At 58.9% G+C, this 134844-nt stretch overlaps 8 protein-coding genes, 3 long non-coding RNA genes and 1 pseudogene across 40 annotated transcripts; 5 read left to right on the top strand and 7 right to left on the bottom strand.

The window, feature by feature from the left end:
* Positions 1 to 5925: 5925 nt before the first annotated feature.
* Positions 5926 to 7321, top strand: UTF1 (undifferentiated embryonic cell transcription factor 1). Its single transcript, XM_005566781.5, has 2 exons — positions 5926 to 6603; positions 6732 to 7321. Exons 1-2 carry the CDS (start codon positions 5976 to 5978, stop codon positions 7205 to 7207), a joined length of 1104 nt encoding a protein of 367 aa, XP_005566838.3. The 5' UTR covers positions 5926 to 5975; the 3' UTR covers positions 7208 to 7321.
* A 5707-nt stretch (positions 7322 to 13028) lies between these two features.
* On the top strand, positions 13029 to 18128 carry VENTX (VENT homeobox). Of its 2 annotated transcripts, XM_074003121.1 has the most exons (5): positions 13029 to 13366; positions 14392 to 14525; positions 15772 to 15968; positions 16084 to 16244; positions 16326 to 18128. In XM_074003121.1, the coding sequence occupies exons 3-5, from the start codon at positions 15929 to 15931 to the stop codon at positions 16704 to 16706; spliced, it is 582 nt and encodes a 193-aa protein (XP_073859222.1). In that variant the 5' UTR covers positions 13029 to 13366; positions 14392 to 14525; positions 15772 to 15928; the 3' UTR covers positions 16707 to 18128. The 2 variants fall into 2 exon arrangements, with proteins under 2 accessions (XP_073859222.1, XP_005566839.3); XM_005566782.4 differs by lacking the exons at positions 13029 to 13366; positions 15772 to 15968 and having other exon boundaries at positions 13856 to 14525.
* Positions 18129 to 21679: 3551 nt separating this feature from the next.
* Positions 21680 to 23262, bottom strand: LOC102128520 (uncharacterized). 2 transcript variants are annotated; one of them, XR_010578143.2, is made up of 2 exons: positions 23088 to 23262; positions 21680 to 22240 (listed from the first exon to the last, which is right to left on the bottom strand). It is a non-coding gene; the product is annotated as an uncharacterized lncRNA (long non-coding RNA). The 2 variants fall into 2 exon arrangements; XR_012418307.1 differs by having other exon boundaries at positions 22840 to 23262.
* Positions 23263 to 31695: 8433 nt separating this feature from the next.
* Positions 31696 to 37466, bottom strand: LOC141407753 (uncharacterized). The gene is made up of 2 exons (XR_012418321.1): positions 35008 to 37466; positions 31696 to 32162 (listed from the first exon to the last, which is right to left on the bottom strand). It is a non-coding gene; the product is annotated as an uncharacterized lncRNA (long non-coding RNA).
* A 324-nt stretch (positions 37467 to 37790) lies between these two features.
* ADAM8 (ADAM metallopeptidase domain 8) lies at positions 37791 to 50888 on the bottom strand. Of its 6 annotated transcripts, none has more exons than XR_012418313.1 (23): positions 50792 to 50888; positions 49539 to 49642; positions 48331 to 48407; positions 48126 to 48204; positions 47937 to 48013; positions 47427 to 47616; positions 47130 to 47192; positions 46971 to 47039; positions 46471 to 46640; positions 46247 to 46328; positions 45861 to 46009; positions 45585 to 45762; positions 45260 to 45349; positions 44941 to 45130; positions 44796 to 44865; positions 44394 to 44547; positions 43941 to 44018; positions 43381 to 43465; positions 42687 to 43256; positions 41658 to 41847; positions 41106 to 41171; positions 38833 to 39142; positions 37791 to 38604 (listed from the first exon to the last, which is right to left on the bottom strand). XR_012418313.1 is itself a non-coding variant. In XM_005566783.5 (23 exons), the coding sequence occupies exons 1-23, from the start codon at positions 50835 to 50837 to the stop codon at positions 38527 to 38529; spliced, it is 2475 nt and encodes an 824-aa protein (XP_005566840.4). In that variant the 5' UTR covers positions 50838 to 50888; the 3' UTR covers positions 37791 to 38526. The 6 variants fall into 6 exon arrangements, 4 of the variants coding, with proteins under 4 accessions (XP_005566840.4, XP_073859234.1, XP_065377746.1 ...); XR_012418312.1 differs by having other exon boundaries at positions 39065 to 39142; positions 42687 to 42798; positions 43903 to 44018; XM_005566783.5 differs by having other exon boundaries at positions 39065 to 39142; positions 42687 to 42798.
* Positions 50889 to 53693: 2805 nt separating this feature from the next.
* Positions 53694 to 82512, bottom strand: TUBGCP2 (tubulin gamma complex component 2). Of its 16 annotated transcripts, none has more exons than XM_045361777.2 (19): positions 82461 to 82512; positions 77045 to 77455; positions 76404 to 76625; positions 74331 to 74459; positions 73721 to 73897; positions 71872 to 72031; positions 67672 to 67879; positions 67192 to 67391; positions 66656 to 66845; positions 65168 to 65313; positions 63808 to 63988; positions 63103 to 63283; positions 59844 to 60016; positions 59473 to 59601; positions 58360 to 58480; positions 57445 to 57588; positions 56318 to 56437; positions 55015 to 55178; positions 53694 to 53967 (listed from the first exon to the last, which is right to left on the bottom strand). In XM_045361777.2, the coding sequence occupies exons 3-19, from the start codon at positions 76551 to 76553 to the stop codon at positions 53832 to 53834; spliced, it is 2709 nt and encodes a 902-aa protein (XP_045217712.2). In that variant the 5' UTR covers positions 76554 to 76625; positions 77045 to 77455; positions 82461 to 82512; the 3' UTR covers positions 53694 to 53831. The 16 variants fall into 16 exon arrangements, 13 of the variants coding, with proteins under 13 accessions (XP_045217712.2, XP_065377745.1, XP_073859226.1 ...); XM_065521673.1 differs by having other exon boundaries at positions 77045 to 77960; XM_074003125.1 differs by having other exon boundaries at positions 77045 to 78657.
* Positions 82513 to 82540: 28 nt separating this feature from the next.
* Positions 82541 to 87051, top strand: ZNF511 (zinc finger protein 511). The gene is made up of 6 exons (XM_045361785.3): positions 82541 to 82734; positions 83136 to 83209; positions 83522 to 83723; positions 83911 to 84035; positions 85710 to 85835; positions 86679 to 87051. The coding sequence occupies exons 1-6, from the start codon at positions 82582 to 82584 to the stop codon at positions 86755 to 86757; spliced, it is 759 nt and encodes a 252-aa protein (XP_045217720.2). The 5' UTR covers positions 82541 to 82581; the 3' UTR covers positions 86758 to 87051.
* A 10365-nt stretch (positions 87052 to 97416) lies between these two features.
* On the bottom strand, positions 97417 to 108727 carry CALY (calcyon neuron specific vesicular protein). Of its 2 annotated transcripts, XM_045361783.2 has the most exons (6): positions 108665 to 108727; positions 100835 to 100989; positions 99888 to 100001; positions 98870 to 98983; positions 97792 to 98111; positions 97417 to 97560 (listed from the first exon to the last, which is right to left on the bottom strand). In XM_045361783.2, the coding sequence occupies exons 2-5, from the start codon at positions 100967 to 100969 to the stop codon at positions 97821 to 97823; spliced, it is 654 nt and encodes a 217-aa protein (XP_045217718.2). In that variant the 5' UTR covers positions 100970 to 100989; positions 108665 to 108727; the 3' UTR covers positions 97417 to 97560; positions 97792 to 97820. The 2 variants fall into 2 exon arrangements, with proteins under 2 accessions (XP_045217718.2, XP_065377749.1); XM_065521677.1 differs by lacking the exons at positions 97417 to 97560; positions 97792 to 98111; positions 98870 to 98983; positions 99888 to 100001; positions 100835 to 100989 and adding exons at positions 104696 to 106073; positions 106427 to 107296.
* On the top strand, positions 102180 to 104934 carry LOC141407754 (uncharacterized). The gene is made up of 2 exons (XR_012418322.1): positions 102180 to 102851; positions 104726 to 104934. It is a non-coding gene; the product is annotated as an uncharacterized lncRNA (long non-coding RNA).
* Positions 108728 to 116881: 8154 nt separating the features above from the next.
* Positions 116882 to 117384, bottom strand: LOC123566882 (barrier-to-autointegration factor pseudogene; annotated as a pseudogene).
* Positions 117385 to 119859: 2475 nt separating this feature from the next.
* Positions 119860 to 125959, top strand: PRAP1 (proline rich acidic protein 1). 4 transcript variants are annotated; one of them, XM_015456902.4, is made up of 5 exons: positions 119860 to 119952; positions 123082 to 123148; positions 124608 to 124648; positions 125231 to 125364; positions 125471 to 125959. In XM_015456902.4, the coding sequence occupies exons 1-5, from the start codon at positions 119945 to 119947 to the stop codon at positions 125674 to 125676; spliced, it is 456 nt and encodes a 151-aa protein (XP_015312388.3). In that variant the 5' UTR covers positions 119860 to 119944; the 3' UTR covers positions 125677 to 125959. The 4 variants fall into 4 exon arrangements, with proteins under 4 accessions (XP_015312388.3, XP_015312390.3, XP_015312389.3 ...); XM_015456904.4 differs by having other exon boundaries at positions 125231 to 125337; XM_015456903.4 differs by having other exon boundaries at positions 125234 to 125364.
* Positions 125960 to 128454: 2495 nt separating this feature from the next.
* On the bottom strand, positions 128455 to 131451 carry FUOM (fucose mutarotase). Of its 4 annotated transcripts, none has more exons than XM_005566791.4 (6): positions 131355 to 131451; positions 130636 to 130704; positions 130400 to 130470; positions 130096 to 130194; positions 129198 to 129271; positions 128455 to 128749 (listed from the first exon to the last, which is right to left on the bottom strand). In XM_005566791.4, exons 1-6 carry the CDS (start codon positions 131437 to 131439, stop codon positions 128683 to 128685), a joined length of 465 nt encoding a protein of 154 aa, XP_005566848.1. In that variant the 5' UTR covers positions 131440 to 131451; the 3' UTR covers positions 128455 to 128682. The 4 variants fall into 4 exon arrangements, with proteins under 4 accessions (XP_005566848.1, XP_005566849.3, XP_073859242.1 ...); XM_005566792.4 differs by having other exon boundaries at positions 128455 to 128777; XM_074003141.1 differs by lacking the exon at positions 130096 to 130194.
* Between the last annotated feature and the right edge of the window lie 3393 nt (positions 131452 to 134844).

Genomic DNA, 134844 nt, shown 5'->3' on the forward strand with positions numbered 1-134844 from the left:
TCGCACATCCAGGCTCGCCCCTCCATTCACAAAAAGGACGCCCTCATACTGGGCGTGCAGTGTCTTCATCCAGAATCAGGACGGGCGTCTGTCAGTTCTTTCAGGCTATTTGCACAGACCCACGGCCGTTCCTGGTCAACCTGCCCCAAACTCTGCCCAACCCAGCCGGTTCCCACCTGGCAGCCCTGTGGGCAAGACAGAGCCGGGTCGCCCGTCACCGTGGCGCAAGCTCGCGGTAGCTCTGACCGCAGCAGAGGGAGGCCAGGAGGGGAAGCTCCCGCAGGTGGGGCCTGTGGCCCTGGAAAGGACGCTGTCACGGCCGTCACAGTGTAAGGCTGGTGGACACCACTCGAGGAGGGGCTCACGGCTTCCAATGGTTTTGGGTTGTAAATTGCGGATGCTTTTGCGAAAGAGCTGATGGGTCTCTCGGGAAGTTCCCGCGGTGAACGGGTGCGGTGATCCGCCTGGAGGGAGGCCCAGGAAGAGCCGAGGAGACGACGAGATGGTGGGGTCCAGCTGTGCTAACGGGAGCTGCGCCGGCCGGGGGCCCTGGGTCCCGGTCACGTGTGCTGGACGGGAGCTGCCCCGGCCGGGGGCCCTGGGTCCCGGTCACGTGTGCTGGACAGGAGCTGCCCTGGGAAGGGGGCCCTGGGTCCCGGTCACGTGTGCTGACGGGAGCTGCCCTGGAAAGGGGGCCCTGGGTCCCGGTCACGTGTGCTGACGGGAGCTGCCCTGGAAAGGGGGCCCTGGGTCCCGGTCACGTGTGCTGACGGGAGCTGCCCTGGAAAGGGGGCCCTGGGTCCTGGTCACGAGTGCGTCGTCGCCTCCCATGCCCTGCAGGCCAGACCCCTCACCACAGTGGCTCTGATAAACTCAGCCCCGCCGAGCACAGGACTTTTCTCTCGGAGAGCTGAGAGCCAGCAACCCCGTGAGCCTCGCTCCTTGGCCTCCCGCCCTGTGTGAGCCTCTCCTGCACTGGCCAGGGCCTGTGGCCACTGTTCCAGGAGCCACCACCACATACGGGGCTTGAGCTCCCCAAGGCCAACGTGCCGGGAGCAAGCCCAAGGCAGCCAAACAGCAGGCTGGGTGGAGAGAGAGTTGCCCAGCCAGCCTGGCCCAGGGCCTCCCCAGCACCAGCTTGTGCCACTTGGAGAACGACTGAGGGTCCCCAAAACAGCCAGGCCTTCGCTCCAGATATAGTGCCCTGGCACCTCCAGCCAGAGCCACCCTCTCCTGCCCCAGTCCTGAGGGACACAAATGAGTGGATCCTGGTCCTCACCCAAGCTCCTAGCCACGGGATCACCCACGTGAGAGGTGGCACCGGCGTCCAAGCTCTTGGGGAATGACTGGTTACCCCACGGAAGACCCCCAAAGTGCTACTCATACAGTGAAAGCGGGCGAGTCCCTTCTCTGAGACCTGGCTTCCTGTTGGTAAAGCAGGACGCGCCAGCTCACCCACGGACCGCATAGGTCCTGTTGTTCCTGCGTTGGTGACATCCACAGCGTGCCGCGAGGCCAGCGGGAATTCCCACTGTGCGTCTGCACTTGGACCTCCCCTCCTGGCCTGGCTTCTCCACAGCACACCTATGGGGAGCGTGTGGCAGTGGCACGGCAGGCCCGTGGGGAGCGTGTAGCTGTTACGTTGCTGGCAGGTCACGTTGTGGGGAGTGTGTGGTGGTTCTGTTGTTGACAGGTCACACCCACACACAGCTGTTTCCAAGGGATGTGCAGGCACGTGAGTGTCCCCACCTGACCCCAAAGCTGTGGCCTGCGGTGGGTCTGAACTTGCAAATTGTTGCAGCGGCTCCATCCACACACATACCTCTGCGGCCACCCCGCTCCCAGCCCCTGGTGACCACGGATCAGTACCCACCCAGCCTGGTGACCGCGGATCGGTACCCACCCACCCCCCGTGGCTTTGCTTTTTCCAGCATGTCCCATAAATGAGTCCCATAAATGGACTCACAGCGTGTGGCCTCTGGGACTGGCTCTTCTGCTCAGCAAAACGCACTTAGGATTCATCCCTGTCGCTGCATGAATTAAGGGCCGAGGCGCGTTGCAGCCCAAGTGCACCATCGTCCGGGGCTTCTCAGCCCTCTCCAGGTTCCGGCAATGATGAACAAAGCTGCCATAAAGGTTGTGTGCAGGTTTTTTTGTGGACACAAGTCTTCGACTCCTTTGGGTAAACACCAAGGACAGTGAATACCGGATCCCACGGGAATAATATGTTTAGTTTTCTTAAAAACCACCAGAGCGTTTCCCACAGGGCCTGCACCACGTGCACTCCCGCCAGCACCGACAAGGGTTCCTGTCGCTGCGTCCTCGCCGGTTCGGGACTTTCTCAGCACTCCGGCGTCCACCATGCCGGCCGGTCTCCAGTGACCGATTCGCCCCATCCTCGCTGGTTCGGGACGTTCTCAGCGCTCCGGTGTCCACCATGCTGGCCGGCCTCTCACGACCTATTCGCCCAGTCTCCCCACCCGGGGAATCCTCAGTGTTCTGGTGTCGGCCATGCTGGATGCTCTCTAGTGGCCGATGATATGAGCATCTTTCCACATCTCCATCTGCCCTTTGCACATCGCATTTGACAAAGGCCAGGTCTTCTCTCCGTTTCTACGGAGTCGTTCTATGTGGTACAGGGTGATGGACGCATAACTATAACTCTCTGTCTTTATCAAAAACTCATGGAGCCTGGACGTCCCTCCTTGGGTTCAGTTTGGAAAATCTTAGAGGAGGACTCAGCTGAGTCCAGTTTGGGCCAGATGTCTGCCCTGGACCAGCCGGTCACCGATGACCAGCAGCAGTGTGACCAAGGTCAGCCTTCAACTGGGCCTCACCCCCAAATTCTGGACTTATTTTCAGAAAAGGGGGTCTTTATGAGCTGTGCTGGAACTCCGAGATCCAGCACACGTTCAACAATTTATAACAACTTTTTAAGAAAAAAAAACTAGATCTGTCTTATAAGCAGGATGTTGGGAACCCCAGGGCGGAATCACAGAAACTGTGACAGGCGACCCTGATGCAGCTGGGTGACGCCACCTCGCTGATGGGAGTGGAGACGGGCCGACCTCAGTAACAGGGGAAACCAAGGCAAGGGCCAAGGACCACACACAGACACCGTGCTCTGGCAGCAAACCTGCTTCTCAGAGGGACGCGGTCAGCAATTCTGAAGGCACCTTCCACGCACCTCAGGGCTGAAACAGTGCAGGAGCCGGGCCTCCCCACCGTCCAAGAAAGCAGTTCCAGAAAAGCAAGTCGGGAGGCGAGAAGGAGCCAACCGCGCAGGACGAGGGTCAGAGGTCATGTGAACTCACGTGTATCCTAATGATGGTCACACATGCGCATCCACGGCCAGCCCACGCCATACACGTCCTGGTTCTGTCCCAGATGGAATCATGGCGGGATGTGCTGTGCACTGCAGCTGCCACTGCGGGCTGGACCGTCTACCCTGGGGTCCTGCGCACCATCATCTCTGATCTCCACCCATCAGATGCTCCTAGCACCCCCAACCCTCAGTTATTAAAAATCTTTCTAGTTTGTTTTTTGAGATAGAGTCTTGCTCTGTCACCTAGGCTGGAGTGCAGTGGTGCAATCTCAGCTCACTACAACCTCCACCTCCTGGGTTCAAGCGATTCTCCTGCCTCAGCTTCCCGAGTAGCTGGGCCTACAGGCACGTGCCACCACGCCCGGCTAATTTTTTGTATTTTTAGTAGAGACGGGGTTTCACTATGTTAGCCAGGATGGTCTCAATCTCCTGACCTTATAATCTGCCCGCCTCAGCCTCCCAAAGTGCTGGGATTATAGGCTTGAGTCACCGCACTCGGCTTTTTTTTTTTTTTTGAGATCCCCTCCCAGGTTCAAGTAATTCTCCTGCCTCAGCCTCCCTAGAAGCTGGGATTACAGGTGCACAACCAACACCTCGCTAATTTTTGTATTTTTAGTAGAGACGGGGTTTCACCATGTTGGCCAGGCTGGTCTCAAACTCCTGACCTCAGGTGATCCTCCCGGCCTCCCAAAGTGCTGGGATTACAGCCACCATGCCTGCCGCCCCCCCTTTTCTTTTTTTTTAAGATAGAGTCTTGCCCTGTCACCCAGGCTGGAGTGCAGTGGGGTGATCACGGTACACTGCAGGCTTAACCTCCTGAGCAAAAGGACATCCTCCCACCTCAGCCTCCCAAGTACCTGGAACTACAGGCACCTGCTACTACACTTGGTTATTTTTAATTTTTTGCAGAGATAGGGGTCTCACTATATTGCCCAGGTCAGTCTCAAACTCCTGGCCTCAGGAGATCTGCCCACCTCAGCCTCCCAAAGTGCTAGGAATACAGGTGTGAGACATGTGTATGAGTGCCTGGCCAGGAACCACAGATTTCTCGAGAAGAGTCTGAAAAGCTGATTCTAGGGCCAGGGTCAGCAAAGGACCAGACGAGGCAGGAGCATCCTGTAGTGCCAGGGAGCTGGGAGGGGGGTTTCAAAAGGACACAGGAAGACAGGAAGAGGTGAGAAGAGTTTCAATGGCCAAAGTGGGAACAATCTGAGCAAACATAAATAAAAGCCGGGTACAGGCGCTCACGCCTGTAATCTCAACACGCTGGGAGGCCCAGGCAGGAGGATCATTTGAGCCCAAGAGTTCAAGCCCAGCCTGTGCAACATAGCAAGACCCTGTCCTTACAAAAAGTAAAAAAAAACAAAAGTAAAACAAACAAACAAAAAAAAAACTAGCTGGGTGTGGTGGTGCACACATGTAGCCCCAGCTACCAAGGAAGCTGAGGCTGGAGGATCGGCTGGGCCCAAGATTTCAAGGCTACAGTGAGCTGTGATTGGGCCACCGCACTCCAGCCTGAGTGACAGAACGAGACCCCATCTGTAAAAAAGAACAAAAACAAACAGAACTTTTAAAATAAATAAATAACAACAGCATCGCGTTATGACCTAAGAGATAAAATAAATACACACCAGCCCACACTGCAGAAATAAATGAGTAGATAAATCAACAGGTGAGAGACAAACCTCCTTACAGAAGAATCCCACAAAATACAGACACCCCTCCAGGAGGTGGGGCCTAATTCCTCTCCCCAGGGGTTGGGGATGGACGGAGGGACCGGATACCAGTGACCACAGCAGGGATGGGGCGGCGGTAGCTGAGCAGTGCAAGACGGGCAGACAGTCCCCACCTAACCACAGAGCGGACCTCACCGGTGCTGAGCCACCGGATAGGAGGGCGAGACCCCACCCCTGCGCCTTCCTTCCAAACACCGACCCCCCCAGTCCGATCACAGGAAGACACCAGGCAAACCCAAGTCGAGGAACATTCAACAAAACACCTGGCCCGTCCTCAACCGTGTCGAGGACGCGAGAAGCTGCCACGGCCCAGAGGAGACCCAGGAGACAGAAGGACTCGGCGCCGTGCGGCGAAGAGGAAGAGGATTTCCTCCTGCCGGGATCCTGGCTGCAGACGCGCTCCAGACAGAAGAAGTTCAGATTTAAGAAGTTTCTTCTGCAGAGCGCGTGAATTCCGACGCCCACTCCCGCGGCTGGCGCGGCTTCTCCCTCCACCCAGCCCCTGGCCTGGCAACTCCCACTGAGACCCGGGCGGTCCTCGGGACCCCTCACGTGCAGGTGCTGAGCCCGGGCAGGGGGGCGGGCAGCACTGGGGTCCGGACAAGGGGGCGGCAGCGCCTTCCGGAGCGGGAGGGGCTCCGCACACACCTCGACGGGGGCGGGGGGAGGCTCGGCGCCGGCTAAAAGCGAACGGGGCTCAGGCATCGCGGCACCTCCGTTAAACGCCTTTAAGGACAGAACCACTGCGGACTCTGTTTCCGACCGAAGCCAGGCTTTGCTCTGTCTTCCCGGCCGCGGCGTCAGGACGGACCCCTTAGGACCCGGCGGACGGGGTGGGCGGGGCGCGGGGGGCGGGGCGGGGGCGGTGGGAGGGTCGTGTAGACCCGGCTCGGACGGCTGGACGGCGGCGCGGGATGCTCAGAACGCGTGTGGGCGGCCCGGGCGGCGTCCGACCCCCTCTCCATCTTCGCGCGTCGCGCCCCGGCCCAGGGATGCTGCTGCGGCCCCGCAGGCCGCCCCCGCTCGCGCCCCCCGCGCCGCCGTCGCCCGCCAGCCCCGACCCCGAGCCGCGGCCGCCCGGAGACGTCCCAGGGACCCCGCCCCGGAGGCCCGCCTCGCCCAGCGCGCTGGGGGAACTCGGGTTGCCAGTGTCCCCGGGCTCGGCGCAGCGCACGCCCTGGAGCGCCCAGGAGACGGAGCTGCTGCTGGGGACGCTGCTGCAACCGGCCGTGTGGCGCGCGCTGCTCCTGGACCGCCGCCAGGCCCTGCCCACCTACCGCCGCGTGTCGGCCGCGCTGGCCCGGCAGCAGGTGCGCCGCACCCCCGCGCAGTGTCGCCGCCGCTACAAGTTCCTCAAGGACAAGTTTCGCGAGGCGCAGGGCCAGCCGCCCGGGCCCTTCGACGAGCAGATCCGGAAGCTCATGGGGCTGCTGGGCGACAACGGGCGCAAAAGGCCTCGCCGCCGCTCCCCCGGGTCCGGGCGCCCCCAGCGCGGCCGCCGCCCGGCCCCCAACGCGCACGCGCCAGTTCCGGCCGAACCAGGTAAGCGGGGGGCTGGGGGGCCGGATGGGGCCGAGGGCTGCGGAGGGTCCGGGGGCGGCCGAGGGTTGCGGGGGAGGGGCGGGCGCGTCCCCCGAATCCCCGCCCGACCGCCCTCTCCGCGATCCCAGACGCCACTCCGCTGCCCACCGCCCGCGACCCCGACGCGGACCCCGCCTGGACGCTCCGCTTCAGCCCGTCCCCGCCGAAGTCTGCCGACACCTCCCGCGCCCCCGGATCCCCGCCAGCCCCCGCCCCCACCGCCCTCGCCACCTGCATCCCCGAGGACCGCACACCCCTCCGCCGTCCGGGTTCCCCGCCGCCGCCCCCGGCCCGTGAAGACCCCGACTCGCCGCCCGGCCGTCCCGAGGACTGCGCGCCCCCTCCGGCCGCGCCCCCGTCGCTGAACACCGCCCTGCTGCAGACCCTGGGGCACCTGGGCGACATCGCGAACATCCTGGGCCCGCTGCGCGACCAGCTGCTGACCTTGAACCAGCACGTGGAGCAGCTGCGCGGCGCCTTCGACCAGACAGTGTCCCTGGCCGTGGGCTTCATTCTGGGCAGCGCGGCCGCCGAGCGAGGGGTCCTCAGGGACCCGTGCCAGTGAGTCCCGGCTGCGGCAGCCTCCCCTCCAGGCCGAGGCCCCTCCGCCCTACCCCCTCCTGCTGCCTTCCCACCCCCGCTCCTGTGTCCCGTCAATAAAAAGATTGTTTTCCTGGTCTCCGGGCTGTGCAGGAGTGCGGGTCTCGAGGCGGGGAGGGAGTGGCGCCCGGAAGCGCTGGGGCTGCAAAGATCAGGGCAGGGTTGTAATGCTCTCATCACAGAGAGGAGCTCCCACTCGCTTCTGAGGTGTGGACAGAGCTCCGTGGGGCGCGTCCAGATGTAGGCCCAGGAGTCCAGGCTCGAGGCTGGTGGGCGTGGTGCTTTCTGCCGGGTCCTGGTTACACACCCGGTTCTCAGGGCCACACCAGACTCTCCCTGTCCCTCCTGGGGAGCCCCACTGAGTAAAACGGAGGGGGAGGGGGAGTTCCGCTGCGGGTCCGTAGAAAAACTGAGGCTGACCGCCCCCAGGGATGGGGGTTAGAGTGGCGGCCTCCACACTGCCCAGCAGAGAACCCCTTTGACCCAGGAGTAGCTTGGGGCGTTCCCAAGGTCCTCCCATAGCCTTGGGCAGTCTTGAACGACCTGGCTGAACGCTCCCAGGTACAGGGCGACAAAAGAGGAAGAGGAGCCACACAGCTCCAGGGAGAATGTGGTTTTGTCTCCAGGGAGGCGGCTCTGGTCCGGGTGGGCCCAGGGAGGCGCTGAGCGGCTGTGGTGTGACCCTTGGGCAGAGGCTGAGGGCAGGCCCCTTGGAATTTTGAGAAAACCGAAGCAAACCTGCCCAGGAAGCAATTTCCAAGTAGCAATACAGGGCCCCACCCTGGACCCCTGAGTCAGAAGGGGGATTGGGTGGAGCCGGAGATACAAATGTAGCCTGTAGGAGTTCCGCTGGCATAACAATACCTGCAAATTAGCGGGCCCATCCAGAAAGACAAGTGGCTTGCCCAGGGCCATGCAGCTAAATGGGGCTGGGGGTCCCCACTGGCCCAGCACCCAGCAGTCCTGAGGGGTTCCCTGTGGGTGGTAGGGTTGCAGCCCCTCCCACACATGCCTTTCTGGGGATCCGGAAGAATAGGTCCGGCAAGTGCTAATGGCAGCTCCTGGGGAAATGAAGGGCTTGCCCAGGTCTGAGGGGAAGGACTACAAGAACTGACTGCAAGCTTCACCTCATTTAAGACACTGAGGTACCGGATGTTGTGGTTCACGCCTGTAATCCTAACACTTTGGGAGGCTGAGGCGGGTGGATTGCCTGAGCTCAGGAGTTCGAGACCAGCCTGGGCAACACGGTGCATCCCCATCTCTACTAAAAATACAAAAATTAGCTGGGCATAGTAGCACATGCCTGTAGTCCCAGCTACTCAGGAGGCTGAGGCAGGAGAATTGAACTGCTTGAACCCGGGAAGCAGAGGTTGCAGTGAACTGAGATTGCACCACTGCACTCCAGCCTGGGCGACACAGACTCGGTCTCCAAAAAAAAAAAAACAAAAAAAACACACTCTGAGGCCAGACGCGGTGGCTCATGTCTGTAATCCCAGGTCTTTGGAAAGCCAGAGGCGGGCAGATCACTAACGAGGTCAGGAGTTTGAGACCAGCCTGACCAACCTGGTGAAACCCCATCTCTACTAAAAATACAAAAATTAGTCAGGCGTGGTGGCATGAGCCTGTAATCCCAACTACTCAGGAGGCTGAGGCAGGAGAATCGCTTGAACCCGGGAGGCGGAGGTTGCACTGCACTGCAGCCTGGACGTCAGAGCAAGACTCCGTCTCAAAAAAAAAAAAGACACTCTAGGCCAGGCTTGATGGCTCACGCCTATAATCCCAACACTGGGAGGCCTGAGCGGAAGGATCACTTTGAGCTCAGGCGTTCCAAACCAGCATGGGCAACATGGTGAGACCACATCTCTATTAAAAATAAAAAAAAAAATAGCTGGGCATGGTGCCATGCACCTGTAGTTTCAACTATTCAGGGAAACAGGTGGGAGGATTGCTTCAGCACAAGAGGTCAAGGCTGCAGTGAGCCCAGATTGTGTTACTGCAGTCCAGCCTGGGTGACAGTGAGAACCTGTCTCAAAAAAAAAAAGTCTGGGCCGGGCGCGGTGGCTCAAGCCTGTAATCCCAGCACTTTGGGAGGCCGAGGCGGGCGGATCACGAGGTCAGGAGATCGAGACCATCCTGGCTGACATGGTGAAACCCCGTCTCTACTAAGAAATACAAAAAACTAGCCGGGCGAGGTGGCGGGCGCCTGTAGTCCCAGCTACTGGGGAGGCTGAGGCAGGAGAATGGCGTGAACCCGGGAGGCGGAGCTTGCAGTGAGCTGAGATCCGGCCACTGCACTCCAGCCTGGGCGGCAGAGCGAGACTCCGTCTCAAAAAAAAAAAAAAAGTCTGGCATCAGCTCCACCCTGCTGTGTTCCCTGAGAATCTCCAAGCTGCTAAAAACGTGTTGGATGAGCCAAGCTTGCAAACATTCCCCTTCACATACACAGCCCCCAAAGGTCAGAGTCACGGGCTGGGGCCACAGTGGGGTCTGAAACAGAGCTTAGGTGCACCCTACATGACCCTGTCGCTCCAGAAGCTTATGCCTGACGGCAAGCCCAGGTCCCGACAGCCACATCCCAGCAAACACACCAACACCCTAAGGGTGGGGGCTGTGCCTCTCTATCACTTGGGGTTACTGGACACTCGGCCCTGGAGGAAGGACGCACCTCTGGGTTGGAGCCATTTAGGGGCACCAAGCAGAATTCATTTGCCTTCCTGCTCAGGTAGTGGGCCGGGGACCAAGTGCTATGATCCTCCTGAGCCCGGTATCAGAATAATTAATCTGAACATGCAGGCCCCGGACCTCTAATGCTTTCTAATCTGGTGCAGGGAGTATATTTTGGCTGTTTAAATCAATCTAGGGGCCGGATGTGGTGGCTTATGCCTGTAATCCCAGCACTTTGCGGGGCTGAGGCAGGAGAATTACTTGAGCTCAGGAGTTTGAGACCAGCCTGGGTAACATGACAAAACTCCATCTCTGCAAAAAATACAAAAATTAACTGGGCATGGTGGCACACACCTGTAGTCCCAGCTTCACTGGAGGCTCAGGCAGGAGGATCACTTGGGCCCCGGAGGTCAAGGCTGCAGTGAGCTGTGATCACATGAGGCACTCTGGCCTGGGCAACAGTGAAAGCTTGTCTCCAAAATAAGTAACTTGCTCTGCGGGCATGGCAGGATTAGCCTCCTGTGTGCTGTTGGCTTAGCGTTTTTTTTTTTTTTTTTTTTTTAGACAGAGTCTTGTTCTTGTTGCCCAGGCTAGAGTGCAATGGTGCAATCTTGGCTCACCGCAACCTCCGCCTCCCAGGTTCAGGCGATTCTCCTGCCTCAGCCTCCTGAGTAGCTGGGATTACAGGCATGTGTCACCACCTCTGGCTAATTTTGTATTTTTAGTAGAGATGGAGTTTCCCCATGTTGGTCAGGCTGGTCTGGAACTCCCGACCTCAGGTGACCCACAGGCCGCGGCCTCCCAAAGTGCTGGGATTACAGGCATGAGCTACCCCCGCGGCCTCCCAAAATGCTGGGATTACAGGCGTGAGCTACCGCCGTGGTCTCCCAAAGTGCTGAGATTACAGGCCTGAGCTACCGCGCCCGGCCCGCCGGTTTAGCGTTTCTTCAGCCCCCAGGCACCAGACCAGCACCACTTCCTAGTGGACAAGCGAAGGGGAGTGGGGAGCGTGGGTGTGTTGGGGAATGGGGACATGGGGGTGTTGGGGAGTGGGGAGCGTGGGGGTGTCGGGGAGGGGGGCATGGAGGTGTAGTGGAGGGGAGTTTGGGGGTGTGGGGAGTGTGGATGTGTAGGGGTGGGGGAGCTTGGGGTGTCGGGGAGTGGGGCGCCTGGAAGTGTAGGGGAGGGGGAGCGGGAGCGTGGGGGTGTTGGGGAGTGGGGCGGTGGATGTGTAGGGCAGGGGGCGTGGGGGTGTCGGGGAGAGGGGCCCGAGGATGTGTAGGGGGATGGAGCATGGGGGTGTGGGGGAGAGGGGCACATGGAGGTGGGGGCGTGGGGGTATCGGGGAGGGGGCACGTGGGGGTGACGGGGAGCGGGGTGTGGGGGTGTCTAGAGGAGAGCGTGGATGTCTAGGGGAGGGTGAAGAGGGTGGGTGTCGCGGAAGGGGAAGCGTAGGATGTCTCAGGGAGTGGGGAGCACGGCTGTCCCAGGAGAGCAGGAAGCGGGAGGGTGTTGGGGACGGGGAAGAGGGCACGTGAGGGTGTCAGTGAGGCCGAGGCCGCGGGGGTGGGTGTTGGGGAGGGATTGGGGCCTCCCCTTCAGGTGGTCTCAGAGTGCTCGGAGGAGGCTTGGGCGAGTCGTGACGGGGCCGGAGGGAGCAGGGCGGTCTGGACCCGGCGGCAGCACACGCTAGGTCCGGTGCTTGTCCTCAGGCCGTGGACTCGGGGGGAGCCCGTTTCGGGGACTAGTTGGGCTCCGGGCTGTGCGTGGGGGCGGGGCTGCCAGCCTGGGAGTGACGCGGGACTTCCTTGCCCAGCGCAACCCGGCCTGGACCCCGAGGGTGGGGAATGGGGCGACGCCCGCGGGGACCACCCTGTGCGGCGTGCGGGGCGCAATTCTCGGGGCTGGGCTGCCCCAGGGGCTGGGAGGAAGGAGGCGGAGGAGCGCCCAAGTCTCCTACCCATGGCGGCGCATCAGGACGCGTCCCAGAGCTGGGGGCGGACGGAGGCTCCGAGGCGGAGGCTCTGGTGACCCCAGACCTGGGCCAGAGCAGCCTCCGCGGGCCCTGGAGGGAGGGTGGAGGCAGAGGCCCGGGCTGCAGGAGTCGGGGGAGCCTGAGCCACGGCGGTGGGGCCGCTTGCCAGGGGAGAGGGGCCACCCAAGCCGCAGCAAGGGGCTGGGGTGGGGGCCCAGGACGAGGGGCTGTCTGGCCCTGCTGTGTGAAGGTGAGGAGGGGCGGTTCAGGTGGAGGTGGTGCGGGGGAGCTGGGAAACTGGCAGGAGGAGCTCTATGCAGAGCTGGGGCCGGCGAGGGGAGCTGAACCACGTGCAGAAGGTGGCTGAGACCTCGGGGCCGGGCCCCTGGAAATTAGAGATGGAGACGTGGAAGGCTGGGTGCTGGCGTTTCACAAACCCATGCTAGTGGTTTCCTCTTTATGTAAGGGATGCTTCTGGGCCTTTTCCCTGCCTGTCGAAAGTTCTGTGTGTGTGTTTGGGGGGCGGGGTGGGAGGTGAGGGTGTGCTGCGTTTTGCTCCACTTTGAGGCACCGCCCCGCCGCAGCCCCCACCCTCAGGGCCTCTGCTCCCAGGTGGCAGGGCCGCCCCCACTGCGGGAGGGCTGGGTACCTGCCTCATGGGGCATCCTCGGGGCCAGCCCTGTGGCCGTAGGCATCTGGGCCCTCGCTGCCCCTGGCCGGAACACTCTGCTGGTCCTGGGCAGTGGCTTCAAATCCCCTCTCCCGGGGGTGACCCGGTCTTTCCGGAGATGAAGTGGGGACGGGGTCTAGGCCGCCTTCCTGGCCCCCCAGCCCTCCTGGTTTTACCCCCGAGGCCACGTCCAAAGCCCCCAGCGCCCCACCCCTGCCAGCCTCCCCCTTGAGGGCCCGGTGGCCTAACTGGGTCGGCAGGGTCCGAGGAAGACCAGGGTCAGCAGCGGCGCAGTCCGTTCCCCGACCCCGTCACCTGTGACCCACCTGTTCCCCGTGAGGTCCCGCCCCAGCGCCCCCCTCCCGGGCTCCTCCCTCTTTTCTCAGCCCGGGAGGCGCGGATAGCCGGGTTGGGCGTAACCGTGGGGCGAGGCCCGCGGGTCTTTCTGATTTCGGAGAGCGGGGTGGGCGCTGAGGCAACCGCGGTCAGGACCCGGCCGGGAGTCGGGGCTGCTCCCTGGACCCCGTCTGCGCCGAAACCCCGCATGGCTTCGGACCTGCGCCCGCGCCTAACCCCGGCCGCCGGAGACGCAGTGTGGACCCCAAGCCAGTGCGCGGAAGACACCGTCCTACCCTCGGCGTGGGCGCAACGCGAGTCCGTGTGTCCCGGCGCGCGGGAAGCTGGTCCGAGGCCGGAGGGAACGCTCGCGGCGTGGCTGCCTCCCACCCGGCCACTTCGGCCCCGCGCCCCACCCCGACGGCGCAGGCGACCCGGGGACGCCCAGGACGCGGAGACGCAAACAACTCGGGACCAAGGTTCGTGGGAGCAGCGGCCGCGCGTCGCGATGACCGTCCCGGGAGCCCGTGCTCAAGGCGTCCCCGTGAGGTTTGGGCTCCACAGTCCCCGGCGGCTCTGCCCCCGCCCTGGCCACAGTGGGGACAGCCCGGCTTGGCGGGGACGCGCCAGTCCCGCAGCCGAAGCGGAGTGTCTACCCCGCCGCGCGAGGCAGTGGCTCCGGCCCTTCCAGCTCCGGATGGGGTCAGGGAGCCGCCCGCGCCCGCATGCGGAGGCTGCTGCGATGGCCCCGGGAGTGAGTCCCCCAGAGGAGCCGGAGTAGGGCTGGAAGCGGACGAGTGCCCCGAGAGGCCCCTCCCGACATTGCCGTCCCCGCGCGCCGCTCCCCGAGCCCTCCGCGTCTTTCCCGGAAAGCGTCCCTCGGTTCCTGCGCGACCGCACAGCCTGGACGCAGCGCACGCGGGCACCGGCTGAGTCCGCCCTGACTCTCCCAGCCTGAAGCCTGCTCGCCCTCGGGTGTCCGGGCTGGGCACAGGCGCCAGCGTCCCCCTGGAGAGGAGAGGTCGCCCGGCACCGCCCAGGGCAGGCCCGAGTGGGAGCGGGACCCTCCTACCTTCCAGCAGCCTCGGCCCGCGGGGTGGGGGTTGGGAGAGATGAAAGGAGGTGACCGATGCCGAACCGTCCCCTCTCCATTAACCAGGGCCCGCAGCCCCGCCCCTGCCCCAGACACCGAGGAGCCGGGGAGGTGTGAACGGTCTCCTTTGTGTCTCTGAATCGAAGGCAATTAGGCGCTGCTTATCCGGGCGTTAGCCGTGTATGCAAACCGGGCTCCCGCCCCCTCCTCCCGGGCTTATAAACGCCGCCGCCCGGCGAGGCCGGAGGTGGATCCTGCGCCTGGCCAGCCCCGCCCGGCCTTCCCTCCGGCCCACCTGGCCGCCATGCGCCTCTCCTCCTCCCCACCTCGTGGCCAGCAGCAGCCCTCCAGCTTTGGCTCTGTGGACTGGCTCTCCCAGAGCAGCTGCTCAGGGTTGACCCCCTCGCCCAGGCCTGCCGACGTCTCCCCGGGGAGCCTCCCTGGCCCGGGCCAGATATCCGGCGCCCGGGAGCCCCCTCAGGCCATCAGCATCAAGGAGGCCGCCACGTCCTCAGATCTGCCTGCGCCGGAGAGGACCGTGGCTGGTAGGTCCGGGCCGGGGGTCCTTCCCAGGTGGAGATGGGAGTGGGGGAGAGGCCAGGAGCCCGGCGGCTGAACTCCCCGCGGTACGGGGCGGACGAGGACAGGGCCGGGGACGTGTCCATGAGGGCCGGCGGAGGCCTTGCCTGCGCCTCACTGGAGCGCAGCTTCCCTCGAAACCAAAGCCTTGACGGGGATTTTCTCTCCTTGAGCCCTCGGTGGGCTCCTCTGCCTCCCTTGGCACCCCGTTCCTCAGCTGTGTCCCACCGCGGCCTGGTGCCGAGGGACCGTCCAAGGGGTCCCTGTCCGCACCTCTCTGCCCTGATTCCGGGCGCTCACTGAAACACAGCGCGGGCGTGGGCACCTGTGCCCCTAGTGTTCCAGCCCCGCAACCATCGAGACCCAGTTCCAGGGGTCCGACGATTTGCCAAGCCCCCTCTGCCCCCAGCAAAGCCAGTGCCTGCTCAGCATCTAGGCTCAAGCCCCTTCCAGGCCACCTGGAGCACAGCTGTCTTTTAAAGAGCCTGCAGGTTTGCTGTAGGGCGGCGGTGACCCGGTGCCTGCAGAAACTCTGAAGTTCGGTCTGTGGCCCGGAGATGCTCTGTTGTCTGCTGAGAACAAAGGTTCTCCGCGTTTGTGTTTTAGTCTTTGTGACATCGTTGCCGCTTTTAGGTTTAAGGTAGTACTTGGTCAAAAGTGGGGTTAACATAAGTTTTCATTTTTAAAAATTTGACTGATCCTCATGGAGTAACTTTGTACTTCAGGGAAATGAAAATTTAAATATGTTCTTCCCAGCTAGCTATCCTGCCCCACCCCAAAAAAGTCAACCATTCCTGTCCCCCAACCCCCTTCCTGATCCCAGTCCTACAGCCCTCCCCGCCACAAGGCATTTGCTTTTCGGGTCTCCCATGTGCTTTCAGGCTAACGTGAAGACAGATTTTGTAAAATACGCTTCCTTCCGCAGAAACTCCAGTGAGCATTTGGGTCAGACTTGAGTTAAATGTTGAGCTCGTTTCGCCACGTTGGCCTCCTTCCTGGGACCCAGACACACACCACCTTGTGGGGTTGTTTAGTGCCAGCCCCCATTCCTTAACTTAGAAATTAGAAAACAGACTTGACCAAGGTGGGCCTGGGGATTAACTGAGCCGGGCTCTGCTGGCTGAGGAGCCGGAGCCCAGGACAGGGACCGAGTTCCCTGGGTGGGTCCCCAGGCCTTTGCATGTAATGGACTCTACCTTACCTGCCTGGAAGTCTGCAGAAAGGGTATCCTGGGAACCGGCTTCGGAAGGGAAGTGTGGGATGGGGCCGAACTGAGTGAGCTGAGCCAGCCGAGCGGAGGGCAGGCCCAAGCTGCTGGTAGCATTCTCCCTCCCCTGAGTCACCTCTCTCAGCCCCTTTCCGCACGCACATGACCTGGAGGCTGCGGCAGGGCTGCTGGTCACTGTCAGGTGAGAAGATCTGCCCTGCCCAGCCCCCAACATGCTGTCTTCACCTGTTACCTGTGGGCGGGGCTTGCCCCATGGGGTGGCAGGCTCAGCCAAATGCTCTCACCCTCTATGCCAGGGTTGAGTAAGGAGCCAAATACCTTGCGGGGCCCCCGTGTCCGCACAGCCTTCACCACGGACCAGGTCCGCACCTTGGAGGGCGTCTTCCAGCACCACCAGTACCTGAGCCCTCTTGAGCGGAAGAGGCTGGCCAGGGAGATGCAGCTCTCAGAGGTCCAGGTGAGGCGGGCCGGGCTGAGGTGGGCAAGGGTGGGCCGGTGGCCTAGTCTCACCCCTGCTCTGATTTTGGTTTTCCTGCAGATAAAAACCTGGTTTCAGAATCGCCGGATGAAACACAAACGGCAAATGCAAGAAGTCCCGCCGAACAGCCCCTTCCTGGGGTCTCTCCACGTGCCCCCAGCTTTCCACTCACCGTCTTCTGGCCTTGCCAATGGCCTGCAGCTGCTGTGCCCTTGGGCACCCCTGCCTGGGCCCCAGGCTCTGATGCTGCCCCCGGGCTCCTTCTGGGGTCTCTGCCAAGTGGAACAGGAGGCCCTGGCCTGTACGGGGGCTTCCTGCTGCAGGCAACCTCTGGCGCACCACCCCCCAACCACAGGAAGTGGCCTGCCTGCACCGGGACCAGCCCTGTCCACGGGGCCCTGGGGCCTGTGCGCTCTGCCGGAGACAGGGGATGCCTTTTGAGGAGGCACCTCTGACTCTCTCCCACGCTCACAGTCTTGCGGATTGCACCTGGCTCCTACCTGGAGGACTCAGCTGTTGTGTTTACATCGTGGTGGCGCCTCTCACCCTGACCACACAAAGATTCTGGAGATTTCTGGAGAATAGATATATATGTATGTATCTATCTATCTCTATATATATGTATATGTGTATATATATGTATTTTTTTTTAAAGACAGAGTCTCGCTCTGTCGCCCAGGCTGGAGTGCAGTGGCGTGATCTTGGCTCACTGCAACCTCCACCTTCCGGGTTCAAGCGATTCTCCAGCCTCAGCCTCCTGAGTAGCTGGGATTACAGACGCACGCCACCACGCCCAGCTAATTTTTTCTATTTTTAGTAGAAACGGGATTTCACCATGTTATCCAGGCTTGTCTTGAACTCCTGACCTCGTGATCCGCCCGCCTTGGCCTCCCAAAGTGCTGGGATTACAGGCGTGAGCCACCACTCCCGGCCCTGAGAATATATTTATTAAAGCCACCTCTTCACTGAAAGTTACCGAAAGGGTCGGTTTAGGAAGTAAATGAAGGGTCAGTGAACAGAGTCAGATGCAGAAGTGGGCTTGTCATGGGTAGGGCTTTCAGCGTACGATAAAAGGATCGTTTGTTTTTTAAAAAGTGTTGGAAAAACTGGTTTTCCAGTTGGAAACAGTAAAGGTGGTAAGCTTTGTGTGTAAAAAAGAAAACCAGGAAGGATTGGAAGGGAATGCAGGTGTCGTGTTTACAGCCTTGTGGTTCAAGTCCCTCTTAACAAGAACTCCAAAGCTGGAAAGCAGGAGGGAACAGGTGAAAATGAAGGCGGGGATGCTGGGGTCCTGCAGTGTGCTCTGGGCGGTGCGTGAGCCGGGACTGCCCACGGCCTGCTGGGGGCTCTTCTCCAGCCGGGGAAGGTGGGGCAGCTGGGACCTGCGGCTGTGCCTGGACTGAAGCTGTCCCGCAGGTCCCCGCCCTCCAGCACCAGCTCACCTGCCGCCTCCTCACAGCAGCCTCGGGACAAAACAGAATGACTCAAGGACAGCACTTCCTGCAGAAGGTCTGGGAGTGCCCAGAATGGGAGGCTGGGAAGCCCCTCCCGGGGAGAACTCCCCCATCGATGGACCATTCTTGGTGCAGACTTCTGACTGCATGTGTGGAAACTTAGACAAGTGAGCATCCGTCCACGTCGCCTCAGAGTGCCCGGGGGCAGGCAGTGCGGGGCGCCCAGGCGACAGGTTCAGCCTGCAGGACTGCGACCTGTGAAACCCACCCGGGCACCCCAACGGGAGCAGAAGCGTGGTCCTGCGGCCGCGTCCACAGCGAGTTCCACTTTCCCCTTGCTCGCTTCTGCCTTGTTGGAAGTGTTTACAGCTGGATGTGATTTTATAATACACCAGGTAAGAGGAGAACAGCTGCTGTGCGTCCGTCCTGGTGAGTGACCACGTGAGGGAAGCCTGGGCGAGGCCCTCGGAGGGCAGTGGCTGGACAGGGGCTCCTGGTGGGGCCTGGGCAGCACTGATTTGTGGATGTGGATGGGGGCACATCCGTGATAAAAGTACAAGTGCCCCTCGCCGCCCTTGGGGATTGCTCTCCGGTCCCCTGTGTGGCCCCGGGCCGCAAACCACACAGTCTTGGCCCTGAACTCCCCCGGTGAGTAAGGGCCCTGGCCCGGTGTTGTCTTGACGTCCTGTCAGCACACTGGGCCCTACAAGGGGGACAGCCCATTGGGGCAGAGCTGGGCCTGTTCAGAGCCACACCTGGACCTTCTTAGGGCCCTGGCTCCATCCTGCAGGTGAGGAGCTCTGGAAAAGGACAAAGTCCCGGAGGCTGAGGAGTGGAGCGGGTTCCAAGTGCCCAGCAGGGGCCTAGACCCTGAGTTCCGGGGGGTCCACAAGGCCCTCAGGCCCAGGGAAGGCTCTGCCACCAGTGATTTCCAAACTTCCCTCCCTGTTCCCCATCCGGGGCTGCAGGGACTTGGCCCAGGCCCCATGGGCTGCTGGTATCTGAGTGGACCTTGAAGACCAAGATGCCCCCAAGCCCTCCTCCACCCACCTGCTGCGTCACTAGATGACAGGGCCTTCCTCGCATCCCTGAAGCCCGTTTCCCCCTCTCCCCTGGGGTCCTCTGACTGACCGCTGGACGTCAGGCCCCGAGTTTGGCAAGTCCTCTGCTCCTGGATGCCCCCAGCTGCCCCCACAAGCCCAGTGCCCCAGGTGCTCTCGGCCCCACCCCACTCAACATCCCCAGGTGGACATCTGACAGGCATGGGGGGTCCTGACGTGACGGGGGCCGCAGGGCGGCGGGGCAGAGACACAACACGCCCCGGGCAGAGGAAGGCGGTTAGACGCGGCCTCTGTGAGGAGGTCTCAGCAGAGCTGGGCACAAGGGCTGTGGCCGGACGAGCCGGAGGGCAGGGCTTGGGGGGTAGGACGGGGGCCCTCAGGGTCCAGCTCTGAGTAAGAGGCAGAAAGTCCTGGGGTGTGGCCGAGATGCATCAGAAAACAGCTGTGTCTAGACATCCCTCCCAAGCTCCCCAGTGATTCCTGCTGAAGCTGAGTCACCTGTGGGTGTGTCATGTGTGCTGTGCGTGGGGTGTGAGTGGGTGTGTCACGTGCTGCACATGGCGTGTGAGTGGGTGTGTCACGTGTGATGTGCAGGGTATGAGTGCGTGCGTGTCATGTATGAGGATTGTGTGGTGCTCTGGATGTGGGGTGTATATGTGTTGTGTATGCGTGTGTAGCTATGCACGTGTGGTGTTACTGTGTATCGTGTGTGTTCTGCATGTGTAATGAGTGCTGTGTCGTATGTAGCATGTGTGCATGTGTAGTGAACGTGTCTACTGTGTGTTGTGTATGTGCACTACATGTGTGTCGTGTGTGCTGTGCATGTTGTATGGTGAACTTGTGCAGTGTACGTGGGTGTGTAGTGAACATGTGTACTGTGTGTGTCGTGTGTAGTGAACGTCTGTGCTGTGCGTGTTTTGTGTAGAATGTGTGTGGGTGTGTAGTGAACGTGTGCTATGCGTGTGTCATGTAGTGAACGTGTGTGCTGTGTGTGTGTGTCATGTGTCTCTCCCAAGCCCCAGACACCCTTTGTCACTGCCTTGTCCTCTCTGTATGTAACCCGAGCGGCTGTCAGGACAGAGAGGCTGTGGGCCCGGGTGTGGACGCCGGCGAGCTCTGGCTGCCGATGGGCCGGGGGCTGCTGGATGCCGCCAGGCTCCTGCTCACCCTCCTTTCCCTCTGAGCTGTTCAGCCACGTGGGGCCAAGGGCTGTGCCGGCTCCTTCCCCGCAGGTTGGGTAGGAGGGGCAGTTGCTATGAAATAATCTTGCCAAGAATCTCTGGGAACCTCCACATCTAACTTCCAGTGGACAGGAACCCTCGGGGACTCCCAGGGGACTCAGCTGGGCTCCTGCAGAAGCCTCTGGGAGAGGGTGGGGTGCCCTTGGTGCAGAGGCCGAGGCGACACAGCCGCAGACGCACGCATGAACTGTGATGAAGAAGTGTGGGAAAGCACGGACCCGTACAGCTGGTGGGGACGATTCCGAGGGCTCAGGACAGTGCTGGGGAGTGGTCCGTGTCCTCAGGTGTGGAGAAACCCTGTCTCCAGAGGCAGCACTCAGGGCCTCAGATCTGAAACTGACATTCAAAGGGTTCAAAACACAGCATGACATAAATATGGCAGAATATCCACTGCCCTCTCCGCGGGGAGTCTGCAGGGCTCGTGCACTTCTCTTTTAGATTCTGCACCTGAGACTATCCAGGAAACTGCAGGGAGGGGCTGCTTGGACTCGGAACCACAGCTCTTCTGGGGAAATGGCCACCGTGCTGGAGAGCAGGGGCGTCTCCTCTCACCGCCCAGCAGGTGCTGTTGATGACACAGCCCTGCGGGGACAGAGCCAGGCAGGGTACAAGCGAGCGCAAAGTGAAGCAGAGGAACAGAGCCGAGTAGGGTACGAGCACAGAGTGAGGCAGAGCCTTTGGCTCCCTGGATCCAGCCGTGCCTGCATCCGCCTGTAGCTGCTGCGTGTCCACACAGCACAGTGAGGTGACACCTGCTTTAGTCTGTGCAGATTTAAAACCCTATGTTAAGGTGTCCTGTGGAGAGTGACTCAAAGGCCTGGAAGAGACTCCTGAGCGGGGTCAACCTCCACCGTTCCCCAGGGGGCTGGGGGGAGCAGCCGAGCTCATCGGGGTGGGGGGCGTGGCTGCCCTTCCACATGTGACCTGCAGCCGTCCCAGCTGGAGGCACCCACCCCTCTGCCTGCTGCCCGAGCTTTCCCCTGGGACACCCAGGCTGCCGGCTGTGAGGGAGGTGGGAGGTGACTATCAGATGAGATTAGTGCTAGGCTTGGAGAGGAGACGCAGCCGGGGGGAGGCAACCCCGATAAGGGCGCCTGGAGGCCTCCCGCTCAGCCGGCTCATTGCTCTGTTTGCTGGGCTCATTGGTAGCAAAGGCTGCGGCCTTCAAAGACCTGGGCGTGGCCCTGCCGGCTGGCAAGGACTCTGGCTGAAGGGTGGGGTCTCCCGGCCTCCCATTCAGGCCTCCTTTTAAGACAGCAGCTGACAGTCATTCTTTAAACCAGCGTGATGAGGGACCCCCTGTCCATTTTTCATCAGCGGGAAGTCAAGACCACAGTCCCACCCTGGCCATTGTGGAGGCTGGGAAGCCACAGGACCCCCACCCAGGGCAGACCAGTGTCCCGCACCCTCACAAGCCGTCCCTCTGGGCTCTCCCAACACTGCCAGCCGGTCCCAGGCTCTGGACTTGTTCCAGCGACCCTGGTCATCAGGAGGGTGGCCCCAGACCGGTGCCCAGCCCAGGCCCCCAACCAAGGCCCCAGGACCCATTTCATCTCCCTTAGGTTCACACATTTTTAACTAAGTTCCCCCAAGTCCACGCTTGACTAATGTGACATCCGACCACCGCGAATGAGAGGAGACCAGCACGACAGAGCCTCTTTATCAAAATTTGCATTTATTATCAAAACTTTACCACACCTCACACATTTAAATGAAATTAGCTCTACTGACATTTCTGACCAGAAAATCAACTCATACCCGTGATTACAAAAGTAATAAAGGTGTTAAGAAGCAAACGCTGGCCGGGCGCGGTGGCTCATGCCTGTAATCCCAGTACTTTGGGAGGCCAAGGCAGGTGGATCACGAGGTCAGGAGTTCAAGACCAGCCTAAAAAGGTGAAACCCCATCTCTACTAAAAATACAAAACTTAGCCAGGCATGGTGGCAGGTGCCTGTAGTCTCAGCTATTTGGAAGGCTGAGGCAGGAAAGTCGCTTAAACCTGGAAGATGGAGCTTGCAGTGAGCCGAGATCCTGCCACTGCACTCCAGCCTGGGCAACAGAGCGAGACTGTCTCAAAAAAAAAAAAAAAAAAAAAAAAGGCAGCAGCAAAAGCGTGCAGACCCAGAGTGCACGCGTCCTCCGCCACGCCTCGCTGCCGTCTGCGCCTGGGCCCTCCGCCTCCCGCTGGTGTAACAAGTGGGCCCCACACGCTGCAGCTTCTGCAAAGAAAACTTCCATAGAATGAGTTGTGGATCCAGCCAGAGCCCAGATCCCGGGCACCCGCCCCACTTCCCCTGGCCACCAGGGGGCGCCAGAGCCAGGCCAGTCCCGCCGCCTCCTGTCCCATCTCCGGTCAGACGGGCCACGGGGCACCGCCCAGCTCCAGCCCTGCTCTCTGCAGCCTGGGTCCCAGCCCGCCCAGCTCCAGCCCTGCTCTCTGCAGCCTGGGTCCCAGCCCGCCCAGCTCCAGCCCTGCTCTCTGCAGCCTGGGTCCCAGCCCGCCCAGCTCCAGCCCTGCTCTCTGCAGCCTGGGTCCCAGCCCGCCCAGCTCCAGCCCTGCTCTCTGCAGCCTGGGTCCCAGCCCAGGGGGCTGCAGAGGCCTGGACCACTTCCTCCCCAGACACTTTCCGGACCCACACAAAAGCTCACATCCACGCTTTCCTTGTTCTGGAATATTTGGCCCCTTTCTGCCCCAAGGACGTGGGGACCAAAGCCCCGGGGCCCCCCGCCCAGGAGAGAGGAAGCAGGCGGAGTCCCGAGTCAAGACGCAAGTGCCACTGGGGAGGACCCGACCGCCCCGTTTTCCCATGCCCTATACCTCTTTAGGCCAGACCCTCAAAGAAGTATATGCATAGGAAAAAGGAACGGCGGGCGGTTCTGCGGGCAGCTCTGCGAAGGGCCAGCTCTTCAGCACCAGGAGATGGCTGTCCTGGGGGAAGGTCTCGTGCCGGGCAGCGAGAGAAGTCGGGACCGAGGCCTGGTGGGCACCAAGATCCTGTGGGAGCAAGGAGGGCAGAGCCAAGGCAGGGCCCAGTTTCCAGAGGCAGGACTTGGGCCTCATCTTACCTCTGGTCCAGCCTCCTGGGCCGCTGGCGTTGGGTAGCCTGTGAGCCTCGTGAGCCTGGGAGGAACAGTGGAGAACTCTCTGAGCCGGAGGAGCGGTGGAGAACTCTGAGCCGGAGGAGCGTGGAGAAATCTGAGCCGGGAGGAGCGGTGGAGAACTCTCTGAGCCTGGAGTTCTGCTGCTGCCCAGCGAGGTCCACATTTATGCACAGGGGAGACCTTGGCCGCCACTGTCACATGCAGCCAGAGGGCTGCTCCACGCCAAGGACCCCGTCCCACCCCCGCACCTGCCAGATTGGGGCACAAAGACCTGCTGTGGGAAGAGTGCTGAGGCAGGGCCCGGTGGGCGGGCGGCGAGGGCCGGGGGCCGGGGGCTGCTAGCCCGGGAGCTGGGACGGGGCCAGCCTGTCCACACGCCCTCCTCCAGCCCTTATCTCCCCATGCGTCTCTGCTTGCGTCAAGGGCCTGGAAAGCACACGTGAGCAAGAATTGCTTGTCCAGGGAAGGGGCCACCTCTCCCTCCTGAGCCTGCCCGGCTCAGCAATAAGCAGTCTACACCGCAGCCTCCTGGCTCACAGGGCTCTCAGAACCCCTGGCCAGCACGCCCAACACTGTCCCAGCCACTAAGAACCAGACCCCACCCCAGGGCAGGTGGCCCTGCTTGGCCTGGGGCGGCCTCCACAGCTGGGGCTCCCTGAGGATTCCCAGCACCAGGCGGACGCTGGTCCACACAGTGAGGCCCGGAGCCTTCCCCAGGCCACAGAGCCCCCAAGCACGTGGAGAGGCGCCAGGCTCTGCAGCCTTGGGGGCAAGAGTGCAGGGTCGGAGAGAGAGGGCCCCTCAGGGACAGCTGGCCAGACCCACAGCTGCCCACACAGAGACCACACAGGCCAGCAGATAAACTCTCCAAGGGCCAGGGAGCCTCCCCCCGAGGGGCCCAGGCGGGCAGCAGAACTCCCGCAGGTCTGGGCCTGCCCCCGTGTCTAGGACACAAGGCCTCGGGAAGAGGCCCAGAGCTGCCCACAGGAGGCCAGGGGACGGGGCTTCTGAACCGCAGCCAGTGGCCTCTCCCCAGGACGTAGGCAAGTGGAGGCTGGCGAAGGAGCAAGGCTGAGGCCTCGAAGGCCTCTGCAGTGACCATGTCCTCGAGGAGACTCAATGTCGCTGGGCAGGCCCATGTAGGCGCCTGGCTCCAGCCCCTGTGATCTGTAGGGCCAGAGTCTCAGAACTGACCCCACGCAGCACCCACATGTGGCAGAGACACACAGAGACCCCCACAGACACACGTAGACACACAGACACACACAGACATGTAGACACACAGACACACACGTAGACACACAGACACACACAGCGAGACACGCACACAATGAGCCCACACACCCCCAGGTGCGGCAGGGCTTGGCTGTTGTGCGCGAGAATCTCCTGTCACCTGAGTGGACAAAGCCAGAGCCCGCGGTGGGGTAGGGGCACAGGGGGGCACAGGGGCCAGGTGGGGCTGCAAGACTGTCCAGCGCCCTCCTGATGGCCCCTGAGGTGGCCAAGACCCCCGTCTGGGGAAGGACACGTGGGCCCTGCTGGGCAGGAGGAGCCATAGGGACCAGGGGGACGATGGACGATGGATGGTGACCCAGCTGCCTGCCGGACCGCTCTGCAGACCCCCCGCGGGAGTAGCCTCTGCCCCCACCTTGTGCAAACTGTTGACCTGCAGGCACATGGTGATTCTCACGACCAGCGATGGCCACCGAGGGGTGCGAGTGAGCACAGCAGTCGGTCACAAGCCCTCCTGGTGGGGGCACGGGGCTGGGGACAGGCCCTGCTCAGGGCTGGGCTCCCACAACGAGGCCCAGAGTGGGCACTGGGGGGGCTGCTGGGCTCCATCCACCTGCTGGCAGGCTGAGGGCTGCCTTCTGGGGAAGGAGGGAACGTGGAGCTCAGACACACACATGCTCACACTCAGGCTCACCACACACACTCCTGCAGGCACATTCACATCCGCACTCACACACACATACACAATTCACACAAACACACTCAGACTCATCACACTCACTCCTGCAGGCACATTCACATCCGCACTCACACACACACACATACACAATTCACACAAACACACTCAGACTCATCACACTCACTCCTGCAGGCACACTCACATCCGCACTCACACTCACACACAATTCACACACTCGGGCTCATCACACTCACTCCTGCAGGCACATTCACATCCGCACTCACACTCACACACAATTCACACACTCGGGCTCATCACACTCACTCCTGCAGGCACACTCACATCCGCACTCACACTCACAATTCACACACTCGGGCTCATCACACTCACTCCTGCAGGCACATTCACATCTGCACTCACACACATACACAATTCACACACTCAGGCTCACCCACACTCACACACACCCATGGACCCCACCTCCATGAGGTCCGCAGATCCGAGGAAGGGTCCTTGAGGGCGCCAGCAGGGGAGGGGCCCCACTCCTCAGGACACCTAGAACCTTACCCAGAAAGCCCCAGCATCACACTTCGGGGGCCTGGGCCCAAAAGGCCCCTGCAGAGCCCCCCATCCTGAGCCTCCACCTGGCTTCAGCCCTTCCCGTTTACAGCTGCCCAGCAGGCTTCTGGGAAGCACACGAGGCCAGCCCTGACTCTGGGCTCCCGGCCTCGGTTCTGCAAGAGGGAAGGAGGAGAGAGGCAGAGACAGAGAGACCAGCAGACCCAGAGACACAGAGAGGCAGAGACAGAGAGACCAGCAGACCCAGAGACACAGAGAGACAGAGACAGAGAGACCAGCAGACCCAGAGAGAGACACAGAGAGACAGAGACAGAGACACACACAGAGAGACAGAGAGACCAGCAGACCCAGAGACACAGAGAGACACAGACATAGAGACACAGAGGCAGAGAGACCAGCAGACCCAGAGACACAGAGAGACACAGACAGAGAGACCAGCAGACCCAGAGAGAGACACAGAGAGACACAGACACAGAGGGCCAGAGAGACAGAGACAGAGACACACAGAGACACAGAGACAGAGAGAGACAGAGACAGAGAGACAGAGACAGAGACACAGAGACAGAGAGACCAGCAGACCCAGAGAGAGACACAGAGAGACACAGACACAGAGGGCCAGAGAGACAGAGACAGAGACACACAGAGACACAGAGACACACAGAGAGAGAGACACACACAGAGACACAGAGACAGAGACAGAGAGACAGAGACACAGAGGGCCAGAGAGACAGAGACAGAGACACACACAGAGACACAGAGACAGAGAGAGACAGAGACAGAGAGACAGAGGCAGAGACAGAGACAAAGAGACACACAGAGAGACACAGACAGAGACAGACAGAGAGAGACACAGAGACAGAGAGAGACAGAGACAGAGAGACAGAGGCAGAGACAGAGAGACCAACACACACATAGAGAGACACAGACAGAGACAGAGAGACACAGAGACAGAGACAGAGAGACACACAGAGACAGAGGCAGAGATAGACACAGAGAGAGACAGAGACAGACAGAGACAGAGACAAAGAGAGACACAGACAGAGACAGAGACACACAGAGAGACATAGACATAGAGGGACAGAGACAGAGAGTGGGGAGACAGAGAGACACACACAGACACAGAGAGACAGAGAGAGACATGGACAGAGATGGACAGAGACAGTGGGGAGACAGAGACCGAGAGACAAAGACACAGAGACAAGGAGACAGAGAGACACACACAGAGAGACAGAGACAGCAGGAAGGCCCTGGGCTATTCTAGGGCATCGTCCAGTTCTTCACTTTGTTTTCCTAACTTTTTTCCGGATTATAAACCCACAGCTGCTGACGAGAAAGCACTTTAAACATCCGCACAGGTTTAAAGGGGCATCCAGGGACCGGAGGGTCGGACTTGCGCACAGGTGTGAGGACGGCCGCCCCGCGGCTGCCTCTGCAGGTGGAGGAGCCCAGGGCCCGTCTTCCTGCCGCCCCATTGGCTGCAGCCTGGGAGCTGAGGTGACAACTGTGTGGGGGCCCAGACCCCCCCGTTTCCTCCTAGGCCTCAGGGACCCACGGAAGGCTGTGGCCAGGCAGTGAGGTGCTGGATGCTGTCTTGGGCTCGGGCTACCAGGTGGAGCTGATCAGAGGGGCAGGCTGCCAAGGCACCAGGTTTCAGTGCCGCCTGGCCATCCTGGCCACGAGCCCTAGAGGTCCTGAGACCCCTCGGGGGGTTCTGTGAGGTGAAGGGAGGGACTCAGGGTAAACCCCAACCCCTGAGGGCCAAGGGAGAACCCACAGGTGGACCCCAGGCTTCCCCACAGGGGCGCCCCACACCTGCCCCCGTTCTGAGCTCCCTGTGGCTCCCCAGTGCTTTGAGTGAAACCCAGTCTGAGCAGGAGCACGGGGTCCGTGGGGGCGGCCCCACCTCACCGCACAGCCTGGCTCCCACCTATCCTGGGGACCTCCTGCTGGGGTTTTGCAGGAGCAAAGGGTGGAAAGGCCTGAAAGCAGAGGACCCCCCAACCCGGGCATCCTTCCCACCATCCCGGGGCCTCCTGCTGTACCACCCACCCCAAGAAGGCCCCAGCAGTCCGGCCAGGACCAGCCGGGGACGGTGTCCTGGTCCTTCTCACATCTGCAGGGTCAGGATGGCCTCCCGGGCAGGGGCGCTGCTGCTGGGTCCAGACACTCCCTGGCACCTCAGACCCCAACAGCAGCCCCTCCACACCAAACACACTGGCCTCCCGCCCTCCCTCCCTCCACCAGAGACAGAAAGGGTCTTGTGGGTCTGGCGGACGTGCTTGGCACAGAGCTGGCGGTGATAACGGGTGGCCTTCAGGCGGCTCCACTCCCTCCATTCCATTCCTTGTGGGGCCTGGTGGAGGGCGGGTGGCGGGGGTATCCCTGCAGCTGTCTCTGGCCAAAGGCAGCCCACTGTTAACCCTTGGTGTACTCTCCCTGCTGAAGTTCCCAAAGAGGGTGGCCTGCTCCCCCTGCATGGCACGTGGAGACCTCAGTCTACACTGGCCACAGCCTGAGGCTGGGCCCCACCCTGCCCAGCAGCCCAGCACCTCATCCCGCCCTGTCCCGCCCTGCACCCCACCCTGCCCCGCTCTGCAACCCAGCCTGCCCTGCACCCCGGCCCGCCCTGCACCCCTGCCCGGCCCACCCTGCACCCTGACCCTCCCTGCACCCTGTCCTGGCCTAGCACCCCATCCCTCCCTGCACCCCAGCCCGCCCTGCTCCTGACCCTGCCCTGCAGCCCCCAGCCCCCAAGGCCACTGTCCCGGGAGTCAGGGGTTATGTGCTGACCCTCAGGTTATGTGCTGACCCCACTGACCCCTGAGTTGCAGGCCGGGCAATGTCAGTGGCTACCCTAGAGAAGCAGCCGAGGCCTAGAGCAAAGCTGACCGCTCCTAGACTCAGTTTCCCCACCTGTCAAAGGAGGTGCTGGAAATAGTAGAGTTCCCTGGGAGGTGGGCAGAGTCTTACAAATGAAACCTGTGTCCACCGTGTGACCTGTCAGTTCCACTCCTAAGCATTTGCAAAGAGGAATGAAATCATCCATCCCCAGAAAGACTTCAGTAAGAATGTTCTGGGCCGGGTTCGGTGGGTGGCTTATGCCTGTAATCCCAACACTTTGCGAGTCCGAGGCAGGAGGATCAACTGAGCCCAAGAGTTTGAGACCAGCCTGGGAAACATGGTGAGACCTTGTCTCTACAAAAAATTTAAAAATAAACTAGGTGTGTGTGGTGGATGCACCCGTGGTCCTAGCTACTCGAGATGCTAAAGCAGGAGGATCACCTGACCCAGGAGTTTGAAGGTGCATGAGCTGTGATGGTGCCACTGCACTCCAGCCTGTGTGACGGCGAGACCCTGTCTTAAAAAAAAAAAAAAAAGGGCCGGGAAAGGCTCATGCCTATAATTCCAGCACTCTGGGAGGCTGAGGAGGGTGGATCACCTGAGGTCAAGAGTTCGAGACCAGCCTGGCCAACATAATGAAACCCCGACTCTACTGAAAGCACAAAAATTATGGCCGGGCACAGTGGCTCATGCCTGTAATCCCAGCACTTTGGGAGGCTGAGGCGGGCAGATCACCTGAGGGTGGGAGTTCGAGACCAGCCTGACAGCCTAACCAATATGGAGAAATCCCGTCTCTACCAAAAACACAAAATTAGCCAGGCGTGGTGGTGGGCCCCTGTAATCCCAGCTACTCAGGAGGCTGGGGCAGGAGAATCGCTCGAAACTGGGAGGCAGAGGTTGCAGTGAGCTGGGATCACGCCATTGCACTCCAGTCTGGCCAACAAGAGCAAAACTCCGTATTAAAAAAAAGAGAGAAGAAGGTCTTCAAATAGGAACCACTCCAAGTCCCCAAGTCCCCTTCATCCACAGAGAAATGGATAAAAAATCATGACGACTGTGCATGAAAGAAGCAGACACACAGGGTCTCGGGCCTCCCCAGAGCAGGCCAAACCACAGGGGCTGACAGGGCCCCCAGCAGAATGTTCTGTGGCCTGAGGAGGAGGTGGTTACATGCCGGGCGCATTTGCCAGAACCCTGGGCTTGTACACTTGAGACTGTTCATTCCACACAAAATAAATAAAATAGAAATAAAACTTGGGGCTGTGCGGCGGAGCCGTGGGGTTGCCCGCTCTGCGGTGGTCGGCTGACCCCGGGATGCCCTGGCTGGAATAACATGGGGCACAGAGTCAGACCTGCATCTCGGATGAACATGGATCATTTCTTAGGATAAATATGTCCCATGAAATATTTAGGACGCATTTACACTGTAAGTTTTCATTGTTTAGCTAACATTTGAATTAACTGTGTGTCTTGAACTTTTACTTGCTGCATCTGGTGGCCCCACCCCCAGTTTATGGAGAGGACATGAGCTTGGAGCAGCGACAAGACCCCAGGTCCGTTCGTCTGTCTTCAGGGGGCTCCCGGGATCCAGGTCAGCGTGAGACCTGAAGCCTGGTGGGGTTGCCCCACGTCATGTGTGGAGGGCAGTGCAGCCAAGTGGCCGGGCCCTGAGGCTCCTGAGGCCCTGGGCCCCCATGGGATGTCCCCTCGGGGGCCAGGCCCTGGGATCTGTGCTCCAGGCCGGCTGTATGGGAGATGGAGGGCCGGGCCTGTGCCCAGAGGCTGATCACCGCATGGTCCCTGGCAGGGTCTGGGATGGTCTCAAGGGGCTGGTGGGCTGGGGGCTCAGCTGAGCCACCGTAGGCAGCCCCCAGCCCCTGGTGGGAGAGGGAGGCAAAGAGTTAACCCCTGGCCCTGGGAGAGCCCTGCCCCAAGCTCAGGGCCGGCGTTTCAAGGCTGCGTGTCTGTGACTCCCTCAGAGGAGATAATCACGGCTTCTTGATATTTTCTTTCTCCTCTCCTGTGCACACCCACATATCAGGAGGACTCGCTGGGCATGAGAACTTTCCTCTGCCCTCCAAGGCCACAGCAGGCGGAAGGGGCCAAAGCTGCCTTGTCCGGAGCCTCTGTCCCCTCCCTGGAAGCACCTGGCCAGGAGCTGGGGCCACCGGGCTGGACCCCCTCTGTCTCACGTGCACACGTACCACCCAACACACACACCACATGTACATGCCACACATATATACACACCCCACACACCACACATGTACACACCACATATATATACACACCCCACACCACACACACCACATATACACACCCCACACATGTACACACCACATATGTACCTATCCCACACACCACACACATATACACATCACATGATGTGTACAGCACTACACACACACACACCCACACACACAGCATACTACATGCACACACTCACTTGCAGAGCCTACCCCTTTCTCTACCACCTGGGTCTGGACCCCACACTCAGCCCAGGTCCTAGCCCCGGGTCTCAGGCCCCTGTGCGGTCACTGCCGTCCAATCCTGGGGGACGGGGGTCTTTCTCACTGAGGACAGGGCTGAGCTCCCCCAGGCTGAGGAGGGCCCTTCCACCTCCAACCCCCGATAAGCGGCTGCGGCCCCTGCTCAGCCTCCTTGGGTCCTTGGTGCCCTGAGCCGATGCCGGGGCCGACCCTCAGCAGCCCCAGTTAGGCTGGCCTTGGGTGGGTCTCTGTGCGTTCTTGTCCTCAGTTGAGTCTCTGTGCGTTCTTGGCCTCGGTTGGGTGTCTGTGCGTTCTTGGCCTCGGTTGGGTGTCTGTCTGTTCCTCTGGGAGCCACAAGAAGGCAGGTGAACTTGGCTCCACACTCTGCACCCAGGTCCAGCTGCCGGCACTGCTTGGTGGCCACCTAGGGCGAGGGTGGGACTGCCCAGGATCCCAGGATGCACAGCCCCTCTGCCCCGTGGTCCCACCGCCCACCCTCCTTGACACCCCGCCACCCCTGCTCGGGCAGCCACGGGGAGCTGTTGGAGGATGGAGTTCAGCACAGAAGGAGACAAAGACCCCCAGGGACAGATGGGGAGGGGGCCACCCTGCCGGGGCACTCTGGCCTCTGGACACCCCCGTCAACCCTCCCTGGTCAGGTGGTTCTGTTTTTCCTGGTGAGGGCGTCACGTGGATGGTGGGGTGAGGCCCCCACGCTGGGGGGGTCAGCAGTGCACATGATTCAGCCACGTCCACAGCTTTTCTTTATTTCAGGGTCTGTGGCCCAGGCTGGAGTACCTTGGTGCAGTCTCGACTCACTGCAGCCTCGACCTCCCAGGCTCCAGCGATCCTCCCACCTCAGCCTCCCAAGTAGGTGGGACTACAGGCACCACGCCAGGCCAATTTTTGTAATTTTTGTAGAGACGGGGTTTTGCTATGATGCCCAGGCTGGTCTTGAACTCCTGAGCTCAGGTGATCCGCCCGCCTCGGCCTCTCAAATTGCTGGGCTTACAGGCGTCAGCCGCCGCGCTCAGGCTTCAGTGGTTCTTCGAGGAAGTTATATCTATACTTTAAACATATCTGTCCTTCTCAGAGTCTGTGAGAGGCGAGGATACAACTGTAAACAGGCTCCAGAAATATGGGCAGAAGGAGCAGCAGAGCTTTGCCGCTGCCTCTCTCCAGCAAGCTTTAAACAGTCATCGTTTCCACTTATTCCTGCTGGTAAAACGATACATTGTTATGACGGAGAATTGCCAGCACTGCAGAAAAGAAAGTTTTGCCACCAAAGGCAATCACTGTGGATCATGCCAGTTCCTGTCCAGCCCAGTTCCTGCACACTTGTGGGGTGCTCTGAGCCTGGACTCCACCCCAGCTCCCCTCTCCCCTGCTTACTCCTTTGTGCTTTCATTGCTAATAATTTCAGTCAGTTGTCTCTGCTCTGCTGATTTACTATTTGAAGTTATTTACAGCTTGATCTAAAGCAGCTTTGTGGCCGGACGCACTGGCTCACTCCTGTAATCCCAGCACTGTGGGAGGCTGAGGCAGGATGCTTGAGTCCAGGAGTTCAAGACCAGCCTGGGCAACATGGTGAGACCCCATTGCTACAAAAAATGAAAAGAATTATGCCAGGCACAGTGGCTTACGCCTATAATCCCAGCACTTTGGGAGGCTGAGGTGGGTGGATCACCTGAGGTCAGGAGTTTGAGAGCAGCCTAGCCAACACGGTGAATCCCCGTCTCTACTAAAATACAAAAATTAGCCGGGCGTAGTGGCAGGTGCCTGTAGTCCCAGCTACTCGGGAGGCTGAGGCAGGAGAATGGCATGAACCCGGGAGGCGGAGCTTGCAGTGAGCCGAGATCCCGCCACCGCACTCCAGCCTGGGCGACAGAGCAAGACTCTGTCTCAAAAAAAAAAAAAAAAAAAAGAAGAAGCTTTAATAGATTTTTAAAATTCATTTTTACTTTTTTTCTCCTTCATCTACCCAAGATCGTACTTTGTGTGAGGGAAAGTTTTTGAAGTAAATTTCATGACAGCACATCATTCAGCAGCGAGTTTCGGACCATCCGTTCCCATTTTTACAACGTGTGTGCACCCTAGGGTGTTTTCCCTTTAAAATTGTTGTTATATTTCACACATGCAAAAATAAACGCCAGGTGACATGAGGGGCACCCACATCCACCGTCCCGCTGAGAAACACGCTGACCGCCCCGAAGTGAGCCCCCGTCCTGCGGTTTCCTCCCGAGTCCTGGAATTCTAAAAACCGGCTCCTTCTGGGAGGCCTCGGGCTTTTCCTGCCAGTTCCACCTGGGAAAGCTCCTCTCCACCTGCCCTGCTCCCTCCAGGCCCCTCATGGCTCCCCACCCCTACCCTGGGGCCTGTGCTCCTACATCTCTGCGGCCGCCCGACATTCCTCCTAATTTCCTGACCTTCCCCACTCCCTGGCAGGACGTTTTACTCCTTGCTCTCCTTCCCACTGGAGGGCGCACGCTTTCTAGCTGGCCGCGTGGGCAGGGAGAGGACCAGGTGCAGGCGCTGGAGGACAGGACTTGGAAGTCAAGCGGCGTCTTGGCCGCCCAAGGTTCCAGCACAAGCGCTCAGAACCCCTGATTCCAGGGAGCTCCCAAAGGTCTCATTCCCCTCTGGGGTCTTTGCTGGCCGAGGGCAAGGCCGGGTGAGGATGGAGAGAAGCAGCGCCTGCCCACCACTCACCCAGAGCTGGGAGGGGCCAGGATTCAGCACCCTACAGGGGTGGGCACAGCAGATGCTGCGGGGACCTGGTGCTGAGGGCCTGGCTCCCACTCCAGCGTGGCCTGGTGGCTTCTCCCCAGTTGGGGTACCCTGCACAGGGGTTGTGGCGCCTCCCAAGGGCCAGCCCTGCCCTGACAACCTCTCCTCCAGCCAGGATGGAATCCACACTCCCTTGAGAGGGTTCCTGGCTTCAACATGCTCCACCAGCCTCAGGCCGCCAGGGCCCTGGTCACCCCGGGAACCCTGCCGAGGGCCTCCTGTCTTCCCGAGGGTGAGCCGGCCCTGCCTGTGGGTGTCTGGGCTGTGGCCTCCAGGCACCAAGCGCCTGCTGGCTCCTGATACCTGCCTTTCTGACCGTGGTGTGTCTCTGGCCTGGCGCCTGCTTTTGGGTGCCCGGAGAGAGCAGGCTCCTCGCAGGTGGCAGGCAGCCCTGTTTGTGTGTGCATGAGCGTGTGGGGGCACCTGGAGCTGAGCGGTGGCCTGTGCTGTCACTACCCGGGGTGGCAGAGCGGGGTCTGGCGCTGCCACCACTCCCGACGGAAGTTGCCTGGGCCTGGGCTGGCTCGGGCTTCTCAGCCAGGCCCTTCCCCAGCACTTCCTGCCCGGCCCCAGCTGCAGGACCTGCTGAAATCTGTGCTGTGGGAGCCCTGTCTCTGAGGGGTCACTGCAGTGACTGGGAAACCTGAGTCTCCCTGCTCCTGATTCCAGGAGCACTGCTTGAGCCGCCACCTTCATGACTCAGCATGACCCGGACTCCAGATCCAGGACCAAGAGTCCCCCTGACAGTGGGGAAGTGGCGGACCCTGGGGGCTGGCACCCACCGTGGCCCCTCCCCATCCCACTGTGGCACGGAGGGGCTGCTCTCTGGGAATGGGCCCTTCCTAGAGGCAGCCCTGGCCTGGCTTCCAGAAGGGGTCTGGGAACAGGCGGCTCCGAGTAGCTGACCACACCTGACCGGGCCAGTCTTTGGGAAGCCGCCCTCTCAGCCTGTGCACTGCAGGGACACTGGGTGGAGGGGGCCGTGCAGTGGCCGTCCATGCAGGGGGAGGGGCCTTGCCTTCTGACTCAGGGGGAAGCGGCTGCTTTCAGCTGCCTTCGCCTCAGGAGGCGGCTTTGAAACCCTCCTGAGGTTTGTGGCCCTGAAGTTCCTTCCTGAGACCCTGCAGGGGACTGAGCCCTTGGCCCAAGGGCACCGGGGAGGGCAGAACCTCAAGACAGGGGCTCAGGACGCAGGACAGAGTGTGTGGGGCAGGTGTGCAGGCTGTGCCCAAGGGTCTAGGGGTCAAAGGGGCTCTCAGAAATGATATCATCTCACAGTTCGTAGCGGGTGCTCAGATCTGGATGAGCTGTTTTCTGGAGGAGGCAGGAAAGCGACGTCATTTTGTGGCTTCAGACTGACCGCAGCCTGACAGAGAGGAAGTGGTGCCCGAAGTGAAGCTGCTGACTTCCCAGCCACGGCCTCCATGGCCCACGTGTGGCAGCGGGAATCACAGCTGCATTATGACACCAGAGGGAAAGCAGCTCAGGCTGCAGTTTAAGGAGACTCCACGGAGTGTCCTGGCTTAGCTGTTGCACAGCACGGGGTCAGATGGATGCCCTGGAGGAGTCAGCAGGGACCCCCGGCAGGGCCAGTGAGTGGCCTGGGCCGTGAAGAGCAGGCACCTCCAGTGTCCTCTGGCAGAGGCCCAGCACCCGGGGCCGTGCTCCTCACATGAAGGCCGAGGCCACCCTTCCCTTTGGAGTTTGTCTCTGAGCAAGGGACGCTGTGGGGATGACCAGCGAGTGGCGTTCAGTCCACAAGGGGGCCCTGGTCCGGCTGGGTCTACTGAGTGCTGGCTTGCCCCTTGCCACCCAGCTCTGTCCATAGGTGGCTGTCACTCCTGGGCTTCCCGGAAACGTCATTTGAGGCAGCTCAGGTTTTCCAAATCCAGTGGAAGTCACGTTGTTTGCTGCTGGAGACTGGCTGGGACTGTGCTTCCAGTGTGGGAAGGTTTAGGAGGCAGTCAGCAGCCCTCTCCTGTGGCCACCATGCCCGAGGCAGGTGCCTGGGGTGAGAGGGATTCTTCCCGATGCGGCCGTGCACTGCCCAGCAGGCCTAGAGTGAACGTCTGTGTGGAGCCAGGGCTCCCATCCAGCATCCCTTAAGGGTCCTGATGGCTGGAGCTGGGGGAGGCAGGTATGGCAAGGGGCTTCCTGCATGCAGGAAAACTGGAGACTCCTGGTCAAAGAGCCAGGTGTGCACCTGCAGAGGCAGGCATGGGCCCACAGAGCCTGTCAAGCCTGGTTTACACCACAGAGCTGGGTATGCGCTGAGAACCAGGTGTGCATTGAGGAGTCAGGTGTGCACTGAGAGGTGTGCACTGAGAACTAGGTATCCAGAGAACCAGGTGTGCACTGCAGAACCGCGTGTGCACTGACAGCCAGGTGTGCAAGGAGAGCCAGGTATCTGTTGAGAACCAGGTGTGTGCAGAGAGCCAGGTGTGCACTGCATATCTAAGTGCTCGTGTGGAGTTTCGGGCTGGGAAGGTGCTGCCCAGGACCCTGCCTCTCTGGCTGTCTTCTGTGCATTTGGGGATGCCAGAAGGGGCTCGGCTCTGGCTGGAGGGCAGCCAGCAGACTTGCCAGCCAGCACCCCCAGGTGATAAGAGCTGGTGCCCATAGGTACTCAGCAAATGTCTACATTTTGGGGAGGGCTGGAGAAAACGAAGGCCATGCCCTCTCTGCAAGGCTCGGCACAGGCCCTCTGTTTCCCAGTCCTTCGGCCACAGGGTGTCCAGGCAACAAGGGCGCCAGGTCGCCTGTACCCTGTCTCCTGCGGAAAGGACAGCGCCTGCTCCTTGTCCTCCAGTAGCTGCTGGACCCCGGGGTCTGGCTGCTCTGGCGCCTGGTGGCCGGGTCCCCACTACAAGGCAGACACCAGCCTTGAATCCAACTGTCGAGGAAATGGGGTGGCCGATGGAGGCTGGGGAGACCGGGAGGGAGGGAGGTATGGGCGGTTGGAGGGCTTGAGAGACAGGGACCCACCCCTGCAAGTACAGTGGCCTGTCCCCTCCGGAACGCTCTCATTCTTCGTGCTGAAGGAAGCTGGAGGCTTGGCAGGCCTGCGAGACGAATGGGCGCTATCAGCTCAGGACTCTCGTCGGAGGAACCACCCGGAGGCAGCACCCATGGGGGTAGGGGCTTGGCCACAGGCTGGGGGGACGTCGATGGCCAATGTCAGGCCTCCTCGGTGCAGCACCAGATGCGTCTAACAGCCTCCGCCCCGTGGGCGCCCACTCAGACGTGCTGCCCAGGTGCCTAGAGCAGAAGCCACCTCCTCAGAGGCCAGCGCGCCAGCCTGGCACCAGGGGACGCTCCCAGGGGTGCCCACAGGAAACGTGCGCATCGGGCTGGGTACTGCGGCGCGTGTGGGCTGCGAGCCCTGCCTGTGGTCGGTCACTGGAGTCCCGGATCCTACAGATCCGAAAGGCTGAGTCCGATGCAGCAAAGGCGAAGCGGGGTTCGCAGCCCCAGACTCTGGGGAGGTCAGCGAGCGGTGGGGAGGGCGCCGCGGGCCATTCGCCGCTTCTCCTGGGCCGAGGGCGCAGGCCCAGGTCGCGGGGGCCCCTCGGACTCCACGACTTCGCGGACGCGCGCCCACCGTCGCCGCTGAGGTCCCGGGCCAGGCGGCGCGTGGGTGGCTGAGCGGGAGCGCGTTCAGCCAGGCGTGGAGGCCGCGCGCGGCTGGGTGCGAGCCCAGCATGGCGGGTGACGTGCGGGGACGCGGCCCGGACTAGGGGATGGGGCCGGAAGAGGCGGGGCCGTTGCCGGGAGACGAGACGGAATGGGCGGGGCGCGGCCGTTGCCGGGAGACGGGACGGGGCGGAGCGGGGCTGGGGCGGAGCGGGGCTGGGGCGGGGCGGGCTCCTCCGTGCATCGTAGCGAAGTCGCCTCGGGCACGGGTTCCGGGATCCGATCGTCTGCCCGCGGGAGGGGCGGGACTGCTTAGTTCCGCTGGGGAGGGCCTGAGAAATCCAGGGAGAACATTTTACCAAGCGCCGACCCTTGTATCTCGTGAACTGAAACCCACCACCCTTACCCGCTGATCCAACAAGCATCTGCAGAACTCGGTCAATAATTTATTAGTAAAATATACATTTCTCATTATTAAAGAATAAAAGCTTTCAGCCCTGCTGAACACACATCTGCGGTCTCAAGAAAACCAGACAAGACAGCTGACTCCCAAGCAGCCCTTTCCCTAAAAGCGCTTCCTAAGCTTAAACACACACGAAGCTGGGGCTGTCCCTCTTGAATCCCATGGGAAACAGGCCCCACGATCAGGGGACTTGCAGTCAGGAGCTTGGGGTGCAGTCCGCTCCCTGACACCCTCTCGAAGGGCACCCAGGGGAACGTGGTCCTGGGATGGAGTCTTTCTGGGGATACCCCACATCTGCGCCGCCTGGAACTGGGTACCCAGGGCAGCCACTCAGCAGGCCCCAGAGCTGGGGCAGGTGTGGCCGGAAGGGGCTGTGTAGGTGGCCTCCTGAACACAGGGGGAGACCAGTGGCCACCTGGAGACACACACACACACATGCACCCACAAGCACACAGCTCATCCCAGCCTGGTGCCTGCAGACAGCTGGGGCTACGCGGGGCCAAGGCGGGGAGAAGGGAGTGGCTGAGGGCCTGAGAGCAGGAGCCTCTCAGGTGGATGCATTCCTGAGGTCAGAACAGCAGCTGAGCCTGCAAAGTCAGGGTCTGGAGCCGAGCAGCGCTAGCTGGACCCTGGAATGCTGGAAGGCATGGTTTTTCCGCTGCAACTTCTCCAAATTTCCACACAGGCACAGGTGCCTCCCTAGGGTGCAGTGGGAGCTCCGGCCCCTTTCTTCCTCTGGATGGGGGGCTTCAGGGCAACCTTTGGGCCAACAGCACTCTGGAAGGAGGAAAAGATAAATGGTGTTGAAAAACTACCTGCTATAAAAGGCATATAAAGGGTACAACTCAATTTTACTTCCTTTAACATTTCTTAAAATGTGGATTCTTGGTTCATCCAACAACAACATAGCCCATCCACACGATGGCAAGTGTGGCAGCCGCAGTAGATACGGCGCACGGAGGGCCAGACGTCCTTCCCTGCGGTCACTGGGGGAAAGTCAGGCACCTTGACAGCCGGGGTCAGCGTCTGCTGAGAAACCCCCTGATCACAGCACAGACGTCACAGTACACCCACCGCCGATGCCCTTCCCTTTTCTTTCAGACAGTCACCAAGTTCATCCACAGATAATTAGGAGAAAACTCCACCGCTCCAGAGCAGTGCCACCATCAGCCCTGTGGGGAGGCCATATGCCGTCCATCGCACAGGGGACTCCGCCTGCTGTGTGCTGGGGCCTCACCTCAGCTGGACCAGGCTTGGTCGCACCAGCCCCAGGTTTGACTGGGGGTGCTGGGGGCGCGAATGTCGGCTTGATGACCTGGGAGGGAAACAGACATAGCTGACATGGGTGCCCCAGGCAGTCCCGGCCCTAACCTGGACATCACCTTCCCTGGATCCGGAATGAAGCTCCCCACAGGCCTCGCTCTGCCTCCCAGGGGCCTGCAGGCTCCACCACCACTGAGCCCGCTACAGAAAAACCCTCCTGGCCACCACCGCCCACAGAATAAAGCCCGTCAGTGGCCGAACGCCATCCGGGGCCCATCTGCCCAGTCCAGCTCCGGCCACACCTTCCACATCCCCTACCCAACCCCCATATTATCCTTGAAGAACTTTTTTCCTTTTTTTTTTTTTTGAGTCAGGATCTCCCTCTGTCACCCAGGCTGGAGTGCAGAGGCATGATTTTGGCTTACTGCAGCCTCTCTTCCTGGGTTCAAGCAATCCTCCTGCTTCAGCCTCCTGAGTAGCTGGGACTACAGGCACAAGCCACCACATCCAGCTAATTTTTTATTTTTTGTAGAGATGGGGTCTCCCTATGTTGCCCAGGCTGGTCTTGAACTCCTGGGCTCAAGTGATCCTCCCGCTCCAGCCTCCCAAGTGCTGGGATTACAGGCGTGAGCCAATGCGCCTGGCCTGAAGAGCTCTTAAACTGCCAGAATGTGGGGTTTTGGAAGCTCAAAGGCCAATAATTAACTACTAAAACACGTGTTTCTTTGCATGTCAGCTTTCCCAGGGTAGGGAGGCTGGAAGTCCACCACACAGAGCTGTGGAGCTCACTCCTGGCTGCATCGCACGGAGCCTGGGTGGGCTGAGCATTTGCAATTTTCAGCAGTTTCCAAAGGACCCCACTGAGCAGCCAGGGGAGGCCGATGCAAGTGAAGAGTGAGTGACTTCCCTCCTGCATAGTTCTGCTGCAGCCTCTGCCCCATCTCCCGCCACGCCTGGCTCCTGCTGCAGCCTCTGCCCCATCTCCTGCCACGCGTGGTTCCTGCTGTAGCCTCTGCCCCATCTCCCGCCACGCGTGGTTCCTGCTGTAGCCTCTGCCCCATCGCCCTCCATGCCTGGTGACCATCACTTCCTTGGCCAGAAATTTCTCCGCCCCCTCCAGGCCCCCGTTTTGCCTGTCCAGACCCCTTCTAGGACTATTTCTGCAACTCACATGTAAGTCCGAAGTTAGCTCAAATAAAAAGTTAAAAAGGAAAGAGAGAAATAGAAAAATCACTATTAGGGCTGGGTGCGGTGGCTCACGTCTGTAACCCCAGCACTCTGGGAGGCCAAGGCAGGCAGATTACGAGGTCAGGAGATCAAGACCATCTTGGCTAACACAGTGAAACTCTGTCTCTACTAAAAAAAAAATATATATATATATATATATATACATATAAAAATTTAGCTGGGCATGGCGGCAGGCACCTGTAGTCTCAGCTACATTGGGAGGCTGAGACAGGAGAAGGGCGTGAACCTGAGAGACGGAGCTTGCAGTGAGCTGAGATTGTACCACTGCACTCCAGCCTGGGCGACAGAGCGACACTCCGTCTCAAAAAAAAGAAAAAAAGAAAATCACTATTATGCAAACAGCCCAGAACAACTGTTGCAGCCAATGTTCACCAATGGATGCCAAAACTAGTGGATCCAAGTTTAAGGTTCAAAGAGTCTCAAGGTATCTCCCCGAGACATCTGCTAGCTATAAAAAGAAGACAGGGGATTTCTAAGGAAAAATCTGTGGACGCTGCTCCAACCAGGCGCCCTGTCAACATCACCCGTGACCGAAGCTGCACGTGGGGCCAGGCCTGGGCTGTGTCCTGGGAAGGGTGTGTCCAGTGCTGCCCCTGCCAGCAGTGCACGGCCCTCATCCACACGAGGAAACAACGGGACACACCGAAGCTGAGGGACCCTGAAAACACTGCTGGCCGCACTTCCAAAGTGCAAGTGCACAGACCCCATCCCATCAGGAAGGCCTGGACGCCCTCAGACGGCTTGGCTGCCCAATCACCACGGCTTACCTGCTTTGGTGCCTGCTGGGCATAGACAGGAACTGGGAAGGGTGGCCTGGACACAGTGGCCGGAGGCTGGAGGAGATAGGGCCGAGAGCCGGGGTCAGAGCTGGGACCCCACCCCGTGCCCCTCCAGCACCCCCAGCTCCAGGATCCGAGGTTCCTGCCTCTTGTGTGTGCCGGAGGGGTCTGTGCAGCCCCACCCCAGTCCTCCCCTCAGCGGCATGACCCCGAGCTGCGGGCCGGTGAGCATCTGCCTCTCGACACGGTCCTCAGACGGGCTCTGCTGAGTCCAGGAAGCTTCCCTGGCCTCCGAGCCCCAAGTTTAAGTTCAAGCTCAGATTCTGTCATGGCTCAAAGGGGTCCATGAAGCACCCACTCCCAAAGCCTCAGTGTTCCCAGCAGGATGACCACAGCAGCTGCTCTGGGCCTCGGGGCCACTGCCAGCCCACGTGTGAAGTTAATGAAAGGGCTCTGCTGGCCTCGGGCTGCACTTGGGGTCACAGGACGGGGCCTGGACACTGCTTTCAGCCTCACGAATCCGCCAGGGGTGGTGCTTACAGCAGGGGGCGGCCTCTTCAGAGCCACCGAGGAGGCCAGGTGTCTGGCGGGCTGGCCCGCGTGGGTGGTGGGGACCTGCTTTTGGGGGCCCCCGGTTGGGGCCGGAGCCCCCTGCTTGGCCGGCATGCGGCTGGCAGCCTGGTGAAACAGGGGGTTGGAGAGCCCCGTGGTGGTCTTGGGAGTCGTGTTCCTGGGGAGGAAGCACAGGGCACGTGGTCAGTGTCCGGCCACGGGGCCCCAGCACCACACCCTGTCGGTCCCTCCCAGCTCCAGCCGACCCGAGAGGCTGCAGGGTGAGAGGTCGCAGCCATGAGAGACAGACAGGCCCAGGAGACGCGGCGGACCCTGAAGAGGCAGGGACACCCCTCCATGTCCTGGGGGCCCCAGTCAGGTGGGCGGGAGATGCTTGCAGGCTGTGGGGCCAGTGTGTCCTGCACCGTGGGGGTCTCCGCTGCGTGGGGCTCAGCAGGGAACTGGTGGGGTGCTCATGGGGCTGGGCCAGGGTGTGGGGGCCCCACCGGGCCTCTCTGGATTTGCTCCAAGCCCAGCCTGCCACCAAAACCATCCCCTGCCCTAGCCTCGGGGGATGGCAGAGTCCAGAGCAGCACCGGCCCAGTGGAGCCAGGAAGGCCCTTCAAACTCAGCTCAGGCTGGGGGGCGTCACGACGTTGGGGCATGGAGGAGCCTGGGTGTCCGTGCCGCCCACCGTGGGCCCGTGCTGGGTGCCCTTCCTCCAGCAGCAGGGACATTTCCCTGCAGCCGAGCACGGGAAGCACTTACTACCCTCCGTCACAGCCCCCGCCGCCCTCCGCCACGGCCCCCGCCGCCCTCCGCCACGGCCCCCCGCCGCCCTCCGCCACGGCCCCCGGCGCCCTGTTACGGCCCCCGCCGCCCTCCGCCACGGCCCCCGCCGCCCTCCGCCACGGCCCCCCGCCGCCCTCCGCCACGGCCCCCGCCGCCCTCCGTCACGGCCCCCGCCGCCCTCCGCCACGGCCCCCGCTGCCCCGTCACGGCCCCCGCCGCCCTCACCTGCTCAGGATGCGGCTCCAGGCTTTGCGGTAGACGATGATGCCTGCCAGGGTGACCACAACTGCCAGGAGCACCAGAACCACCGCCACGATGACAGGGAGGCTCCCGGATGCTGTGGGACACACGGCCCCACTTCAGGCAGGCAGGCCACAACCTCAGGCAGGGGCCAGGGAGGTTCCCAGAGCCACAGCCTTTCTCAGCACCCATAGGCCGTGCCCTGTGGACCCCTCAGGGAGGACCCAGTACGTTACACCGGGACTCCCAGCTCTCCAGTGATGGGTTGGAGAGCTTGGCAGGGTGGCCCTGGGCCACAGTGCTGTGGGCACAGCTGTGCCTTTGAGGCCTGATGCTCTGGACAGCCATGTGCTCAGTGGCCACCAAGGAGGAAATGCTGGGTGCCTCAGGGCCGTGGGCTGAGGAGGGGCTGGAAGACACAGGCTGAGGACACTGGAGTCTCAGCTCACCACCGTGCCCTGCCCTCGGCCACTGCCCCCACTCTGGGACAGGGCTCTCCCCTCCTCACATCAGCCTGGGGGCAGACAGACTCTGCCTATACCTGTGCATCGATGCCTGTGGGGGAAAACCAGCACTGTGAATGCCACCAGCTTCCCGGGCCCGCAGCTTCTGCCTGGGCTCCATTCGGGCCCTCTGAGCTTGGACCCCAGCCCTACCCACGCTGGCCAGGGAAGCCTACCTGCGTGCACCTCAGTCAGCAGCTTCGCGCAGTAGGGCGGGGCCCAGCCCGCGTGGCAGTGGCACTCCTGCTTGTGGTTGCACACCTGTGGGGACGGCTGGGCTCAGGGCTAATCCCAGCGTGGACCCCAAGGGGCCGTGGGGGCTACGCCTCCAGCATGAGGGCCCCGGGCCAGCCTCACCCCTGAGGGCCCCTGGGTACCCGCCCGTGTGCGCCAACGGTGAGGCCTCTCCAAGTAGCCCCTGCCCACTGCCCGGTGACCACGCAGGTTCCATCCGCGGAGGCCACCCAGGCCGGGCCTCAGCCCTGAGATGGGCTCCACTGAGACCCCCATGGATAGGACATGCCGGGCTCCCCCAGCCTCAGGCTCCCTCAGAGTGGCAGCCTCTGTGCAGGGGCCACACATACCCCGTGGTTGTGGCACTGTCCCGAGAGGCCACACATACCCCGTGGCTGTGGCACTGTCCCGAGAGGCCACACATACCCCGTGGCTGTGGCACTGTCCCAAGGGGCCACACATACCCCGTGGCTGTGGCACTGTCCCAAGGGGCCACACATACCCCGTGGCTGTGGCACTGGGCGGAGCAGTTTCTGGATCTGTAAACGTGTAAGTCCTGGCAACGTCCCTTCCAGCAAACCTGGGGGTAGGAGGCGTCTCTCAGGCGTCCGCTCTGGACCCCCGCCCGTGTCCCTTGAAACCGCAGGGTAAGCTGGGGGTGGGCTGTGGTCACCACGTCCGGGGTGGCTGTGCTTCAGCCCATCTGCCGGCTGCCTACCCCTGGAGCCCCTAGGAAATGGTGCTCCTGGGGCACATGGCAGCCGGCGATGGCCATCAGATGAACTGAGAACCATGTCCCTCCCCATCCCCCAGCAACCTTTCAGTCTCTACCAGAAGTGTGGAGAGAACTCTGTTCCCACAGCCTCAAGCAGCTGCCAAGCCAGAAACCCATCTGCAGGTGGGGCACACGCCTGGGATGCCTGGGGGTGGCATGGCCTCTGAGCCAGGGACTTACCTTCTCTGGTCCACACCGGGTGCCCTCGGGCACTAGCTCATAGGCAGTGCCATCCTCTGTGGTGAGCGCGTGGCACACACGGTTCAGGATGCAGCTGGTGCGCCCCGGGGGACGCTGCCCGCCCTTGCACTGCAGAACGCCACACATGTCAGCCCTGTGGACGGAGGCAGGTCGTGGGCCGGCTTGCCCAGGCCCATGCTGGGGGGCCCAGGAACCACAGCAGGCTGGGGCCACAGTGACCCACCTCCCTCCCACAACACAGTGTGCTTGAGCCTGGGTCCACGGGCCCAGGGCAGACCCTCATGGGAACAGGACTCCTTTGTAGAGGACCTTCTGGGGCTGAGCCTGCTGTGGGAACATCACATGTCCTGAGCCCAGGGGAATCTGGTCTCAGAAGCTCACCTGTACCAGCTGGTCTTGCAGCCTGGTAGGATGTCATAGGAGAAGCAGGACTCCTCGGCAGCCCGCCCACCTGTGGGACCAGGAGCGGGTTAGCCCTGGCAAAGCCTGCAGCCACCCTGCCAGGTCAGCTCTGTGCCTATTTCACCTGGCCCCCAGAAGGCCTGGCACTGCTGGGTCAGTGTGGGGCAGGTCCCGTTGTAGCAGTAGCCCCCAAAGCAGGGCGTGCCGTTCTCCTGGAAGGCGTCTTCTGGGCACTCAGGGTGCCGGCCGTCACAGAACTCCTCGAGGTCACATGTGTCCTTCTTGGGACGGCACAGCTCACCAGCTGGCTTCACCTGGCCCAGCAGAGAAGAGCTCACCGTGGGGACAGGCCCATGCAAGCTGCCTGGTCCCTGGCGCCCCAGGGTCCCCTCCCACCTGCCAGCCATGGGCTCTGGGGGTCCCCGGTGGGAGGCTGCACTCACCCTGCACTCCTGGCAGCAGGTACCGTGCGCACACTGGGCCCCCTCAGCCAGCTGGCAGGTGGTGGAGTTGCAGCAGTGGTTCCGGCAGTCCTGGGGCGACGGCAAAGGCCTTGGCAGGCTGCACCGGGGCCGGGACAGGCTCCAGGGCGGACTGGCCGCCTCCCCTGACCACCGGGGTGCCCTGCAGCCACTCCCTCCCTGTGACCACTTTGGACACCAATGGAGCCCCAAGTTCCACATGTTCGTGCAGTGGTCGCCCTGACCTGAAGGGACAGAGGTCGTGGCACCCCATGCTGACGGGAGCAGGTGCGGGGTGTGGACGCACCTCGGGGGGGCCGCAGTCGCACTGCTCCCCACGCTCTACAAACAGGTTCCCGCACACGGGGCCGCCCACCAGCTGGCTGAGGTCAGGGGCGTTGGCGAGGCAGGCCGACTGTGGCTGCTCCAAAAAGCCCTCCAGGTAGGCCCGGCTGCAGTCACTGAACATCCTGGGGAACGTGGAGCTGGTGGGGAGCGACCCGTCAGGGAGGCGGCCGGGCCCCTTCCCCACCCACCTCGCACCTCCAGCATACCCTGGCTCCGCCAGGCCCGGCCGCCTCACCCAATGCTGCCCGCCATAATGCAGCGGCCGGCCTCAGAGGGTTCCCGGCAGTGGCAGCCCTGGACGTTCTCGTCGTGGTCCATGCCCAGGTTGTGGCCCATCTCGTGGGCCATGGTGCAGGCCACGCCCACGGGGTTCTTGCTGTGGTCCTGTGGGAGGGTCTGTGCTCTCAGGAACCATGTGGCCAACTCCCCACACCTGCCACCCTCACCCCACCAGGGCCCAGGACTTGGCACAGCTTCCCGCCACCACCACCTTAAAACATAAAATCAGGCATTAAACCTGGCCTGAGGGAAGGTGGCCTGCTCCAGAGACCTGAACCGAGGCTTCCCCTCCCCTAGCCAGCTCTGGCCTTGGCCTGGCAAACCTGGGCAAGAGCCCCTCACCTGGTTCACAGCCCCTGAGCCGTGGGAGCACATGGCAGACACCCTGGCAAGCCCCACGGTGGTCCCAGTGAAGTCGACGCCCCTGAAGGTGGGAGTGACACAGATGCCCTGGACATGGCTCCCTCCCCACTTCCCTCCCACCCCAGCCATGCTCTCCCTCCCACCCCAACCCTGTCCACCCTCCCTCCCCAGCCCTCCCCACCCTGCCCACTCCGCCAACTCACGTGATGAGCTGCACGTTGTCCTGCAGGTGCCGCTGTGTCAGCCGCTGTGCCTGCCAGGCCAGGAGGTTCTCCAGTGTGACATCGGGATGGGGGCTGATGTGGAACCTGTCCTGACGATTCCAAATCTCCAGGCCCACCAGGACCACACGGAAGTTGAGTTTCTGATATAGCTGGAGAGATGGTGGAGTCCTGGGGGTCAGGCGGGGTGGCGGAAGGTGCAGCAGGGAGGGTGGGGGCGGAGGCTGCACCTGTCCCGCTGCGAGGTAGGGCCAGGCACAGGTGCGGGGCAGAGGCAGAGCAGGTGGAACGAATCCCGTGGCAACGCTCCCCCACCTCCCACCAGGGGCTCCGGCACCTCTGCAGCCGGCACCTCTGCAGCCAGGACCTCTGCAGCCGGCACCTCTGCAGCCAGGACCTCTGCAGCCGGCACCTCTGCAGCCAGGACCTCTGCAGCCGGCACCTCTGCAGCCGGCACCTCTGCAGCCAGGACTGCTGCCCACCTTGTCCACGTGGTTCACCACCTCCAGCACCCGATGGCGCACGGCTGCTTCGCTCCCCAGCATCTGGAACTGGGGACACGAGACCCTCAGGTTGGAGCCCACACACCCCCCATCCACCCTCCGCCGGCCGCTCTCCCATCTTCCCCGCCCCCAGCGCACCTCTGCATTGTCCGCGACCACATAGAGCTCCACATAGCGCGTCTCTCGGGACGGCAGAGAGCCCTTGGGAACAGCCACAAGAAGCCGGTCAGCCTTCCCAGCCCCAGGGCCTGGACCCTCCCTCAGGGACCTGGGGCCACTGTCCAGCCCCTGCCCAGTGCTGGGGGAGTGTGGCCAGGCCAGCTGCAGGCTGCAGACCGTGGGCAGCACCCAGTGCATGGGGAGCCAGGGAGACTCACAGGTCAGGCAAGCGGACACCGGCAGGACCAGCCAAACACGGGAGACAACGGTGCTCACCCCGGGCTGAGGCCTGAAGACGGCTGCCGTCCGGGGCCCCAGGAGGCTGCCCAGGCTGTCGTCACTGACCCCGCAGGTCCCAGCTGTCTGCAGGAGGTGCTCAGCCTCGTACACGGCGTGCCGCCCACCCTCTCCACCTTCATCCAGGGGCTCGATCAGGTGCAGGTCTGAGCCCACCTGGAAGAAACCCCTGAGGGGAGCGGGAGCCGGGTGTGCCGTGGGCTTCAGAGTGGCCTGGTCCTGCCCTGAAGGACCAGAGGCTCTAGTTTGCTGCCCACGGCTCCCCCTACCCTGCCACCTGTAGCCCCCGACAGGTGACTTCAGGCCCCAGGGTACAGGAGGGTGAGCCTCTTGGGCTTGGCGGGGTGCCCCGAGCAGACCCCTCTGTGCGACAGCAAAGGCCTGAGTGCGAGAAGGAGGCACCTCCCCGCCTCCCTTCCCCACCCCCGTCCCAGGCTTAGGCCTTCTTCTCCACCCACGGGAGCCCTGGTGTTCGTCCGCTGCACCCACCTGAGGCCGGCACAGGTGCTGAGGCTGGCGGCTGAGTCCGGGTGCCCCTCCACATGGCCCTGGTAGAAGCAGTGGTCCTGCAGGGGAAGCAGGAGAGGGGTCCACAGGCTGTGCCCCCACAGCCCCACAGGCTCGGGGAGGGCCGCCCAACCCATCTCTGTCCGCCCAGCTGCTTCGACCGACCCACACCTGCCCGCGCGGCTGCTCCGTCACCTCGGACCCATTGGCAGCCGTGTAGGTCTCCGTGTAGCCGGAGCCCAGCAGGTCCCTGAAAAAGAAGTGCTGTGGCTGCCTCGTGCCCCTCGGTACAGAGGCCGGCCCAGAGGCTGGACGCCGAGGACACCAGTGTGCTGGAGCCAGGCCCAGGCAGGGGGGTGACCTGAGACCCACTCACCTGTTCTTCCGAAGGTGCAGAGTGAAGTTGTGCCCTGTGGCCCCAAGGACATAGCTCACCCTCTCTGGGTACAGGCCCTGAGCGAGGAGGGAAGGGTCCCGGGTGAGCAGCCTGCCTGGGCTGGGCCCACCTCAATCCTGGGGGCCAGAGAAGCTCAGCTGGTGGGGAAGGGGTGCCGGCCTCCAGCCCCAGGCCAAAGCTCCGTCCTTGAGGGTCCACAGCCTCAGGCAGGGTAGAGGGTGGAAGGTGGGGGGTGGGGGTGGGGCTGTGCTGGAGGGGACCGGCAGAGCCCAGCACTTGGGTGGACAGGAAGGACACAGTGCTCCTCGGGCCTCCCAGGCCTCAGTTTCCCCATCTGACCACACATGGGTAACAACAATGCCCCTTCCCCAAGAAAGCACAAGGTGGGGGAGACACAGCCTCAGCCAGGCAGCAAAGGAGGTGGGCGGTGGGGATGGCACACACAGGCCCCTCCAGCGGCAGCTGTCTGCCTCCAGGCCCCGTCCCTCCCAGCAGCTGCCGGACCTGGTGGTGCCTGCAGAGCCTCCTCCTCAACTACTGCGTCTTCAGCCCCCATATGGAGGCTGGGACGCGGCCTGCTGAGCCCCGGGACAGCCTTAGCTGTGACCCCGGCTGGATGAGAGCCCAGAGCAGTGGGCAGGTCGGTGGCAGGTTCCCAGGATGCTGAAGGAAGGACAGAGCTGGGGCCGGGGCCACCCTCCCTGGAAACACGCACACGCGTGCATGCAGTGCACACGTGTGCACACCCACCCACTCAGGTTTCAGGAATCACCCTTGGGCAGCCCCGGTGGGGGAGGGGGGCCACTCTCGGTTCCTAGCCCCGGGAAACCCCTGCCAGGTCCCACACACACAGGAAGGTGTGTCAACTCTGCGGTGGGCCAGCGTCACTTCTCAAAGAGGAATTTGGCTTATCAGCCTCGCCAAGTGAAACTGGGGAGGGGCCCGGGGCCAGCACAACCTACCCCTGCTCCCTTCTGGGGGCGCATAGAGTTCCTGAAGGAACCGTGAGGCCCTGAGCCCCCAGGCAGCGCTGGAGGGAGGAATGGAGATGGGCCCCAGGCGACTGGAGCTGAACAGGGTAGCCCCAGATGTCCACCTGGTCTCACCACTTCCCGTAGGCTAAAGCTCCTTTCATAGAAACGGGCTCAGGGGCCAGTCAGGAACCCCCCAGACCAGCTTAGACTCACCACGTGGGAGGGCAGAGCTCGGCGGACTCGGGGTCCTGGCAGACGCCGCGGCAGCACCACCTCATACCGCTCCACGCGGGCCCAGGGCCGGCTGAGGACGATCGCTGCGGGAGGGAGTGTCAGCAGCAAGCGGGCGGGGGGGGGGGAAGGGGTTTCCTTCCCAGAGTCCTGGGCCCTCAGATTCTGCCCCTTCCTGGTCTTGACCCTCCCCTGGGGAAATTGCCAGATAGCTCAGAAACAAAGACTCAAGTGAGGGTTCTGTGCCTAAAAGACCCCAGGAGTCCCCCAGGCAGGGCCGGTGGGTCTGTGTCCTGCAGCACCCACACACGGTGCTCGGAGACCCTGCAGGTGCCAGCGACTCCACAGGCCTCCAGGCTGTCTCAGATGGGAGGAGGCCCCCGGCCGCCGACCGTTTCCATCTCCTCCTCCATTCATCTGATCATCTGGTTGTACCTAACTGGGGAGCAGGAAGGGCCTCTCGGAGGCTGTTCACCTCCCAAGTACTGGAAACTCCCTGGTTTCCAAGAGCAGAGGGCAGGGACCCAGCATGCAATGGGCAGAGTTTTGGAGACCACCAACCCCAGGACCCTTTTCTCCCGTTAAAAACAATAATGGACGTGTCTCCATGACGGCATTCTAACCTGGAGAGGCAGCAGGGGAGGGAGCGGCCGGCCCCATCTGCCCAGGAAACTGGCGGAAAAGCATCCCGGCCTCCAGCCTGAAGCTCCCTCACACACCCCAGCCCAAGTCACTCCAGAAGCAGGGGCGGGATCCAGGGTCAGCAGCCCCGGGTCCTCCCCCAGGCAGGAGACGGGTCCCCTCAGGCCCACACCCTTGCCCTCCAGGCCCCAGCTTCTCTGCCCTCCCTTCCCTCCCTGGCCAAATAGTGGGGGTGGGCAGCCCCACAGGCGAATCCCAGGAACCCAGGGCGCCTCCCGCAGCAGGTGAAGCCGTCCTGCCTGGCCTGGCCCCGACCCCACTAACAAGCTCAGAGGCGGGACTTCCCTCTCACAGTTCACCTTTGAAGGTTCTCTCCGACCTTCCCTGCCTCCCCGGCCTCCCCGACCTCCCCGGCCCAGGTGTATCCACCCAGAGACCACTGTGCACCCGACGCCTGGCTCCCAGGAACCAGCCCGAAGCGGGGCAGGGTGCCTGGTGCGAGCAGGCCAGGGGTTCGGGGCCCGCGTCGCCTCCTGCGGGAAGAACCACCCTGCCCCGCGCCGCGCCCGGGACGGCTTCCTGGAGCCACTCACCAGGCAGCGCCATCGCGCACAGCAGCCAGAGCCCGAGGTCGCGCATGGCCGGGTCGGGGCGCGGAGGCGGAGGTGACAGCTCCGCGGGACACGGTCTGGTTCCTGTGCTCCCGGCCTGAGGCTCCTTTCCGCGCGCCGCGCCCCGCCCCGCCCCGGTGCCCCGCAGCCAATGGGCCCCTCGGCCGGCGGGAGGGGCGGGACGGGCGGCACCTGGGGGCGGGGTCCGCTTCCCCCTCCCCCAACAATCCAACATCCTCCCTTGCACAGGCGAGGAAACTGAGGCACAGCCTGTCCCAAGTCCGGCCAGCACCCTGAGAGGCAGCCTGAGAGGCGGACCCGGCGGCGGGAAGGAGGTGGTGCCAGACAGATCCTGGAAGGGAAGGGGCTTGTGAGGGCCTGGCGGTTTCAGGAGAGGGGGGCTCTGACTTCCTGGGGAACAGAAAGCCCCAGGCAGGGGCAGTCATGGCTTTGTGTGCATAGGGTCAGCCCTGTGGGAAGCTCTGCTCCCCGCAAGCCTGCACCCCCTCCACCAGGCTGAGGCCTCACTGGAATGGGACAGGCACGGGCTGGAGTGGGATAGGCGTGGACCCGATGGCCCCCCAGGTGTCCAAGTGCAGAAGGGGAGCCCCAGGTGGGGGTCCCAGCCCAGGTGATGTCAGGTGCAGGGTCCGTCCCCAGCCTAAGATCCCCAGACAGCAGCTGACGCTGGTGGACATGGACCAAAGCCTGCAGCAGCCCACCGTGGTCTGGCTCCAGCTTCTCCAGGCCTGCGGCCAAGCGTGCTTGCCCTTGGTAGCCACATTCCCCGTGGTGGGCTCAGCTTCAGGCCGAGTGCAGGTTCAGGCCGACACCATGGCTCCCCAGACAGTCTACCCCGGACCCCTCCCTGGGACTTTCACAGCCAGGCCTCCCTCCTTGGGTGGGAACAGTGGTAGTGGCAGGAACGGCAGCTCGGCCCGACCACACGGGACACTGCTTGACTGAACATATTGGGGGAGGGCCTCAGGGCCTCCCTGGGGAGAGGCAGGGCAGGGCCAGCAAGGGGCTGGGAGTCCTGCCTGGAGAGAGAGCCCCAGGGCAGGGCGAGTCAGGGAACTGCACGGGCCTAGGGCAGAGGTCAAGGGGCAGTGGCAAGAGGCCGGGGCCTTGGACGTTATCCTGGGAAGACAGGGAACCCTGAGGATCTAAGCTGGCCTGAGTGATGCTGTCACATTTTGTCTCGAAGCCATTCTTACCCCAGTGTGAATGGCATGAAAAGCAAGAAAGCAGCGGCTGGCGCTGGGCTGCAGGTGACTTCTGCTACCTGGGGGTGTCCCCGCTTGCCTGTGTGGCACAGAACAAGGCCCCGCAGGCTGCTGAGAATGTCATGAGGCTCCCAGGTAGGGCTGGGGATGCTGGCCTGTGCCTGAGCTCATGCAGGCGACCCTGTATTACAGAACGATGCCTAGCCAGCAATCACACTGCCCTTCCCTGACCCCGTGGTGCAAGTCACTCAACAGCAAAAGTGCAAAGGCGGCACGCTGGCCACATCGGAGGCACAGCAAGGCCCCTGCCGATGCTGAGCTCCCAGGGATTTATTCTTAAAAACACAGCTCGGGCCAGAATGGGCTCCTCCCACGATGAGGAAGTCCCACCCAATCCCACAGAACATAGCTCACTCATCTCCAGCAGGCGCCGGGGGGGTCTGGGAGCCTGGACTCCACAGCCCTGGAGGTTTCCCTCCTCTCCTCCTGTCACCACCTGCAAACCCCACTTCTCAAGGCCCAGGGTTTCCCAGAGCCCAGGAGACAAGACCAGGGGTTTCTGGGCCTTGCGGCCAGGCAGGAAAGCTAGCAGGACCCTCTGCTCACGGGCCCAGCATTTGCCCAACACTAAGACTGTGACAACTTGGGTTGCTGACAAATGTGTTTACTCACAGGCCAGACCTGCACAGGCTGCAGACGAGAGGAAGCAGTTTGTGGCTCGAGAGTTGGACACCCCCACACCCCCGCTCTGTGGTGTTCTCAGTGAGGCAGCCCCGGGCGAGAGCTGCCCACACCCTTGTTCCCCACAGGAAACTGTTCCAGCTATCCTTCCTCCCAACCTCGCCTCCAGGGCCCTTCCTCGCTGCCCAAGGGGGCCGAGGTGCTGAGAGCTGAACAGTGACAACACACATGCAGGTCGGCAGGAAGGGGCAGCCTGGCCAGAACGTAGCCAGAGCAGACCAACCTGGCCAGGGCAGCCCTGAGGCTCCCAGGGCCCTGTCACACCGGGGATGGCTGTGCTGCCCACTGTAGCCCTGGAGAAGGTGGGAAGACAGAGGGCAGACGATTGCCCGAGGGGGACTGGGTAGGGTGTCAATCTGCTGAGTAACTTCTACGTGACAAGGCGGCACCGGATAGGGTGGGGCAGGAGTGCCAGCCAGGAGCAGAGCCTGCCCCGTGGCCACTCTTCAGTGGGTACGTCCCACGGAGGGGGAGGTGTGGGCTCCCAGGTGCCTGAGGGCCCTGCCGTGGCCTCCTGCTCCAGACCAGTTGGAGCAGCAGCAGGAGGAGGGGCATGGAGGTGGGTGAGTCCTCAGGAGAAGGAACGGGGCTGCCTCTGGGGCTGAAGCAAACCCAACGCCTGGCGGGTTTCGGGGATTCCCTGGCCATTTTCAGAGGCTCTTCCCGGTTCCAACCGACCTCAGGGAGCCTGGCCCCAGCTCACCTGGAAGGATGTGGACACCAGGCCTGGATCTCACCCCGCATGCATCTTTGCTTGCTTCTTGCTTAAACACCATGTATTTCCACTTTGAGGCCAAAAACACCCAAAAAGGTGATAGTGTAATTTTAAAAAGCAAACAGACTAGCAAATCCAGGGAGACACCCACCCTGTCTGGGCAGCTTCTATAAAATGAAACCCAGCGCCTTGAGAAACAAAATGAGGTAAGTCAATCATGCCTGCTTTATATTTAAACTGCAAAGACAGAGAACACAGAGCATTTTGATTTGAAAATTCTGGACCCATTTGCACCAGTCGCTGCTGACCCCACACCCTTCCTTCCTGTCACAGCCAAGGCTCACTGTGCCGTGACTGCGACCCTGGGTGCAGGAGCCGGGGGCCCTCGTGGGACAGGCACTTGGGGGGCAGCCTTCTGGCTCCTCTCTGCAGACAGGCGCTCCAGGCGCTCCGTGTAGAAGCCGTTGAAGTCAAGCCTGTGAGGGAGGACGGTGGGGCTGGGGCGCGCACCCCTTCTGTGGGTGCACGCTGGGCAGCCCTGCTCCTACCATGGGGAAGTGCTCAGCTATAGAGACCATAGGAGGCCCTGCAGGGGTGAGGGTGAGACACCTAACTAATGTTTCCACAGAAAGGTCCTCAGTCCTGTGCAGTCCTGGTCAAAGGCACAAACACAGGTTTCTTCTCTCCTGGCCCCAGAAAGTTGGGGCTCCCGTCACCTCAGCAGGGCCTGGCAATGGGGCCTGAGGTGTCAGGGGCTTGGAGAACCAAGCAGTAGTTCTCAATGCAGGGTGGCCTCAGAAACCCCTGCTCAGGAAATCAGGACGTTTGTTGGGGGCACAGGGCACAGTGTGGTCCAAAAGCACAAATAGGCAATTTCCCAAGGACAGCACCCCCAAAGACAGCAGCCCCAAGGACAGCACCCCCAAAGACAGCACCAAAGATAGCAGCCCCAAGGACAGCAGCCCCAAGGACAGCAGCCCCAAAGACAGCACCCCCAAGGACAGCAGCCCCAAGGACAGCACCCCCAACTCCCGGTCAGCACCTCCTCCAGGCTGGCAGCTTAGCCACCTTTCCCCTCCCTGCCCCCGAGGGCTGGGCCCCTTTCCCCAGGCTAGGTGTTCAGTGCAGCATGAGGGAAGCTGACCCAGGCCTGACCAGCCCCACAGGACACACACAGCCGCAGGGTGCCAACGGGGCAGCCCAGCTGCACAGAATGTCACACCCCAGGGAGAGCCGGGCTAGCCTGACTTCAGGGAGTGGCACATGACCAGCACTAGCACCAGGACACAGACCTGCCCCACCTTCTGAAGGAGGCCACACCAGGTGGACCAGGGGAGGGTGCAGGGGAGATGGGGCCTGGATGCAGGGGCACGTGCTGAGCTGGGGCAGGCGCTGGGCTGGGGCAAGTGTTGGGGTGGGGGAGGCGCTGGGCCGGCAGGCGCTAGACTGGAGCAGGCTCTGGGCGGGGGCAGGCACTGGGCTGGGCTGGGGGAGGCACTGGGCCGGGGCAGGCGCCCACCCACCTGGAGATGACGCTGGCCATGCCGTGCTCACAGTCACTGGTGCTGTAGATGCTCAGCCGAGCCAGGAGGTCCAGCAGGTGGGCTGAGAAGTTCTTGTCAAACTTGTTGATGGTGGCCTCAAAGCCAGACACCAGCTGTGCAGCGTCCGCGTGCTCGGCCAGGTGCTGGAAAGAAAGCCGGGGCAAGTGAGCCAGGCCCACCCCCACCACGGGCCTTCCTGGCTCCACGCTGTTCCCAGCAGGCCAATGTCCTTTCCCTTCCTCTTTTCTTTTTTTTTTTTTGAGATGGAGTCTTGCTCTGTCGCCCAGGCTGGAGTGCAGTGGCCGGATCTCAGCTCACTGCAAGCTCCGCCTCCCGGGTTCACGCCATTCTCCTGCCTCAGCCTCCTGAGTAGCTGGGACTACAGGCGCCCGCCACCTCGCCCGGCTAGTTTTTTGTATTTTTTTTTTTAGTAGAGATGGGGTTTCACCGGGTTAGCCAGGATGGTCTCGATCTCCTGACCTTGTGATCCGCCCGTCTCGGCCTCCCAAAGTGCTGGGATTACAGGCTTGAGCCACCGCGCCCGGCCCCTCTTTTCTTAAATAGAAAACATGGGTTCCACAATGTTTTCATGGGATTCAATGTAAAAAGGACGTCAAAAAACGTTCCTGAAAACCCAGCACTCAGAGAAACACTCCCGGCCTCACGGGATGAGGTGGTAAAGGATCAGACCCCACAAGACTGTACCTCGAGCTCTCCTTTGGGGTCAGATCTACAAGCAAAGCACAAGCTTTCCCAGCAGCTTCTCAGCAAGGAGGTCGGGGCGCCTCTCAGTGTCCCTCACTTCCGGCCCCCACAGGCCCCCAAACCCAACTCCTCTCTGCAGCTCCACTCCAGCGTGTGAACACGGGACTACCCACCCCCTCATGCCACTCCAGAGCTGGTGCTGCAGGGCCATGCCTCCGAGGACATGCGGCCTGTCTGTGCCTGCTGAGAGCCTGATGGTTCTGACTCAGGACCGGCACTCAGCAGGGACAGCGGCTGTGGCCCCTGTCCTCACCAGGGTGCCCTGCACAGTGCTTGCTCTGAAGATCTGTGGGGGCGCCCTCGAGTCTGACTGGCTGAGGTGGGAACCAGCGAGCTGAGAAGGTTGTGAGAGGCTCTTGTGCTTGTGCTTAGAAGCAACTTTTAAGTCTTTTCTTCAATCCGAGGGGAGACGGAAAAAAAAGGGGGGGAGGTTTGTTCTCCCTGTGTCAGGATGCTCAGGCCGCTGCCCCAGGCGGGAGGAAGCGTCTCTCTCTGGCCAACCCTGGAGGCCACGCACCTTCCTGGTGAGCTCCTTCCGGGCCCGCTCCTCGGCCCCTGTGGGCAGCCCCGGGACGGTGCCTTGCTCCAGCATCTGCCCGCCCAGCTCGCTGTCCAATTTCATGTTCTGTGTAAATTTCTAGTGGGTGGAGAGTTGCAAGGAAATGCCTCTGTTAGTTACAACCACAACGCTTTGCAGAAAAAATAACTCCTGCAGGTACATCACCCGCTGCATCTCTGTTGTAGCCTGCGGCCGCAGGAACACACAAGCATCCCCGCGGCCGCGGGAACACACGGGCATGCCCGCGGCCGCGGGAACACACGGGCATCCCCGCGGCCGCGGGAACACACGGGCATGCCCGCGGCCGCGGGAACACACGGGCATGCCCGCGGCCGCGGGAACACACGGGCATGCCCGCGGCCGCGGGAACACACGGGCATGCCCGCGGCCGCGGGAACACACGGGCATCCCCGCGGCCGCGGGAACACACGGGCATCCCCGCGGCCGCGGGAACACACGGGCATCCCCGCGGCTGCAGGGGAAATGCTTCAGCTGTGCCGACAGAATTCCCAGGTCTGCCTTCACAGAGACCAACTAATTTTCCTAAGAGCAGTGTTTTTTGTGTTTCCCGATTTGGGACCCCGAGATGGCTCTCACATGTCAGCAATAGCTGAAAGCGCCCGTGCCCTCCTCCGGACCCTCCCCATGGCACTGCCTGGAGAGCCTGATCCCCAGACCCCTGGAGCCCTAGTGTGGCCCCAGGTGCCCCTTCTGCCGCTAGACGCTCAGGTTCTGTGCCATCACCACTGGGCAGCTGCTTGTGACTAGTGCCCACAGGTCCTTAATGGAACCAAATAACTCAAGTGCTGAGGAAAAGAGCGCACAAGGGCCGTGAACAAAGGCCCCAGACAGAGACCAGCACCACGGAGGCTGAGGGATGGTTCAGAGGAACACAGCCCTGCTCACGCTGCCAGGGCAGGGGCTCCAGGAGGGAACCACCCGGCCAGGAAGACCGGGAGTTCTGGAAACACTCAGATCCCAGCGGCTCCTCCACCCACACAAGGGCAGGAAAAGGTGAGCAGGCTGCATGCGGCCGCGGTTGGGATACGGTCTGCCCACCCGATGGTGCCGCCCACGCCACGCACCTGCATGCAGTTGGTGAACATGACGCACACAGACATGAGCTTGGAAAAGACCTTCAGCAGCTCAGGGTTGGTGAGCATGCAGTCCTTCAGGCAGGTGTCCAGGAAGCCCGTGTGGTGGCCAAGGACGTCATCGATGTTGGAGGCCTTTGGGGAACAGACCAAGCCCCTTCTCAGAAAGACGTGGCCGACAGACGGGCTTCGCGTGCGCACGTGCTCAGTTCGGGCTTTGCGCATTCCTGTTCACGCATTTCCACCTCTTAAATGGGCCTTGGGCTTTTAGGGGGAAAATTCCAAATACCACTAAAAAAATGATGGGCACGTCCCGAAGGGGTTTCAGTTCTTAAGGCAGAAGACAGGAAGGGAGGCTGCGGCTGCTTCTAGAATTTGGTAACAACAGAGTCTGCCTTCAGGCCCCTCAGCCTCAGATGCGCAGTGTGAAAGGGATGACCCTGGGGGCAATGACGGCTCAGAGTCCCCAGGTGATGGCAGGCAGCAAGGGGTCCCCTGTGTGGCCAGCAATGCTGGGACAGCTCCGCCCCGGGGGGAACCCCTGCCTCTCCCCTCCCCCTGCCTCTCCCCTCCCCCTGCCTCTCCCCTCCCCCTGCCTCTCCCCTCCCCCTGCCTCTCCCCTCCCCCTGCCTCTCCCCTCCCCCTGCCTCTCCCCTCCCCCTGCCTCTCCCCTCCCCCTGCCTCTCCCCTCCCCCTGCCTCTCCCCTCCCCCTGCCTCTCCTGCCCTCCCCCTGCCTCTCCCCTCCCCGCCTCTCCCCTCCCCCTGCCTCTCCCCTCCCCTGCCTCTCCTGCCCTCCCCCTGCCTCTCCCCTCCCCTGCCTCTCCTGCCCTCCCTGTCTCCCTCACATTAATTATGTGAAAGGAAACTGGCTTTCAATTGTTACGATCTATGGAGCTAAAACTCACAGATTTCAGGTTTTTCTCCAGGATATGCCAGGTCGGTTCCATCACTTCGAACATCATGTAGTACTGAATGTTCTGGACGAAGTTAAGCATTCGCTGCCGCAATGTGAAAGCCCCAGCAAACCTGAGTGACACGGAGGACGGAGGACAGCCATGGAGGACGTGGCCCCGACGGCACCCAGTGGATGTGGCTGTTTCCTCTGCAAAACAGGTGCCCCTCCCAGTCCATCAGACATGGCCGCTGCTCCTGTGTCTGCCCAGCACAAGCTGTCACTGTCTACCAACCTGTGCCCCGCAGGGACACCCCCAGCCAGCCGGACAGTGGAGACTGGGATGCGGGCTCCTTGGTGGACGGACTCCTTGGAGCCCCAGGAGCCCACACCAGGAAGGTGCCACACGGCAGATGCACATTTGTGCTTCATGACTGAGATGACGTCTTTTTCATCTAATTTTTTTTTTTCAAAGACAGGGTCTTGCTGTCGCCCAGGCTGCAGTGCAGTGGCTGGATCTTGGCTCACTGCAGCCTTGACTTCCTGGGCTCAAGCAATCCTCCCACCTTAGCCTCCTGAGTCGCCGGAACTACAGGCATTCCCAGCTCATTAAAACAATTTTCCATTTTTTTTTTTTTTTTTTAAGAGATGAGCTCTCATTACATTGTCCAGGCTGGTCTCAAACTCGTGGGCTCAAGCAATCCTCCCACCTCAGCTTCCCAAAGTGCTGAGATTACAGGCAGGAGCCACTGCACCCGACTGGACAAATTCTTAAGCAGCTCTGCCATCGACCCCTTTTTTCAACACCCTAGAGCCACAGACCAGCAGCAAAGCACCTCTGGTTCCAGCAAGATGTGGCTGCCCGCTCTCGGGAGGAGCTTCTGTCCTGCACACTGACCTGGGTGGTCTCCATGCCCGTGCAGTCACCACAAGGCTCCAGAGAGGGCTGAGGGACAGAGCCAGCATGCCCTGAGGGGTGGACGGCAGCGCCGCGCAGCCCCAAGACAGGAAAATGAAGCATTATGGATCTAAAGCTACAAACGTGCGCTTCCAGATGACGTTTCCAGAAGCCTAGAAAGCAGAGCTGTCTACCAGGAGGGCACACGGGGACAGAGGAGGAACGCACCACTGGGCGGAGGGCAGCGAGTGCTGCTTGGCGGTTTTGTTGCTGATCCAGACGCTGCAGAGCTGCCGCTCCACGTGCTTGCAGTAGAACATGTGCCTGAAGAGCATCTGGTAGCGAGTGAGGGCCTTCCTGCAAGAGAGGCAGTGGCACCTCAGGCGGGCCTCCATGACAGGTGGCATCGTGCACACGGTGTCTGTGCTCCACAGTCTGCACGGTGGCCCCCGGACAGCCCATGAATCCCCCGGGCACTGAAGGCTGGGGACAGCCGCCTTGGGTCCTCTGTGGGACGAGGTGGCCACTGGGTGGCACAGTTCTCGCTTCTGCCAAACCTGAGTGAAGACCTAGCGAGTGCCTGAGTGGCCGACCCGCACCTGTTGATGATGAGTGAAAGGGGCCACTTGACGATGTAGTCGAAAGAGAAGGCCTCCAGGCCACTCAGCGTCAGCTCTGTGGGGTCGGCGTGGGCCATCGCCTTCTCCTGCTTGGTCTCGATGGCCAGAACACGCAAGAGCTGAGTGATGAGGTCATGGGGCATCAGGTCGATCTTGGAGGGAAGGAAATGAAACAAAGCATCCTGTTTTAAGGAAAAGACGCGAAGTCCCATCCCGACACCATTCACGCTCACAGGCCCAGCACTGACATAAGGTTCCCTACATTCCGATTCTAAACCTCAGAGGCTTTTCGAAAACCCAAACGTCTACTGATAAATCAAATTCAAAACTGAACCACTTCCTATCAAAACAAAACAAGAGAAATTCAGATGAAGTACTTTGTAAATACCCAATGCTGCTGTGGATGGTGTAAGGGAAAAACGCTTGGGATGGTGAAAGAAAGGTGATTCCTTAGGACGGAAACCTTAGTACACGATAAGCACCAGGCCCAGGTTGAAAAATAAAGCATATTTAGGCCGGGCACGGTGGCTCAAGCCTGTAATCCCAGCACTTTGGGAGGCCGAGACGGGCGGCCACGAGGTCAGGAGATCGAGACCATCCTGGCTAACACGGTGAAACCCCGTCTCTACTAAAAAATACAAAAAACTAGCCGGGCGAGGTGGTGGGCGCCTGTAGTCCCAGCTACTCGGGAGGCTGAGGCAGGAGAATGGCGTGAACCCGGGAGGCGGAGCTTGCAGTGAGCTGAGATCCGGCCACTGCACTCCAGCCTGGGCGACAAAGCGAGACTCCGTCTCAAAAAAAAAAAAAAAAAAAAGAAAAATAAAGCATATTTGATGAGGGATATACTAGTTATTATGGACAAGTAATACTGTCCTCACGTTAATCATTCAAGTACTTACTAAGTTCCAACTACCTGACAGAGTTCCTACAAAACCATCACACAACGACAGGACAGAAAATGAAGGGTAGAGGATAAAGCAAGAAGAAACAAGCAGCAGACGGACGAAATCGCCGACCATCAGGAACGTAGAAATGAACCCCTGATGTCACTTCTCCATGGAGCAGACAAGACGGGGGCTTTCGCAGGTGTGCAGACAGCAGCCCCCAGCTGTGTGGCCCAGCGTCCTGAGACCGAAGTCCACCAAGGTCAGCCTAGTTGTACAAGGGCCATATATTTTGACCCAACAATTAACATTCCTGCTCTAACAAGAGACCCCAAAATATCTGAAGCAAGAATAGACAGAACGACAGGAGAAAAACAGCTCTTCAGTGACAGGGAGACTCGGTGCCCTACTTCTAATCATGGAGAGAACCGCCCGACGGAAGATCAGTGAGGTAAGACAGGGCCTCAGGACCCCAACTGCAGAACACGCAACAGCGGCCGAAGGCACGTCCTCCTCCCGCGCGCACGGAACCAAGGGCGCCTCCTCCTCCCTCCCGCGCACGCGGAACCGAGGGCGCGTCCTCCTCCCTCCCGCGCACACGGAACCGAGGGCGCGTCCTCCTCCCGCGCACACGGAACCGAGGGCGCGTTCTCCCGTGCACACGGAACACTCTCCAGGATGGATGTGGGGCCACTACACAAATCAATACATTTCACAAAACTGAAGCCACACAGTCTGTTCTCTAACCACAAAGAGATAAAGCTAGAAACAAGTAACAGAAGGAAAACCAGAAAATTCACAAACGTGGAAGTTAAACATAAACCACCCACGGCTCCAACAAGAAATCAGAGGGAATCAGGAACACCTCCAGACAAACAGAAATGAGGACGCTGGGGGATCAGCGAAGGCCGCGCGCAGAGGGATGCTTACAGCTGTAAACTAACTTTGCAAATTAAGAAACTAAAAAAAGACCACACTAAGCCCCTAAGCAGCAGACAGAAAGAGTAACAAAGATGACAGAAGAGAGAAAACAGAAAAACAGTCCAAAAACCCAAGAGTTGGTTCTTTGAAAAGCTCAATGAAATCGACAAATTCCCAGCTACATCAGCTAAGATGAAAGAACATTCAAATTACTAAAATCAGAAAAAGAAGGGCTATAACTACCAGCCTCACAGAAATAAAAAGCCGAACTAGAATTCCATGAACTGTGCACCAGACGAGATGCGAGACGAACAGCCGACCAAGAGGAAAGGGACTGAGCAGACCTGTGGCCAGCAAGGGGCCAAGTCCGCCTCAAAAGCCTCCAACAAAGACAAGCCCAGGGCCCAAGGACTCCCAGGCAAACCCTGTCAAACGTCCAAGAATCCACACACTCCTGGGGAGGCAAAGGTGGAAGGATCGCTCGAGCCCAGGGGTTCAACCAGCCTGGGCAACATAGTGAGACCCCCGACTCTATCAAAAACAAAAATTAACAAACAGAAAAAAAAAAAAAAACGGCCAGGCGTGGTGGCTGACGCCTGTAATCCCAGCACTTTGGGAGGCCAAAGTGAGTGGATCACCTGAGGTCAGGAGTTCAAGACCAGCCTGCGAAACATGGTGAAACCCCCCCTTTTTTTTTTTTGAGACGGAGTCTCACTTTGTCGCCCAGGCTGGAGTGCAGTGGCACGATCTCAGCTCACTGCAAGCTCTGTCCCCCGGGTTCACGCCGTTCACCGTGTTAGCCAGGATGGTGTTGATCTCCTGACCTTGTGATCCGCCGGTCTCGGCCTCCCAAAGTGCTGGAATTACAGGCGTCCGCCACCACCCCCGGCTGAAACCCCTTCTCTACTAAAAATACAAAAACTAGCTGGGCATGGTGGCGCACACCTGTAATCCCAGCTACTTGTGGGGCTGAGGCAGGAGCATCGCTTGAACCCGGGAGGCGGAGGTTACAGTGAGCTGAGATCGCGCCACTGCACTCCAGCCTGGGTGACAAGAGCGAAACTCTGTCTCAAAAACAACAACAACAACAACAACAACAGAAAGACAAAAACAAAAAGAACACCACTCCTGAAACCCTTTCAAAAAGCAGGTGGAGGGACAGGTCCACACTCATTCCACAAGGCCAGCACAACCTGACACCCAGGCTGACAAGGGCACTGCGGGAAAACCCGAGACCTGCGCCCCTCGTGAGCACAGGTGCGAAGACCCCCGATCCCGGCAAGCAGCCCCCACAGCCGAGAGTGAAGGAAACAGACCCCGCGGCTGCCCCACCCGGGCGGGGAGTGGGGGACAGGGCTGGCCTCTGCTGCGCTCTCCTCCCAGCCCCTCCGAGGCCCCTGCCTGAGGTGGCAGCCCCCGACGCCCCCGCCCACCTTGAGGTCGTCCTTGTAGGGGTCAGTGTTGGCCGTGCTCATGCGCAGGGCCAGCTCCAGCAGCGCCTCCAGGCGGGGGGGCGTGATGTCCTCCACCGGCTTCCGGAGCTCCTCCTCCGCCAGGTCCATGAAGTGCACGAAGAAGTCGCCCTGGTCCATGAGGAAGTAGCGCTTGATGGACCTGCGCCAGGGAGCAGGCGTGAGCACGTCCCACCCGCAGGTGCCCGCCACAGCCAGGGAGCAGGCGTGAGCACGTCCCACCCGCAGGTGCCCGCCACAGCCAGGGAGCAGGCGTGAGCACGTCCCACCCGCAGGTGCCCGCCACAGCCAGGGAGCAGGCGTGAGCACGTCCCACCCGCAGGTGCCCGCCACAGCCATCATGCTGAAACACACCACAACGGGCTAAGCGCTTGGCTCTCGGGCAGGGGCTGTGCGACCACCATGTAGGCTGTGGCAGGAAGAGCCGAGAAAGGGCTGGTGGGCCCTGGGCAAGGAAGGGAGCTGGGGCCCCTGGACAAGGTGACCCGGGGCCTACACCACCGACTGTGCGTGCCAGGTCCTTGAGCTAGAGACCATCTGGCAGTGCCCACTTTCAAAAAGACAAGGCAGAGCTGCCAGAAGAAACCCAGCGATCTCAGCCCCACGTCCCACAGGCTCCGGTTTGAGGGAGGCGAGCGCCCGCACAGGGACAGAGCAGGGAATCACCTGAGGTGTGCCACCAGTTCCTTCTCCTCCATCAGGAAGTCCAGCAGCACCTTGCTGGCATAGTTAAATGCCTTCTCGATCTGCTCCACGTACGCCCGCTCTTTTAACGTGTAGATGATCTCTTTAGCCACCGGGCAGGTGACGTCATGGCCACACTCTCTGACCACATTTAGATATTTTCCTGAAAACAGATAGAAATTAAAAGTTTTATTCTCGGCCGGGCGCGGTGGCTCAAGCCTGTAATCCCAGCACTTTGGGAGGCCGAGACGGGCGGATCACGAGGTCAGGAGATCGAGACCATCCTGGCTAACACGGTGAAACCCCGTCTCTACTAAAAAAAAAAAAAATACGGCCGGGCGCGGTGGCTCAAGCCTGTAATCCCAGCACTTTGGGAGGCCGAGGCGGGCGGATCACAAGGTCAGGAGATCGAGACCACGGTGAAACCCCGTCTCTACTAAAAATACAAAAAATTAGCCGGGCGCGGTTGTGGGCGCCTGTAGTCCCAGCTACTTGGGAGGCTGAGGCAGGAGAATGGCGTGAACCCGGGAGGCGGAGCTTGCAGTGAGCCGAGATCGCGCCACTGCACTCCAGCCCGGGCGACAGAGCGAGACTCCGTCTCAAAAAAAAAAAAAAAAAAAAAAAAAAAAGTTTTATTCTCCACATGGTCGATCTCAGGCCCTAGCTGTCTTCGTCTACACAGGAGGCAGTGGACTGGAAACTGGGCTGCATGAGGCGGCTCCACACCCTTGCTCCCTCCTGGTAAATCACGGTCAGCTGCTACAGACTGAGCGGGTGGCGTCAGGGCTTTGCTGTGGCTCTGCACATCTGGAATTTTCTAACCAAGGGCACAGAAATAATTTCGAAAAAGCATTATGAGAACCAGATGGCTAACCGCTTCCCAACCCTTTCGTGACGGCCCCGATGTGCCGAGTCCAACCCCGCACCGCTGCCCCGGGTCGAGGTCAGGCCCTAACCTGTGTGGTCAGAGACTGAAAACACTGCCGGCCAGCAGGCGCGTGTCTTTGACGGTTTTTCCTGTCATGCTAATGGAGTTTTAGAAATCAGAAATGAGAAACAGGGAAGGCGCCCGTGAGAGCCTTCTAGGGTCAGGGACAAAACAAAGTCCTGGCGATGGAAACCTGATGAAACCTGGCAACAGAGACCATCTCACGGCTTAACTCAGCACTGCAGCCCAGCTCATGGGCCGGTCCTGACCTCGGCCCCACATTCACGGACACCCAGGCTCAGGACGCCCACAGGGTGAGGCGCAGGCTCCCGCGGGAGGGCCTGGGCTGCAGGAGACTCTCCAGGCAGAGCTGTGCTGCGGCCCCGGGCCAGGTCCCCGCTGTGTGCACCGCACCTGTGCTGAGGATCTTGTCCGCCACCTTCTGCAGAAAGGAAGGGATCTGCTGCTGGACGATGGTGTACCGCTGGTCCCAGTACTTGTCATTGTAATCCTCCTGGATCCTCTCCTTCCGCAGCTCGTGCTCCTCGACCATAAACTCACTAAAACCACAGGGAGTGCTTCGGTCACAGGCAAAGCAAGGGCGCCTGTGAGGCAGACGACACACTTCTCCAGGCCGGCAGCGTGGAGGGACCTTAACGGAGGCCAGCATACTTCCAAGTAACGTTCCACAAGGGCCAAGCCTAACCTACCAGTTATTTCTCAACTGTGGGCTAAAACAAACCTAGGGGCCGAGCGCGGTGGCTCACACCTGTAACCCCAGCACTTTGGGAGGCTGTGGTGGGCGGATCACAAAGCCAAGAGATCAAGACCATCCTGGCCAACACAGTGAAACCCCGTCTCTACCAAAATACAAAAAAGCAGCCGGGCGAGGTGGTATGCGACTGTAGTCCCAGTGACTTGGGAGGTTGAGGCAGGGGAATCACTTGAACCTGGGAGGTGGAGGTTGCAGTGAGCCGAGATCACGCCACCACACTCCAGCCTGGCAATGGAGCGAGACTGTCTCAAAAAAAAAAAAGAAAAAGAAAAAAAAGAAAACCAAACAAACCTACAAACCTCACTCTGGAACGGAGCATTTAACCTGGGCTCAGGGAGAATGCAGGGTCCGCAGAGCTAGGTGGGAAACTGATTTGTCTTTATCTGCACCTGCCTCTTTTTGGAATTTAGCATTTCCTTCCATGATGAACCCGGGCAACAAAATGATGCTCGTGTGGGGTGCGTGGGGCCAACACGGACAGAAACCAGACATCTCCACGTTGTCATCTGAACAACCTCAAACATCATCTGCTTCGAGTGCGAAGGTGCTTTGTTTAAAGGTGCCCATTGTACCACATTGTATTTGGTCCGTTAGGGAAGACATAATATGTCCACATCACACATGCATCTTCTGAAAATATTTCAACAACGGTACGTCGACATGATAGACGTTAATACAACGCTTTGGGAACTAACATATATTTATGCATTTAAATATATCTCGCCGAAGAGAAGCCGACAGACCCCACCAGATCAGGAAATCCATGCACCAAAGAGGCTGAAGGACCTAGCTGGAGGCAATTTAATGTTCTGCACACAAAAGAATAAGGCCATAAGCAGCTGGGCCATTCCTGTCCTGGGCCGCATGGGCAGCAGCAAGTGGACGCCTGTCTGGTGTGTGCTTTCCTGAGACCACAAGCAAAACAAGGCCAGAGCCCCCCGGAGAGGGCAGCACGCGTCCTCCATGTCCCGGGAGCCCTACCTGTACGGGACAGGGCAGCACGCGTCCTGTGTGTCCCCGGGGAGCCCTACCTGTACGGGACAGGGCAGCACGCGTCCTCCGTGTCCCGGGAGCCCTACCTGTACGGGACAGGGCGGCACACGTCCTTTGTGTCCCGGGAGCCCTACCTGTACGGGTCGTGGATGATGCCCCTGTAGATCCACTTCTCCAGAACCTCAAAGTAGGGAGCGCTGGCCGCCTTGGTCAGGTACAGGCAGAGTTCCTGCGCCTGGCTGTCCCCTGTGTAGCTGAAGCTCCTGTCATGGAGCAGGCTCAGTGTGGACCCCCCAAGACACTCGCCTTTGTCCACTGAGGTGGCTGCAGGGAGAAAGAAAGGCTCACTGCCGAGAAGGAAGTGCACGCCTAGCCTAGCAACAACACTGCTGGGGCCCCACATGCTTCTCCAGCCTTCTTACTGGGACGTGCTGCTGCTTCTCTGGGATACGTATGAACTGTATGGCTGTAGCTGCTGATTTAAGCTGACCAGTGAGAGCCTCCAGGGCTTTCCTCTTGCAAGTTAATAACACATGGAGCAACAGGGGCTTTGGCCGCACGCACCTGCCCTGGGCGGCTGCTCCACAGCCCCTGTGGTCTCTCCTCACACCGGGTGCTGTGTTGAGACACCTGCCACCCACTGCCCCATGCCCCCCGGGCGGGCACGCACCGAGGGAGGCCAGGATGTCCATGGTGCGCATGGCCGGCTGGATGTAGAACCAGAGCTTCTGCAACGAAAGGAGGCCCTGCCTGTGCAGCTGCTCCAGCTGTGACACCAGGATCAGGTGCTCCTTCACCAGAGTGCGCATGGCGGCCGCCAGGGCGTGGTTCACCTGCCCGTACTCGAAGGAAGACTTCTCTTCAATGAACCTATGAGAAAAGCTGTCAGACTTCCTCAAAAAGGCAAGCTGCAGGCACATCCAACGTCTGACATTCTAAGTCTCATCCCAAACAGGAAGCACATGACTCACTCGAACCCCACATCCCAGAGGGGAACTTTTGCCCCTAGGAGGAGATGAGTCAGGACCCTGGACGGTGACTCACAGACCCTCCAAAACTGAGTCTGGCACTGTCCCCATGGTCATCAGGACGGGACCCAACCCCTCCCCCACAACAGGGCACGCCCCCAGCGACCGCACCCGGTGCCCACCTGGTCACGGTGGAGTAGCTGGCAGCCACCGGGAGGATCCTGTTCACCAGCTCCCTGATGGACAGGTCCAGGTTGGGGTCCACGAGGAAGGTCCGGCTCTGCCTCCCAGCCAGGGGCTGAGCAGTGACGTACCTCCCGTCCACGCCCACCAGCACGTACAGCAGGTCCTCCACCACGGCCGACTCCTGCGAGGCCAGGGGCAGCGTGCCTGCAGGCACAGACAGCGCTGTGGCCGCGGCCCCCACTCCCACGCCCCCACAGCCACGTGCCTCCTCCGCGGGTCAGTCTCACTCTTGCTCGTCTTGTTTATGGGTATAAAAGGTCGGCCACTGCACTTGGCTTTGACTGACCCCACTGGGCAGCCACAGGCTGAGTTCCGGCCACCACAGGACGCGGCCGGCCTGGGAGGCGGAGGGGCTTGTGTCAAGGTCTCACCACACTGGGCTCTGCGATGCTCAGATAATGGCTGACATTTGAAAAGATGAAGTTAGGAGTTGAAAAGGCAACTCCAGCAGAAGCAGCACTTTCAACATTCGTAAGTACAACTTGGTAAGTCTGGGTTACTCTGGTACAAAAAACCTTGTCTTCAAAAAGTTATCATTTATACGTTAAGAAACGCTGATAATTTCTATCCACACAGCATGAGACGGCTGCAGGACACACAGCTAAGTTTCCTCATGAGGACAGCCACAGGCCGTCACCTACCAAACCCCTCACGTCCCAGGACCAAGTTCTCAGTCCACAGCCTCAGGCGGGCCCTGCCTGGGGGGCCAGGAGGAGCACCAGAGGAAAGCACGATGTTGAAACTGTCCCCACGTGGGCCTGACAGGGCCCCGTGCCAGCCAGACCACACCCAAACCAGGCCCTAGCAGCTCAGGAAGGCTCCAAACAACACGCTTCCAGTTTACAAAATCACTGTCGGCCTCACACGTCTGCTGGGAAGTGTCCTGTACTGCAGGCCTCAAGACTCTGAGCGCAGCTGCAATCCGTCACCAACGCAAGCCCTTCGGCAAAAGCCTCAATCACGATGCAGATCCACATTGTCCTTGTTTTTTTTTCCTTTTTGAGACAAATCTTGCTCTGTCACCCAGGCTGGAGTGCAGTGGTGCAATCTCAGTTCACTGCAGCCTTGAGCACCTAGGCTCAAGCGATCCTGCCTCTTAAGCCTCCCTCAGAGCTGGGAACACAGGCGCATGCCACCATTCCCGGCTAATTTTTAAATTTTTTGTAGAGGCGGGGTCGGGCCGTGTTGCCCAGGCTGGCAGATCTACACTTTTCAGCTTCAAGTTCCATTTCTGTCTATTACTCCAGCGGCTTCTCAGGATGGCCAATAAAACAGGGACCCCGAGGTCTGCCATTCCTAAAGCAGCAGGTGTGGCGTGGGGGTTCGAGAACAGCAAGTGCATCTTCCAGGAACTGCCTCTGACTCTGCACCACTTCCTTTCCACCCTGTTGGCCTCATTCACCCACAGCCACGAAGTGGCCAGTGCCCATGTGGGGAGAAGCCTCACGGTGGGGTGGGGGTTAGTGTGGATCCGGCTGCCTGACTGTGGAGGGACCTCAAGGCCGGGCACGGCGGCTCACACCTGTAATCCCATCACTTTAGGAGGCCAAGGTGGACAGATCGCTTGACTCCAGTTCAAACCAGCCTGGGCAACATGACAAATTCCCGTCTCTACTAAAAATACAGAAATTAGCTGCGTGTGATGGTGCACGCCTGCAGTCCCAGCTACTCGGCAGGCTGAGGTGGGAGAATCACCTGAGCTTGGGCGGTCGAGGCTGCAGTGAGCTGAGATCACGCCACTGCACTCCAGCCAAGGCAACGAAGTGAGACCCTGTCTCAAGAAAAAAAGAAGTCAGTTGCTTCACCTCCCCAATATTCAACATCCTTGGTGTCTTCTCAACACCTGCGTCGTCGTCTGCGAATCACCACGTCCGAACGACCACTGACCACGTGGCTCCTCCGTGCCGGTGTGGGGAAAAGGCAGGACGCGGGTAGGCAAACAGCTCCGCACGCTGCACAGCAGCGACGAGAGGGAGGACGCTGCCGCGGCGGCGCTGGCCAGGTGGACGCCCACACTGTGGAGAGGCACGGCGGGAACGTGGAGGGCTGGCAGCCGCCTCGTGCTCACAAGGTCCTGATGCTTTCCAAGGCACGTGTCCTCATCACACACCACTCCAGGGGTGTTTTCCAGAGGACGCTGGCCCCAGGTCATGCAAGGTCCCGTGGTGTGGCACTGGTCAAATCGTGGGGTAAGGGCTGGACAGGCCCCGCACGAACACCACAGTGAGCTCCATTCTCGAGTCTGCGCAGGCGGCACGAGGGGGCGGGGACAGTGCGGACAAAGGGAGGCGAGGCAGGCTCGATGCCGGTGGCACGCCTGGGACCTGTGGCCGTGGGAGGGAGGTGGGGCAAGGCCGCCCCTTCCCTAGGGCGCTGAGTGTGCCGAGGGCACCCGCACCCTGACCTGAGAGCCGGCTGCAGGGTTCACAGCCAAGTCCCACACACTTGCTTCCAATCACCGCCATGCTCAGAGCTGCCCATGGCACCCAGCATTATTGGACACAGCCCCTTCCCTGGATGGGGAAACATGGGGGGAAAGCCTGAACACCCCCCTCAGTGCTTCCTGCTCCAGAAAGCTGGTTCCGCTGTGCTCCACTGCCGGGATCTCGGGCACCAGGGACCCGCGCGTCCTTCTCTGAAGCCTCCCTGGGCATCATCAGGAGCTCTCAGATGCCCACTGCTGCCCCAGCCGCCCGCTAAATACCTGCTAAGGGAGCGGCTCTCTCTCCCTAACTCTTCACAGTTGGATTATTACTGAAAACACACTGCACAAAGCAGACTGTTTTCTTTTTTTTTGAAACAGGGTCTTACTCTGTTGCCCAAGCTGGAGTGCAGTGGCATGATCACAGCTCATTGCAGCCTCGACCTCCCAGGCTCAAGTGATCTCCCACCTCAGCCTCCTGAGGAGCTGGGACTACAGGTGCCCGCTACCACACTCGGCTAATTTTTATACTTTTTGTAGAGACTAGTCTTGTCATGTTGCCCAGGCTGGTCTCGAATTCCTGGGCTCAGGTGATCCACCCACCTCACCCTCCCTAAGCGCTGGGATTACAGGTGTGAGCCACCACGCCCGGCCAAAGTAGACTGTTTTCTACACTTTTCATTAACTTACAGCAGAGTTCTGTTTGTTGGGAATGAGGAAAACAGGTGGATTTCATGTCACCGTTCTCCAGGGTTTCTGGCAAAGGCAAGGGTTGGCCTCTCGGTGCCTACACCGCAGAGCTGCGCGAGCAGTGGGAAAGCAGATCGCGTTCCACGCTGCCTCTTGAGTTTGGACTAATAGGCAGAGGCAAGACAAGCAAGACAAGCAGGTATCTCTGTCCTTAAGTTCGTGAAATCTCATTTTTCAATCTAAAAATGTACTTGACTAGGTGTGGTGGCTCACGCCTGCAATCCCACACTTTGGGAGGCCAAGGTGGGCAGATCACCAGAGGTCAGGAGTTCATGACCAGTCTGGCCAACATGGCAAAACCCCACCTCCACTAAAAATACAAAAATTAGCTGGGCGTGGTGGCACCTGCAGTCCCAGCTACTTGGGAGGCTGAGGCAGGAGAATTGCTTGAACCTGGGAGGTGGAGGTTGCAGTGAGCCGAGATCGCACCACTGCTCTCCAGCGACAGAGTGAGATTCCATCTCAAAAGAATTAAAAATAGATAAAAATGTACCCATGAATTGTGACAGATGAACACACCCCGGGTCCCCAACAACATGCCTTGAAATGACTGTGTGGTCTCACTTGCATCTTGTTTACACGAGCACTACTTTAAGAGGCCTCTGGGAACAGAATCTATGGGAGTTATGAACCGCTGTTCAGAAGTAAGTGCTGCACACAATTCTGGTGCCTGCAGGTCTGCACCAGGGCACCAGGATGCCAGCTGGGGAGGGGCCTGCTGTAGGCTGCCCCACAGCTCTGGCAGGAGGGACGGGAGAAGAACCCTCAAGGACCCAGGGGAGCCACTTTCTGCTGCCACCCTGGGATAGGAATATGGAGGCAGCGGCCAGTCAGCATCGAGCCTCACAACCTGAGGAAGGGCAGGCCCAGGGGAGGGCTGGGCCTCAGAGTGTCCTGCCCAGGGGCCAGAAATAAACCCATCACATACCTATCGGCAGAGCCCGGAAATAAACGCATCACGTACCTATCGGCAAAGCGGTGTCTGTGCTGATGCCAGCACCAATCAGGAAATCCCCGATCAGGGCAGGTCTCTCATACACCCACGCTGGGAAGACAGGGAGGTGCTGGCCCGAATTTTTTTTGTTCTGCTTGTCTCGAAGCATCTTTCTTTTAAGTTCCAGAGACTAGCAAGGACATTTTTAAAAACAAAACCAGAAAGATACACTTTAGTGCAAACACTCAATACACCTGTAGAAACTAACATCTACAGCAAAGATGATTAGTCAATTTAGCACCCACAAAGAGTCAGCCACATAGAAATGAAATGCAGCTCGATATCCCTGCCACACGAGGGGCTGGGGAGAACAGGGCAGATGGGGAGCCCCAGCCCCTCCTCTCAGGAGTCCAGGTCCAGCAAGGGCCCCCTGGGAAACCATGGGCACCAGCAGTGGGAACCACAGGAGAGGGGGCACCTTGGCACAGAGCCGCTGTTTCAGAGGAGGGTACCCCATGAACAAGCTGAATTGCTTCTTCCTGGCAGTGACTAGGTCTGAACACCACTTGCTGGGTGAAGACAGGTGTTAGCAATAGACTTGCGTCCTTACCCTGCTGGAGAACGGCCCCAGCGCGACAGGCTGGCTCCTGACATGTGGTCAGAGCGCCTGCCCTCCTGTGCCAGTGGCCGCCGGAAGCTGACAGGTCGGCCTGGGCTGGCCCAGCTTTCGGAAGCACTGACTCCCACTCAGGGCTGGTCAGGCACAGGGCAAGTGCAAACTGTCTCTGCACGTGGCAGCACGACCCAGTCTCCTTACGTGCCACACACAGCGCGGCGCCAGGGCTGAGGGAGACGTGAACAGAGGCCTAGCACCATGTCCAGCACAGAACATGCCCAGCAAAAACCGGCCAGGCCCTCAGGAGCCGCTGTACTCAACATGCACCACAAGGCCAGGACGCCTCAGGGACACAGCTCCAAAGGGAGCTTTAAGGTCACAAAGGCAGGAACGTCGCAGCTCCAAGGAGAGAGACTGGGAGATGACTTACATCAAAAGACCAGGGTAGGACATAAAATCAAAACCAAGAACAAGTACCAAATACGGAAGGAATAATAAAAATTATAACAATCTGAAAGCATTCCCTCGAAACTGTCAAAAATTAGAGGAGGGAAATGGGGAGTCAGGATTGGGTAGGCTCAGAGTCACGTGGCCACCTGGCAGCACAACTCCCACGTGGGTCAGAACCTTGTTGTTATTGATTCTTGTGGTTCAGAATTCTTGGTTTTAAAAACAAAAATAAACACATAGAGCTAGGTCATGATCAAGCGTTAAGCCTTGACCTCTCTAAATTGGGATTCATTTTTTTTTTTTTTTGAGACAGAGTCTCGCTCTGTCGCCCAGGCTGGAGTGCAGTGGCCGGATCTCAGCTCACTGCAAGCTCCGCCTCCCGGGTTCACGCCATTCTCCTGCCTCAGCCTCCCAAGTAGCTGGGACTACAGGCGCCCGCCACCTCGCCCAGCTAGTTTTTTGTATTTTTTAGTAGAGACGGGGTTTCACCGTGTTAGCCAGGATGGTCTCGATCTCCTGACCTCGTGATCCGCCCGTCTCAGCCTCCCAAAGTGCTGGGATTACAGGCTTGAGCCACCGCGCCCGGCCGGGATTCATTTTTAATAAACGACAGAGAGACATGCCCTTGCAGCAGGGGTCCGGCACAGCACTGAGTGTGGTGCCTGTGGACAGCCACGGACGCAGTACCTGCTGCAGTGTGGAGCCCGTGGATGGCCATGCATGCAGTACCTGCTGCAGCGTGGGTGCCTGTGGACAGCCACAGACACATATGTGCTGCAGCATGGAGCCTGTGGACTGCCATGCACATAGTACCTGCTGTAGTGTGGAGCCTGTGGCTACACTGCCAAGCTGCTTCCTCAGCTCCTCAAGCTCCTGCATGGAGATCTTGGAGGCTGCAGCAGGGACGTTGACGCTGGTGGTACTGCTGCCTGCAGCAGCGGCTGCAAGCTCAGCTCTTTCTTTTGCATTCTGTTGTAAGTACAGCAGAGTCTGAAAACATGTAAAACTGTGTGTTCACGCTGGGCCAACACCTCTTTGGCCACAGTGGGAGAGTAGGGGCGACACCACCAGGACGGCCCCCCACCCTGACAGGCACCCCTGTTAATAGCAAAACGACGCATGCAACAGGCAGGAGCTGAGCGCGACACACATGGGAGCTCAAAGTGCCCCAGAGGCTGCTTCTCATGTTTACATTCATCATGGGGGAAGGTCAAAGTGCCCCAGAGGCTGCTTCTCATGTTTACACCCGACATGGGTAATCTTTCATTCTGATTCACCAAAAGTGTCCTACACGGTCTAGAAGCGTTACTGGTGTGAGGGAGGGAGAGCTGACAGGAAGGTGGCGCGGAGAGAGCAGGAGATGCGACCTCACTCCCAACACGGGCTGCACGGGCGCGGTGTGGCATGTGGCATGGGGACCTACCTCTTTGTCTTCCGTGAGCTTTGACAACAGGTACACCAGCGGGTCAAGGTTCCTCGCATTTTTAGATTTCAGTTCATCATATTTCTTTAGAAAGTCTTCTGGAGTACGAGAAAACTCTGCAATTTTAACCTCAAAAGCACAAACATGAGTGATTTAATGACAATAATTAATAAAACACTGTAAAAAAAAAAAACAAAAACTGTTAAGAAAATTATGCACAATAAGCCAATACAGTTAAATTGGGTAGGCTAAATAATCATCCCTCTGAAATAAACTAAGAAAACCCATCTCCATGTTGTGTTAAACTTATCCATATTTTGAGCTAGGCAGTGGCTCACACCTGTAATCCCAGCACTTTGGGAGGCCAAGGCTGGTAGATTGTTTTGAGTCCAGGAGTTCAAGAGCAGCCTGGCCAAAATAACAAAACCCCATTTCTACAAAAAGATTCAAACATTAACAAGGTGTGGTGGCACTCGCCTGTGGTCACTACTCTGGAAGCTGAGATGGGAGGATCACTTCAGCCTGGGACGCTGAGACTGCATAAGACTAGATCGTGCCACCTGCACTCCAGCCTGGGTGACAGAGTGAGACTCTACCTCAAAACAAAACAAAACAAACCTTATCCATATTTCCCATAATGGTTTCTTTCCTTTTGTGCTTCTTCGTATTATTTTAATTTTTTGTAGAGACGGGATTTCACCATGTTGCCCAGCCTGGTCTCAAACTCCCAGGCTCAAGCCATCCACCTGCCTCGGCCTCCCAAAGTGCCTGCGTTACAGGCATGAGCCCCCGCGCCCGGCCCTTTTATGCTTCTTCAGGTTTGTACTGGAAGTAGTGACTGGCATTTCCTCCCAGTAGTTTATGCATTCATTGTATACGTTTCACTGTATTCCCTCTGGAATTTATTATTATGTGCAAGCCTAGGAGTTACACTATTTTTTTTTGACGGAGTTTTGCTCTTGTTGCCCAGGCTGGAGTGCAATGGCGCGATCTAGGCTCACCACAACCTCCGCCTCCCTGGTTCAAGTGATTCTCCTGCCTCAGCCTCCCGAGTAGCTGCATGACAGGCACGCACTACCACGCCCTGCTAATTTTTGTATTTTTAGTAGTGATGGGGTTTCTCCATGTTGGCCAGGCTGGTCTCGAATCCCCAATCTCAGGTGATCCACCCGCCTCGGCCTCCCAAAGGGCTGGGATTACAGGCGTGAGCCACCTTGCCCGGCAGGGTTTATGTTTTACTCAGTGATTTACGATGCTTCCCTCAGAATGAACTATAACATGGGTGTCCCTAAACTCTCTATTCCACTCGGCTAATTTGCCTAATTATCCTTATACCATTGTTAACCTGTTTAAATAACTGAAGCATCATAATGTGTTTTTAAAAATAGACTTCAAATTCAAAATCATTTTTTACTGAAAATCTATAATTCTGAATTACATAAAATTTGAATAAAGAAATATCTTAAAGGGATTTCAACATGGTTAAGACCACAGGAATGCACGTCAGGACTCTCCCTCCTCACAGCTGCAGTGGACAGAGTGGGGAAGAGGGAGGGTTCTAGGCCCCGCTTTCTCCTGGGGCCTCCGATCTGCACAGTGGGGTGAACCACAGGAGCTGCTGGGGGGAGTCAGCAGAATGAGAGCTGAACACACACAGCCCAAGTACTGTCTGCCATCGTTGCTGGTACCACTGAGGCCACCCAGGAATGGGCACCCACCCTTCACCTTGCACGGCACACAGCTCTGCACCAGGTGTGGCGCTCACCCTGCACCATCCTGACCCCGGGGCGGCGCTCACCCTACACCCTGACCCCGGGGCGGCGCTCACCCTGCAGCCTGCACCGGGGCGGTGCTCATTATGCACCCTGACCCAGGGGTGGGCTTACCCTGCACCATCCTGCACCAGGGGTGGTGCTCACTTTATACCCAGACCCAGGGGTGGGCTCACCCTACACCCTGACCCCGGGGCGGCGCTCACCCTGCACCTGGACCCAGGGGTGGGTTCACCCCGCACCATCCTGACCCCAGAACAATGCTCGCTCTGCACAGAGCTACCCCAAGGGCAGTGCTCACCTTGGCACTGTGAGCAGAGACAGTGGTAGTGACGTACGGGGTCCTGTTCTTTTGAAGCAGGTCAATGTAGACCTCAGCCCCGTCTCCTCCGTGGACACGCAGCAGGCTAAGCAGTTCATTGACGTCATGGTGAATCCGAAATTCACTCATGGTTTTAGCTCTGAGGCACCAACATCACAATATGTTCTAAAGGTAAGAGGGCAGCTACTCATAAAATTTAAACTGTAGAAATAAAACAAAAAAAAATTTTTTTTTCTTTTGAGACGGAGTCTCGCCCAGGCTGGAGTGCAGTGGCGCGATCTCGGCTCACTGCAAGCTCCGCCTCCCGGGTTCACCCCATTCTCCTGCCTCAGCCTCCTGAGTAGCTGGGACTACAGGTGCTGCCACCACGCCCGGCTAATTTTTGGTATTTTTAGTAGAGATGGGGTTTCACTGTGTTAGCCAGGATGGTCTCCATCTCCTGACCTTGTGATCCGCCCGCCTCAGCCTCCCAAAGTGCTGGGATTAAAACGAAATTTTTTTAACCCTTAAGGCTGGCCAATGTCAGGCCTTTGACAAACCAAGTTATCAACCGGCCTGGGGCCCCTCCCCCGACACCCCAGCAGCCTCGAGAGGGTCCTCTGCATGGGAATGGGATTCACCTGCCTCCAGCTTCCAGGCGGCCTCCACAGCTCTGGGAGCCATCCCCGTGGGCAGCACGAATGGGGCCTGAGACCCGGGTTCCCTTTCTCCTGCACCTCCCTCCACACACGGGTCTGGGCCAGCAGGGATGCTCGGCTGCTCGCCTCGGCTGGTGGGCGGAGCTCTCTGGTCCCAGATGTGCAGATGGGAGGCAGTGCTTGTGGAGTCTACACAGGGAGCCCTGCACAGGCCCAAGCCATTGACACTGTGCCAGCTCCCGGCACACACAACAAAATCCCAGCTTCACCCGAGAGGCCCACCCTGGTTCTCAGACCCTGGGGTGCTCGGCCGCAGCTCCATTCACTTGGCCGGCTCTGCATTCCTTCTTCACTCCGGTACCCGTGACATCTCCTTTTCTTGCCCAAGCGTGGCTACCGACAGAGACGCTCTGGTAAGATTCCTACACGTTCCCTACGCGTTTGAGCCAGGTGAGGTTCCACTGCAGCTCCAGCTGCCCCAGGGTCTCACCAGGAGACACGTAACACATACGAGATCGAAGCCGTCACAGACACACCCAAGTGGGCAGCAGAACACTGCGTGGGGTCAGAGTGCAGGGTGAGCGCCACCCCGACTCTCCCAGCAGTGGCTGGTCGTTAGCTTCTGTCACTGAGAGTTCTGCCACAAGGCCATCAAGACAAACACATGGCTGTGTGCGGTGGCTGCTGCCTGAAATCCCAGCATTTCTGGAGGCTGAGTCAGGTGAGTCGCTCAAGGCCAGGAGTCAAGACAGCCTGGGCAACACAGTGAGACTCTGTCTCTACAACAAATACAAAAACTAACTGGGCATGGTAGCATATGCCTGTAGTCTCAGCTACTCGGGAGGCTGAGGTGGAAGGATCACTTGAGCCACTCCAGCCTGGGCGACAGAGGGAGACCCTGTCTCAACAAAAAAACAAAACAAAACAAAAAACACACATAGGCAAGGCAACTGGCTATAGATTAAAAAACAAACATAAACAAACTTTACATGCTTCACAAACATTTCAATTCATCTACACAAGGGTTCCTAATCTGGTGTCCATGAATAATCAATAACAGACAAGCCCTTGAAAGTTATGGGCAAAATAATTTGTGAATTTTCTGAGGAGATGGCCCTTCGACAAATTCTCAAAGGCTCTATGACCCAAAAAAGGTAAGCAACCACTCTGTGACAGCTTCAGGAAGACAAGGACGAGTTCAGCAAAACATCGAGTGCAGAAGACTTGGCACACACTCCCACAATATGCTAATTCACTAGTGACTATTAGCGTGGGACTCGACACCGAGATTCTAATCCTGTGTGACAGAAGGGCGTATCCGTAGATGAACATCAAATACTGGTCACAGGCAGGGTATCTCTGAAAATGGAAGGAGAGCGACAAGCAGGCATGGTGCCCAAGTTGCTCACATACATGCTTTTGACTCAGGAGGCACTCATGGTAACTACAGTTCAAGCACAAGGCAGGGCACGCGCCACGGAGCCCCACGCAGTCTGGACACTGACATGGCCACTTCCAGGCTGTAGGAACCTGAAAAAGGATGTGTCCTCTCCAAGCTTCTTCTGAAAAGGGGAAGCCCTAGGTCCTGCCTAGACCTGTGGTGGAGAGAAGTGAAATCATCCTGAAAAAGCACAAAAGGGCCCATACGTGGTAAGTTCTTACAGTGTTGTTACCAGGAAAGCAGAAACAAACACGCAGCCACTGTTACTACCTGGAGGTATTAACTCAGTTACCTGAGAAATGGTTAAGTTTGCAAAAGGAAAATTGGGTCCCAATCATTGACAATATCTTAAACTACCAGTTGCTTTTCTAAGTCACGGGAGCCCTGGATGAGGCCCTGCAAACTACCTGCAAAGCAGAAGGACAGCCCAAAACTTTCCGGCCAGCGGCCTCTTCAAATCCAAAGGGAGCCTGTTTCACCCACATTCTACTGGGCTCCCCGAGGACTGCAGGTTGCCCTATAGCTGCTGGACTGGGACACACTTTGGTCATGCTAGGTGGCAAGAAAACCATCTGCCACCAAAACAAAGCAGTCCCCCACCAGACACAAGTCGGGAGAGAAAGCTACCTCTGAGGAAAACCATCTGAGTATTTACTGAAAAACTACCTCCCGGGCATGGTGGCTCCCGCGTCATCCCAGCACTTTGGGAGGCCAAGGTGGGCAGATCATGAGGTCAGGAGATCGAGACCATCCTGGCTAACACGGTGAAATCCCGTCTCTACTAAAAATACAAAAAAAAAAATAGCCGGGCGTGGTGGCGGGCGCCTGTCGTCCCAGTTACCGGGGAGGCTGAGGCAGGAGAATGGCGTGAACCCGGGAGGCAGAGTTTGCAGTGAGCCGAGATTGCGCCACTGCACTCCAGCCTGGGTAACAGAGCAAGACTCTGTCTCAAAGAAAATAATAATAATAATACTAAAAAAATTAAAACTACCTTCAGGAAACTTCCCATCTCTTCTAGAAATAGAAGCACAGATGCCCGCACGTCATGAGTGTTCACCCTGTGAGGAGCCTGCTGCTCTCCCTGAATGTGCGGACCCGTCCTCCAAAAGGGCAGCCTGCGCCCGCACAGAGTTCCCCCCCTTCGGGAGACCTCTGGAAAAGTCCTGGGGCAACTCTGGGGTGTCACGGTCACGGAGGTTGCTCTCGGTACTTAGAGGGCCAGGGCCAGGGACGTTAATCATCCAGACAGCTGTCCCACCAGAACGTGTCCCTCTCGAGCTCTGAGGAACTGTTTAGCTTCGGCCGCTTACTTGGTCTTCTTGATGCTCCTGAATTCTTACTATTAATCACACAAACGGGCAGGCCCAGCGTCTGTGACTGGGCGGGACTGAAGTCCTTTTCACAGAGGCTGTGAGCTACGCAGGGACATGAGGGCAGCAAGCCATCCAGGTGCCAAGGCAAGAGACCGAGGGCACGAGCTATTCCAGTATAATAAAATACATTAAACAACAAGTTATACTAGATGTAAATCATAAACATGATTACATATAAATGTCATTAATCATTAGTTCATAGCAACTACTCTTCATTCCAATATTATAATAATCCTCGCTCTACAATCATAACCTAGGAAAAACCAGGCCATACAGAGCCATACAGAGCTGAAGGTACATGCTGAGAAGTGACCAGAAGACAGCGTGAGCCTCTGTTATGCCTGGGCAGGGCCACTAGAGGGCTCTTTGCTCCACTGGTAACGCCAGCATCTGGGAAGATGCCTATTTCCAAGCGGACTGGGGTCTAGCGGTACGTCGGTGCTAAGGAAAAACACCCACTACTTAGCAGACCAGGAAAGGGAGTCTCCCTGTCCCCGGGGGAGTTCAGAGAAGACTCTACTCCTCCACCTCTTTGTGGAGGGTCTGACATCAGTCAGGCCCGCCCGCAGTTATCCGGAGGCCTAACGGTCTCCTTGTGATGCTGTGCTTCAGTGGTCACACTCCTAGTCCGTTTTCATGTCCCATCCTGTGCACCTGGCTCTGCCTTTTATATTACCAAAATAGTGAAAAATTATTTTATAGTACCAAAATTAGCGAAAGTACTAAAAGTCTCTGATATTCAGAAATAATGGCATAAGCTGTCTCTCTCTGTGCCTCGGCTGCCAGGCAGGGAAGGGCCCCTGTCCAGTGGACACGTGACCCACATGACCTTACCTATCATTGGAGATGGCTCATACTCCTTACCCTGCCCCTTTGACTTGTATCCAATAAACATCAGCACAGTCTGGCGTTCAGGGCCACTACTGGTCTCCACGTCTTGGTGGCAGGGGTCCCCTGGGCCCAGCTGTCTTTTCTTTGATCTCTTTGTCTTCTGTCTTTATTTCTACAACCTCTCATCTCCGCACACAGGGAGAAAAACCCACTGACCCTGTGGGGCTGGACCCTACAAGGACGCGAGCTGAGGAAGCCAGGCACGCATGCCACAATCCACCACAGACAAGCAGGGCACACACTCCCCATGAATAAGTGATTAAAACACAGAGGGGCGTGAACAAGAGCCTCTGCTGAGAGCTCAAAGCTAACTGTACAAATTGGTGTGAAAAATTATTTTACAACTTGTGGAAAATGCCAAGAGCCCAAAGGCTTTCACAGAGACAGAAAACACAGTCAGGCATCACTCAGCGTTCTGACAAATGCCTGGCCAACATGGTGAAAACCAGTCTCTAACAAAAATACAAAAATTAGCCAGGTCTGCTGGCGCACGCTTGTAATCCCAACTACTTGGGAAGCTGAGGTACGAGAATCGCTTGAACCCAGGAGGCAGAGGTTGCAGTGAGCCCAGATCGTGCCACTGCACTCCAGCCTGGGCGACAGAGACTCTATCTCCAAAAGAAAAAAGTGAAACGTATGGTTACATGATTTCCTTCTGAGCAATCATCAGTCACTGGCAGACCTGGATGGTGTAAGGCCTACGATAAACCTAAGCCACCTAGTGGAGCCTCCTGCTTGTGGGCCACAAACCTGCCCAGCAGGTGGCTGTGCTGAACACTACGCAACTGTAACACAGAGGTATTCGTGTACCTAAACACGGAAAAAGTACAGGGGCAGGCATGGTGGCTCACGCCTGCAGTCCTAGCTCTTTGGAAGGTTGAGGGAGGAGGACCACTTGAGCCCAAGAGTTTTGAGGCCGCAGCGATCTATGAGCTATGATCGCACCACTGCACTCCAGCCTGGATGACAGAACGAGAAAGCTACAGCCTCTATCCGCCACCGGGAACATTCTCTGCAGTAGATCTGAAGCCTCCACTGCTTCCCCCGTGTTGTCAATCACCATTTTAATTAGATGACTCTTTAGTCTGACGTCTGTCTCTCCTACTAGGCTGCCGCGCTCTCCTGTGACGCCTTCACCCACACACCCTGGGCACCTAGCACAGGTCGTGGGTTTCACGGGAGCTGCGGGGACCGGAGACGTCGACAGGACCCCGACAAACCAGGAAAGGGCCTTTGAACTAAAGTAACGGGAATTCACCCAAGCGCTTTAAGTTAAAAACGGTTGCAACAAAACCGGAGCCACTTTGGCTCCGGTTTGCGACTGGTTTAGAGGGAACAAGATCCAGGGACTGCCGCGGTCCAACAGGCGGGAGACGAGAGCCGGGGCAAGGCGGACGGGAGAGAGCGTGCGAGAGGGGAACCTGCGACCCGGCTTCCCAGGGCTGGGAGGGGACACCCGGGACCACCCGGAGGCCCGCTCCGCCCCGCCCCGGCTGAGTGTCGGGCCGCAGGGCAAGACGCTGGCCTGGCCGGTGCAGGCCCCAAGGGCTTCGGCCCAGAGTTCGGGGACCGCTGCGCAGCCAGAGGGAGCGCGCGGGAAGAGCCGCGTCCCACCAGTTCCGTCGCCTAGTGGTCCCCCGGGCCCGGCAGTCCCCCAAACCCCTCTCTGCGCCCGCGCTCTGCCGGGACTCACCGCAGTACCGGAGCCACAGCTCCCGCGCAGCCCCCCACGGCGGCGGAAGTGCGCACGACGTCACGTCCGGCTCGGCTGGCGGACGGTGGCCGACAGGCTGCGGCCGCCCGCGCCCGGGGTGATGCAGCTGCCCCCCGCGCTGTGCGCCCGCCTTGCCGCGGGGCCCGGGGTGGCGGAGCCACTGCCTGTAGAGCGGGACCCCGCGGCTGGGGCCGCGCCCTTTCGCTTCGTTGCGCGCCCGGTGCGCTTCCCGCGAGAGCACGAGTTCTTCGAGGTGCGTGAACAAAATTGGGAAAAGGCAGTTGTGGGATCCAGCTGGGCCTACGGCTGCGGGGCGGGGCCGGAGCCGGGAGTGGGCGGGGCCTGAGGCTGCAGGGCGGTGCTGGAGCCTGGAGTGGGCGGGGCCTACGGCTGCGGAGCGGGGCCGGAGCCTGGGACAGGCGATACCTGAGGCGGTGGGGAGGGGCCGGAACGGATGTGGGCGGGGCCTGAGGCTGCAGGGCGGAGCCAAAGCCTGGAGCAGGCGGAGCCAATGGTTGTGGGGCGGGGCCGAGCCGGGAGGGTGGAGCCTACAGCTGTGGGGCGGGGCCGGATCCCGGGATGGGTGGGGCCACGGGTGTGGGCGAGGCCTGCGGCGAGGCACCTGGCCCCGCCGACGGCGCACTTCTCCTGCAGGATGGGGACGTGCAGCGCCACCTCTACCTCCAGGACGTGCTCATGCAGGTGGCCGACGCGCCTGAGAAGCCCAGGTAAGCGGCTGGGCAGTGCCCTGCCAGTGCTATTTCTGCGCCGCCTCCCTGCCTCGTGCCTAGTCCCTGGGGCTGCGCTGCCGCCTTTCCATGTGCGGCTGCCCCACCAAGGCGCTGTGCCTGTCCAGATTTGGCATGGCTGACTCCACCACCACCTAGTCTGTTTGTGAAACTTAGTTCATAAAAAGAGGGCTTGGGATCGCAAAAGATGCATGGGGGCTTTATTGGAGGTCTCAAAGGGAAACTGTGCAGAAAGTCCAGCTTGGTTCCTCGCACCGGAGGAAGGGCCCCTGAAGCAGGTCTCCTTGGCAGGGTGCCCGCGTTTGCCTGCCAGGTGGCCGGCTGCTGCCAGGTGTTCGATGCCCTGGACGACTACGAGCACCACTACCACACGCTGCATGGAAATGTTTGCTCCTTTTGCAAGCGGGCCTTCCCTTCCGGACATCTGCTGGACGCCCACATCCTGGAGTGGCACGATTCGCTCTTCCAGATCCTGTCTGAGAGGCAGGACATGGTGGGTGAGGTCTACATAGCCGCCGAGGCCATCCCCAGTGGTGATGGGCTCAGAGTGCTGCCCCGAGCTCTCAGGTGCACAGGGGCAAGGCCAGGGATACCTTTCCGCCCTTGGCAGCCCTGCTAGAGGGGCATGGTGGTGGGGGAGGGCCAGGGGTCAGAGGGAGGTGATGCCATCTCTGTTTCAGTATCAGTGCTTGGTAGAAGGCTGCACAGAGAAGTTCAAGACCAGCAGAGACCGGAAGGACCACTTGGTGAGGATACACCTGTACCCCGTGGACTTCCGGTTTGATAAGCCAAAGAAAAACAGAAGGTAGGGAGCCACCAGGCTCTGCACGTGTCTGTTTTTGATTTTAGGAAGAGGCTTCCAACCAGCCAGAACACATAGACTGTCAGACTTATCCTAATGGGGTGTCCACCTACGGGTACTTGAAGCCCTGGCAGCACAGCTACAGGTGGTTGTGCCGGCGGCCACCCTGCCGAAGGGAGGCTGGAGGGGAGCCCCTGGCTGCCCAGCTCTGTGCCGGTGGAGGCAGCAGAGGGGGTGTGGGAATTAGCAGGCACAGCACCTCTGCACTCACACCCCCTGGGGCTGTGCCTCTACCTCCTGCAGCAGTTGGCTGTGCTCACACATCATGCTGCCCTGGCTTTCTCTTTGTCCTGGTTGTGCGCATATGAACTTGATGCCAAAGCCATTTATTAACATGTTCTTGCCTAGAGCGCACTCTGGGAAATACTTCCAAGAACAATCTTTTTTTTTTTTTTTGAGACAGGGTCTCGCTGTGACACCCAGGCTGGAGTGCAGTGGTGTGATCTAGGTTCACTGCAACCTCCACTTCTCAGGCTCAAGCGATTCTCCCACTTCAGCCTCCTAAAGTGCTAGGACCTGCCAACACGCATCACCACACTTGGCAAAATGTTCTATTTTTTGTAGAGACAGGGTCTTGCTATGTTGCCCACTCTGGTGGTGAACTCCTGGGCTCAAGCAATCCACCTGCCTCAGCCTCACAAAGTGCTGAGATTACAGGTATGAGCTACCACATCCAGCTGGAACAATTTTTAAATTGTGTTACATTTCTTCTTTTTTTTAACTGATTATCTTAGGTGAACCTTCATAATCATCTGAAATTGTATTGATCGAAGTCTTTCAGACTACATTTTCTCAAGTAGTAATTTGCTGTTTAAAATAAAATAATTGGGAGAACTCACTGCAATATGGGAGGCTTTTACAAAGACTTATATATAAAGTAATTGTCTCCCTTCCAAGGGATCATTTTAAGGAGAAAAACCCTGCAATGCTGGATTGAGACATTCGTATTATGGAAGAGACTAGTTTATAGTCTCTGGTTAACTTGAGCAAATTTCTCACACTCGTAAAAAGACCTGTGGCACCGTTGGCACCAAAAATACTATTCTCAAAACAAGTATGAGGCCGGGCGTGGTGGCTCAAGCCTGTAATCCCAGCACTTTGGGAGGCCAAGACGGGCGGATCACGAGGTCAGGAGATCGAGACCATGCTGGCGAACATGGTGAAACCCTGTCTCTACTAAAAATAAAAAAAAAAAAAACTAGCCAGGCGAGGTGGCGGGCGCCTGTAGTCCCAGCTACTCGGGAGGCTGAGGCAGGAGAATGGCGTGAACCCGGGAGACGGAGCTTGCAGTGAGCCGAGATCCGGCCACTGCACTCTAGCCTGGGCGGCAGAGTGAGACTCCGTCTCAAAAAAACAAACAAACAAACAAAAAAAGCAAGTATGATTGTTGCAGTTAAGTTTATAAAATGCAGGCTTTATTATATAAACAATGACTTTGCTGTAATCATTTTCCTTTTTCCAGTATCCTGAAAACCACACTATAAAATTAGACTATGCCAAAATAGAAAATATGCTACTTACAAGGAAATCCAGTTTCTTTCTTGCACATTCATTTCTGGGGAACACGGGGGCTGTAGGAGCCATGCAGGGCTGCTGCTCACTACTCTGTCCCCGCAGCCCAGCCTCAGCGGAAGTCCCAGGGGACAGTGGAGAGCGGTCAGAAGGGGAGGCCATGGAAATCTGCTCCGAGCCTGTGGCGGCCTCCCCTGCACCGGCCAGTGAGAGGCGGACCTACAGTCATAGGTCAGTGTCCAAGCTGTTTCTGAAACACGTTCTCAATGTGTGTTCGGTGCTGAGGATTCTGGGTTGCACCCTGGGCCGCTGCACTTCTCATACTGAATTCAGAAAGGTAACGCTGGGAAAGAAAATCGGCTTCCGATTTTGCCGGAGAAGAAAGTCCAGATGTTTCAGGTCCTGTGAATAGCTAAGTTTCTCTCGCATACTCTGTTTTTGAGGCGCTGAAGTGCAGGAATGCCGAGCACCACTCCCTTTTCCTCACTGTCTGAGTGGGATGGAAAGAGTCCCACTTGCAGTTGCTTCAGTTACAACCCAGGCGTCTGCTTTTCTCGCGCTACCTGTGCCGTCTGCCTTCCTAGCGTTACCTGTACTTGTCTTGGGTTAAAGTCGATTTCAAATTAATTTGGGGAAAACAGTGAACAATTGGGGAAAAACATCATCAAAGACTCCGAACAGGTGGAAAGATCAACTTAGCGTTCCCTGCACCCCCTTACAGATGCCTGGACTTTGGCCTGTGGATGAGCCCCGGGGGGCTGGGGCAGTAGGGGTTTCCACTGGACAGACGTGGGGTAGCAGTAAGTCTCAGCCCCAGAGGACTTGGCAGGAGCCGCCGTCTCCTCTGAGTTCTTTCCAGTGGGTGTGCGTCGGTGGCTGGCGGGGATCTCCCCTAGGAAGTAGGTCTCAGACAGGCTGTGGAAAGGGAGCTGCCCCAGGGCCCAGGAGGGCTGGCTCTGCATCCCGCATGTTCCCAGAGTGAAAGAGAATGAGAAGGAGACACACGACTACTGTTATGACCTGGGTTGTTGGTTGGCAAATGCAGTTTCTAATACAAACTTTCTTCCATCCCAGAATACCCTCTACCATCTGCTTTGGTCAGGGTGCTGCTCGAGGATTTAAAAGCAACAAGAAGAAAACCAAAGAGTGCTGATAGATTCAGAAAAGGAGTGGGGGGCAGTCACCACTGGTGGGAGTGGCATCCACCGTGGGCCTTTCTCCGACCTTCTGGTGTGGCCGCCCTGGGGCCAGGCCCTCGCCATCTTCCCTGTCCCTGTTCCTCAACAAATGGCATCAGCAGCCATCATCAGAAGCAGTGAGGGACCCACAGATTTTGGAAACGACCTCGAGACACTATTGGGACTGAGATGTGGACGGCCTGCCTCCCCCTGCAGGGCAAACCCTAAGAATGTATTTTTAAACACATGAAATAAGTATTTTTCACTGATGGTCTTATGTCTTCATTTCTGTGTTGAGTCAGGTGGGGAATGGTCATTGTTACCCACGTGTATTCTGTTTTCCACCCTCAGTTTTCAGGAAGATTTATAAAGTCCTGGCACCCCTCAGACGTGGGTGATGGCGTAGGATACAGCACTCCGCCTCATCCCAGACCACTTGGCTTTGGGAGCCACACCCGGTTGTCCCTGCCACACCACTCCGGAAGTAGACCTGGTGGGGGTAGGCAGTGATGCCCACAGGGAGGGGCACAGTGGCTCTGGGGGTGTGGGGTGCTGGGGGTGTATGGGGTGGTGGAGGGTGCTGCCCCAGAGGGCGCAGGACCCATCACTGGTGCCAGTAGGGACCACAGAACCTGCAGCAGGAAACGCAGGCCGGGAGGTTGGGGCTGGCATTGGATTGCAGAGAACACTGGGAGCAGTGTGTCCTGGAGAAACCGCTCTGTTTTGATAAAATTAGGGCTCTCGGACCCCCGACCATGTTTTCCTCCAGAGGCCCTGTTCCCACAGCATGTGACTGAGGTGCTCCTGGCCCCCCGCCCCCGGCCTCACCTCACAGCCCCCGGCATCACCCCCGCCCCCCGCATCACCTCCGCCCCCGGCATCACCTCACAGCCCCCGGCATCACCTCACAGCCCCCGGCATCACCCCCACCCCCGGCATCACCTCACAGCCCCCGGCATCACCTCACAGCCTCCAGCATCACCTCACAGCACTCCTTTTGGGGCTCTGTGTCTGGCTGGAGGCAGCCGGTGGTCATCTGCAGCTGCTGCCCAGCTCCACAGGGCAATGCTGAGAGCTCTCCAGCAACCTGGAATCAGGGAATCTCAAGGGCCTCAGGTTCAGAGCTGACATCGCTCAGTGCTTTGTGCTCTGGAAACTGAAGGCAGGTTCCCAAGCACTCAAGGGAAGACACTAAAGCCTGAAGCCCAGGCCTGGGTGCACAGGTGAAGAGAGGCTTAACATGCACGTGTGTGGGGTGGGAGATGAGCAATGACTGAGGGTGGCTGTGGCCGGGTCGCCCGGGGCCCATCGAGCCGCTTGAGAAAGCACAACACAAGAAAAATGCAAACATGCACATTTACTGCTCGTTCTGTCTCCCCGAAGAGATCCTGTCCCAACCCGTCAAGTCCTTCTCCAGCTCCTGCATGAGCTCCCTGCACAAGGCCGGCAGCACAGCGCTGGCGGCAGTGCTCCACGAGGATGTGTTAGCCCTTTCCACAACAGCAGATTCTGCTAAAACTCTTTTGTTCACAGCAGGACTGTTTTATACTCTTTGGGGGCTGTAGGTCCTGGGTTCCAATCCTAGCTTCATCTCCGCCTGGAAGCTGTTTGTTTATTCTGTCTCAGTTTTTTTTCTGACAAGTGGGGAGTGTAGAACTTCGGTATGAAGAATGTTACTGATTTTTTTTTTAAAGCCAGCATCGTAATTGTACGTGGGCTGCATCCATTTCTAAGGAGATGCTCATGTTTCTTTTCTTTCTTTTTCTTTTTTTCCTTTTTTTTTTTTTTTTTTTTTGAGACAGTCTTGCTCTTCTTGCCCAGGCTGGAGTGCAGTGGCATGACCTTGGCTCACTGCAACCTCCGCCCCCCAGGTTCAAGCGATTCTCCTGCCTCAGCCTCCTGAGTAACTGGGATTATAGACGCACACCACCATACCCGGCTACTTTTTGTATTTTTAGTAGATACAGCGTTTCACTATGTTGGCCAGGCTGGTCTTGAACTCCTGACCTCAGGTGATCTGCCTGCCTCAACCTCCCCAAGTGCTGGGATTACAGTCGTGAACCACCGCGCCAGGCAGATGCTCATGTTTCTGCTGCAAGACCTGTGAGAGCTGAAGCCAGCTGGACTTCCTGGGTCAAGTAGGGACTTGGAGAACTTTTCTGTAGCTAGCTAGAGGTTTATAAAATGCACCAATCAGGGCTCTGTAAAAACGCACCAATCAGTGCTCTGTAGCTAGCTAGACGTTTTTAAAATGGGCCAATCAGTACCCTGTAAAATGGACCAATCAGCAGGACATGGGCAGGGACAAATACAGAGAATAAAAGCTGGCCCCCCCTCCCACACACACACATCCCCACCCCTACACCCCTCCCAGCCAGCAGTGGCAACCCGCTGCTGTTCACAGTAAATCTTGCTGCTGCTCACTCTTTGGGTCCATGCCATCTTTAAGAGCCTTAACACTCACCGCTAAGGTCCGTGGCTCCATTCTTGAAGTCAGCGAGACCATGAACCCACTGGAAGGAACCAACTCTGAACACACCTGGACGTGGCTTCCAGGTCACAGCTGTCAAGAGAAGACTCAGACAAGACACAGGATGGAATGCCCACAACCCCCAGACACAGAGATGGAAGGGCCGCACCCCCCACAGGACACAGAGATGGAAAGGCGGCACCCTCCCCTCCCCAAGGACACAGATGGAGAGGTTGCACCCCCCGGAACACGCACAGGTGGAGAGGCCGCACCCCCCGGAACACACAGATGGAGAGGCCGCATCCCCCCCGGAACACACACAGGTGGGGAGGCCGCACCCCCCCCCAACACACAGGTGGAGAGGCCGCACCCCCCCCGGAACACACACAGGTGGGGAGGCCGCACCCCCGGAACACACACAGGTGGAGAGGCCGCACCCCCCCCAACACACACAGGTGGGGAGGCCGCATCCCCCCCCCGGAACACACACAGGTGGAGAGGCCGCACCCCCCTGGAACACACACAGGTGGAGAGGCCGCACCCCCGGAACACACAGATGGAGAGGCCGCATCCCCCCCGGAACACACACAGGTGGGGAGGCCGCACCCCCCTGGAACACACACAGGTGGAGAGGCCGCACCCCCGGAACACACACAGGTGGGGAGGCCGCACCCCCCCCAACACACAGGTGGAGAGGCCGCACCCCCCCCCGGAACACACAGGTGGAGAGGCCGCACCCCCCCCGAACACACACAGGTGGAGAGGCCGCACCCCCCGGAACACACAGATGGAGAGGCCGCATCCCCCCCGGAACACACACAGGTGGGGAGGCCGCACCCCCCCCCAACACACAGGTGGAGAGGCCGCACCCCCCCCCGGAACACACACAGGTGGGGAGGCCGCACCCCCCCCCGGAACACACACAGGTGGAGAGGCCGCACCCCCCCCGGAACACACACAGGTGGAGAGGCCGCATCCCCCCCGGAACACACACAGGTGGAGAGGCCGCACCCCCCCCAACACACACAGGTGGAGAGGCCGCACCCCCCCCGGAACACACACAGGTGGGGAGGCCGCATCCCCCCCCGGAACACACACAGGTGGGGAGGCCGCATCCCCCCCCCCCGGAACACACACAGGTGGAGAGGCCGCATCCCCCCTGGAACACACACAGGTGGAGAGGCCGCACCCCCCCAACACACACAGGTGGGGAGGCCGCACCCCCCCGAACACACAGGTGGAGAGGCCGCATCCCCCCCGGAACACACACAGGTGGAGAGGCCGCACCCCCCCCGGAACACACACAGGTGGGGAGGCCGCACCCCCCCCGAACACACAGGTGGAGAGGCCGCATCCCCCCCGGAACACACACAGGTGGAGAGGCCGCACCCCCCACCCACGGAACACACACAGGTGGAGAGGCCGCACCCCCCCCCGGAACACACACTGGTGGGGAGGCCGCACCCCCCACCCACGGAACACACACAGGTGGAGAGGCCGCACCCCCCCCTGGAACACACACAGGTGGAGAGGCCGCACCCCCCCCGGAACACACACAGGTGGAGAGGCCGCACCGCCCCCGGAACACACACAGGTGGGGAGGCCGCATCCCCCCCGGAACACACACAGGTGGAGAGGCCGCACCCCCCACCCACGGAACACACACAGGTGGAGAGGCCGCACCCCCCCCGGAACACACACAGGTGGAGAGGCCGCACCCCCCCCCGGAACACACACAGGTGGGGAGGCCGCATCCCCCCCGGAACACACACAGGTGGAGAGGCCGCACCCCCCCCCCGGAACACACACAGGTGGGGAGGCCGCACCCCCCCACCCCAACACACAGGTGGAGAGGCCGCACCCCCCCCCCCGGAACACACACAGGTGGAGAGGCCGCATCCTCCCCGGAACACACACAGGCGGAGAGGCCAGGGCCCAGCTGTGCATGGATGACTCCGGGCTGAAGTGCAGCCGTGGGTGCTGGTGCCGGTCTCCGTCCTTCACAGGAAACAGGGAGGCCGGGGCCGCCAAGCCCCGTCCCTTCATCCTCCGGCCCCTGCGCCCGCTCCTCCCACGGCCAGGCTGTGCCCGTGTCCGCTCCACCGCCAGCCGGCCGACACCCCGGGGCGTGCGGAGACAAGACCTCAGGCGACCGGTCGCCGTCCTCCCCTTTCCCCGCGGCCCGGGGCGGCCCGGCCGGCTGCAGCGCCCCCTCCTGGAGGCGTCAGCAAAGTGTCGCCTTCTCCGCTGGGTGTCAGCTCGGACACCAGGAGGGATGCGCTTGGAGGATGTGGGTGGCCCCGTGGGGAGCCGCGCAGAGTCGGCGGTCGCCGTGGTCCTGGCCCAGCTTCCAGGCCTCCCATTGCCAGGGGCAGGCGGCTGGGAGCCTGTGGGAGGAGGTGTGGGAGCAGGCAGGGGTCCGCAGTGATCCTCCCGGCTCCAGCCACCCTGCGCGAATGTAAGGCCTCTGCCGCGGGCCTCAGTTTACCCATCTGTAGATGAGCAGGTGACAGGTGAGCTCCAAGAATTAGCCAGATTTGAAGCCCAGTGCTGGGAACACAGTGGACACATTCCTTGACTCCTACTGTCCCCCTTGCCCCTCTGCCTCTCACGCTCATTCACGTGCACAGTCAGACGATCCACTCGATCTCCTTTCTGTATGTGGTTCCGTGCTCACACTCACACACGCTCACACAATCCATGTCCCTCCTCTCTGTATGTGGTTCCGTGCTCACACTCACACACGCTCACACAATCCATGCCCCTCCTCTCTGTATGTGGTTCCGTGCTCACACTCACACACGCTCACACAATCCATGCCCCTCCTCTCTGTATGTGTGTCCCTGCTCACACACATGCTCACACTCATACACACAATCCACACCCCTCCTCTCTGTATGTGGTTCCGTGCTCACACACACATATACTCACACTAACACTCTCACACACACTCCACACTCCCTCCTCTCTGTATGTGCATCCCTGCTCACACACACACGCTCACACTCACACAATCCATGCCCCTCCTCTCTGTATGTGCATCTGTGCTCACATTCACACACTCATATGCTCATGCACACACACAATCCATGCCACCTCCTCTATGTGTATCTGTATTCGCGCTCTCACTAAGACACACACACAATCCACACCCCTTCTCTTTGTATATGCATCTGTGCTCACATGGTCACACTAACACTTTCACACACACACACAATCCACACCCCCTCTCTGTGCATCTGTGCTCACACACATGCTCACACTAACGCTAACACACAATGCACACCCTCTCCTGTCTGTCCGTGCTCACACGCTCACACACACATAATCCACACTCCCTCCTCTCTGTGCGTCTGTGCTCATACTCACACACACTCACACACACAATCCATGCCCCCCCTCTCTGTACGTGCATCCATGCTCGCACACAGGGAAGCCAGAAGTCCCTCCACCCCCACCCTGTTGGCTCTCATGTGGGTTGTGTGGATCTGGAAACCTAAATTCCTGATTTCGATCATTGCATGAAGCTTACGTAAGAAAACGCCCTTGTTTGCGGGGAATCCACACTGAAGTATTTAAGGATAAAGAGGTCACTTCCTCTGAGTGCAAGGTGTTGCCAGGCCGGGTGGGGAGGATGGGACTTACGGCAGCTCCAGGAGCCCCTGGGCCCTTCTCAGCTCCCATCTGGCTCCAAGGGAATGGGAGATGCCCGTCCCTGGGGCAGATCTTACCCCTCCTCAGACCCCACTCCCCACTCCCCACTCAGATGCCCCATTCACTCATTGGCTCAGAAAAAACGTTAGGTAGGTAGCAGTTAAAGAGAAGACAGATTATTGACAGATGATAGGTAATAGACGGTAGGTGATAGACGATAGAGGATAATAGGTGATAGACAATAGGTGATCGATGATAGATAATAGGCCATAGACAATAGGTGGCAGATAATTGATAGGCTGGTAGGTAGAGAGACGAGGTGGTGGAGTGTGATAGAGCGGATGGGGTGGAATGCCAGATGCTGGAGTTTGGATGTTAACATTTGACCCCCAGCGTTCAAGGTGGGGCCTGGATGGGAGGTGTTTGGGTCATGGGGCAGATATGAATGGGTTGGTGCCACTCTCAAGGTAATGAGTGAGTTCTTGCTTGATTACTTACTGTGAGGATTTTTTTTTTTTATTTTGAGTCTTGCTCTGTTGCCCAGGTTGGAGTGAGCGGTGCAATCTTGGCTCACTGCAAGCTCCACCTCCCAGGTTCACACTATTCTCCTGCCTCAGCCTCCTGAGTAGCTGGGACTACAGGCGCCCAGCACAACGTGCAGATAATTTTTTGTATTTTTAGTAGAGACGGTGTGTAGTGTGTCTGGAGTTGGTTCCTTCTGGTGGGTTTGTGGTCTCGCTGACTTCAAGAATGAAGCTGTAGACCTTCGCAGTGAGTGTTACAGCTCTTAAAGGTGGCACGGACCCAAAGCATATATAGCAGCAAGATCTATTGTGAAGTGTCAAAGAACAAAGCTTCCACATTGTGGAAGGGGACCTGAACAGGTTGCCCCTGCTGGCTGGGGAATATGGGGGGTGGTGGCCAGTTTTTATTCCCTTCTTTGTCCCTGCCCATGTCCTGCTGATTGGTCCATTTTACAGAGTGCTGATTGGTCCATTTTACAAACCTCTAGCTAGCTACAGAGTGCTGATTGGTGTGTTTTTACAGTGCACTGATTGGTGCATTTTACAAACCTCTAGCCAGCTACAGAGCGCTGATTGGTGTGTTTTTACAGAGCACTGATTTGTGCATTTTACAAACCTCTAGCTAGCTACAGAGTGCTAATTGGTGCATTTTATAATCCTCTTGTAAGACAGAAAAGTTCTCCAAGTACCCACTTGACCCAGGAAATCCAGCTGGCTTCATCTCTCAACCGCGTTTCACCGTGCTAGTCAGGATGATCTTGATCACCTGACCTTGTGATCCACCCACCTTGGCCAACCAAAGTGCTGGGATTACAGGTGTGAACCACAGCACCTGACCCGATAATTGATTTTTTTTTTGACGGAGTTTTGCTCTGTCGCCTAGGCTGGAGTACAGCGGTGTCATCTTGGCTCACTGCAAGCTCCGCCTCCCAGGTTCACGCCATTCTCCTGCCTCAGCCTCCTAAGTAGCTGGGACTATAGGCGCCCGCCACCACACTAGATAATTTTTTTTTTTTTTTTTTTTAGTAGAAAGGGGGTTTCACTGTGTTAGCCAGGATGGTCTCGATCTACTGACCTTTTGATCTGTGGGTAAAGGATTACCCAGGTGCCAAGGCAAGAGACTGAAGACACAAACTGTTTCAGTATAATAAAGGAAGTAGTTAGAATAAGAATAGTTATAATACAAATTAGATATAGAGATGATCGTGGACATTATCAATCATTAGTATAAACATTAGCTTTTAATATTACTCTTTGTTGTATTACTAATATAACCTAGGAATAACCAGTGGGCATAAGGTCAGGTGCTGAAGGGACACTGTGAGAAGTGACGAAGAAGACAAGAGGTGAGCCTTCTGTCACGCCCGCATAAGGGCCGCTTGAGGGCTCCTTGGTCAGGTGGTAACGCCAGTGTCTGGGAAGGCACCCGTTACTTAGCAGACCGCGAAAGGGAGTCTCCTTTCCTTGGAGGAGTCAGGGAACACTCTGCTCCAGCAGCTTCTTGTGGAAGGCTGGATATTATCCAGGCCTGCCCACAGTCATCCGGAGGCCAAAACCCCTCCCTGTGGTGCTGTGCTTCAACGGTCACGCTCCTTGTCCACTTTCATGCTCCTCCCGTACTCCTGGTTCCTCTTTGAAGTTCGTAGAAGACAGCAGTAGAAGAAATAGTAAAAGTCTTAAAGTCTTATCTTTCCTATAAGTGCATAGAAGAAAACGCTGACATATGCTGCCCTCCCTCTCTACTTCGGCTACCTAAGAGGGAAGGGCCCTGTGTCCTGTGATCACGTGACTTGTTTCACCTTGTCAATCACTTAGAAGATCCACCCTCCTTACCCTGCCCCTTTGTCTTGTATGCAATAAATATCAGCGCGCCCGGCCGTTCAGGGCCACTACCAGTCTCCACGTCTTGGTGGTAGTGGTCCCCCAGGCCCAGCTCTTTCTCTTTATCTCTTTGTCTTGTGTCTTTATTTCTTACAATCTCTCATCTCCACAGGCGGGGAGAACACCTGCTAAGCCCCGTAGGGCTGGATCCTACAGTGATCCGCCCACCTCGGCCTCCCACAGTGCTGGGATTACAGGCATGAGCCATTGCTTGCGTCTAGCTGAGAACTCATTGTTATAAAGAGTCTGGCATGGCCAGGTGCAATGGCTCACGCCTGTAATCCCAGCACTTTGGGAGGCCGAGGCGGGTGGATCACGAAGTCAGGAGTTCAAGACCATCCTGGCTAACACAGTGAAACCCAATCTCTACTAAAAATACAAAAAAATTAGCCGGGCGAGGTGGCGGGCGCCTGTAATTCCAGTTACTCGGGAGGCTGAGGCAGGAGAATGGCGTGAACCCAGGAGGCGGAGCTTGCAGTGAACGGAGATCGCGCCACTGCACTCCAGCCTGGGCGACAGAGCAAGATTCTGTCTCAAAAAATAAAATGAAATAAAATAAAAATAAAAATAATAAAATATAGGGAAAAAGCTGTATTTTAATTCAAACATCAGCCATGCAGAGACTCCCTGCCCTCATATATCCCAGCTGAGGTCCCAGGTCCCCCACCTTCCTCCCTTGCAGGCCATTAGGGCCAACTCAGTTCTGCGTGTGCCTGTTCAATGCCCTTAGAAGCCCAGCAGTGAAGGGTGTGGTGTGCACAGCCCTGCCTTCCCTGACCCCACCTGGCTGGCCTCCAGTTCACCACAGCTTCCCTGGCAGGTGCAGTTCACAGGCTTCCTGGGCACTGCCCACTGTTCCAAAGCAGGCCAGTCTCACGGAGCTGGGAAGCTGCCTAGACCCCCACCTTGCCAGCAGGCCTGGGAGCCAATGGTGGGGGTCTTCCATCCACTCTTGGTCTGAGCATCCAGCCCTGTGTTCACAACCAGGACTCCAGTGACCATCCAGTCCCCTAGCCCAGTGCCCAGGAACAGGTTAGATCCACTGGCGCTGGCTCTGGCAGCTCCCTTGATGCCGTAGAGGCTGCTCTGGGCTGTTCTCCAAGTCACTGGGCTCCATGCTGAGATCAAGGCGGGGCTTCCCAAAGGGATCCCACCTGTGTGTGAGGCCCCCACCCTCCACCACGCAGTGCAGGAAATGCCGGCCCCTCCTGCCTGAAGCTGCTTCCAGTGGCTGGCGGGACCGTCTAGGCTCTGTAGCTGTCTCTCAGCCGCAAGCCCTTAGTCCCAAGGCCCGAACTCCCCTCCCACCAGGTGGGGCGTCTGGGCCCCACGTGAAAGGGATCCGAGGAGGACAGGTGTTTGGGTGGGCGGCGCTGCAGAGCTGCAGCTGGTTGGGGTGGTGCAGGCGGTGGGTGAGATTTGCCAGAGTCCATTCCCTGTAGTGTTCAGTGCCGGGAGTTGGCTGGGGCTGAGGTGGGGATGCTTGGGGGGGGACTCAGCAGCTCTAGGCTCCCCTGGCCCTTCAGCCTTACCATCTTTCATCTGGCTCCAGGGACACGGGAGAACCCAGACCCCAGGAGCCAGAGCTCACCCCTCCTCAGGCGCCACTCCCCACTCAGACGCCCCCATTCACTTCTTTCTTCACTTGGTCATTTATGCCTGTGGGCCGCACATCTAGGAGGCAGAAGCTGCTCATGGGTGCCGCCCAGAACCAGGGGTCAGCGGGGAGGCAGACACTCCTGTCAGAGGGGGGATGCCCGGGACCCAGGCCCAGCACCAGGTAGATGGTGGGGGTGGAACCAGCAGGACAAGGGGCTGGGCAGCGGTTACGGATGGACCCGAGGCTCCCCTGGGTGGGCCGGAGCCCCGCCATTAAGGCATATCCCGGTGGGGCTTGGACAAGGCCGGGACCACCCAGCGCGAGGATGCGCGTGACGCCTGGGCGCGCTACGGCTTCCCGGGAGCTGCCCCCACGGAATCTCTCCTGGGTCCTTCGGGGGTCCCTGGGGGGAGCACAATGCCGGCCTCACTCACAGCTGGCAGGGTGGGGGGCGGGAGAAAGGCCAGCCGGGCAGAGGACGCGCAGGAGAGATGGAAGACTCCGGTGAACGTGAAATCTTTACTTAGAGAAAAGCGACAGAGTCAGAGACCCACGGGGGCAGGGCTGCAGCGAGGGCGCCTGGGGGCGAGACACGAACACGGCGGAGAGCATCGGGCGACGCGCTGGTCACAGGAGCTGGCGGGGGACGCTGCGGAGACAGAGCCCGAGGGTTGAGAGCGGCGACGCGGCCGGGGGCTCCCCACGGACACCGCGCCCCACGGCGGGCTCGGATTCACACCCCCCACTCCCGAGGTTCTGGCGGGCCGGGTCGGAGGGAAGAGGAAGAGGGGGGTGGCCGGGGTCTCTGGCTCAGAAGCGGTGGCGGGAGGCCAGGAAGAGACCGGGGCAGAGCCGGCGGGACCCCGCGGCGCGCACCTACCCCGGACCGGGCTGCGGGGCCGGAGACCATCACTGCACGGGCGGGGGCGCCGCGCTCCCGGCCGCCTTCCGCGCCGCCTCCTTCTCCGCCTTGGCCGACGGCTTCCCGGGGGGTTCGGTGGCCGCCGCCGCCCCAGCCTGGGTGGGCCCCTTGCGCTCCTCCTTGGCGGCGCGGTAGCCGTCCCCCCAGGCCGCCGGCGTCTCCGTGCCGTGCTTGCGGCTCAGCGGGTAGGCCCCGATGGCCGCCAGGATGCTGCGGTGGCGCTCGGGGTCCATCTCCGTGTAGTACATCTCCAGGGTCAGCGGCGTGCAGATCTTGTGCTGCGGGAGGGGCCGGGTCAGGGCCGGCGGGCTGAGCCCTCCTGTGCGCCCCGGGCCCGGGCCCTCCCGCTTCTGCGGTTGGGGGCACTGCGGACAGTTTGTAACGGAGCCATGGTTTCAGGACACCGAAGGTCGCCTCCGGTTCAGAACTCAGGGCCCTGGGTGGGGGGGGCACGGAGCCAGGAGGTCGCGGGTTGTAAGGGGAGGGGGCCACCCAGGGAGAGGGGCGCAGACACCAGTGGACCTGCTCAGCCCAGCAAGGCCTCTGCGAGCGCGCTCCAGAGCATAAACCATGGAGTTATGAGAAAAGGAGCAGATTTTACTTCTGATGAATAAAAGGCTTTCTAAAAACACACTAAATGCTATAACTGTTATTGGCAAAGAGATTAAAAAAAAAAGGATGGAAGAAAATATTTGCCAAATATGTAGGGAGCATTAATATCATGTTATATGAAAATAAAACCTCGCACAAGTCACTCAGGAGGACAGATGACCCCTAGAGAGATGGCTGGAGGGCGACCTTTTCTGCCTCATCTCTTACTTATTTTTTAAATTACAAGAAGAGAAACCCATCACTAACACATCTTTTCTTTTAAATTTTCAAAAGATAGACTTTCATGTTCTAGAGAAATAACGGGAACATGGCTTTGGAGACCACTTTCCCCCAGCAGCAGCAGACACCCCTGCCACCCCCTGCCTGGAGGCTATGGGAGGAGGCGCGGCTCCACCGCCCCCCACCAGAGCCCTGGCCCCCTTACCCGCAGCAGGAAGCCATCGGGGCAGGTGAACTGATCGTACCACATGGCCTTGTACATGATCAGCACGCAGCCCAGCAGCGCCATGGCGAAGGCGATCATCCGCGCGGTGGGCAGCTGGCAGGAGGGCAGAGAGGGGCTCAGCCACGCCAGGCAGGGGTCGCCTTTGTGGGGAGCTCCTCAGGGGCTGGTGCTGGCACAGGACCATCCCCGCCCTCCAGTCTTGATACCCCACCCCCCGCCCTGGGCAGCCAGTGGCTTTTCCCACTTTTCCGAGGGTCAAGTGTGCTGGCATCACCCCTGGGGGCCAGGCCTTGCTGGCGGCCCCTCCACTGGGGTTCTGGAGACATCTGCCACCAGGTAAAGTGATGTGGCCTTTGACCCAGGTGGGTCTTGCGGAAATTTGCAGCTTCCCTTCGCTGTGGGCTCCACAGGGGATGGGGGCCACAGCCTCAGGTGAGTCGGAGGCTGCACTCACCAGGCCTCCCAGGGGACTGCCCACAGTGGGTGCTGTAACATGAGCTGCAGACTGGAACGTGAAGCCAGGGGCAGGGAGCCCTAGCAGATCTTACTACTGGAGAATGGAAGGCTTTGGAAACAGTCCACTAAAAATGACTAAAGCTATCTTAATAACGTTGAGAGATTTAAACAAGAGGATGAGAGAAGATATTTGCCAGATATACTGCAGAAAGAATTACATAGAAAGCCCGTAAGTCACTGAAGATGAGACAATGACCCTCTGGGCAAACAGGCAAGCAGCACTGGCCAGCGCTTCCCAGGAAGAGAAACATCTCAGGAGCACCACCGTTTGGTCAGTCCGCACCTGCAGCCTCGCCAGGGGGCCTGATGACTGCAGGGCAGTTGGAGGCCAGCTCTGGGTGGGGTGACTCACCGCCACCCTCTCCTCCCAGACAGCAAGGGGACTCCAGCCCGGCCTGGCCTGAGCCCAGGCACCCCCAGCTGCCTTCTACCTTCTCCCCCTGCCCTGAGTCCCCACAGTGGGTGGGGTGAGTGTGGTTACCCTGCGTCCTTCCTCTGGGTGGCTGCAGTTCAGCCTCTGGCCCTCCAGGTCAGGGAACTTCTTCTGCTGGTCTAAGGAGGACAGCTGGTATTCTGTCTGCGTCTTGATGACCACCTGTGAAAAGAGATGGCCATGGCCTCAGTGGGCAGCTGGGAGGGACCCAAGAGAGCCCTGAACTGAGAGGGGAGGGAGCCAGGGTCAGCTTCGTGGCAGTGGTGTTGACCCTGACCATCTCCCAGGACCGTCTGGTGGATGGCAGGGCTCCAGCAGCCACAAAGTTAGGCCAAGGGAAGGTGGACACTGAAAGTCTGCTGGGCGCATGGCAGTCCTGGGCTTGGCCTGGTTGCTGACGGAGCCCCTCGCTTTGCCTGCTGCCTTCAATTCAGGGTGCTGGAGAATTGCCCTTGGCCAGCAGGGGTGGTCCTCCTGTCCCGGGTCCCCAGCATAGATGCTGCCCCCACCTCCAGCAGGGACAACTCAGGGTGCCTTCCATGCTGCACAACTCCCTAGGGGGTCAAACTGGGCTGGGCTAGAACTGAGCTCTTTGCTTCTCCCCAGTTTCTGCTATAAGCACCCCCAGTGGTCACTTGCCCAAGGACCTCCATATCTCAGGCTCAACCCAGGACAGGGCCATGCCCTGAGGGAAGGGTGGGAAGCGTTGCCTGCTGGGTGCCCTATGGACAGCAGGTGGGCGGGCTGCTGTCTAGGAGTCAGTGCGTGAATTCTTGGTTACTCGTCGGCCAGTTTGCCCAGCTCTGGCATATGGGGGAGCTGACTAGGAGGTCACATAGAGTGCCCATGGCCAACTGGGGTTTTGGTCCCCACGGTCCTTCTTCTGCTTGCTCTCCTGCACCTGGGAAGAGGCCACATCTAGACAAACCTCACCCCACACCCCTTTGTTCCCAGGGGAGCCTGAGAAGGGACTCCACGCTGGCCCAGGCCCTCACCTGGTCAGGGAGCGGCGGCTGGAGCTGGCTGACGTCCAAGGGGCTGATCAGAGGCACACTGTCCATGGCAGCCCCATCCTGGTCCCCAGGGTCTTTACCTGGCTTCCCAGAGAAGCTGCAGCCCAGCTTCACCATGGTGGATGGCAGTGCTTGTCCTGTCCAGAGACAGACAGGGTCACTGCCCACAGGCTGCCCCCTGGACACCCACGCCAGCTGGCTCTAAAGCCAGAGGACCCTGAGCTGGTCCTAATGCTCCTCACACCAGAACCAGGGACAGGCTGTAAGTGGTCAGGCCAGCCTCCTTGGGCAAACCGGTCAAATCCAGCCAGATGCTGGGTACTGTACCTTCTTGACCCCCACAGCCCCTCTGGGCCCCACAGCACTGCAGGGGAAAGCACCCCAACCAGTGACTGTCCATGAAGCCGGGGGAGTCTTCCATCAGCGGCTGCTCTAGACAAGACAATCTCCTCTTTTTCCTTCTTCTTCTTCTTCTTCTTTTTTTTTTTTTAAGATAGGATCTTGTTTTGTGGCCCAGGTGGGAGTGCAGTGGTGTGATCTTGGCTCACTGCAGCCTCTGCCTACTGGGCTTAAGCAATCCTGCCATCTCAGCCTCCCGAGTACCTGGGACCACAGGCGCACCCCACCACGCCTGGCTAATTTTTACATGTTTTGTAGAGACAGGGTTTCGCCAGATTGCCCAGGCTGGTCTCAAGAGATCTGCTTGCCTCAGCCTCCCACAGTGCTGGGATTACAGGAATGAGCCACCGCGCCTGACTCTAGACAACCTCTTAAAGCCGACAATCCTGGACATCAGTCTGGAGAGTTGGGTGCCAGACTCAGCACATAAAAATGCTGGAGACCCAGCTAAATTTGAATTTCAGATAAGCAACGAGCCCTTTTTTTTTTTTTTTTTTTTTTTTGAGACGGAGTCTCACGCTGTTGCCCAGGCTGGAGTGCAGTGGCGCGATCTCGTCTCACTGCAAGCTCCGCCTCCCGGGTTCCCGCCATTCTCCTGCCTCAGCCTCCTGAGTAGCTGGGACTACAGGCGCCCGCCACCGCGCCCGGCTAATTTTTTTGTATTTTTAGTAGAGACGGGGTTTCACTGTGGTCTCGATCTCCTGACCTTGTGATCCGCCCGCCTCGGCCTCCCAAAGTGCTGGGATTACAGGCTTGAGCCACCGCGCCCGGCCACGAGCCCATTTTTAATATAAGAGCATCCCTCGCAATAAGCCGCATGGGACGTGCTTATCCTGCAGTCAGTCCTCGTTCTGTCCGGCGACTCTGCCGGAGACGCAGGAAGTGAGACAGAGCGGCCACAAGAGGGCACCCGCGAGTCAGCCCAGCTGCGAGCCCGGCGCTGAAGGCCGCGGGGAGCCGGGCCCCTGCGGAGCTGAACACCACAGCGGGGCCCCACCAACCCCGGAGAGGCCGAGGGTGCTCGGCTTCGCCTTCAGGCGGACCTCCTAGAGAAAAAGAATGCAGCGGATGACCTCCGAGCTGATCAATGGAAAAAGCAGAAAAACAAAATGTATTCAATCAATCAAAGGAAAAAAAGAAAGGTCCTGTGTGCAGTAGAAACGGAACCTGTGGCCCGGTGCGATGGTGGCACCTGCGGTCCCAGCTACTCGGGAGGCTGAGGCAGGAGAATCGCCTGAACCCGGGAGGCAGAGGTTGCAATGAGCCGAGATCGCGCCACTGCACTCCAACGTGAGTGACAGAATGAGACTCCGCCTCAAAAAAAAAAAAAAGAAGAAGAAGAAGAAAGAATCTGCCATTGCAACCTTCTCACAAAGAACTCCAAGCGCAGACAGCATCACCACAGCATTCTACCAACCATTTACAGGGAAAGTAATGCAAACGTCCACAAAACTTCCAGAAAGACAAGGAAGCACTCACCAGCTCCTGAGGCCAACTAGCCTCAGTCCCCTAACCCAGCAAGGACAGCATCGGAGAGGAGCTCACAGGCCAGCCTCCTCCACACGCACACACCACTGCGAAGCCCCAAAGCTCAAGCAGGGTGAGTCCAGCGAATACAACAAGGTAACATATGACAGGTTGGGTGTATTCTGGAAATGAAGTTTGGCTTAACATTTGGCAAGCAATCGTATTTTTCACCGTATTAACAGAACAATGAAAAAGCGTATCTGATCAATTGCTAGAGGAGTAGAAGTAACTCTGGGTAAGACTCAGGGGTCATTTACTATTCCTCGGACCCATTAGCACACTAAGGCAGGAGGCGAGTGCTGTAACCCAGTAACAGTGAACCACAAAATCCCCACAGCAAACCTCACTGAATGTGAATCCTGAAAGCGCCTTGATCTGCGGTTCTACAAGTTATGGCGCTAGAGGTCTCAGCCAATGCTGTAGGGTAGGACAAAGAAATGAGCTCTAGTGCCAGGCAAGAATAAATAATACTCTGATTATTCACCCATGAAACACTTTCTGTGTTTAGAAACCCCAGAAGAATCTATAGACAAATCATAAGGATCAAAAAGTGAGTTTGGCAAGGCTGTTGGATTTAAGGTATTCAGAAATCGGTTACATTCCTATATGTCAGTGGCAAAAATAAATAAATACATAATTTATTGAAGTACTCCATTTAAATAATATCAAAACTATCAAATCCTCAGGAATAGGTGTAAAAAGAGCTGAGGAACAGGGACAGGGCAGGGCCTCCACATGGAAACCAGGGAACATTGTCGACAGAGACCAAGAAAAGCTAAATCCCCCAAGTAAATGGGGAAGGCTGTGTCTATGGATTTGGGGAGTTTCCATGTTTAAACAAATTACCTACCCCCCAATCTGTAGATGCAGTAAATCTTAATCAAAATCCCAACAGTTTTTTAAATGAACTTGACAAGCACTGTCATTTTACATGGAAGGCAGAGGGGCAGGAACACACCAAGTATCTTGGAAAATAACATGGACTGCCAGGCATAGTGGCTCACGCCTGTAATCCCAGCATTTTGGGAGGCAGAGGTGGGTGGATCACAAGATCAGGAGTTTGAGACCAACCTGGCCAACATAGTGAAACCCCGTCTTGACTAAAAATACAAAAATTAGCCAGGCGTGGTGGCACACGCCTATAATCCCAGCTACTTGGGAGGCTGAGGCAGGAGAATCGCTTGAACCTGGCAGGCAGAGGTTGCAGTGAACCGAGATTGTGCCACTGCACTCCAGCCTGGGCAACAAGAGCAAAACTCCATTAAAAAAAAAAAACCCAAAAAAACAAAAACAAAAACAAAAAAACATGGAGGATATCTCATCTGCCAGGGTCTGGCTTGTTGCACAGCATTGGAAATGGAGTGGTGTGGGGCTACTGTGTGGTGGAAGAAGTCCCACATGACACACTTTGCACACACGGACCCTGATTTGCAGCATAGCTGCCTCTCAGTAAACCTCTGTCTGCATCAAAAGCAGTGAGCCTGATCCCTACCTCACATTACACAGAGAAGTCTACTCCAGGTGGATAAACCTGAACTGGAAAAGCAAAACAATAAAGCACCTCAAAGATAATACAGGAGAAGATTTTTCTGATCTCAGGGAGGGAAAAATTTTTTCATTAGGACAATAGGTACTAACAACAAAAGGAAATATTGATAAAATGACTTCATTAAAACTATGAACTTCTGCTTATCAAAACAGCCTTCAAAAAATGGTAGGAAAAAACCAATACTGGGAGAAGACAGTTGCAACCCACAAATGAGGAGGGTACATTGTGGGTTGAATGATGTTCCCTCAAAAATACATCCAAGTCCTAGGATCTGTGTGAGGGGTGCCTTTGAATGGGACCTCATTTGAAAATATGGTCTTTGCAGATGTAATCAAGCTAAAATAAATTCGTCCTGAATCAGGGTGGGCCTTGATCCAAAACTGGTATCTTTATTACAGGGAAATTAGATGTAGGAGACGGAGCAGATGGAGCAGAGACTGGAATGATGCAGCTGAAACCCAAGGATTGCTTGGGCCACCAGAAGCTGGAGGAAGCGAGGAAGAAGCTCCCCTAGAGGCTTGGAGGGAGCATGGCCCCGCGAACACCTTCATTTTGGACTTCTTGACTTCAGAACTGCGAAAGAATTTATTTTAAGCCACCCGCTTGTAATTTGTGACAGCAGCGCTAGGATGTCCAGTTAACTGCCAGAGCCAGCAGTGACCACTCTTTCTCGCCCTGCAGTGGCCAGGCTCCGCTTCGGGTTCCAGGTGTGGGAAGGCGCCAGGGGAACAGGAGCAGGGGACCCGCGGTCACAGAGCTTCTGCCCAGCTGCTGCCACTCAAGTAGAGATAATGTGGAGGCATCTGCGTGGAGGAGAATCTAAGGGTGGAAGGAGCTGAGGGTGGAATGATTGCAAGGTGGAAGGATCAGAAGGGGAAGGATGAAGGATTGCGGGGAGGGGGGGAAGGATCCAAGGGCAGAGGGATCCAACGGGGGAGGATTGCGCGGGTGGGGGTGGGGTGGAGCGGAGGGAGTCGAGGGTGGAAGAATCTGAGAGGGAAGGGACCCCAACGGGGTGGGGGAAGGACCCGAGGGGGCAAGGAGCCGACGCAGGGGGAAGGATCCGAGGGTGGAAGGATCTGAGCGGGAAGAATCAGCCTGGCGGAAGGATCCAAGTGGGTAGGGTCCCAGAGAGCGGAAGGATCGGAGAGCGGAAGTATCTGAGAGGGAAGGTTCTGAAGGGAGAAGACTCTGAGGGGGAAAGATGTGAGAGTGGAAGGCTCTGAGGCGGGAAAGCTCTGTGGGCAGAAAAATCTGAACGGGGAAGGATCTGAGGGGGAAAGGATCTGAGGGGGAAAAATCTGAGGGCGGAATGATCCGTGAGTGGAAAGTTCTGAGCGGGAAAGGATATGAAGGGGAAGGACCTAAGGGGGAAGGGTCTAAGGGCGAAGGATCTGAGAGTGGAAAGATCTGAGGGGGAAGGACCCGAGGGCAAAAAGGTTAGAAGGTGGCAACTTTCGCCTGGGGAAGAATCTGAAGGTGGAAGGATGTGATGGGGAAGCTCTGATAAGCAAGGACCTGAGGGCGGAATGATCTGAGTGGAAGGCTCTGAGGCGGGAAGGATATGAAGGGGAAGGGTCTCAGGGGGAAAGACCTGAGGGTGAAAGAATCTGAGAGGTGTGGAAAGACCTGAGAGGGAAGGATCTGAAAGCGGAATGATCAGAGTGGGGAAGGATCTGAGGCGGGCAGGCTCTGAAGGTGAAAGCTCTGAAGGATCGGAGGGGGAAGGATCTGAAGGGGAAGGATCTGAGGGCCAGGGCCTGAAGGGGAAGGATCTGAGGGGGAAGGATCTGAAGGGGAAGGGCATGGGGGGGAAGGGCATGAGAGGAAAGGATCTGAGGGGGGAAGGATCTGAGGGGGGAAAGGATCTGAGGGGGAAGGATATGAGGGGGGAAGGATCTGAAGCGGAAGGATCTGAGGGGGAAGGATATGAAGGGGAAGGGCATGGGGGGGAAGGGCATGAGGCGGGAAAGGATCTGAGGGGGAAGGATATGAGGGGGAAGGATCTGAAAGGGAAGGATCTGAGGGGGAAGGATCTGAAGGGGAAGGGCATGGAGGGGAAGGGCATGAGGTGGGAAACGATCTGAGGGGGGAAGGACCTGAGGGGGAAGGATCAGAGGGGGAAGGATTTGGAGGTGGCAGATTCTGCGTGTGGAAAGAACTGAGGAGGAAGGACCAGAGGGGGAAAGGATCTGCATGGGCGGGAGTGAGGCTGGAAAGCGAGGGCTGGATAGGAGATGGGGGAGGCCACTCTGAGCCGGAAGGAGCTGGGTGAGCGGAGACAGGGTCCCCAGTCCTGGACCTGACCACACGCTCTGGGGCCCTAACCCGTGCCCCCTGCTGGGCGTTCATCACAGGCGACCCTGTGCCCGGCCGGGCCTTTCCGGAAGAGGCCGTGCAGGGTCCCCCGAACACCCACCCTGGGCTGGAGACTCTGCCTGAGGTGGGTCCCCACGTGGCCCAGGCAGGGGCAATGGGCGCTCGGCGGACGAGGTTTCACGGTGCAGCCAGCGTCCGTGTGTGTGCAGGTGGAGACGGACGAGGCCCTACGGGGCTTAAATACAGAAGTGATCCATGGAAGCGGAGTTGGAGCAGCCGAGGGCCAAGAGGCCGGGGAATGACGTGGTCGTGGGGCGAGGGCGGCGAGCGCCGGGGCTTGAGGTGGAGCTTGGCCCGCGGGGGTGGGGGTACCACCGAGGAGGAGGGGTCAGGGGTCTCCCCGCAGCGGACTCCCAGAGCAAGCCCAGCCTCTGTACAGACGGGAGGGGGGCGGAGAGGGGGCGCAGTCACGGCCCGCAGCGCCACAGGGTAGAGCCACGCCCCGGGGGCCGGCGCCAGGGGTCAGGACCCCGCCAGGAGGAGCTTCGCTTCTGGGGTCCCCTTCGAGCCAAACTTCAACTCCAACTCCTCGGACGGCCACTTTACGTCATCGCGGGTGTGCATGGCAACGGAGACAGGCCGAGAGGCGTCTTCAGGAAGAAAAAGCCGTTGGGGGCCCACTGGAGCCTCGCTTCTGGTTCCAGGCCCAGCGCCCCAGGCGGAATGCGGGGTTGGAACGGGGGACTGGCCTGTGTGTGGGGTCCAACCCTCCCACCCCACACACCAGACCGTCCCTTTGCACTGCTGCGTCATGGGGGCCTCCTCCCACGGAAGGCACGCGGCTCGTGGAACTAGGGGGCCGCCTCTGCTCCTCCTCCCGGCCCCTCCCTGCACCTGCGCTGTGGCGGCATCTTCTGCGGGTCCCCTGCGCCCCACCCGCCGCGTTCTGGCAGGGAGGCAGTGCCCAGCTCCTGTCTCTGGGGCAAGGGGAGGCGTGGGATGCTGACGGCAGATGGGTGGGGGCGCGGGTGAGCGAGGCCGTGTGGATGGACAGATGGATGGCGGGGGCGGGGGTGCAGGCTCTCAGTCGAAAGTCCACGGAAGCTCGGCTGGAGGTCACGTCACAGACTCGCTTTCGCATGCGCCCCCCAACCTGGAATGCTGCGTCACGCTGGGGGTGCGCGCAGGTGGGCTTATGTGGGGGGCACAAGAGCGTGTGACTGCGGATCCCTGAGGGTCCCGCCCCTCCCCCACGGGCGCCACCGCAGCCTCCTGCCCCTGGCGCTGCAGGCGGCCGTGGCTGCCCGGCTGATTCAAAGGCAGCTGCACTGCGGGGCTGGCGCAGCCCCGCGGAGGGGAGTGGGCGCGCAGCTGCTTCCGCTTCCACTCCCTCTCCAGCCACCTGTGGCCCCGCACCCGCGCCTGTTGCAGGTGGTTCCGGAGCCGCGCCCCTCCCGGCCTTCTGGCCGCTTCCTGCCTGTCACGCAGACGCCCCCATCAAGACCACCCCCCACCCCGCACCACCGTGGGGGCAGCCGCTCCTCGGTGCTCTGGTCCGCCGCCCCTTCTGCCGCCCGCCCCACGGTGCTCTGGTCCGCCGCCCCTTCTGCCGCCCGCCCCACCCCGCCCCCGGCAGACAGAGCTGGGCAGGAGCTGGAACTGGCACCCCCTGCCCACCTCGGAGACACCCTGAACTGCAGGCTGCGACCCTCGTGCCGGGGCCCCGCCGTCACGGGAAGCCTGGAGACCACTGCCTCGGGTCCGCGGGGTCGGCCTGGCCTGGGACAACCAGAGGAGGCCCGCGGGAGGGGGCCGGCCGTGCAGCGCGCCCTGCACACTCGCATCCGCACACGCGCCTCGCACACACGCACACTCACACCCTCATCCGCACGCGCGCCACGCACAAGCGCACTTGCGAGCACACGCACCTCGCACACTGCCGCACACGCGCCTCGCACCCCCGCACCCACTCGGGCCCCCGCCCCCACTCTGCAAGGAGAAATGTGGAAATAGCTCACAGGCGGCTCCACTGGCAGCTGCTGCAGGACGCGGTCGGGGAGGACGACGGTGCGGATGTGGATGCGGAGGATGCGGTTCCAGACGCTTCGCAGCCGGGCGGGGCGGGGGCTGCAGCGGCGAGACGGAGGCTGCGGTCGCCATGGAAACGCGGCTGGAGGCGGGGCCTGGGCTCTGGCCCTGCACCCCCCCACCCCCCCCACCGCCCCTGCTAGGGAGCCGCGCATGCGCCCCTCGGACCCTGCCGGGGCCTCACCACACACCTCACACACACACCTGACACACCCCCAGAAACCACACCTCAAACACCAGAAACATCCACCCACACACCTCACACGCATCCCACACACCTCACACGCATCCCACACACCTCACAGACACCCCACACACCAGATACATCTGACACACACCTGACACACACCTCAAACACCAGACACATCCAAACACACACCCCAGGCACACACACCCCAGACACACACCCTGACACACCCCCAGAATCACACACTTCAAACACCAGACATTCAAACACACACCTCACACATACCCGACACACACCTGACACACACCCCAGACACACCTGACACCCCAGATACACACCCCACACCTGACACACACACACCTCACACACCCCCAGAAACATATACCTGACACCTCACACACACCTGACACACACCTGATACCCCACACATTTGACACACACCCCACACACCTGACACACACACCCCAGAAACACCTCAAACACCAGATACATCCAAACACACACCTCTCACACACACACACCTCACACCCCGCAGAAACTCATCAAACACCAGACATCCACACACCTCACACCTGACACACACACCTGATACCCCCAGAAACACACTTCAAACACCAGACACGTCCAAACACACACTTCACACACACACACCCGACACATCCACGCCTGACACACACCCTACACACCAGACGCACCCAAACACACACCTGTCACACATACACCCCACACACACCTGACACCCTCCCCAGAAACACACCCCTCAAACACCAAATACATCTAAACACACACCTCACACCCACACACCTCACACACACCCCAGACACACACACCTGACACATACCCCAGAAACACACTTCACACACCAGACACATCCACACACACACCTCACATATACCACACACACACCTGATACCCCAGAAACACACACCTTAAACAGCTGACACACCCACACATGCCCCCCACACACCTGATGCCCACCTGACGCATACCCCAGAAACACACACCAGACACACCCAAACACACCTCACACACCCTTGACCCACACACCACACACCTGACATACACACACCTGACCCACACTCCACATACCTGACACACACCCCAGAAATACACACCTCACACACCAGACATACCCAAACACACACTTCACACACACCTCACACACCCCTCAGACACACCAGACACACACACCATACACACATCACACACACCTCTTACACACACATCTGAAACACACTCCCAACTCACACCTCACACATGCCCTTGACACATACAGTTCACACACACCAGACACACCCAAACACACACACCAGACACACCCAAACACACACACCTCACACACCCCAGACACACACCTCACATACCCAAACACACACCTGACACCAGTCACACAGGAAACACACGTTTCACACACACCACACACCCAAACACACAACACACACACCCCTTAGACACACCAGACACACACACCAGACATACGCACATCACACATGCATCTCACACACACCTGAAACACACCCCGACACACACACACCTCACACACAACCCAGACACACCCACACACCTGACACCTCACACACACCCTTCACACATACATTTCACACATATGAGACGCACCAATACACACCCCGGACACACCCACGCACCTGACAGTAGACACCAGAAACACATGCTGTGGGGGAAAGGAAGAGAGATCAGACTGTTACTGTGTCTATGGAGAAAAGGAAGACAGAAGAAACTCCGTTTTGATTTCTACTAAGAAAAATTGTTCTGCTTTGAGATGCTCTTAACCTGTAACTTCAGCCCCAGCCCTGTGCTCACAGAAACATGTGCTGTGTTGAATCAAGGTTTAAGGGATTTAGGCCTGTGCAGGATGTGCCTTGTTAACAGTATGTTTGCAGGCAGTATGCTTGGTAAAAGTCATTGCCATTCTCCATTCTCTATTAACACGATGCACTGAGGAAAATTACAGGGACCTCTGCCCAAGAAAGCCTGGATATTGTCCAAGGTTTCCCCTCACTAAGACAGCCTGAAATATGGCCTCGTTGGCAGGGAAATACCTTACTGTCCCCCAGCCCAACACCTGTAAAGGGTTTGTGCTGAGGAGGATTAGTAAAAGAGGAAGGCCTCTTTGCGGTTGAGATAAGAGGAAGGCCTCTGTTTCCTGCATGTGCCTGGGAATGGAATGTCTCGGTGTGAGGCTGAGCATTCATTTTATTCTGAGACAGGAGAAAACTGCCCTATGGCTGGAGTTGAGAGGCTGGCGGTGATACTGCTTTGTTACTCTTTGCTACACTGAGATGTTTGGGTAAAGAGAAACATAAATCTAGCCCACGTGCACATCCGGGCACAGTACCTTTCCTTGAACTTATTTATGACCCAGATTCCTTTGCTCACATGTTTTCCTGCTGACCTTCTCCCCACCATCACCCTGTTCTCCTGCTGCACTCCCCTTGCTGAGATAGTGAAAATAGTAATCAATAAATACTGAGGGAACTCAGAGACCAGCGCCGGTGCAGGCCCTCCGTATGCTGAGTGCCGGTCCCCTGGGCCCATTGTTCTTTCTCTGTACTTTGCGTCTTATTTCTTTTCTCAGTCTCTTGTCTCCACCTGATGAGAAATACAAGGGGCAGGCCCCCTTCACATACAACTCACACACCCCACCCATACACACCCCACACACCCCTCAGACACATGCACCTCACACACACCATACACACATCACACACCTCACACACACCTGAAACACACCCCGGACATACACACCTTACACACGTCCCCAGACACACCCCCACACATCTGACACATGCCAGACACACCCCAGAAACACCACACACACCTGAACACACACACCTCACGCCACACACACCTCACGCCACACACACCTCACACGTACCACTCCTCACACACACCTCAGACACTCACACATACACCTAACACACCTCACAAACACACCTGACACATACATCCTCAGGAAGGAGACCACTACTTCTCCTGCTGCCCCCCACTCCTTGCCTAGTTTATAAGACAGGAGAAAAAGAAAGCAGAAAGTTAAAAAGAAACAAGAGTAAAATAAATAGCCAGACAGCCTGGCGCCACCACCCAGCCCTGGTAGTTAAAGGAAAATAGTAACATCGATCCCTGACTTAAACTACTTGTGTTATCTGTAAATTCCAGACATTGTATGAGGAAGCATTGCACCACTTTCTGTTCTGTTAGCTGATGCATACAGCCCCCAGTCACGTTCCCCACGCTTGCTCGATCTATCACGACCCTTTCACGTGGACCCCTTAGAGTTGTAAGCCCTTCAAAGGGCTAGGAATTTTTTTTTGTTTGTTTTGAGATGGAGCCTCGCTCAGTTGCCCAGGCTGGAGTGCAGTGGCGTGATCTCGGCTCACTGCAAGCTCCGCCTCCCGGGTTCCCACCATTCTCCTGCCTCAGCCTCCCGAGTAGCTGGGACTACAGGCGCCGCCACCACGCCTGGATAATTTTTTGTATTTTTAGTAGAGACGAGGTTTCACCATGTTGGCCAGGCTGGTCTTGAACTCCTGACCTCAGGTGATCCACTGCCCTTGGCCTCCCAAAGTACTAGGATTACAGGTGTGAGCCACTGCGCCTGGCCATTATTGCTGTTAACCCATGGATTATCCAGGTTTCATCCATTCGTCCACATGAACTCCTTCCAGTTTGTCAGCTGCTTACAATGTTGTGATGAACATTCTCGTTCCAGTCGTGGTGGACGTGTGCTTTTATTTCTTTTGGGTAGATACTGAAGAGTGGAATTGCCAAATTTGATGGGAAGTTGACATTTAACTTTTAAAGAAAATGCTAAAGTGTGTTTTCCAAAGTGGCCGTACCGTATTACATTCCCATCTGCAGTGTAGGAGGGCTCCAGTTTCTCCACATCCTCACCGACTCTTGATATTATTATTATTATTTTTTTGAGACAGAGTCTCCCTCTATCGCCAGGCTGGAGTGCAGTGGCGCAATCTTGGCTCATTGCAACCTCCCCTCCCAGGTTCAAATGATTCTCCTGCCTCAGGCGCCCAAGTAGCTGGGACTATAGGCTCGTGCCACCACGCCTGGCTAATTTTTGTATTTTTAGTAAAGACGGGGTTTCACCTTGTTGGCCAGGCTGGTCTCAATCTCTTGACCTCGTGATCTACCCACCTCGGCCTCCCAAAGTGCTGGGATGATAAGTGTGAGCCACTGTGCCCGGCAGCCAACTCTTGATCCTTGACTTTGTCTTCTTATGCTAGCCATCGGTCTTAGCTCAGGCTGCCATAACAAATTGCCGGAGCTTGGGCGGCTTCAACAATGGAAATTTATGTTCTCTCAGCGCTGGAGGCTGAGGTCTGAGATCAAGCTGTCAGCAGCTCCTGAGGCCGCTCCCTGGGTTTGTGGGTGGCCACATCTCCCTGTATCCTTACTGGTCTTCCCTTTGGCGTATCTGTGTGTCCTAATCTCTTCACATAAGGACACCAGTCCTGTTGAATTAGGGTCCACCCTAATAACCTCGTTTTACCTTACTCACATCTTTAAAAACCCACCTCCAAACATCGTCACATTCGGAGGGGTTAGGGCATCACACTATGAATTTAGGGGGGACACAGCTCATAACGCCGTCCTATAGGAGTGTAGCTGTGGCTTGAGTCCACGTCGCCCTAATGACGTCAATTTATGGATTTAGGGAAACACAGCCCATGACGCCGTCCTATAGGAGTGTAGCTGTGGTTTGAGTCCATGTCGCCCTAATGACAAGTGGTGCTGAGCATCTTCTCGGGGTGGAGTCACCATTTGTAAATCTTCTGTGGTGAAATGTCTGTGCAAATGTTTTGAATATTTTTCGGTTGGGTTGTTTGTCTTTCTATCGTTGAGTTGTAAGAGTTCGTTTTATATTCTGGGTATAAGTCTCTCTCTTTCTTTCTTTCCTTCCTTCCTTCCTTCCTTCCTTCCTTCCTTCCTTCCTTCCTTCCTTCCTTCCTTCCTTCCTTCCTTCCTTCTTTCTTTCTTTCTTTCTTTCTTTCTTTCTTTCTTTCTTTCTTTCTTTCTTTCTTTCTTTCTTTCTTTCTTTCTCTTTCTTTCTTTCTTTCTTTCTTTCTTTCTTTCTTTCTTTCTTTCTTTCTTTCTTTCTTTCTTTCTTTCTTTCTTTCTTTCTTTCTCTCCTTCTCTCTTTCTCTCCTTCTCTCTTTCTCTCTTTCTCTCTATTATTTTTTTGAGAAGGAGTCTTACTCTGTCAACCAGGCTGGAGTTCAGTGGCACAATACATCTCACTGCAACTTCTGCCTCCCGGATTCAAGTGATTCTCCTGCCTCAGCCTCCCTAGTAGCTGGGACTATAGGTGCACACCACCACGCTCGGCTAATTTTTGTATTTTTTTTTGTGAGACGGAGTCTTGCTCTGTGGCCCAGGCTAGAGTGCAGTGATGCAATCTCGGCTCACTGCAAGCTCCGCCTCCCGGGTTCCCGCCATTCTCCTGCCTCAGCCTCCCAAGTAGCTGGGACCACAGGCGCCGCCACCTCGCCCGGCTAATTTTTTGTATTTTTAGTAGAGACGGGGTTTCACCGTGTTAGCCAGGATGGTCTTGATCTCCTGACCTCGTGATTTGCCCACCTCGGCCTCCCAAAGTGCTGGGATTCCAGGCGTGAGCCACTGCACCTGGCCCTTTATTTTTAATTTTAAAAAAGTTTTTAATTATTATGGGTACATAATAGGTGCATATATCCATGGGGTACGTGAATGCCACGTGTAATGATCAAATCAGGATAATTGGGGTATCCATAACCTCAAGAATATATCATTTCTTTGTGCTAACATTCTAATTCTATGCTTTTTATTAATTTAAAATATACAACAGACCAGGCATAGTGACCCATGCCTGTGATCCCAGCACTTTGGGAAGCCTAGGTGGGAGGATTGCTTGAGCCCAGGAGTTCGAGACCAGCCTGGGGACTTGTCTCATTTTACTAAAGACTAGATGTTTTAGATAATATATTGCAAACATTTTGAGTTCTGATATTTTCTCCCAAGGGTTGTTGTTGCTGTTTTGTTGAAATCAGTGGACGTGGTTTCCTCTGTAGCATGTGGCCTGGTATCTCCACCCAGTTTTTTTTTTTTTTTTGAGACGGAGTCTCGCTCTGTCACCCAGGCTGGAGTGCAGTGGCGCAATCTCGGCTCACTGCAAGCTCCGCCTCCCGGGTTCACGCCATTCTCCAGCCTCAGCCTCCCGAGTAGCTGGGACTACAGGCGCCCGCCACTGCACCCGGCTAATTTTTTTCTATTTTTAGTAGAGACAGGGTTTCACCATGGTCTCGATCTCCTGACCTTGTGATCCGCCCGCCTTGGCCTTCCAAAGTGCTGGGATTACAGGCGTGAGCCACCGCGCCTGGCCTCCACCCAGTTTTTTTAAGCCTGTCTTCCTTGAATCACACTGGACTGTGTGGTTGTATAGCAGGACAAGCTTCAGACAAAACCCCTCAGACACCAAGTTAAAGAAGGAGAGGGTTTATTCAGCCAGGAGCTTCGGCAAGACTCACGTTTCCAACAACCGAGCTTCCCGAGTGAGCAGTTCCTGTCCCTTTTAAGGGTTCACAACTCTAAGGGGGTCCACGTGAGAGGGTCGTGATCAATGGAGCAAGCAGTGGGTATGTGACTGGGGGCTTCGAGCACCAGTAATCAGAACGGAACAGAACAGGACAGGGATTCTCACAATGCTTTTCCATACACTGTCCGGAATCTATAGATGACATAACCAGTTAGGTCAGGGGTTGATCTTTAACCACCAGGTCCAGGGCGTGGCAGTGGGCTATCTGCCTGTGGATTTCATTTCCACCTTTTAGTTTTTACTTCTTCTTTCTTTGGAGGCAGAAATTGGGCATAAGACAATATGAGGGGTGGTCTCCTCCCTTAGTTGGAGACTGTGTGCACAGACCTCAGGCTGCGGAACCCACTCTGCTGGCGCCTTGAGGCCGAGTGGGTTCAAGGCGGCACGCCGGGGGCACGCTCTGTGTTGATGCAGTTTTTAAGGCTCCCAGCCTCCACTTCCCACCAGGTGTCTCCTGGCTCCTCGGTGTGAATGCACAGACTTGTGTTGGGCCAGAGGGATGGGGAGAGGTTGTGCCGTCGGCTGGGACTATGTGGGAACCCAGGGAGGTTCCCTGTGACTTTCTCACTCTGGATCTGATCCCCCCGTTCAAGTTCGGGCTGGCCTGCCAATCACTGCTCATAATCCCCTTGGGGACCCCAGTTCCCTGAGCCACTGGCCTTCTGCTGCCTCCCCCGTGGAGCCCCTTGGCCACTGGGGGGTGGGTGGGAGTTTAACTGCCCAACAGGCTCCTTCTGCTGCCCAGAGACAGCCGATTTATCAAGACAGAGAGAAATTGCAACACAGAAAGTTTAATTCACGCAGAGCCGGCTGGATGGGAGACTGGAGTTTTATTACTACTCAAATTTTAAAGGAGAATTTGGTGGGTAGTGGTTGGGAAGTGGGGAGTCCTGATAGGTTGGGTTGCAGATGAAATCACAGGGAGCTGAGTCTGTCCTTTTGTGCTTCCTAAGTGGGGGCCACAAGACGAGATGAGCCGGTTCACGGATCTGGGTGGCACCAGCTGTTCCACCAAGTTCAGAGTCCGAAAAATGTCTCGAGCACCAATCTTAGGTTTTACAATAGTGACGTTTTCCCTAAGAGTAATTGGGGAGGTTTAGAATCTCGTGGCCTCCAGCTGCCTGACTCCTAAACCATAATTTCCTTTTTATTTTACTTTTTTTTCTTTCATGAAAGCCACTGACTTTCTTGATCTAAAGAACTTTACAAGGACAGTGACTGTCCTGCCAAAAAAGAGCCAAATGGTATCAAATGGACTGAAAGTGAGGGTGGGGGTGAAGAACGGGGCCAGGAGTCCATTCAGGAAAGCTGGTAACTGTCGCCAGGCAACTGGCAAGGGAAAAAGGAAGTGGGAGTCCTGCAAGAACGAGAATCCAAAAAAGTTGAAATGGTTAGGGGAGAAAACTCCCAAAAGATCCCAGAGTACGTTGGAGGTGAGTGTGACAGTAGCAATCTTTTCCTTTGCAGAGGACAGGGGAGGAGTCCCTGCTCAGCCGTAAACTCTGCATGAGGGCTGGGGATCGAGAGCTTCCCGGAGAGCATCACAAGAAGGCGTCACATGCTCTCGAAGGCATCCGAAGTCCCGGGACTGCTTGGCGTTGGCACCACGAGTCCTTCGGCCACTCTCGGAACAGGTTTTCATCTTTCCTCAGCACCAGAAACTGGCCAAGGACAACATAGGCCTTGTCAAAGCCCCTTTCCTCCAGCTTCTTGCCCAGGACTTCACCCATCCCGGCCAGGCTCCCCACTGGCTTTTCCCCCATGGGCTCTGCCCTGAAGTCTCAGTGCTTTTGGGAGCTTGGCATCTTGATCAGGCTTAATCGGCAACTTCAGTTCCCGTAACGGTTCCTCCCGCCACCTGGCCACTCCCGCCGATACCTCAAGCCACTAGAAGTTTCCTAAACCATAATTTCCAATCTCGTGGCTACTGTGTTAGTTTTGTAAAGGCTGTCTGGTCCCCAGGCAGGAAGGGAGTTTGTTCAGGAAAGGGCTGTTTTCATCTTTGTTGTAACATTAAACTGTAAACTAAGATCCTCCCAAAGTTGTGTGACCTGCACCCAGGAAAGAACAAGGACAGGCTGGAGGTTAGAAGTAAGATGGAGTCGGTTAGGTCAGATTCACCATCATAGCTTCTGCAAAGGTGGTTTCAGGAACAGCCCCAGCAAGAAGCCCCCGGGAACGTCTGTTCTCACCCAAGCCCAGCTGCCTCTTCGGGTGACCACTCCTCAGCAGCTCAGACGCTGCGGGTCGCGCTGGAAAGCCCGGAGTTGGCCGTTCTTGAGGGCCCTCACTCCACCCGCTTGGAAGCACTGCCCCCACTTGTGTCTGCACATGAAGCTCTGGGAGGAACCCATACCCTGCAGCCGGCGGGCTCAGAGCCCCCAACAGTAGCTGCCCACTGGGGGCTGTCGAGGAAAAGAGTAAAATCCTGTAAAATACTTGGAGAGTGATTCCGAGCCAAATATGAGTGAAGGAAGGCCCATGACGCCGTCCCAGGAGATCCTGAGAACACCTGCGGCCCGAGGGGTTGGGGTGCAGCTGGTTTGGGTTGGGGTGCAGTTGGTTTCATACACGTTCGGGACACGAGACATCACTCAGTACACGGGAGATGTACATTGGTTTGGTCCGGAAAGGCGGGGGGTGTCCAGGTCATTGGTGGATTCAGTAATTTTCCAATTGACAATTGGTCAAAAGAGTTAAGTTATTGTCTAAAGACCTAGAATCAATAGCAGGGAAAGTCAGGGTTAAGACAAGGCGTTGTGGAGACCAAGTTTATGCAGATAGAATCAATAAAAGGGACTATTTCTTGTCAGACTTAAAGAGTCTGTTCTTTCAGTCTTGAGGTCTCTGTTTTAATGTTAATGCTGGTCCGTTTTGCCTGAATTCCAAAAGGAGGAGAGGGTACAATGAGGCCTGTCAGACCCCCACTTCCCACTGTGGCCTGAACTAGTTTGTAGGTTAACGTTGGAATGCCCTTGGCCTAGGGAGGTCCATCAGTCGGGTGGGGTTGGGGAAGATTGGAATCTTTTTTGTTTCACAGGGTGTGCCAGGGATGGCTAAGGACAGTGGTCAGGGCCAGGTGTGGTGGCTCACGCCTATAATCCCAGCACTTTGGGAGCCTGAAATGGGTGGATTACTTAGGTCAGGAGTTCGAGACCAGCCTGGGCAACATGGTGAAACCTTGTATCTATTAAAAATACAAAAATTAGCTGGACACGGTGGTGCGTGTCTGTAGTCCCAGCTACTCGGGAGGCTGAGGCAGGAGAATCACTTGAACCCGGGAGGCGGAGGTTGCAGTGAGCTGAGATTGCACCACCGCACTCCAGCCTGGGCAACGGAGTGAGACTCTGTCTCAAAAAAAAATAAAAACATAAAAAAGGCAATCAGGGCACTGGGCCCCGTGGAGTGGCAGACCTCAGCCACACAGCATGTAAGACTCCTCAGGCTGGTGTGGCCTGAAAGGAAGGACTGGTGGGAGCGCCTGGCAGGGGTGGGGAAGGTGGTGGGGTTGGGGGTGAGGGTTCCGTGATGGTGGAGCTGAGCTGGTACAGTGCTGCCGCAGGTGGTGGGCAGGGGCCGGTGTGACAGGCAGGTGGGGTGGGGCTGGATGGGGGATTGATTTGTCACGCCCACCTGAGGAAGGAAGCACTTCAGCCGAGGTGGGGACAGCCGCCCACGACACCCCTCCATGGGGACAGCCGCCCACGACACCCCTCCATGGGGACAGCCGCCCACGACACCCCTCCATGGGGACAGCCGCCCACGACACCCCTCCATGGGGACAGCCGCCCACGACACCCCTCCATGGGGACAGCCGCCCACGACACCCTTCCAAGGGGACAGCCGCCCACGACACCCCTCCATGGGGACAGCCGCCTGCGACACCCCTCCAAGTTGCCTTGGCTGTGAGCTCGGTTCAGCCTTCATGACAAGCAGGTTTTTGTTGTTGTTGTTGTTTTGTTTTGTTTTTTTACGGAGTTTCGTTCTTTGCTGCCCAGGCTGGACTGCAGTGGCACCATCTTGGCTCACTGCAACCTCCACCTCCCAGGTTCAAGCGATTCTCCTGCCTCAGCCTCCCAAAGTGCTGGGATTAGAGGCCTGAGCCACCGCGCCCGGCCACCAAGCGGGTTTTTAAAGGCAAACTTCTTCCTCAGTCAGGTGTGGCAGGCCCTGAGGGGGCAGCTGGGTGTCCCCACTCAGATCCAGGCCCGAGTGGGCCGGGCGGCTGCAGAGCCAGTCACTTGGGCTGCGCAGGATGGGATCCCTGACTCCGACCTCTGTCCTGACACGCCCCAAGCGGCAGCAATAAAGCCCCAAGCAGCCTGGGCCTGGGCAGGAGGAGCTGGGCCGGGTGCCAGATACTGGGATCAGCCACTGCAGCTCCCTGAGCACTCTCTCCACAGAGACGGGGACCCAGACATGAGGAGGTAATGCCCACCATCCCTGAGCCCCGATCCCCACCCCACCCAAACCTGGAGGCCTGGCCCTTAGCCAGAGGGGGCCCGGCCGTGCTGCGCTCGGGGACCTGGTTCAGGGGAGTGTGCAGGTGGGAGGGAGAAGGAGGGGCCCTCTGAGGGTCTGGGGTCTGCCACCAGGCTCCACCTCCTCTGGGGCTCCAAACGCATGAGACAGTGCCTTGCCCCTTGGTTCCCCTGGCCTGGTGGAGAATCACCCAGAACAAGGAAGGGGGTGGTGCCAGGCTGAAACCAGCAGGCCTGTGACTGCCCAACAGGAAGGGGGCTGGGGCCAGGGCGTGGCTGTGATTTGGAGCTCAGGGAAACACCCGGGCTCCTGCTGGACCCTGGAATCAGAGGCTACCTTCCTTCTGTGGGGGTGTCCCTCTTCCCCCTCCTTCTGTGGGGGTCCCCCCCTCCTGTGGAGGTGCCCTCCTCCTCTTCCTCCTCCTCTAAGCCAGGGCCCTCCCTGCCCCTCCTCTCCTGGTGTTTCTCCCTTGTAGAGAGGTGGCCTCTGGGTGGTGTGGGGACCCTTTGGTGCCCAGAGCCATTTGTCTGGAGAGGGGACCCTCGGAGTCCCACAGTCTGGCTGCTTGGCAGTCACCACCAACCATTGTTCTAGGGGCTACTGTGTCCTGAATTCTGGGCCCCCAGGCTGTGTGTCGGGGAGGTGGGCTCCAGGGGTGGCCCAGGCAGCACGGCAGTGGGAGTGGGGTCCAATGCCCGGACAAGAGCCCCTGCCCAGCATCAGAACCAGCTGGGGGTCCTGAGGAGAAGCAGGGCCCCCGAACCAGACCAGGCCAGGCCCCGACCCCGGGCTGTCTGGGGCATCCCCCCTGCCCTTTGACCTCCTCCCATTGTGGCTGAGTCACCCAGAGAAGGGGCAAAGGTCCCTGTGGAGCTGCAATCCAGGCCTGTAGGGCGTCCCAGACACTGACTCTTCTGCCTCCGCAGAAGTAGCTGGGATTACAGGCTTGTGCCACCACCCCAGCTAAGTGTTTTTTTTTTTTTTTTTTTTTTTTTTGAGACAGTCTCGCTCTGTCGCCCAGGCTGGAGTGAGTGCAGTGGCTCGATCTTGGCTTACTGCAACCTCCACCTCCCAGGTTCAAGCGATTCTCTGGCCTCAGCTTCCCAAGTAGCTAGGATTACAGGCACCTGCCACCACGCCTGGCTAATTTTGTGTGTGTGTGTGTGTATTTTTAGTAGAGAGGAGGTTTCACCATGTTGGCCAGGCTGGTTCCAAATGTCTAACCTCAAGTGGTCTGTTGCCTCAGCCTCCCCAAGTGCTGGTATTACAGGCGTGAGCCACCGCGCCCGGCAGTTTCATATTTTCAGTAGAGACGGAGTTTTGCCATGTTGGCCAGGCTGGTTTCAAACTCCTGACCTCAGGTGATCTGCCCACCTCGGCCTCCCAAAGTTCTGGGATTATGGGTGTGAACCACCGTGCCCAGCCCCAGGCACCCTTGACTGCAGCCATGCTGAGCCCCGTAAAGACCCAGAGCCTCACCCCACCCCCAAGACCACCCCACCCTGAGAGACCGAAGCCTCCCCAGACAGAAGCCTCCCCACAGGGGCCTGAAGAGACAAGACTGCACCACACCACACATGCCCGCACACACGTGCACACACACACGTCCACACACACACACCCGCACACACACACTCCCAAACCCTCTACACCACACCACACACGCCCACCCACACGTGCACACACACACGCACACACACACGTGCACACACACACCCGCACACACACACACTCCCAAACCCTCACTCTACACCACACCACACCACATACGCACGCACACACACACGCCCGCACACACACATGCCTGCACACACACGTGCACGCACACACACACATGCACGCACACACATACTCCCAAACCCTCACACTCTACACCACACACACACACATGCACACAGCACACGCCCACCCCAAACCCTCATGCTCCACACCAGACACAACATACATATGCATCCAACACACACACACGCACACATGCATGCACACAGCACACATACACCCCTAAACCCTCACGCTCCACACCACACACAACATACGGATCCAATACACACACAAGCACACGCATGCACACAGCACACACATCCCCAAACCCTCACACTCCACACACAACATACACATTCATCCACTACACATACACCACACACACTCCCCACACAGAAGATACATGCATATCTACCAGGCACACGCACGCACACAGCACACACACACACCCAAGCCTACACACTCCACACCACACACAACATACACATGCATCCATCACACACACAACACACATAACATACACACAGCACACGGACTCCCAAACCCACACACTCCACACCATGCACAACATACACATCCACCACGCACACCACGCACACTCAAGCACACGGTGCACACACACCCAAACACACCACCCACAGCATACACGCACACCCACCATGCACATAGTCCACACCCACAAAACACATGTGCACATACAACATATATGCACACCCCCCACCACATACACAAACACACATGTCCCGTGTCCAAACAGACCCGACACCCTGCCTGCCTGCCTAACAGTGCTGCCATGCACCCCGAGCCCTCCAGCCGTGGCCCCACAGCTCTGGGACACAGCGGGTGCCCGCCTGCGGCAGTGTGCAGCCTCAGGGCTCTATGGGTATGGGGTTGTGGGCCCCCGCTGTGCCACACCCTCCCATACCCCAATCTGTGTGCAAGTGTGTTCACGGGTCCCCACGTGGAGGGCGGCAGAAAGGCACAGCAGAACTTCTGGAGTTTCCGAGCCAACCACCAGTGCCTGCTACAGTGGGGTCTGCCCAGACTGTGGGGAGCAGGGTCTGGGGCTGGGGCTGTGGGCTCTGGCCTGAGCGGGGCTGGAGGCAGGTGGGCCTGGGGCTTCTCCCCGCTCTGTGCCTGTGTGTTGGCCCATGTGAGCAGAGTCCAGTAAAACCACTTGCCCTCCCAAGGAAGAACCCAGCCCAGGCCTCCCAGCTGCCCATTGGGTGCTGCCTGGAGTTCAGGGGAGGCGGGACTGATGGCCAGGCTCGGCCCTTGCCCTACCCCACACTTTCCTCTCTGGCCCCCCTCAGGGTCCTCATGGTCACCAGCCTGGTGGCTGTGCTGCTATGGGAGGCAGGTGCGGCCTCAGCACCCAAGGTAGGTGTGAGCCCCTCCCATCTGGCCACCAACTCCAGTTGTCACCTTCTGCCCCCACAGCAGGAGATGTGGACAAAGGTCCCCTCTTCCGTCTTCAAACCCCAGGCTGGCCTAGGAGAGCGGCGCGGGTGCGCTCATGACTCTTGATGCCTGGGCACCTGAGGACGAGGAGGGGGCAGGCTTCCCTTCACTGGGGTCAGATGGACAGGCCTCAGGACACCCAGGTGGAGGAGGTGGGGCCAGATGAACCCACGTGATCTCAGGTGGAGGAGGGCCTGGATGACACCCCTTGATGCTCACCTGGGCCCTGAAGGCCAGAGGTGACTCCATGTGCCGGCAGCTCAGCTGTGCTGTCTGTGCTGACAGTGGTGTCCTTGGCTGGGACTATGCCTGGGGATGTGCCCTGTTCCCTGGCCCATGTCAAGACCGCTCAGTCTTGCACACCTGGCATGGATCAGGAGGAAGGAGGTCCATGCCTTCCTTGACTGGAGACGCAGGAACATGGGCACGGCCTCCCACGGTGCTGGTCCTCCCCTGGGGTCACTGGCCCTCTCCGGGGTCACTGGTCCTCCCTGGGGTCACTGGTCCTCCCCTGGGGTCACTGGTCCTCCCCGGGGTCACTGGTCCTCCCCTGGGGTCACTGGTCCTCCGCTGAGATCACTGGTTCTCCCCGGGGTCACTGGTCCTCCACTGAGATCACTGGTCCTCCCCTGGGGTCACTGGTCCTCTACTGGGGTCACTGGTCCTCCCCAGGGTCATTGGTCCTCCGCTGAGATCACTGGTCCTCCCCTGGGGTCACTGGTCCTCTACTGGGGTCACTGGTCCTCCCCGGGGTCACTGGTCCTCCCCAGGGTCACTGGTCCTCTACTGGGGTCACTGGTCCTCCCCGGGGTCACTGGTCCTCCGCTGAGATCACTGGTCCTCCCCAGGGTCACTGGTCCTCCACTGAGATCACTGGTCTTCCCCAGGGTCACTGGTCCTCCACTGGGGTCACCTGCTTTGCTCTCCTGTTTGTCCTTTGCCCCACTGAGGGTGGCTGGGCTTAGAGCAGCTGACAACTAAGGTTAGCTGGGCTCGGAGCAGCTGACCGCCTTCTCTAGGCACCTGCCAGGGAGGAGACACAGCCCCAACCAGTCACCTCAGAAACCAGCCAGTGCGCTGACAGCTGGGGTGGGGTGGTCGGGGATATCGTGCCAGTTACATCCCAGTCCTGTGCCGCCCCAGGCCCGCCCAGAATTCCAGGCCAGCTGGTCATCTGGGCACAGGCCAGCAGCCTCACTCCCGGCTTGCAATCCCGACACCCGAGAGTGGTACACCCACTAGAGACGCTCGGGCTGTGCCGAGCTGGCCCTGTCCCCACCCCTGCAGCCCCAGGTGGGCCTCGGAGCAGCCTCTCCCTAGGTGTCCTCCATCCGTGTGGACTGTGGCTGAGCCCACACCTGTGACTCTCCCTATCAAGGTCCACGTCAAACACCGGCCCTCAGAGCAGGAGGCAGAGAAGTAAGTCCCCCCAGCCCCACCTGCCCATCCCCTCCCCCGCCATTCCCTGAAGCTACAGCCGGATCTTCTGGGCCTTTCCTGAACCTGGAGTGCACGAGAAGGATGCAGAGGGGAACCCTGTCCAGCAGCTTTCGGAGGGAGGCGGCACTTCAGCCTCATGGGGATCTGTCAACAGCCCCTGTGCAGGGAGAAGAGAGTACAGCCAGAGGGCTTGGGGCTCCCGGGCGTCCCCCACTCAGCTTCCCCACGGCCTCCAGGGCAGCTTGTACCCCACGGCCGGTGGCTGCAGCCAGGGTGGCTCAGTCTTGGCTCCTGAGGTTTCCCCACATCCACGTCTTTGGGACGCTGCTCAACCAAGGCTCTGACCACTGCCCCCCACCCAGTGGCCCAGGGACGTGGTGTGGAAGCCTGGCCGGGAGCACTGTGGGGGCCACTCATCACTGCGGCTCTTGAGAGAGGGGCTTGTCCTGGGGCTGCTGGTGGTGGGGGCTGGAGTGGCTGCCCCGGGATGGTGGGCACCCTCCTGCGGGGGGTTCTGTCCCCCTCCCCCACCTGCGTGTGGACAAGACTGAACTGTGCCAGCAGGGCCTGGGGCGCCCGTGTGGTGGAGCCTCCAGAGAAGGACGACCAGCTGGTGGGGCTGCTCCCTGTCCCGAAGCCGAAGCTCTTGACCGCTGAGAAGTCACCAGGTCAGGGCAGGGGCCCCATCCTTCCAGGTGGGCACGAGGCCACAGCAGCAAAGCCTGCTCGTGGGGTTGGCTTGGACAGACCAAGGGTCTCGGGAGAGAAACTGAGGCTATCCCTTCATCTGCTTGTCCCTAGGCATTAAGGCCTCAGTGGAGACCGAGGACATCCTGGGCCATGTCCTAAGCCCCCAGCAGGGTCCTGAGCCCGACCATGACAGCCTGCACCACCCTCCGCCCGAGGAGGACCAGGGCGAGGAGGGGCCTCGGTTGTGGGTGATGCCAAATCGCCAGGTGCTCCGGGGACCGGAGGAAGACCAAGACCACATGTACCACCCCCAGTAGGGCTCCAGGGGCCACCACTGCCCCTCCCTGTCCCACGGCCCAGGCTGTTGGGACTGGAACCCTTCCTACCCTCCCCCTGCCAGAGGTAGGCAAATAAACCCCAGCAGGCCGGGCGAGGTGGCTCACGCCTGTAATCCCAGCACTTTTGGAGGCTGAGGTGGGCGGATCACCTGAAATCAGGAGCTCCAGACCAGCCTGGGCAACATGGTGAAATCCCGTCTCTACTAAAAATACAAAAATTAGCTGGGTATGGTGCCAGGCGCCTGTAATCCCAGCTACTTGGGAGGCTGAGTCAGGAGAATCGCTTGAATCTGGGAGGGGGAGGTTGCACTGAGCTGAGATCGCGCCATTGCACTCCAGGCTGGGCAACAGAGCAAGACTTCGTCTCAAAAAAATAAATAATAAATAATAAACCCCTGCAAACAGGCAGGAGGCCACATGCCCTGGAGGACCGGTGACCAGGGCCCAGCCTGCTCTGCCCAGGAGAAGTAAGGGCTGCACAAGGCCCAGGTGACCCCTGGCTCCCAGAACGTTGCACTACCCCCAGGCCCCCTCCTTGTATACCGGGATGCTGAGGGGTGTGGCAGCAGTTAGGGGCTGGGACCAGAGGGCACCCGTGGGACCAGTCTCAGCCGGGAAAGAGCTCACCCTGGGCTCCCCACAGCAGGGGCCTGAGACAGGGCCAGGGGAGGAGGGAGGCCGAGTGCCTGGGGCTCAGGGCCCAGCTGGACGGACGGGCATGTGCTCAGGTGGAAAGTGCACAGGTCTCAGGTGAGGGGGGCAGACCCAGGCCCAGGACGTGGTCTTTCTGCCCTCCTGACGTTCTGTGCAGCTCCCACTCTGGGTGCCCATCCTGCCCTGCCTGGCCCAGCAGGCCCAATGCTGCAGCGCAGGTCCAGGCTGCTGCAGTCACTCACACGCCACGTGTCCTGGGCACATGCAAATATGGGTGGGGTTCCTGCATGGCGATCTCATCCCTATGGTGAGAGAGAAGTACCCGGTGCCAAGCCTGGGGCTGAGCCACACACATTTGCCAGCTCCAGCAGCTAAGACACAACAGAGCAAGGGAGAGAGGCCACCCAAACCTCCATCCTGCCATGCTCAGCGCTTGTGCGGCCACTCAGGGGGCCGAGGGTTTGCCCAGGTGCGGAAGAGCTCCCTGCACTGCCGGCAAGTCCCCTGCTCTCCCAGGACACAAACAGCTGAGAGTAACTGCCCAAGGGTGCCCCATGGCGTCCCACAGTGTAAGAGCTGTTACCCTGGCTTACGGATGAGCTGGAGAGGCCAGTGACCTTTGAGGTTCTGTCCTGAAAGGGCCAGAGCTGGGCTCCCCGTCTCCCTCTTGGCAGCTTCCCCTGTCATCCTGATAAGAACATGGGGTGGGAGGGCATTGAGGGATCAACACGCTCAGGGCGGAGGTCTGGGCAGCTCCTTCCCCACTCCCGGGGCCCCAGGCAGGGAGAAGACCCTGGATCTCCGGGATCGCAGGAGGGTCTGGCCCTAGAGAGCCCAAGCTGGTGTTTGTGGCTTTTTTTTTTTTTTAAAGCTATCTTGACTTTATTTTGTTTTGCCCATTACTTTGTTTTTTCTCATGATTTCATTAGTTTGCTCATATATGGTTTCATTTACATAAAATGCTAGAGAGGGCACCCTAGCCCCAGAGGCCCATCTGTGGGGCTGAAACGGGATGGGCGAGGGTGTGTGCAATCAGCTTGCACACTTCTGATGTCAGACCACAACGTGGCCATGGGGTCTGGAGACGGGCAGTGGCTGGCCAGGCAAGCGCAAGGCCCATGGGGCCAAGGCTGACTGCTAGTGAGCATGGAGAAGGCCTTGGCTGCCATTTGGGGGCAGCAGGCGGACAGGTCCCCAGAGCCTACAGTGAAGCCCAGACAGGATCCCTTCCCCAGACTTGGAGCCAGATCTCAGCTGAGGGGGGCTTGCCTGCACTCCCAAGGTTCTCCTGTGGTCCGGAGTGTGGGTCTGGGACCCTGGGACTTGCCCCCTGGAACCCCGGGGACACCAGCCCCTGGCCCTGGGGGAGCCCCTGTCATCCCCACTCCTGCCCTTGGTCCATCAAACTCCAGCCCTGCCCCATCTTCCTCCTGTACCTGTCACTGAGGCAAGTTCTGGGGAGCAGGGGGAGGGTCCTGGGGTGAGGCCCAGGGTCTGGAAAGTAGCGGGTGGTTATTCTTCCCCATCCTTGGAGACCAGTCCAAGCATCCCATAGGGAAGCCTCCAGGCACCCCCTTTCAGGAGCCCCCTGCATCCCACCTCTGCCCGGCACTGGGCTCCAAATGACCTCGTGTCCTTTACCTCCCCTGCCTGCCAGGGCAAGTGAGGCTTCCAGCAGGCAGCCACCTACTGCCACAAGCACAGGGCATGGCCCACACCCAGGCCTCTCCAGCCGGCACCTCCCTCAACAGAGCTCCCACAGTTCCTCCCGAAGTGTCCAGGCCAGCCCCTGCCACCTGCCCTCCTGCTGGGCGGAAAGAACGGACCTGGGTGAAGAATCCCCTTAGTGTCCGCAGCCCAGAGGCTGTGGCAGAGCCTTCACCCCCTCAAGGCCTCCAGGGCAGCCACTGCCCCCATCCAGCCCTTGGTGTCCCCAGGCCCCAGGCACCCGCCCAGCCCCCAGGGCCCCAGGCACCCATGCAGACCCCAGGCCCCAGGCCTGATTTCGCACTCAACGTTTTATCAAGGGTACATGGGGGGCCCTCTCTGGAGCCAGCAGCCTCCCTTGAGCTCAGCACCAAACAAGCCTGAGTGACAACAGAATTAAAACCTTTAGACTGAACGTTTATCGGCGACTACGTTTTTCCATCATTTTCACAAATCAGGGACATTTGTACCAATTGGCAGGGCCCACCCCATGACTGCCGGCCCCCTAGAGCCCTGGCCAGGGCCCAGGTCTGGGGCTGCTGCTGGGAGGCCTGTTGTGAGTGGTGGTACCGGAGCTCAGGGTGCCCCCAATTCCTCTTCCGGCCCAGGTGGTCTTCACCAGGCCTACAGCAGGGGGCTGAGGGCAAGCACCCCCTTCTTGAGGATGAGGTTTCCGTAGAGGGCCGTCTCCCTGCAGAGGAGCCAAGCCCAGCACTAAGCTGGGCGGCAGGGCCAGGGTGCTGAGACCTTTCTCCAGCCTCTGGGGGACGGAGCAGACCCCGTCCACCTTCACCCACTTGATGCTCAGGCAAATGGGGGCCCTGCCCCCCAAATTCCTCCCTGGTCTCTCCACTCTGTGGGACATCTAGCCTCAGCCAGGCAGAAGCTGAGAAGAGGGTAGGGGCAGCTCCTGAGGCTCCGGTGGGGACGGGGGCAGCTCCTGAGGGCCCGGTGGGGACGGGGACAGCTCCTGAGGGCCCGGTGGGGACGGGGGCAGCTCCTGAGGGCCCGGTGGGGACGGGGGCAGCTCCTGAGGGCCCGGTGGGGACGGGGGCAGCTCCTGAGGGCCCGGTGGGGACGGGGGCAGCTCCTAGGGCCCTGGTGGGGATGGGGACAGGTCTGAGTCAGCTGGAACTCACCCTGTTGCCACAACAGCAAAAGCCTTCTTAGCCCGCTCATAAAACTCGAACCTCTCTAACTTTGCCAGGGCTCTCTGGAAGACAAAATGGCTGGGTTGGAGGAAACCCTGTCCAGAAACCCTCATGGGCCAGCCCTGGACTCCCCAGGGCCCCAAGTAGGGAGGGCACCAGGAAGTGGGGCCCCTGAGTTCCATTTCTTGGGCTCTCCCTCTGCAGGGGCCCCAGGGTCACTCAGCCTCTGGCTCCTGAGGCCTAGGATGGGGGCCCCAGGACATTGTGGATGAGGAACCTGCCATGCTTGGTTTCTGCCTGGCCTGGGACCACCCAGCCAGCTCAGCAGACTGTCAAGCCCTTGCCAGCTGTCCTAGGGGGTCCCCTGCCCAGGACGAGAGACCCTGGCCTCCCCTTATGGAGGCCCTGCCCGAGACCTGCCAGTGGGTTGCCCGGGAGAATGGGCCTGTCCCCTTGCAGGGCAAGGTGAGGAGGGGGCTAGGCCTCTGACCAACCATAGCCAGGATGGGGCGAGAGACCTGGGACCAGGGGGTACTCCCCCAGGGGAGACTGAGGAGGTGGAGGCCAGGCATCCCGCGTCCTCCAGGCTTCACTCACAGGCTGTGGTGGGTGAGGACCCCTCCCACCTCGCCCCAGCAGGTCAGGATCCTGGGCGGAGTTGGGGGGCAGGTGGAAAGCTCGGGGGCAGAGGAAGAGGGGCCACACTGCCCATGTGCACCTCTTCCACCCGGCTGGTGAGGGAGCGCCCAGTGGTCCGGGGTTCTCAGGGTGATGGGTGGGAGACCGCTTGAGGACAGAGCTTGGGACCCTGTCTTTGGCTCCCATTGAGCCTCCAGGAGACAGAGGGTCCCTGGCCCTTTCCCCACAATTGGGGCTGCAGGCTCACCGTGCAGCCGGCCCTGTGTAGAATGGACTCGTACTCCGTCCACACCGGGGTCTGCAGGCCCCTCTCCTTGTCGCTGGGCACCAGCTCCATGACTGCAGCCTAGAGGGAGGGTCAGCTCTGGGGCCCTGGGTGCTGCCAGCCTTCCTGGTCAGGTGACCATTCAGGACTCCCCTGGTGAGGATCAGGGCCCCTTGGGGACACATGGCTTCTCCCCCCCACTCCAAGGCAGGTGGGCCCTATGAAGCCCGCAAAAGGGGAAACCGAGGCGCGGAGCAGCAGGGTGCAGGGGCGACTCAGCCCTCACCGGACTCTCCACATAGGTGTCCAGGGGGAGCAGCTTCAGCAGAGCCTCCAGGAGCGGCGGGATGCCCAGGCCTGGAGGGCAGAGGGGGCGGCACTCAGTCTCCAGCCCGCCTGCCCGCCTGCACCCTCCACACTGCAAGCATGGACTTGGGGCCACCACAGGCCACAGAGGAGCCTCAGAGACAGGGGCACTGCTCACCCGCCCGCCCTGCCCTGGGGGACCTGGGGCTCGCTCACCGTCTGCACGGATCTCCAGGGGCCCACACTGGCAGATGGAGGAGGCCGGGAAGTTCAAGTCCGCAAGAACTAAACAGCCGGGAGGACAGCGCGTGGTCAGCACCTATCCCTGCCCTCGGGTCGGCGCCGCCCATCCTCCCACCCAGTCACGGCGGCAGATCGTGGCCACAAGGGGTCTCAGGTCAGCCGGTTGGGCGCCCCCACCGCCGGCCGCAGTCAGTCTGCAGGGCTGGAAGCCAGGCGGGGAGGCGGGGAGGTGGGGAGGGCAAGGTCCCCGTCTGGGAGGCGGAGAGGCGTCAACAGCTGCCCGCCAGGCTGTCGGGTGCTGCCCAGGCCAGGGGGCCGACCCGGACCCGGCCGCCTCCCCAGGGGCCAGAGGACGCGCAGCCGCCCGCGATGCCCGGACCAGGCCCCCGGCCACCCAGCCCCGCCCCGGGACCCCAGGCCCCAGAAGAAGAAAAAGCGCCGAACCCTCGGGCGCAGCCCAGACGCGGCGGCTCTCGGGCCGTCTGGGGAGGGACTCGGGGAAAAGCTCCGGCCGGCCCCGCCCAGAGCCCCACGAGGTCGCGGTTCCCTAAAGAACGCGGGGGAAGCCAGGGAGGCCCGAGCGACGCCCGCACCCCAGGACCCGGCCCTTCTCGGCCCGGGGGTCCCCGCGCAAGCCTCGCCCGCCTGCCTGCCCCGGCGTGGTCCCCGAGGCCCCGGCCCGCTGCGCTCACCGATCTCGTCCCCGTGCCCCATGCGCGCCAGCGCGTAGAGCAGCTCGGGGGACAGCAGCGCGGGGACACCCTTCAGCGCCACCATGGCCTGGCGGACGGGGCGGGCGGGGCCTGGGGCGGGGCGGGGCCTTGCGGGGAGGGCGGGGTTTACGGGCCGGGGCGGGGCTTTACACGGAGGGCGGGGTTTGTGGGGAGGACGGAGATTTTGGGTCCCGGGTTTGGGGCTTGGGGCTTGGGGATCCGCCGGGGCTAGGGTTCGGGGCTGGGGTCCGCTTACGGCTCTTGGAAGGGTGGGGAGCCCCGGGAACTGGGGACACTCGGGCTGAGTCGGGGCGTGGGGGCAACACCCACCCAACCCACAGGCCCCTCGCCAGGTCCGAGATTTGGGCGCCCGCGCGCTGTGGCCGGGGCTCCCCAGTGTCCCTACCCGAGCTTCCCACCTCGAGCTCCCTCAGGCAGAAGGGGTTCAACTGCCGCCCTCTGCGGCCTCCCCTCATGAGGGTCTCTGCCCTCTGACCACGTCGTGCTGCCCTTAGGCCTGGCAGAATGGCCAGAGCGCACCGGGTCCCTGGGGTCACCAGGGCAGGCAGCTGGACCCAGGCCTTCAGCCCACGCTCCTGAGGGGCGGGAGCACGGGACACGGGAGCCGGGACATTAGACCTCCTGGAGGGGGTCCAGGAGGGCAGCCAGGCCCAGCTTCCAGGCTCAGCCGCGAGTGCCAGGACACCTAAGGGTCCTCCGTCATCCCCCGGTGTCAGCGGCCTGCAACCCCTTCCCAGGATGGCGGCGTCCTGACCTTTGGCTGGGCTCAGGCTGGCCGAGCCCTCCCTCCGCGGAGCCATCTTCTTCCACCTGATTCCCAGCTGGACACTAGCTGTGGGGCCAGCTCTGTGGCCCTGGCCCTCAGCCCTGAGGTGACACAAATGCTCCGAGGCCTGGTGGCTCCTAAAAAGTTCTGAAAATCAATCTATATGTGAAAAATGACAAAGCCGCCTCAGAAACCCAGAGGAAACAGACGTCTCCATGTTGAACTGCTTGGCCCTAGGAGCCTGTCCCCACGGGTAGTGGACTGGGCTTCGTCAGAAAAGCCTGGTGGGGCCACCCAGGCTGGCACCCAGCAGCACCTGAACAGCTGGCCCTGGGCTGGCCGCTCGGGCAGAGAGAAGACTGGGGCTACCCAGGGCCTGCCAATGAGGGCGGCTTTGCACCGAGGCCACCAGGGTTCGGAGCTGTCCCTGGGCAGTTTCTACTCCAACCTGTAAGTGGAGAGTCACCATTTACCCAAATATACAAGGGCAGCCGATTTTAGAGAGATGGGCAAGAAAGTTTTCAGCTTCAAAACCAAATCAGGCCGGGCACGGTGACTCAACACCTGTAATCCCAGCACTTTGGGAGGCTGAGGTGGGTGGATCACCTGAGGTCAGGGGTTGGAGACCAGCCTGGCCAATATGGTGAAACCCTGTCTCTTCAAAATATACAAAAATTATCCGGGCGTGGTGACCGGCGCCTGTAATCCCAGCTACTTGGGAGGCTGAGGCACGAGAATTGCTTGAACCCGGAGGGTGGAGGGTGCAGTGAGCTGAGATCACTCCTCTGCTCTCCAGCCCGGGTGTCAGAGAGAGACTCTGTCTCAAAAAAACCCAAAACAAACAAACAAAAAACACCTAATCAAACCCCAAACAATATTGGGGCCAGAGGTCAACTAGCTCAGGAGTGGAAGCCTCACTCTGCGTCTGGGGTTCCCCTGCGTGGGACAGTGGTACCCCTGCTCCAGGCTCCCTGGGGCCAGCATGAAGACGAGGTCCATTCCCGAGCCTACGAGTTGGGCGCCTGTCCCTGCCAAACTCTGGAACCAGATAACTAAGACGCAGACCTCTGAGACGCGGCTTCCAGCCAAGCGTGGCTGACACAGGTGTGAACACGAGGCTGTAACCGGCCCTCCAGATCTCTGGGGTTCCATTGCTTGAAATCAAATTATGGAGGCTGACCCCAGTGCACATGAAAAATTAAACGGAGTGGATTTTCCCAATGTTCAGGCTTCCTCCCTTGGATACTTGAACATTTGGTGCCTATCCCTGCGTGTTTACTCCAGGCTCCAGGGCCAGTGGTTCATGACCTGCACGAACCTCCATGTGCTCCACTCCAGTAAGTGAGCAGGTTCCAGGTTCCCTACCCCGAGGGAAGAGCCTGTTCTGCCCTGTTGGACCTGAATCAAACTCCTTTTGTACCTATTTCAGTATTTGTCAAACAGTCCCAGATCCCAAGGCTTATCTGAAAAGAACATCTGCCTGTTTGAAGGTAAACTGCATGAGAACTCCCACCTGCCCTGGCAGAGGCGAGATAAACCTGCTCCACCCTAAAGGCAGCTCTGAACTAGTGGACTCCAATCATGGCACACAGGAGGGCAGACGGGGTGGGTGGAAGTGCAGAGCCAATGCTTGCAAGGCGAGCGGTCGCAGAGCACGCGTGTGCCCATTTTGCCTATAAATGTAATTGGACACACGGGCGTGGCACCTGCCGCATTCAGGGAGCCAGAGCTCAGCAAAGGTCTCTGTACTTCTTGATGCAGGTGAATCTGTCCTTGGTATTCAGCCCAAGAACTCAGGGGTGGGGGCTCACACACTCTGCCCACCCAGCCCAAGGCCATGACCACAATCTAGGCCACTACCCACACCAAGCTGCGGGGCCAAGTGGAGGAGACACCTGTGAACGCTCTCTAGAGTCTGCACTGAGCTAGGGGGCAGGTGGGCTTCCCTGGGGGAAATATCTAGAACCATGGGCACGATGACACGTCCACAGTATGAAACATCAGGGCCACTAAAAAGAATGTTATGGGATCGTCATTCAGTGAAAAAAATCAAATGGTGAAACATGCCACAACAGGCACAAACCTTCTGGACGGTATGTGCCTTAGCTTGGGCTGCTGTGATGCAGTGGTATGGTCTGGGTGGCTGATAAACACTGACTTTCCACAGTTCTGGAGGCCACGGCTCCACGCAGGTTGTGTGTGAGGCCCATGGTTCACAGACAGCACCTTCCCACAGAGCACTCACATGGTGGGAGGGGCAAAAGAGTGCCCTCGGGGCTCTCCTAAGGGCAATAATCCCACTGGAAGACCACCGCCCTCTCATAAGGCACTAATTCCACTGGAGAGGCTCCGCCCCCTCATAGGGCACTAATTTCACTGGAGCTCCATCCCCTCATAGGGCACTAATCCCACTCGAGGAGCTCCACCCCCTCATAGAACACTAATCCCACTGGAGGGGCTCCGCCCCCTCATAGACCACTAATTTCACTCGAGGAGCTCCGCCCCCTCATATGGCACTAACCCCACTCGAGGCCCTCCGCCCCCTCATAAGGCACTAATCCCGCTCAAGGAGCTCTGCCCCCTCATAGGGCACTAATCCCACTGGAGGAGCTCCGCCTCCTCATAGTGCACTAATCCCACTGGAGGAGCTCTGCCTCCTCATAGGGTACTAATCCCACTGGA

Source organism: Macaca fascicularis, chromosome 9, assembly GCF_037993035.2.
Source record: "Macaca fascicularis isolate 582-1 chromosome 9, T2T-MFA8v1.1".
NCBI classification, from domain to species: domain Eukaryota; kingdom Metazoa; phylum Chordata; class Mammalia; order Primates; family Cercopithecidae; genus Macaca; species Macaca fascicularis.

What these genes read in the sequence shown, in the direction of transcription:
- UTF1 (XM_005566781.5), top strand. Translation starts at nt 5,976, where the DNA reads ATGCTCAGAACGCGTGTGGGCGGCCCGGGCGGCGTCCGACCCCCTCTC. An exon ending in GCCAGTTCCGGCCGAACCAG is followed by an intron (nt 6,604 to 6,731) that starts GTAAGCGGGGGG and finishes CCGCGATCCCAG; the next exon opens with ACGCCACTCCGCTGCCCACC.
- VENTX (XM_005566782.4), top strand. Translation starts at nt 14,285, where the DNA reads ATGCGCCTCTCCTCCTCCCCACCTCGTGGCCAGCAGCAGCCCTCCAGC. An exon ending in GCCGGAGAGGACCGTGGCTG is followed by an intron (nt 14,526 to 16,083) that starts GTAGGTCCGGGC and finishes CCTCTATGCCAG; the next exon opens with GGTTGAGTAAGGAGCCAAAT. An exon ending in TGCAGCTCTCAGAGGTCCAG is followed by an intron (nt 16,245 to 16,325) that starts GTGAGGCGGGCC and finishes GTTTTCCTGCAG; the next exon opens with ATAAAAACCTGGTTTCAGAA.
- ADAM8 (XM_005566783.5), bottom strand. Translation starts at nt 50,837, where the DNA reads ATGCGCGACCTCGGGCTCTGGCTGCTGTGCGCGATGGCGCTGCCTG. An exon ending in TGGTCGCGGACAATGCAGAG is followed by an intron (nt 47,040 to 47,129) that starts GTGCGCTGGGGG and finishes TCGTGTCCCCAG; the next exon opens with TTCCAGATGCTGGGGAGCGA. An exon ending in CCAAGCCTGGTCCAGCTGAG is followed by an intron (nt 38,605 to 39,064) that starts GTGAGGCCCCAG and finishes TCCTCCTTCCAG; the next exon opens with AGTGCTGTTGGCCCAAAGGT.
- TUBGCP2 (XM_015456900.3), bottom strand. Translation starts at nt 76,553, where the DNA reads ATGAGTGAATTTCGGATTCACCATGACGTCAATGAACTGCTTAGCCTG. An exon ending in TCGCTGCCCTCCGCCCAGTG is followed by an intron (nt 58,481 to 59,472) that starts GTGCGTTCCTCC and finishes CGTGTCACTCAG; the next exon opens with GTTTGCTGGGGCTTTCACAT. An exon ending in ATGGCCAGCGTCATCTCCAG is followed by an intron (nt 53,968 to 55,014) that starts GTGGGTGGGCGC and finishes CCTCCCTCACAG; the next exon opens with GCTTGACTTCAACGGCTTCT.
- ZNF511 (XM_045361785.3), top strand. Translation starts at nt 82,582, where the DNA reads ATGCAGCTGCCCCCCGCGCTGTGCGCCCGCCTTGCCGCGGGGCCCGGG. An exon ending in GAGAGCACGAGTTCTTCGAG is followed by an intron (nt 82,735 to 83,135) that starts GTGCGTGAACAA and finishes CTTCTCCTGCAG; the next exon opens with GATGGGGACGTGCAGCGCCA. An exon ending in AAGCCAAAGAAAAACAGAAG is followed by an intron (nt 84,036 to 85,709) that starts GTAGGGAGCCAC and finishes CTGTCCCCGCAG; the next exon opens with CCCAGCCTCAGCGGAAGTCC.
- CALY (XM_065521677.1), bottom strand. Translation starts at nt 106,679, where the DNA reads ATGAACGCCCAGCAGGGGGCACGGGTTAGGGCCCCAGAGCGTGTGGTC. An exon ending in CTCTGATCCTTCCCCCTCAG is followed by an intron (nt 106,074 to 106,426) that starts GTCCTTCCCCCC and finishes CCTGGCCCTCAG; the next exon opens with ATCCTTCCCCTTCAGATCCT.
- PRAP1 (XM_015456902.4), top strand. An exon ending in GTGCGGCCTCAGCACCCAAG is followed by an intron (nt 123,149 to 124,607) that starts GTAGGTGTGAGC and finishes CTCCCTATCAAG; the next exon opens with GTCCACGTCAAACACCGGCC. An exon ending in TCAGAGCAGGAGGCAGAGAA is followed by an intron (nt 124,649 to 125,230) that starts GTAAGTCCCCCC and finishes GAACTGTGCCAG; the next exon opens with CAGGGCCTGGGGCGCCCGTG.
- FUOM (XM_005566792.4), bottom strand. Translation starts at nt 131,439, where the DNA reads ATGGTGGCGCTGAAGGGTGTCCCCGCGCTGCTGTCCCCCGAGCTGCTC. An exon ending in CCTGGAGATCCGTGCAGACG is followed by an intron (nt 130,471 to 130,635) that starts GTGAGCGAGCCC and finishes TCTGCCCTCCAG; the next exon opens with GCCTGGGCATCCCGCCGCTC. An exon ending in TTTGCTGTTGTGGCAACAGG is followed by an intron (nt 128,778 to 129,197) that starts GTGAGTTCCAGC and finishes CCTGCCGCCCAG; the next exon opens with CTTAGTGCTGGGCTTGGCTC.